Here is a 106,081-nt window from a genome sequence, read left to right on the forward strand (position 1 = left end):
TTGTGTCCGCTCCATAACAGCTGAAAACTTTTTGAAATAACTTGGCAAAAGTGATCACCATAATGAGGTGATGTGCAGAGTGCAAAAATTGGGTTGCCATCCCAAAGGCCAAGTTCACACTTAAAGGTCAAATGTTTAAAAGTTTTCATTTCATAATAAAAAGTCTACATTTTGTGTTTGCTTCATAAATTTTAAACAGCTGAAACTTTTTAAAAATAACTTGGCACAAGTGATCACCATAATGAGATGATGTGCAGAGTGGGTTGCTTCTCCCAAATTCAAGGTCACACTTATAGGTCAAGTGTTGAAAGGTCTCCATTTCATGTCTGCTTAATAAATTTAAAGGAACATCACTGGGTTTTATAAGCCTAAAACATGATATTTTAATTTTTCACATAGATAAACATGAGCACTTAAAACAGAAATATAAATAAAATATAACTAATAAATACACAAGAAATACTTTGAAAATCATATGTTTGTGCTATTCTCAGTCCGAGATTTGAGCGAAAAAAGTTTAAACGCTTTTCAATTTTGGGTCATTTTTCACCATACTCATTATAATAATTATTCTGGAAAAACTGAGGGATCTCATGATCTGAAATTTTGTGCATAAGTTATTAGTATAGATCTACATCAAATGGGGTAATAATCTAAAAAAAAAATTTCAATCCTGTCATGTCAAAAAACTTCAAAAAACCCTTTAAACGGTTGAAAATTTTTTGATTAACTTGACAAAAGTGTTCACCATTATGAGACAATGTCCATAACTTTTAAACCGCTGAAATTTTTAAAAAAATAACTTGTGGAAGATTCTAAATAACTTGGCACAAATAATCACAATCGTGAGACTATTGGCTTATGATATGCATGGCACAACATCAAGGTCATAGTTGGCAAAAGGTCAAGAAGTACACGTTCATGTTCACTGCGGAAGGGGATTTAGCTGTCCTTCAGACTGCCTTGTTATTATATCAAAGTGAAATGACATAAATCCGTAATCAGAACACACTATCTAAAGTCCAACTCATGGTAGATTTCCCAATCCCTGATTCGAACCTTCTTTAATTTTTTTCAAAAAATAGGTCTGTCTGCATTCTGTAAATCTGTCGAAAGTAAAGAACAATTAAATAAACGTACTCCAATGTAATTTTCAAATCTTTATCTGAATGAACAATTTGATGTATCTGGTTGTCATCACTTGGTTGTCATCACAATTAAGCTATTGTTAGTTGTTGCATTGTTAAACATGGACAATAGGTACTATGAACGTCGCTTGTTGACTGGACTTGGTTATATTTTACATTAGCTTTCAGTATTTTACACAAATACATTATATATCCTCTGTTAAGCAATTTTTGGCCAAAGGTCCCCTTTTTCTGTTATTATGCTACATGTATTTTTTCAGCACCAAGTCATGGGCGAAGAGATGCTTTGATATATGCATTGCCAATTGTGGGTGTGGTTGTGATTGCATTGATTTTAGTGGCTTATCAAGTGAGGAGACGCCAGAACAGACAAGGATATCTTGAAAGTAAATATGATGCAGACACCGGAGCAATTACTATGCAGACAGGTGCTTTAAATCTATTCATTTAAGTATTTCGAGCTGAATGTTGTAAGTGGTTCTACTCAAGTACCTGCTTGTGTTTGAAATAATGTATATTGTACAACTGGCAACTGAGTTCTGCCTGCCACAGTAAATCAAGCATGTCAGTATCACTATATTATTTCTTAGCATCTTTTTCAGTGAAATTCCAATTTAATCAAATGTAACATTAATGTTTTTAAAGTTAACCATTTAGTCAAGTAAAGTGCCACACTTTAAGTTAAGTTTTTTTGTACCATCCCATTAATATTTCCTATACCCTTTGAAGTATTGCTTTAAAACTTTGTATACTTATTATGACCATCATCTCCACTTCCAGGCAAGAGGCCAATTGACTCTGTCTTGGATTTTGAAAAAATTATACCCCTTTTTTGCAACTTAGAACTTTGGTTAAGTTTTTTTTTTACACCACTTCACATATTTTGTTTACCCTTTGAGGTATTGCTTTGAATGTGTATTCTTGTTGGTGACCACTAACTACGCGTCCACCAAAGATGACATAACTCTGTCAAGGATAATGACAAAATTATGCCCCTTTTTTTAATCAGAATTATGGCTAAAATATAAAAAAACAGAATCCCTAAAGAAAGTCCAACACAACAAAATTGAAAATGTTGCAGGCTCGGTTTGATTGAGCCTGTTCATGGACGGTACTGGAAAGTGCAAGTTACCGTCCACGCCCCCTAGCACCGGCTTAAGCAAAATTCAACATACCACCCTACTTGCTTTCTATATCCTAAGTGAGGTATCACTTTGAAGTTTTTATATCTATTTTTCTCATCTCAATTTTCAGGCAAAAACTTACGAAAGTTAAGGGTGCTGTCTAACTGACAGCTATTGTTTTTCTAGGAGGTTGAATACATCAAACTAGAATATTTAGAATATAGGATCAGTCGCTACAAAATTGTAAATATCATGGTTGAAAATGGCCAAACCCCTGTAAACTTTTTGTATTTTTTTCAATTTACTCAGATGAGCAGTTATGGACCCTCTAAGACCTTTTTATACGCCCGTTTAAAAAACGGGACGTATTATGGGAACGCCCCTGGCGGGCGGGCGGTCGGGCGGGCGGCGTCCAATTTTGTCCGGAGCATATCTCCTACATGTATGGAGGGATTTTAATGAAACTTCATAGAATAGTTCACCACTATGAGGAGCAGTGTCGCGCACATGAACCAGGTCTCTAGGTCAAAGGTCAAGGTCACACTTAGTGCTCATTGAAAAATGCTTGTCCGGAGCAAAACTTCCACATGTATAAAGGGATTTCAATATTACTTGGCACAAATGTTCACCATTGTGAGGCGGAGTGTCGCGCACAAGATTCAGGTCCTTGCGGCCAAGGTCACACATAGAGGTCAAAGTTCAGATAAAAATATGAAGATGTGTATATGGACCATTTAGTCATCATTTATTGAGGGATTGTAACACAAATGGTCATTATCAAGACTATGGCTGTGATACATATAATTTAGGTCAATATATACTAGGTCAAGGTCACAAAAGATGATGAAATATCCAGATTTTGTCAGGATCATATCTCCTACACGCATGGAGGGATTTTAATGAAATTTCATAGAAATGTTCACCATTATGAGAAGCCATGTCAAGCACATGAACTAGGTCTCTAGGTCAAAGGTCAAGGTCACACTCAGAGCTCATTGAAAAACGCTTGTCCGGAGCAAAACTTCCACATGCATAGAGGGATTTCAATATAACTTGGCACAAATGTTCACCATTGTGAGGCGGAGTGTCGCGCACAAAATTCAGGTCCCTGCAGCCAAGGTCAAGGTCACACATAGAGGTCAAAGTTTAGATAAAAATATGAAGATGTGTATAGGGACGATTTAATCATCATTTATTGAGGGATTGTAACACAAATGGTCATTATCATGACTACAGGTGTGACACATTTACTTTAGGTTAATATTTGCAAGGTCAAGGTCACTGGAGATGATTAAATATCCAGATGTTGTCCGGAGCATATTTTCTACATGCATGGAGGAATTTTAATGTTACTTTATAGAATTGTTCACCACCATGAGACGTAGTGCCCTGCACATGAACCAAGTCTCTAGGTCAAAGGTGAAGGTCACAGTTAGAGCTCATAGAAAAACGCTTGTCTGGAGCAAAACTTCTACATGCATAGAGGGATTTCAATATAATTTGGCACAAGTGTTCATCATTGTGAGGCTGAGTGCCGTGCATAAAATTCAGGTCCCTGCGACCAAGGTCAAGGTCACACATCCTGTGCATATCTTCTCTACTGATTTGTTTTAAGGTTCATTTAACAACACAGTGCCAAGAATAAAAACTTGCTTGCTAGATAACACTTATCCATAATGCCCCCATCTCCATCTAAAGCTTTGGTAAACGGGCGTATTTTGTGACTATGGCACCCTTGTTTAAATATCATTTTAATTGTTTTAAAACAACAACAGGTCACCAGCCAACTTCTCAGGAGGATTATACAGGACAGACTGACCAGCAACATATTATGACTAGTTCCAATGGAAACGACAACAGAAATGCAACATCTGGTTTCCAGCCTCTGATGTCTGGAAATGGTGATTATGTAGTTTCCTATTAGGCCTCATAGCTCAGTACAGAGAGGGTGACCGGTCATTTTTGTTATCAAGTGGTTCTTGTTAGATACTCGACAAGCAGCCATATATGGCCATACATGTGTTGATATCAGTACAAAAACTAGACAAGCAAACAGGCTTTATGTTCACTAAGGATAAAGTAAGCTGTTAACCTGCTGGAATGGAAAGTGATCAGTCTTTGCCACCCAGGCTTCTATATTGTTTGTATCTTAGTTTATAACTTTATATATGATATTTTCTATATTGTTATGCCTTTATATATGATATTGATATCCCTATATCTTTTCATTGGCTATTCCAAATTCATAACAGGATACTTCCATGACACAAACTTAGTAGGTTAACCCTTAACCTGCTGAATTTCTGGACTTTTCCAATTTTCATTTTGTTTTGGAATCAATTTTAGGGGATATCAAGGAGAGAATTTGAAGTTGGCCAGCCAACGGTATAGAGCCTGGTCAGACTGCACGGATGTTAAGGCTGGCCTGCTTCTATTCTGATGGCAAAGACTAATTACTTTCGCCTTCAACAGGGTAAAGGTTAAAAGTTAAGAATGAGTGGCAGCATGGCCGTGTGGTTAACGCATCAGTAACCTAAGGATTGCTGTCCGCGTAGGTTCAAACCCTGTCAGGGCATGCTGTTGCTTCCTTGAGCAAGAAAATTTACATTCATTGCTCAGTACTGGTTGGTTCCAGGAACAGATTAGAAAGTTTTACAATAAGCTTATACATGTAGCTTCCAACACAAACAAACTAAACTAAAAGTTAAGTACCCCAAAATTCTAACAAAGATGTGATACTTAGTTAGTATTGGAATGGAACTGAAATAAGTACATGTATGTTAGTGAAACTTTTGACTTTTCTAGGGTTAGTTATAAAGAAATGTCTTAATATGAAAATTTTATTATTGGTTGTAAATAAAATTCATTTAGATCTACTTTTTAAGTTTTGTGTATAACGTTTTATTTTTTTTCTTAAATTATACAGAATGTATCTGTGATTAGACATATTGATGTCATTTAAAAATGAATCATAAAAGATGTATCATTGTTGTCTGTCAAGATTTTATTACTAAAAGTAAAAATACTGCAAATATTCAGATTCTATTTTATGTCCCCACATGGGGGATGCATGTACACTTATGACATATCAGTGAGGCCAACTCTTTATTCAGATATATCATTTTTGTTTCAGGTCCTCCTCAGAATATAATAACAGTCCCACCTCCAGCTTATGATGTTGTTGTGGACAAGAAACAATGATTCTGGCCAGATTGAGGGAGGGACATCATGGCAACACTAGAGTATTTTATTCATTGTTGTTTTGATTGGTATAAATGTAAGCAGACTACCTCAAATGAAAGAATTGTGATATTAATGTTGTACCTTTACAAAAAAAACTACATACATTGCATATGCAATTTGAACATATTCATCATTTCACCTTTATTTAGCTTAAAGAAGGGAAGATTATGACAGGCAAACTACTTTTGGTGCTAAATATTAGTTATCAAGATATTTTTTAAAATGTGTTTTTGTCAAATTATCTTAAAAATGTCAGATTACCCAGATTAGTCAATCACATTTCAGTATTTTGGGAAAAAATCATCATTTCAAAGTTTTATTGAGTCTGATGAGAAGCTTTTTATTTTGCTTGTTTCATTGAAGTGGCATAATGCCCGTCCAAGAATCAACTCTTAGTCAATTGCCACTATAAAAGCCAGTCTTTTGAAATATATACAATGTAATCAATTAAGCTCAACTTGACAATGAAAATATGAGCATAACGTCAGTTGAATCTTTTAGTCAATTTTAATTTTTGTTATGAATAGTTTTATATTTAAATGACTGTTTAAAGTATACAAAGTCTGATATTACATTATGATATTACATTGTATTCCTTTATAATGCATTCCAAAATTTTATATTCTTATATGATATGTATTTTTTGTGAAACCTCCTTAACAAAATTGTGGGATAGATGGGAGGGGCAATGTTAAGGCATCAAATTTACTGGATTGTCATTCTTACTTCTGTCCATTACTTTATCCATTTCTCATAGGTGCTAAATTAGTTACTGTCGTCTTAAATATTTTATATGACACTATCATTTTTTGAACTTTATCCATTAATCAAGGCCAAAATCATTAAACTGAAAGAAGACTTTTAGTTTATTATCTTTGTTAGAGTTGTATAAGTTAGCATGCACCAGTGTCGCAAACATTTTTATTTATGTCATGTTAAACTTGTTTTTAGATTTAACTGATAACAAAGCTAGAGCTTGAAATAATTATCTATGCACATGTTTAATGAAGGTTCCATTTTTAGCTCACCTGTAACAAAGTGACATGGTGAGCTTTTGTGATCACTTTTCGTCCGGCGTCTGTCTGGCGTCCATAAACTTTTATTTTAAACAACATCTCCTCAGAAACTGCTAAGCCAATTTCATCCAAACTTCATAGGAATGGTCCATTGGTGGTCACCTTAAAAAATTGTTCAACGAATTTAATGAAACATTGTCTGATGAGTGTCTATCAAGTTTGTTCAAATAAAAGCCCTGGGGTCAAAATTTGCTGTGCCCCGGGGGTCATTGATTTTCCTTATATGTATATAGTAAAAACTTTTAAAAATCTTCTTTTAAAAACCCAAAGAGTTAGAGCTTAGATACTAAGCATGAAACATCTTTTGGTGAGTGTCTACCAAATTTGTTCAAATAAAAGCCCCAGGGTTGAATTGGCCCTGACCTGGGGGTCTGGTTTTCCTTATATGTCTATAGTAAAATCTTCAAAAATCTTCTTGTAAAACCCCCAAAGAGCTAGAGCTTAGATATTTATCATGAAACATTTTCTAATGTGTGTTTACCAAGTTGGTTTTCCCGCCCCAAGGGCCTATATACAGGTGAGCGATTTCAGGGCCATCATGGCCCTCTTGTTAGATTATAATTTGAGTGTTGTAAATTTAGAGAAAAAAAATGTTTTGAAAGCATAAATAATTTGTTACTGCCTTAATTATTCTATTTTGTTAGAGATTGATTGTAAACATTGTATCACAGTATATCCAGTTTTTATGTCCTTACAGAGACATAGATAACAGAGATAAGCAGCTCCTTTATACTCAGCTGAAATATCACTTATGCCTATCAAAAAGTGAAAAATTAGGCATTTTGTAGCAAATAAAACTTAATGGATGTACAATTTATCCTTTTATATTATATACTATTTGAAAGGTAAATCTTTTATCTATTGCTGCATGTTAAAATATTGGTAACTTTTCATGCCTTTTGCTTAGAAAAACATGGCAGAACATACCCATTGAGCCAGTTTAGTTTTTTGTCATATGAATGATTTTGTAACAAAAATTATTAGTAGTTCTCTTCAAAAAATAATGTAACATTTATTTAAATGGGAACTGTAAATATTTTTACCTTCAGCCATATACAAATGCATAAGCTTTCAGAAAATGTATTATTGTACTGACTTTAATATCTAGTTAATAAGTTTTACTTGCTACAAGTTTTAAGTTAAGCAGGCACACGTGATATTTTAACTGGCTAGGAAGTTGCCCATCTCTGTTATCTATGTCTCTGGTCATTACTTCCAAAAAAGAAAAGGAAAATTCTGATATAATACTATCATGAGTAATATTGCTTACTAACATTACTTGGCTTTAATAGAAGAAAGTATGTTAATATCCCACTGTAACAGGAAAAAGGTGTTGGGGAATATGTGTCCTATGAAAACATTTCTAGTTGTTTCTATTATTGCAGCAGTACTATAGTTAGTTGAATTGCTAATTAAAGTATAACCTGTTAGTAAGTTAGTGTGTATATTTTCTTTTAAGAGTTTCATTGATTTAGTTACAGACAGTTTACACAAATAAAAGTTATAACACTAAGTCTTGTTCAGCCTTCGAGTCTGTGTAGTGAAGAACCTACACTTTATTTATATGAAAATTCATTACAATGCAGTGATCAGAAAATAATCAGATAATTCATTCAATTTGTTTATGGAATTTACTATGATATTTAAAGCACAATGTTATCTTACAATCACAGACCTCTCTGACAGTTTATATCCCGGCACAGAATGTAAATTATGGTGTGAGTATAGACAAATTATTCCATAGATGAATACAGAAGTCATTATGATTGATTTGTTGGTGAATTATTCTTCATTAAACATGTATATTTCTGAATGATGTATCATTTTATAAGTAAGTTGCAGAATATCAGATCATTTTATAAGTAAGTTTCAGAATATCAGATAATATATGTTTTGAACAAATTTAACCAATTGGCCTATTTTCCGATTGTGTTACCTCTGTTTTAAATCATTGTTCTTATACACAGGACTGCATGATTGAATATAATGAGACACCATTTTTATATCATACAAGGTCATACTTAAAGAAGAAAGAAAGAAATTTATTAGTTTTTCAAAAATGTTAACATGTTCATATTCATTTTCTTTGATTCTCAGGAAAAAAAATCAAATTTGTTTTATTTGTTAAAAGTTGTTTCTGTTTTAAATTTTTGATTTAATATGTATCTATTTTGTTATTAAATTAGGATTTACTATCACCTTGCTCATATCCTGCCATGTGTTTAATGTCTTTTTCAAATTTGAATAATGATCACAGATTTCATTGAATCAGTGATGATTTTTTTTTAAATATTTTATATACAGTATCTACCTCATTTATACAATTTTAAACATTTTTATGATCAACCTTTTAGTATGTATATATGATTTTATTGATAAATATTCCCTTTTTACATAATATGTTGCAAAAAAATTATAGATGTACAGTATTGATCCTTTTAGAATCAAAAAGTTAAGTGCAAAGGTAGATTTTGGTGTGTTAGTATATATTCTAACACGACCTGCATTTTTCTCCATAGAAGAACCAAAAGTGTGTTATTATGCAATAAAATCACAACTTGACATTCTATATTTAGACACGTGACATAATCATTCCACACGTGACATAACCACTAAAATTGTGACGTGCTGAAAATAAGCACGGAAACAAATCAGGGGCAATATATAGCCGAGGTCAATATGACTTTCTACCAGTGAATATCACATCATATTCAATGGCTCACTAGTCAATAATTGTTTTATTATATGAATAGGCTAAGAAATCAAAAAAAATCACAAAAAGTACAACCTTATATACATGTACAAATTTTGCCTCGTTGAAGCGCGGGAAAAAAGACGCACGTGTTAGGCGTGCAACGACTTCACGAACGCTGCGCATACAAAAGTAATTCAAGTTTATACTATTGTGGTGTAGCCTTTAAGTAAAATGGTAATGTATTGATATTTTAATCGAGAAATATGCCATAAAGAACAAAAAGGAACAATCATTTTTTAAGTAACACGCGTATTTAACAGTCTACAGTGTATGATCATTGAATATGAGTCTCAATCTATTTTTAGACTGGGAATATCCAATTCAGCCAGTGAATATGATACTACACCCAGTAAATATGATTTTATAAAAAGTTCTGTTGACTACTGTTTGGACCAATGAGATTGCAGATATATTTAGATCATATAATAAAGGCTAATATCAGGTATGGCAGCATTTATTTGTTGATAACGTGTTACCTAGAATCGAAATGATATATCCAAAACAGTGATTTTATTCCTTGATTGCATCACTGTTTGTCGTTCGGATGCACATCATTATATCACTCCGACTTGGTCCTCGTAATATAATTCCTCTCATCTCACCTCCAAACAGTGATATTATTGAGCGATAAAATCACTGTTTTGGATATATTATTTCTTAAATGTTTCTGGGTTAACTCAGTGTATCAAACTGTGACATGCTTCAAGGAGATGATATTGTGTCTAATATCTAAACTGGAAATCAATTGAAGAAAAAAGAGTTATATTTTTATATAATACGTCCAGAGATATATTTTGTAATGTACATGGTTGTCTATGTGTTAAACTTTAGCTCCACACAAGTGTTAGTTATATTCATGATACTTTTATCAAATGTTTACCTCATTGATTTTACTGAGAACCTGCGTTTTTGATGTCCTACTTTAGGCCAAGGTCACATTTTAACCCCAGGAATCTTGTGTGTTTTTAAAGGGACTCCACTGAGGTTTTTTTGACATGATGGGACTGAAAATATTTTTTCCAGACAAATGTACCATTTGATGTAGGTTAAGACCACTAATCTTTGTGCAAAATTTTAGATCATTCGCGCAATTCGTTTTTCCAGAATGATTATTCAAATTGTAAAAGATGACCCAAAATGAAAAGCGTTTAAACGCTTCTCACTCAAATTGGGCTAAGAAAAACATAAAAAATACGATTTTCAATTTATTTCAAAGTATATTTCTTTACTATCTTTGCATATATTTTTGTTTAAAGTGTCCCAGCTCATTTATGTAAGAAATTCAAATGTTATGTTTTAAGGCGTTTAAATCTGAGTGGAGTCCCTTTAAGTTATAATACCTTTTACGCTTTATGATATTTTGAACCATTTTGAATATTGTTTTATTCCAAGTTTTTCTGTATTAATCAAGAACTAATGTTTACATATATAAACATACCTTATCTGTATTATTTTATGGAATTATTACTATTGTAGTTATCCAGTATTATATATACTAAGAATTTTTTTGGAAGAACAATTTGATATTCCATTTTTTAGCACTGGTGCTATACATTCAGATTTTGATTCTCTTGTTTTACAACATATACTGTAGACTTGTATTTTTTCATAATATATGCATGAATAAATATAATCATATAGAAGTGTTGTTTATTTTAATATTTTTCTATCATGTTTTGATAGTACTGGCATTCAGTCTGTAAATTATTGGCCAGTTAATTCTTTACTCACCTGAACCACAAGATGGATTTTGACCAAACTTCACATTAATCTTAGTTGACCTGCTACAAAAAGTAAATAGTTCAGGAGAAATGTGTAGTCACAGATAATGAAAATATACTTCAAAAAATGAAATCTTTAAAAATCTTCTCAGAAATTACAGAGCGCAGAACTAAGATATAATGTCCCGGAGGGTCAAAGTTGGCTCTGCTCTTAATGTCACTTAGTATATATATATATACATTGAATGATTCTTCCTTTGTGAAACTTCAATGCCTAGATTTTAGATAAGACATTACATAGTGGACATCTACGATAATTTAATAAATCTTGATCACACAGTCAAAACTAGCTCCGCCCTGGGAATAAGTAAGTACATGTATATACATATAGGTAACATGTCTTGTAAGCGTCTTTGAAACAACAATTTTCATAGCAAAGATATTTGGCATACATGTATAACATCACCTTGTAGCGTTTAACAAAAGGTTTATCAATCCTGTCCTTTAAGCCCTGGAAGTCACTTAGTTCATATAGACTTATATAGGAAGTCCTATTTAAGTTGCTTGTGTGACACTAAAGTGGTTATAGGTTTTATATTAAGCATGTGGTATTTCCTAGTGAACCTCTACAGAAGTTAAATAAAGCTTGTCATCTGGGATGAAAATGATCCCGCTCTTTGGGTAATATATAATTTTATGTAGTTATATAGAAATCGTGATACCGTGACCGTTCCGCTTGCCTCTAAAGATGGCGACCTAGTGATGAAGCGCCCGGATGTGTGACGTCACACGAAAACTATGTATATGGTAAACATAGCTCCCGTCGAAGTTTCTAATTTCTGTAGAACAGCACGGATGAACACTAACATAATTTTAGTGTGCAGCTTTATTTGTCATCCAATGAAAATGTTTTATTTCTTAAAAATTCTGCGCGTTAATTGTCATAGAAGAACAAAAGTCGATACTTTATCGAATTCTTTTCATATAGTCAACTTCAATTTTTCATAGTACTTCATAGAACCGCATAGTAACGTAATAAAGTGAATAATAACGAGGCCGAATATAGCTTGACACTAAGTATGTTAGTATTCACCCGTAGCTGTTCAGGGAAATTAGAAGCATTCTCCTGTCGCTATCGCTCCCGTCGAAGTTTCTTATTTCTGTAGAACAGCACGGATGAACACTAACATATACATGGTGGAAATTTGACCAAACTTTTCCTTGGAACGTCTCTAAATAATTTCATTCTGATAGATGTCACATAAGCTATAATAGACATAAAATTGAAGTCTTAAAAATTATCCCTAGATATTTTTATGCCTAGAGCTTAGATATTCGGCATGACGCGGTATTTTGGTCTTCTACAAAGTTTTATAAATCATGCACCTGGGGTTAAGTATATGTTAGTGTTCATCCGTGTTGTTCTAAAGAAATTAGAAACTTAGAGGGGAGCGATAGCGAAAGGAGAATGCTACACCTACGGAGGAATACTAACATACTTAGTGTCAAGCTTTATTTGGCCTCATTATTATTCACTTTAGTACGTCACTTTGCGGTTCAATGAAGTACTATGAAAAATAGAAGTTGACTATGAACGTACAATGTAATTCGATATAGTATCGACTTTCGTTCTTCTATGAAAATTAACGCAATACAACGTTTTCATTGGATGACAAATAAAGTTGGACACTAAATTAGTTAAGCCCCGTCCTAGGAGTAACTTGGTTAACGAGACTTTCTTATATAGACTTACCAGTATTTAGTGTCAAACTTTGTCATCCAATGAAAACGCTGTCTTCGCCTGTGAAACCGCAATGCCTCAAACAAAGTCATTTTCTTAGCAGATCTCTACAAACGTTTTTTTTTATTTATTGATCAAATTATTCGACCGAGATATATTTTTGTTTCAGAGATACAATATTAACTACTTGAATATACCCTTTTTATCTTTAAATTTGTAACTCCCTCGGAAAAACACCCAGCTTATCATACAACCATAAATGTCAAAATATTATAAACGAACGAACTTTTTAAAGTTGAAAATCATCACTGTTCATGTATATAAAATTGACATTTTATTTAACATTTATATTTTGCCGTATGTATACATTATAAACCTCTATGTTTACACGTTATAATGGAATAGTAATCATGGCTGCACACCAAAGATTTATCTTTGCTTTAGATAGATTTTTAGATCTTTTTCTTAGATTAGATAATGAAATAAAAGAATAGATATAATTAAAATGACTAATCTTTATTTATCAAGGACTGTGTTGTGCCTGTATTTAAAATAATGACTTGTGTTTAAAACAATGATTTGTTGTAATTGCGAATTTTTTAAGCAAAAATAATTAAGATAGATATTTGGCTGTTAAAGAATTTTAAGAACAAACATTGAGGTGTATTGGTTATGAAAACTATTTTATTTCATACAAAAATATATGTGACAGGATGTTATAGCCATAGTTTTCCTGAACGATGCATGAATATTTAATAAAACATTTCAGGTAAGTTTAATTTCAAAATATATGCGAAGTATTTTGTATTAAGTATATGTATTTCATATAGTTTTAGCGCAGTGTCAAATTCCTGCGGAGTAAACTTAAGATAAAGATCGTGTTTCTGTGATAAAATCAAATGATAAATCCATATAAATCATAGATGATTCTACTTTCCATAATAATCAAAATTTTTTTAAAATTTCATTATTCCCTGTACTCCTTTAACCCCCAAACCGTATCAAGTGGGCTATATTGGTACCTTAGTTATGTTATGATATAATATCGTCGGCGGTCTTCTAAAACCTCGTAAGTTCAATTTCGCCAAAATTTGTTTTTTCGGCTTATTATAATCAATTTTAATTCCCGCTTATTTTGCAAAAGTACCCGTGGTTATAGCCAATCAGAAACGTTATTTATTCACACGTGATAAAATCACGTATATTGATTGGATAAAATTTTGTTCTTCTAAAACCACGTAACTGCACAGAATTTTGCAAACCGGAGGAAGTCTCAGAAAACTCTAGAAAACTCCAAGAAACGTCTACACAAAGGCAAGTATGTTATATATTAGTCCATGTTTTTTCATATTACGTTATAAGATTACTATATATATGCAATTAAAATGAGAAAATCGACTTTAATTTTGCAAATAAAGAAACAGACTGCTTTTAAAACGTATTTTACTCTTACTAAAATAAACAACGGAATTTTTCCCTTCCAACTGTTATATTTGATAGAATAAAATACTGTTTTTAAAATTAGAAATGTGCAAACTTACTCTAAATGTTAGTTTTAATATGATTAATGCATATCCGGCATTTTAGAATTTTTTTGTATAGACTATATTTTATTTGCTTTTGTCAGTTACGAGATTTTAGAACTTAACAGGAGTCGGAATGACATCAAAATTATTCTATGATATTGGTAGTTTGCGCTCAAGGTTATTTGGGTAGATAGTTTATTACGTAAATTTAACTATTTTGAATGACGTCATTTTATGTATTTTAAACACTACACTTATACCGTACATAGCACAAACATAATTATACACAGTGTCTCTAAATATAGGAATATAAATGTATATTTCTTGTTTTTAAAGCTGGTAAGTCTTTTAAAAAATTCTCATTTCATCAGACATTTAATTTAATATAACTTGAAGTAACGCAACTAAGAAAATTTATGAAAGCAGACCCGAATTGATTTAGATTGTTTTTGTCCTTGGACATTAAGGCGAAATTATTCTAAATAATATAAAACATAATAAAAGTATGTTATATAATAGTAGATAACAAAATATTTTCCATTATTTTCAGCTATCTTAACTTGTCATGTCAGGAGATAGTGACACAGAATCAACAGAAGAAACGCAACTTCTTGAATACAAATGTCATATATGCCAATATAAGCCGGATACAAACGTCCTTATACAGATGTTGCAACAGATTATTGAAGTTGGACCTTATTTGATTACTCTACCAAACGGACGTTATTTCGTAAGGTGCCTTTTTGATGATTGCTCAAGATACTTTCACTTAACATGCATTCATCCAACGTTCCCAGACGAGGCACTTAGCTACTCACATCTTAACGAGTTACAAGAAAACGGCATTCACTGCAACCTTTGTGAACCTGGTCGCACTACAGCTAATCATTAAACATGGCTACTAAGCGTAGATACATGGTGCAGCTAGCTCTTGAAAAAATAATACAGAGAAAGCTGGTTAAGACAGACTGCAATGATGAAAGCTTAGAGGAAACAAATGAGTCCCCTAATGATTCTGAAAAAGATCACTTAAACTCCAGTGGGAGAAACGACAAAACTACTTCTAATAGGACAGCTGAATATAACTCCCATGGTGAAGCTGATCAAAATTCAAGCCACATTACTTTACAAATTCAAGGAACAGAAATAAAAGTAATTGACAATGCTAATGGTCCACAAAAAGTAATAACGGAAAACATAGATGAAGAAACTAATCAAGATGATGTCATAAATAAGAAATTTGGTTTTGACATTAATAACAATGAAGATTCTGATAGCCACACAAGTACTTTAGATGAAATGGAAGAAGAATTTTATGACTACGATGATGATGTTACAGACAAAGACTGGGAACCACCACAGAAAAGAAACCAACAGTATGACAGTGATGAGAATATTGATTACAGTGAAGAACAAAATCTGTATCAGACTACTTCACAGGTAAACAATGAAAATACAAAAATTGTCGAGGAAGGTGAAACTGTCGTATTTGAAAATATAGATCATGAAGAGATTGTTGATACAGATTTAAACTCAAATATACGTAAAGTAAGATCGAAAAAAGGAGAAGCCAAGGTAAGTTCTTGGGAAAAAAATGTTCAAAAGAACCTTAGAATGAACGGGAAAAATTACAAAGGCTATGCAAGAAATGAACACGGGAAACATGTGTTTTGCAAGGAAAGAAATGAACGAATAATGTCTGAAAGAACATGTTCTAAACGATGTGAAAAATCACTCCGTTGTACCACTATAAGTGAAAATCAAAGACAAGAGATATTCAATAGTTTCTGGAAAAATATGAATTGGCAAGAAAAAAAGATGTATGTAGTAGGTTTGGTGGATGTGTGTATCCCCAAGAGGCGTACAGGAGAAGCTGGCGGACGCAGAAAACATACTTTTAAATACAACCTAAAGTTTGGAGAGACACGGGTTCCAGTCTGCAAGAACATGTTTATATCAACTCTGGGTATTGGCGAATATATGGTATATGATTGGGTGAATCGGGTTAATATAACCGGGATACCAGATGAAAGCCGTGATGAAATTCCAAGGAAAAAAGATTCGCCAGCTAGAGCACACGTAGAGACGTTTTTAGCTAATTTACCAAAGATGCCATCACATTATTGTCGGTCCAGTTCTATGAAACAATATATCGAACCAGTCTTCAATACGGTGATGGATCTATATAGAGTTTACCAACAGGATTGTCGTAACAATGATAAAAATATCGTAGGTATTAAAACCTTCAAGGAAGTATTCAATTGTTTGAATCTTTCAATTTTTAAGCCGCGTAAAGATCAATGCGACACTTGTTGTTCTTATGAAACTAAAAATCTCTCAGAAGAGGAATACAGATTGCACATTGAAAGAAAAAATGAAGCTAGGAAAGAGAAAGAGAAGGATAAAGATATAGCATTAGTAGACAATAAACTTAAAGTCATCACAATTGATACGCAGGCAGTCTTGCTCTGCCCACGTCTGGAGGCCAGTGCCCTATACTATAAAACGAAGTTGGCATGCCATAACTACACAGTTTACGATGTAGCAACTAAACACGTCACGTGCTATTTTTGGCACGAGGGAGAGTATGGGCTAACAGCCGACACTTTTGCAAGCTGTATTTATGACTATCTAAGCAACTTGTTAAAACCTGGTTTAGAACAAATTGTAGTTTACAGTGACGGATGTGGGTACCAAAACCGAAATGTTACACTAGCTAATACATTGCTGTTATTTGCAATCAAAAATAAAATAGTTATTACGCAGAAATTTCTTGAAAAGGGCCATACCCAGATGGAGGTGGACAGCGTCCACAGTATGATCGAACGAAGGTTGCGTAAAAGAAATATATATATTCCTCAAAATTATGTAGAAGCTTTTGGAGAAGCAAGAGTGTCGCAACCATACGAAGTGAAATATCTGGCTTTCGACTTCTTTAAATCATACAGTTCTCTGAACTATTATAGTTCGATCAGACCTGGAAGCAGTAAGGGTGACCCAGTCGTAACAGATCTTAGGGTGATTAAGTACTCTCCATCAGGACAGATACAATATAAACTAAGTTATAACGAAGAGTTCATTGATATGCCACGTCGCGCAACGCGAACCGCTATACCAAATGTTGAGAGCGTAGGCAAAGCAGCCACTGGACCATCGTCTATCAAAGCTACAAAGTATACGCATCTACAACAATTGAAGACCGTGATACCAAAAGATTATCATAGTTTTTATGACAATCTCAAGCACGATAACTGACATACGATTCAAATATATATTGAAGCACGTATGCTTAATTGCGATAAGTTGTTTTATATTGAGTAAAGTAACTGAAAAACAAAATCATAATTGATTGTGATGAACACTAGATAATACAAATGTTAAAAGCATTATTTAGTGACATGAACTTTGCATAATATGTAAGTTTAATTGTTGTTGTTTTTTTATTGTTAAAGTTAAATTTATTAAATGATAATCGTACCAAAGTATGTATGTAAATGGTCCAACTGTTGTTCGCACCCAGCTAACTAGGAGTATTAGAGACATCAGATGGCATTTACCTTGACATCATTGTTCAAGTTTTATTTTGTTTAATATGTGTAAATGGTCCAATGAACATTGCGTCTTTAACAGTTTTTTCATTTTCTTCAAGGTAAATGAATTAAATGATAATCATAATGTATTATATGTTGAAATATTCCAAAGAACGTTGCATCTTTGACATTTTTTTATTGTTCATGTTACATTTTCTTTTATATTAGGGAAAAAATAATTAGTATTCGTATCGTATTAAATGTTTGAAAGGTTTAACTGTTGTTTGATTTAATAAAAGAACTAAAATTGATTGTCTTTAAATATTAATGCCAAGGTAGAACAGTATAGATCTAAACTAGTATACAGTAACAGTTGTGTTGTTGAGTACCGACGAAGAGAGATTTAAATCCGTGCTAAAATGTGATATAATAAGCAACTATAATGTTAAAATAACAATGGAATGCCACTTAATACTTAGTTGATATACCTTCTAAAAACACGTATATCACGATTGTTAAAAATTAAAAAGCCGTATATCTCGTAACTGCATTCACATCAGTTATAAAACCTCGTAAGTGTCACACAGTGTTTTTTTATTGAAAATTCTGATGCTCAGTTAATTTATTAAATACATCATAGACAAGGGAGTTTGTAATGTTGATTTTGCGATCATATAGCCCGTTTTAAATGAAATACAGTATTTTTCGGTTTTTGGAAAGTTGATATTTTGCAGTTACGAGGTTTTAGAAGACCGCCGACGATATAATATAAGACTAGCAAGAATAATTTGTTAGTAAATGTTTTTTTCTGAACTATACCTTCATGAATATACGAGTACATACATGTATTTACAATACAACGTTTACTTACTACAAACTTTATCAAGATAAATGCTTGAATAATATTTTTCTCTAAAATTTTGAAAGGGTAATTTTGATGTAGGAAGTATGTTCCTAGCCTAAACATTTCAAACCAAAGAAAAATATTGTTATTTTGGCAGAATGTTGTACAAAAGATGTCCAATCATAACTATCGTGGTATGGTTGATTCTGTTGCCTAAAGTCGCCACTGGACCAATAACAGGTGGGGAATTATCACGAACTTCTTTTCAGATTGATTCAATAACATTAAACTGCAAGATTTGAAATAAAATGATCAAGCTGTTTATTATCTACATGTAAATAGTTTAACCCATTACTTCATGAGCATTTTGTGAAAAATGGCTATTTTCATTGAAAAGTCTCCCGTGATAAGTTCAAATTGCTATAAAACTATAAAAACTTCTTCAATACTAATCAAACTTGGCACAAGTGTTGACTGGACCATTGCCTTTGCGACAACATGCTCAGGCATAGATTTCCTCTTACCATGGCAACGAGGGGACATCTCAAAATTGCCAAAAATCACTATTTTGCATTGATTTTTTCCATCAAAATTGAGTTCAAAGTGTTGCAACTTCTTAATGGATTGAGATAGGGTCAACTGCTTTTCAGCGTACACGTTACCTTATGGTCGATATCATTTTTAGCCTCTCACAAATCCAAAATTTTCTTGGCGATGAGGGGGACCCCCCCCCCCCAAACAGAAGGGGCACATCCCCCTTCTGGCAACCCCCTGGTGTATCTTTTCGTTGGGGGCCGCGCCGAAAAAGTGGTCACGTTTTTAACAACATTTCTCAAACAAAAACAAGTGTTGGGGGGCTAAATAAGGCATTTTTTCACCATTTGAGATAACGAAAAAGGGTGGGGTGAAAAAGGCGTTAAAAGCGTGTATATCGCGTAATGGGTTAACAGAAAATGATGAAAATACTTGAAATTACCCAAAATCGCGTTTTCCATGTTTAAACATGGCCTAACATATAAATTTGAAGAATAAATGTTGTTTTGTAGATTTTTAAATTTTTTTCATTAACAGAAAATGATGAAAATACCTGAAATTACCCAAAATCGCGTTTTCCATGTTTAAACATGGCCTAACATATAAATTTGAAGAAAAATTGTTGTTTTGTAGATTTTTTTTTTTTTTCATTAACAGAAAATGATGAAAATACTTGAAATTACCCAAAATCGCGTTTTCCATGTTTAAACATGGCCTTACATATAAATTTGAAGAAAAATTGTTGTTTTGTAGATTTATATATTTTTTTCATTAACAGAAAATGATAAAAATACTTGAAATTACCCAAAATCGCGTTTTTCCATGTTTAAATATGGCCTAACATATAAATTTGAAGAAAAATTGTTGTTTAGTAGATTTTTTAAAAAATTCATTAACCCATTAATTCATGCTCGGGTTATATTTACAAATAGCCGTTTATATAGGGCCATATAACCTGTCAACGATCTTTATAACTAATAATATACACGGCTGCTACCGATTCATGAAGAAATTTAACTTTTTGTCTCTAAAATGATGCTTGCTGTATTATAAATTCATTATAAAGATCGTTGACAGGTTATATGGTCGAATATAAACGGCTGTTTGCAATATAAACCTCGCCTAACGGCTCGGGCTATATTTACAAAAGCCGTTTATATAGGGCCATATAACCTGTCAACGATCTTTATAACTAATAATATACACGCCTTTTAACGCCCTTTTCACCAATATAAGTCAGCCAACAGAATAGCGCCTGGTCTACAAAAGACCGATGGGGACATTTCAACTTTATGTTTTCCCAGTTTCATCTTCGTGAATTCACAATTTTAACTTTGTGAAGTCATGTTTTCAACATACGTAATTCACGAATTCACGATTTCAACTTTATGAATTATCGATTTTAACTTCACGAATTCACGATTTCAACTTCATGAATACACGATTTCAACTTCACATATTCATGATTTCAACTTCATGAATTCACGATTACAATTTCGCGATTTCACGATTTCAACTTCACGAATTCATCATTTCATTTTCACAAATTCATGATTTCACCTTCATGAACTTCATGAACTCATGTTTTGAACTACGATTTCAACTTCACTAATTCACGATATTAACTTCATAAATTCTACTTTATGAATTCATATTTCGAACTTCACGAAATAAAAAACCCTGAATTCACGAAGTTGAAATCCAAAACTTTAATACTTCAAAACGCGAATTCGTTAAGTTGAAATCGTGAATTTGTGAAATTGAAATAATGAATTAATGAAGTTGAAATCATGACTTCTTGAAGTTTAAATCGTGAATTTATGAAGTTGAAATCGTGAATTCAAGAAAATAAATCGGTCTTTCGTACTTGTCAGCACGCTGCTCTGGTTTATACTGATAGTAAATACTTATCACTTTAAGTTCAAGCAGGGTAAGTTATTCAGAGGGAAATGAATGGTACATAACTTTTATTTCTTAACTTAATCATAATACCTGTCTTCACATAAATGAAACTGGTGAAATTATATGTTTCTTTCTAAATGTACAATATAAACTTTTCTGATATGAAATTACGATATTTAACGTAGCAATACTGCTGTTAAAGATGTCTAAGATTAAAGAGGGTAACGTATGTTTCTTTTTATATCAGATAAATATTTCATACATGTATTTTAATACGCAGAAATACGACTTCTAAACATAATAAATAATGATAATTATACATTTCAGATCGGTCTATACCAGTTGAGCATTCATGTAACCGCTTGCCTTATATCCTAAAAGATACGGAACTACGATTTAGTTACAGTGCTGATCATTTGATGGAACGTAACTGTGTAGTAACTATTTCAGCACAGGACAAAGTGTGCGTCAGTTTCGTGGAGTATTATCTTGATTGTGAAACTGACATTATTTTTGCAGAAAATGTCAAGTCCGTTGAGAAAAAGGTATGTTATATACATTCAAAGTAATGTCCTTCACGCAATGGAAATAGCATGAATTTCAGGATTTAAAATTACAAAATATTAAATTTTCAATTAATTGCTTGCATGCATAAGTCTTACCAAAATATAGTTGGTGCTTATACATTTTAAATATTGATTTAAAATGATATACGTAAAAGATTGCATATAACAAGAAATTCAACAAATAATAATATAAGAAGTTCAACAGCTGTGTCTTCTCATCGACATCATATTACTAGTTATTAGGAGAGTTAATAAATGCACATAAGTCATATACATGTCTGAAACGTACAAGATATGCAACTGCTATTTTATCAGATATATTGATGATGTTGCGCATGCGTAACCAACTTTATCGGAAACATGCGTTCGCTATTCTGTCAATTTTGTTTGACACGAAATTTATATATAAATACACGTATGTGTAATACACGTATGTGTATGTGATAATTCTAGAGCTCAATAGTTAGAGAGTTGGTCTGGGAATCGGGCGATCCGGTTTGGATTCCCGGACGGCGCAGATTGAGATTGATTATGAAATTCTTTCTACGGTCATTCTCACTGCACCTCTGCTGGCATGTACAGAAATAATCAGTTCTTGTGAAAGTGAAGACAACTAGTACTGGTAAACTGCTTGATAGCCTGCCCAGGAACGATGCGGTGGCTGAACTATGCTGTGGTAAATTCATTGTGGCTTACTGCCGTGAGCCGGGGTGAAAACTACCATCACCACCATCATCTGATAAATTCTTTTTCTGAAGTGAACTTTTCTAATTTATCACATGCTGCACGCTCATGAAAATGTTTTGATTTTTGTCACTCAAAGTTTCTTTCCTCGAAACCAAACATAACATATTCCTCCTTTAACATGCCATTTCTAATATTTTTGTGTAAAGACTCTGTAAATAACGTAAAAAATCAAGACTATCATATTCATGTAAAGACTCGTAATATATAAAATGATTGTTCTACACTTCAGCCACCTTTCCATTGTGTTATTTTAAAGGGACTACTCTAAGGTTTTCGAAATGACATACCCCGAAATTAATTTTCCACTTGATATCGGTCTGCACCAATAATTTGTATGGAAAATTTCAGACCATATTGGCTCACCAAATGTGTCTACCAAAGAAGAAAATTTTCTATTATATCCTTTTTTCAAATCTAATTTCATATGTTCATTTTATTAATACCTACAAATAAAACAACAGCTGTTTACTTAAAATAAGACCATAATTGTAGACTTACAGGTGTGACACTAAACACTCGGCAGACTTCTGTTCCTCTAAATCAACCCTGCAAATAATTTTTCAACGGAAGAAAAATCTGCACAAAGACGGATTTGGATATGCTGAACTGAGAGTTTATGGCACAAGTAAAATTATTTTGTAAATTATCATGTCATTTGCTTAAGAGGTTAATGCTTTATTAGTCATCATACTAGTATATTGGTTATTTATGTTTCTGTTTCGTTATAAATTATATTCTATCTTTGTAGATATAGAATCATCTATGCATTATAACATATAACTCCTCAGTATTGGAGGAAATAAAGATTAGTTATATAATTAATTGATTCATTAACCTATATAGTAATTGAAATAGTACACTTTTTTAACTTGATATTACTGGTCTGAGTTATAACCTTTTACATGTTGTATATATATTATTCAAACTTTTGCATTTTTGTATGGTCTAGTCGTTTGTCACGAGCAAAACACGCCGAACAGCACTTTGTCGCACTGTCGTCTTGTCGTCCTGTCTCTAGAAAAGCACGCCAAACGTTTAGCCAATCCTTCGATTGGAGCCGAGCGACAATGTGACATCGAGACAACACGCCGCACGACAGCGCGCCACTTGGCGTGCATCGTTAGCGACAGGACGACAAGACGAAAGTCCGACAACGCGTTGTTAGGCGCTTTGTCGTCTTTTCGCTAGCGACAACATGACACACAAAAGCGTTCCAAATCAGCCACCATATTTTTGTGATAAAAAATAAGGTAAACAATTTTTGTGTTTACATCTACAGGTAAACCGGGCGTGATTTCTGGAACTGCATTAACTGTGATAATAGTAATAGGCGGGATATTTGGCATACTTCTGCTCCTAATTCTGTCGTCTGTTCTTTTGTCACGTGCGCTGTATAACCTACATTATAAAGCAAGATTGGAGCAAACACATAACTTAGAGGGTTATCCTTTGCAAGGAGGTATCAAATCGAATTTATAAATAAAAATATATGTATCAAACTTGGATTAAATATATAACTTTTCCTTTTATCTTTTAACAATGGAAACAAGTTTAACAGAAATGTACTCTTTTCTCTTTTCGATATAATTAATTTTCTTCTTTCTACGGTGGCACTAAGGTGGCATGTGTGTGTTTTTATTTATCTCGCGGCCACGAGATAGCTAAGTCGTGGCCACAAGTTACTAAGTAGTGGCCACGAGATAGCTTAGTTTTGGCCACGAGATACTTATCGTGGCCACGACTAAGTAACTCGTGGCCAGGAGTTACTAAGTCGTGGCCACGAGATAGCTAAGTTGTGGCCACGATATACTATGTCGTGGCCAGGATTTACTAAGTCGTGGCCACGAGATAGCTAAGTCGTGGCCACGAGATACTATGTCGTGGTCACGAGTTACTAAGTCGTGGCCACGAGATAGCTTAGTCGTGGCCACGAGATACTATGTCGTGGCCACGAGTGACTAAGTCGTGGCCACGAGTTACTAAGTCGTGGCCACGAGTTACTAAGTCGTGGCCACGAGATAGCTAAGTCGTGGCCACGAGATAGTATTAACCAGTCAGATTACACCATTTATATGAATTTCCCTAATTAACTAGACATGTGCTATAGTGCAAGGATGCCCCTACTTCACCAGCCTGTAAAAGTGCCATTTATACAACTTATATATTGACTGGTCAATAATTTTACATTAAGCGTCACTGTGACCCTGATTTTTGACCCAATGACCTCGAAATTATTAGATGTCATCTATTCACGGGGGATGGAACCCCATATGTATCTCAAATATGAGCATCGGTAAAAATTATATGTGAATTTCTGCTGCACCAGATGTGACGCATAACACCAGATTTGACTGTAAAAATAGGTCAATCGCAGTGTAAGTTTTCATCTTTTTAAACATTTATATAAAATTCAATCCCTCTTTTTAAGAAAATCGAAATGTGATTCTACCCTGCTGGCTCTCCGCTATATTACCCATTGTTGTTTTGGATTTCTATGCAGTCTTCATCGAGATATTCTTTCCGGCGTGGGTTCTGGTGTGTCCAAAACATGCAATGTGAATGAAGAAAATGTCACTAAACGGACTAAAAACATCAGAGATTTTACGAAATCTCACTACAGACCGATGCTTAACATTCAGACAAATCCTGATTTAAACATTTATTGAGATTTGGCTACAAACGAAGGGAATCGCTGCTCAAAGTTACATTTGAGCTAAATATGTGCTGATGAGATCCATAAGTGATGTACAAAACCATCTACAAAACTGCAGACTGCTTCCATATAATCATTAAATAGCCAATGTATAGGAACAATTTAGGTTTTGTAGCGTGGCTGAAAGTTCAATTAGTGTGTTTGATCACCATGCTAGCATTAGAAATACTAAAAGGCCCGAGTACATGAAAATGTTGACGCAGAGAAGATAGTACTCGTATTATAAACAATTCACAATAAAGGATATGTAACTTGCACAAACCAAGTATTGAACTTTTTAAAACTATCATGTCATATAATATGTTTCCCCGTGTTATTGATCAGGCGTAATGACCTTTCTGTGTTATATAAACCATGGCTTATCCCTTCTAAATTATTCATCAGACAAGGATTTTACCTTATACCTTCTACCTCATAGGCTATCTACTGCAATGTCCCTTCCAAATAAAATAAACCAGGACTTATTCCTTCTCATGTTATCGTATAAACAAGGTAAACAGGCCGTAGTACGTACAAACTGACCAATTCGATCACAAAATTGTCCCAAAAAGGGCTATAGTCAAAATTAATGTCTGAAGGACTTGGAAGGTGACTTTCTAATATGATTCTAAAGACAAGTTCAATGTGAATTTCTTGAGTATTTTCAAAGATTAATGTTGCATGTAAAATTAAGTTGTTATGTTTAAAAAATTTATAATATGTATAGTGTATTCTGATTTGTTAATTATCTCGTGCGCACGATTTAGTTATCTCCTTTCCACGACTTAGTTACTCGTGGCCACGACATAGTATCTCGTGTCCACGACTTAGCTATCTCGTGGCCACGACTTAGTAACTCGTGGCCACGACATAGTATATCGTGGTCACGACTTATCTATCTCGTGGCCACGACATAGTAACTTGCGGCCACGACATAGTATCTCGTGGCCACGCCTTAGCTATCTCGTGACCACGACTTAGTAACTCGTGGCCACGACATAGTATATCTTGGGGACGACTTAGCTTTCTCGTGGCCACGACTTAGCTTTCTCATGACCACGACTTATCTATCTCGTGGCCACGACTTAGTAACTCGTGGCCACGACATAGTATCTCGTGGCCACGACTTAGCTATCTCGGGGCCACGACTTAGTAACTGTGGCCGCGACATAGTATCTCGTTAGATAAATAAAAACACTCACATGCCACTTCTGCCACTGTATCTTTCACTTGAATGGTATTTCTTTTGACATAAATTTAAACATTGTATCAATTTTTTTTTTTTATATTCTGCAGCAGAAGTTCCAGTAGAGCCGCCACCGCCGTACCAAGGTCCCGAGCACGAGCAAGGAGACACAGCAGTTCCAGAGTAATGCAGAATAATTGTGATTATATATAACTATACATGTATAATTATATACATGTGATATCTGTACGGTATCTGTACATACACATAATCTGTGAATTCAGCTTTAGTGCAGAATGGTATAGAACAAGAACTCTGTTACTTCAAATACAATAGGGAATTAATATAATTTTATTTTTACCTTGAAAATAGAAATGAGCCTATATGGAGTACAATATACATTGGACATATATATTTGGACTTTAAAACTAAAAACTAGGTATATATTTGATTTATATATTTTGAACCCTAATAATGGGAACGAGCCTATATGGGCTGTGATATGGATGTAATATGGATTTGATTTGGATGATACATTATTAGTTCCTTGAAAATACTATTTGAAGTTAGATTTACTGACAGTTTAATCTCCGGCCAATGTAAATGAAATATAGAGATGCCTGTAAAATAATGAATAGCAAGATACTTAATTTCCTTTTTTGAAATACAGCATATGTTTTCATTATTTTTGATTTCTGAAATGTCTCTTGTATAATAAATTTATTGTAATAAGTTGTTTTAAATGCTCAATTGAGTATAAGCTTTACTTGATTTTCTATAATTATTTACTTAAAATTACAGTTTATATACATATATGCACTTGATTTGATCGACTTCCAGCTATGATCGACTAACCGCCGTGATTTATAACTTTTTTTATCTATAACACACACACACACACACACACACGCACGCACGCACGCACGCACGCATGCACAAACACTCACACTTGCATGTATCACATCAATCAAAATCTACTGACGAAACACCTTTTTTTTTAAATATGTATATATTTACTATGTATATAAATTACTTATTTTCATCGATAAAATAAACTTTTTGCCATCAATTGCAAATATACACACAAAAATCTCAGTTAACTTTTGACTATTGTGACCTGTAGCGTTGAGAAATTTACTGTAAGTTTATAAAATGTCGCGGGTAACTTTTTCAATCCGCGATTTTATGCCGAAAATGTATAAAATATCGCGGTTTATAGAAAATTTCGAGGTTTTGTTGTCACACTCCTTTCATTCACGAAGGAAACCGCGACATTTCCTGTCTACATAATACACTAAGCCATGGAAACATATGCCTACTGTAGATAGTCTATTTTGGCCATTATGATCCACGATATTTTGTTTTGCATCTCTTTTAAAAGGCTGAGTTTGAGTCGGGAAATGTCTCTGTGGCGGTTGTTACTTGCCGACCGTTGTTGAAGAACAAAAAGGAGCGGCCTGTAATTTTTCACCTCGACATTTTGTTGAATTTATATAACATCCCCAAAAATGTCGCGGATTTCTTTCTGTTCCTGGTCATTTGAAGATATAGACAAACGAGGGACAAAATGTAAAGTTAAACCCTGGACGTTTAGTCCGATTAAAGTAAAATTTAACGTCAAACAAATTGCAACACAAGCTTTTTTTACATTTTTAGTTTATTATACACATCATATAAAACAGGTAAAAACCCTAAAAAATTCTAACCATGGCAAACCCGTAAAAAAGCAATTCAAATTTTGCATTTGTTTCGAGTCTTTATATGGCTCTTCATGTACACCATACACAGAGTTTTATACTGTAGGCTAACTGGTGTCTAGGTAAACAAAAGTTATGAGGCCGCGCGATTTAAATATATCAAAATTTACACATTTTCTACTGTGAGTTGGATTTAAAAGCTGTTGTGCAAAGTAGGTATACATTTTTATATCATATTTACTTGTTTTTACAACTTTTAGCCTCGTACATGCCCAAATATCAAATACAATGAATGAATTGTAATGGGTTTTCGCGTGTATATAAATCGGCGTTTGTCGTTTAAAACAGTAAAGATTTTGCAATTTTCATGAGATATAAATATCATTAGCCTTTATTTTAACATTCCTTTTGATAATAAGATGTTTATGAAGTAGGAAAAATAAAAATAAACAAATTTAAGTTTATCCTGGGTTAAGCTTCAAAATGTAACTACGGAAGCGTGTTTGGGTAAACAATGATTGAAATCTAGAATAAATTGTTATTAATTTTAGAATCATAAATGCATGATATTTATTAACAGATAATTAGTTTTTGGTAAAAAAAATGTCATTGTGCATGATAGCTACTATGCTTTCATTTTAATAACATTTGGAAGATAAGAATTGAAAGGTAATACTGAGCATGATACGAGTATATATTATCTTTTTTACATACTAGTGATTTCAGAGTCTTTACCAAAAAATAAAATTTGATAGTTGTAAAACTTGATTCTGAGATACTGTTAACATCTGCCTATCTTTAATAGGGTTTGTCTATCTGTTATGATTCACAGACCATATTGAAAATATTGGCCTAAATAAACAGATAACTCATTTATATGAAGTGATTGATAAATAGTTCGGGAGCTTTTTTTGATAAGCCAAAAATGAAAGCCCTGTCATACCTACAACCATGTGATCACAGGGGAAATGCCTCCTTTTATTTAATTCTGTTTCTCCCGTCAATAACAGTTACAGCCCGTCAATAACAGTTACAGATGTAATTTAAATATCTGGTAAAAAAGTGATCCCTCAGATGCATTAAAAAGCAAATTTACATGAAAATTGCAGAGCCGGTTGATTGAGTATGACGGATAATGAAAAAGTGCAACATCCCTCATGCCCCCTTATAGAGCACCGGATAGAGCAGTACTAAATTCTCAACACTTTAAAGTGCTGGATTCAATGATCCCGAAAGACCAGAAAAATATAACAATACTGAAGTGAAGTACGGGGCAACTTTTTACGCCTGCCACACAGCACTTCACATCTGCTGTTGTGATGTATAAATATCTGGTAAAATAAGTGATTCCTCGGAAGCATTAAAAACAGCAAGTTTACTGAAAATTACAGGCATGGTTTGATTGAGTCTGTGATCATGAAAGCTGTATTTGACGTTGAACATACGTTTTGCTCTATAGTGCACCCAAATTTATGCATTTCTCTGAAGAGGACTCCACTTTTTGGGTAAAATGTATTTGATGAATAGTATTATTTTTTTAAGACCAGACAATGTTTTTTGTAATCTCTTTTTAATTCCATTTTAGATGACTGGATGTAAAGCCGAAATGATAGAAAAGAGTATTGTTATCATTACGACGAGAAGAGAAAACTGCAAGAGACCATAATATGATTAGAAGTTCAGAAACAAGAAAAAAATGTTGAACGTATATTTATTTAAGACAATAACTGTGTAAGTTGCAGAAAGAACATAAATTTCGTGCCGATGTTGTCAGTAAAGTTGAAACCTTCATGTTTAAATCAAGTCTTTGTGTAAAACAAGACACTTTAAGCGTGAAGTAAGGTCCTAGGAAGAATCAAAGGGGTAAATGGTAAAAGTCATTTCAAGACGTTCTTTTCATGAAAAGTGCAAAAACACGACTTGCAAATCTAGTGAAAAGACCATCGAAAACAGCATAAAAAACTTTTTAACCCCTATGCAATACTTTGAAAGTTATTGAAAGGATAATTTTTTTTTAAATGTGACCTAGTGCAGTCGAACTAATGAGCATTATGAGAGACATAGAGATGTGGAGATCACTTTTAAATATCTCTCTATATAATAAGGAAGAAAACATAAATTGGTTGAACTAGATGTGATGGCATTCAATTTCAAAGGTGAAATATTTTTTAAAGCAACCTAAATGATACATGACATAAAATTTGCATTTTATACATATAAAATTCTAATTTTGAACCATTACTAAAGACATAACTACAGCTCATTTTCAGCATTTATTCTTCAATAACTTAAGTGTTGTGCAATATAGATAGTTGGACAATCCTGATGATGATAAATGAAGTTATTTCTACTAAATCATGTTAAAAGTGATAGTTTGCATAACATTTAAGGTAATATTTGGATGGATGAGACTTTGGTAACGTACAAATATGTTAAATGACACAGCAAAAGACTAAATAACGAGTTACTTTCAGAAATTGAGTGTATTACCAGATGCATTGTTTGTTGTAACTAAGTTTGTTTTCTTTATTTTCATAAATTTTTCAAAAATAGTTAAAAAATGCTAGAATAATGTCAATGTAATTGATGTAACGTATGTTACATTTTGCTTTTAAAATGTCTTAAGTGATTATGTTTCTTTATTTATATAAGCTTATGTGATATAAATATTATTTGAACCTCTTTTCAATTGTAAATATTAGGTATTTTTAAGATAATGCAATTTGAACGTTTTGCATTATTATTATGAGTGGGTGGGGTAATTATCTTGTGTGTCACAGGTGAATAAATAATAAAAAAGATTTTTATGCCTGGACAGATATATACGCATAAACTACCTGCCAAAAGTCAAGTTTCCGAAGGTATATTTTTTCTAGGGTTTTACTACAAGGTCCATGCATATATATTGATTGCAAAATACTAAATAAAGCTTGTGTTGCAATTTGTTTGATGTCAAGCTACATATACTCATAACTTTAGTGGCCTAGTTACCGGCTACTGTAACAAAATGTATCTTGCTGTTTACAAAAACTGTTATGAAATATCGAGGTTTATATGTTCCACACACCATTTGTATGATTTCGGCAGAAAGTCCTGAGATTTTGTAAGTTGACCACGACATTCTATGATAAAATGATAAAATTTCACGTGGGTTTGAAATGACCGCAACCGGCCACCATATCTAAAAGTGGTTTGTATAACAGTCTCCATTCTGGAAACGGTCTCCAATCTTACGCCACTTCAGTAGAGTTACTTTCCTTGTGAGAGTGCTTTACGCCATGCAATGTTTGTGTATCACGTTATCTCTGCGCGAGTCTTGCTGTTTGTTATTCTTGGGCGTTTTCAGGGTGATGTTGTTTATGTATTTCAACATAGCATTTTCCATTTCCAGGGTTCTTATATTTATGCAGTTAAGTGTTGCGTTCAATATATATGTCAAACCTATATATGACGAGACGCTAGCATATCTCAACAATGCTTACCCTTTTTTTAACCTATTCTTTGACATTTTGACCCTGTTACGTCAAATACAATAAATTTGATAATACTTTAAAACGTTATATATACTTTGTGAAAAATAAATAAATTTCAACAAACAATCATGTTTAATAAATCTGTGAGGAAGATAAGCTCAATTATAATGTAGGAATTTTTCTGTTTATCATTAATATTTCATTGTTTCAAAGACAAAAATATAATAACTTAATAGTTTAATTAAAAATGTTTATCTATAAAAAGCAATTATTATTCTTATAAGATGTACCAGGAAACAGCAATGAGTATCTGAATAACAGTAAGGAAATAAGTCATTCACAAATGGTTTCACTATTCCCTAACTTGAGTTGCGGAAGAAGTCACTTAACCGAAGTATGAGTACTGTCATGTATTTTTCAATGAGATAATAAATACTAAATAGGATTACAATGACTTACTATCTGATCTAAGATTGAAATAGAAAAAATACATGTTTTCTTCAGTTGTTATAAATCTAATAATAAATATGTCTCTGTCACAAATTTTAAGTGTAGTTATTCTAAATCTGAAGTTTCCTTAAAAACAAATGAGTAACAAAAAAGATGGACCAACTGTGTTCAGAAAGGACCACCTGAATTTTGGATCCAATGGTCCGGCATACAACCTGCTGAAAAAGTAAGTGTCGATACTATGAATTTTGTTTCTAAGCAATGGTAACTGCTTTTGATTTATGCTTTTTAATAACTAAGTACTACCTCTATATGATATGTTCGTTATTTGGTAAGGAAACAATAACAATAGACAACGATCAATACATACGTACATACGACAATGCAAAATACAATTAATAAACAAATGTAGGTAAAATAACACTTCACCTGAATTCACTTCTAGAACAGTTGACATAAATGGTAATAAATATATGTAATATATATTAAATATTAAATATCGATTTAATAATTTAAATCATTCTGAAATATTACAAAAGACAGTCATATAGTTTTATCAGGAAAAAAGCATTTTAAAGAGGATTGCTCTGCAATGGACACATTTTTCACAAGTGTTCTAATATTGATGTAAATAACCCAATAGAAATGTATAATTTGAAGATATAAATTATGAAACATTTCTTGAAAAATATGTTTTTAGACTTCTGTTATCTGATATATAAAGATACATGTATGTAATATCAGATCATGTATCTCACACTTACAACAAAATCTATATAACAAATTATAATCATTTTGTGTATTTTTCTAAATACTCGTACAATGAACGTAATTATTTATGGTATTGATAGGCAAATTCCTTTTATTTATGGAAGGTCTGTAATACAATAAATGATAACAATGTATACAGAGTTATAAGCTATATCTACGCAGTCGTTACAGGTTAAACCTTTAATGAACAACATCAACTTCCGGATAATATCCGCTATAGAAACTAGTTCTTCGATCATTCTGCACTATTGTTACATTCCGAATACACATCATTAAAATATTGTTTGTAAAAATGTTTTAATGCTTTAAAAATTCCAAATCGTTCATTTTCATGAAATAATAGACTCTACATTCCTTAAAAGAAAACAGAAAATCACATGTACAGTCCATTGATAAAATCGTAGTATATACCTACGCGTTAAGTAATAGATATACCATTGCTGCGTTGACGATTTCTGGGATTGCGTAAATTATACCATAATCACGTGACCTTTCTTATGCCTTAACCTCACGAGACGAAGTCGAGTGAGGTTGCATAAGAAAGGTCACGTGATAATGGTATAATTTACGCAAACCCAGAAATCGTCAACGCACCAATGGTGTATCTGTTTTAACCTATAGCTCCGCCCAGAAACACTTACTCCTTCGATCTTCAAAACTGAAAATTATACCATAGTCTGGGTATGGTATAGTTTACGGTTATTGGAAATTATACTTGGAAGAATTGTACATAAGAAGCGCTGAAGAGCTATAGGTTAAACTTCGCATATACGCAAGCGCTTGCTAGCATGAATGACGACATCGTAAATATAGTAAAGTCGTAAATGGGACGAAACATCTAAGATAGATATTTAATCAAATAGAATTCCTGATTTACATTTATGCAATAAAATTGTCCTAAAACGTTTTACAAAATGAGTAAATCTAGCTAAACTCCGTCTTCCGGTACTTTTTGTACATAGCTCTGGGGAATTCACCTAATGGAGTGCAATGGCGATTTCGATGTTTTCGGTCTTTTTTTAAATTAATTTGAAATTAAAAAGTTATTTCTTTATAAGAAAATAATTCAATATCATTGTATGAATAATTCCATACAAAAAATAAAGTAAATACACAAGTTTACGCAGAAAATAACCTTATTTATTATGGAAGATTCCACTACGTCTGTTTAAATTTTATTGATTTTCATTATAAACTATTTATTTTTTTTGAAAAATTTGCAATAGATATTAAAGAAATTTTGATAATTTTCAAAAAAAAATCTATTATTTTAACCTCAAACGGTAAAATAATGATAGAAAAATAGAAATATCATGTAACTGTGTTATGTACTTCATTTGTTGTAATTCACCAGAGCTAAATCCGTAACGTACCGGAAAACGGTGTTTAGCTAGGTTTTCGAAAAGGTCAATGGAGCTCCGTAACAAAATTTACCGGAAAATGTTTTTTTAACCTGGCAACTATTATCGTGGCTTCGAAAAATACAAATTTCGTAAGCTATTCTTTTGAATACTTTTTTTTACACATGATTTTCCTTTCACTTTGTATGCCTTAGATTTTTGAAAAGAAATATGTTTCGAAATTCACGGGTAAAAATAAAGATTTGGTCACTCGACCATTCGACCCATAACAATTTCGAATGTTGCCAGAGGCGACGATAATAAATAATCATTTGGAGGTTACTGTACATCAGTGTAAGCATTAAGAAATAAATACATTAAATTTATGTTCAGAAAATAGGAATTTTTTAAATGGGTGCTTGGAATTGCCGAAAAACACAAAAAATACCGAAAAACACTTAAATTACAAAGAAATAGTAAGACTGTGATAAAATTTAACAATATAAACAATTTTTGTAGGTTATTTGATGAAATAGATTGAATAATATCAGTTTTAAATCGATAATATATCATAAAATACGCGGATGAAAGTGTTCGCTGAGTCTGCGTCGCACATAGAAATGCCGAAAAACACATGCCACAGGCAATAAAAAATGTTAATTCCCATTTTAATTACATTGTACTATTCATACTTCCGATCAATAAATTTATCATTCGAAAAGAACGCACTATAAAAATTTTATTGGAAACTCAACGGGTAAGCTCAAAAACATGGAAAAGCCGAAAAAACACTTTTACGGGCGATACAATTGGTATAATTCCAACAAACTTAGTTTTATCTATTTTTTTTCTATCCTTTAAATGATTAAGGCGACAACAGACACTTTCCGTGGTACTACCATCAATGTCATGTTTAGTAATAATTGTTATTTATTTAAAATTTGTGCATTAAATGTCTTTGATCTTCATATAAGATAACATATTTGAAAAAAATGCCTTTGTAAATTATTGATTTTGATAAAAAAATTCTATAATTTTAAATCGTCATATCAAAGTCATTTTTTTTTTGTCATCACACTCTTGGAATATAAACATTATTATAATATCTGGGGAACAGTGTCTCAGATTTTTTCTATCTTTTCTCAAAAAAAAATTAAGTAACGTCAAACAATTTATGCGACTTTTTTCACCATACATATTACGTAATTAAAGATAATTAAGTCGCTGATTGTGCAAACAAAAATCCATGATACGGTTCCTTCCGTAAATGAATTCCCTTTCATGCGCTTTAAACTGCATGTTAATTGCTTGATTATAAAAAAAGTTATGCCGATTCAAAATTAGTCCGACCCGCATCAAACGAAGTGTCATAAATCGGCTGTACTCTCTTCACAGTAATATGTGTGTTCTTAATGGTAGAAATAGTGATAACAATGATTTTACCTCTGTATCCACTAAAGGATGTTCTGTAGTGGATTATTGCTTAGTTCAACACGAGTATTTGCATAGATTTTCTAACTTCACAGTCAAAAGGTCTACACAGCTTATAGATGAGATAAGTACAGTGAATGGTTTGTCTGCTGTGTCTATTCCGGATCACTCTGTATTATCATGGACTGTGCAGTTAGGGAATTCATGTGAAAACCCTGCGGAACAACCCGACAGAAGTCATAATGTCAATGTTACATTTGATAAGTTTGATTTAAAGGGTATTCCCGAAAATTTTATGTGTTCAGATGATGTAATAAATAGTATTCACCAATGTATTTTTAAACTAGAACAAAGTTTACAAGAGCTAAGTGATGTAGATACTGCATATGCAGATATTTGTCATAATATTAGGCATGAAATGTATAGTAAAGTTCCATTTAAGAATATTAAAGTTAACAGTAGAACGTCTAATAAGAAAAGAAAAATAGGGAAACCATGGTGGAATAACAACTTATCTTGCCTTTGGAATACTGTCTGCGATGCTGAAAGCAACTGGCTTAAATGTAATATGCGTGCTGAAAAATCAGTACTTAAATCTCGGTTTATTTCTGCGAGAAAGAATTTTGATAAGGCGGTACAGCAAAGCAAGCGTCAATACTGGGTAGGTTTGCAAAATGATTTATTGTCAGATTGCAAAAGTAACCAGACTGAATTTTGGAAAACCATTGGCAGGGTAGGTGTTTCACAGTCAAGAAGTAGACAAATACCTATGGAAGTTATTACTGAACATGGTGTTTCAAATGATGTTAACACTGTTCTTGAGAAATGGAAAAATGATTTTAGCAAGCTTTTTAATAGTCCTAATACTACAAATACTGGAAATTTTGTGCCTAGTGGTAATCATATGAATGACAATACAGAAATTTAAACAACAATATATCTATCTTAGAAGTGTTCAATGCGGTCAAACAGGCTAAAATGGTAAAGCCTGGGGTTGTGATAATATACCTATGGAAATCTCGAAAAATGATTGCTCCGTGTCTTTTCTTCATATTTTGTATGATATCTGTTTTTCAAAAGGAATTATTCCTTCTGCATGGAATAAGATAATAATAAGCCCTATACCGAAATCAAGTACTGTAGATCCAAGAGATCCATTGTCATATAGAGGCTTGTCATTGTCTTGCACCATGTATAAGATATACTGTACAATTTTGAATAACCGTTTATCAAAATGGGCAGAATCTAACAATATACTCAGTGATGAGCAAAATGGTTTTAGGAAAGGTCGCAGTACCATTGATCATGTATCATCTTAAACTAATATTGTAGAAACTAGAAAGAAACAGAAATTATCAACATTTTGTGCATTCATTGATTTCCGTAAGGCATATGACTTTATAGACAGATCATTGGTATGGAACAAATTAGATAATAAGGGTATCCATGGTAATATGTTACAGGCAATACAGTCATTATATAACTCGGTTTCATCTTGTGTAAGGATAAATAGCCTTACAACAGAATGGTTCGATGTAAAATGTGGGCTCCGACAGGGGTGTTCGTTATCTCTTTTATTGTTTAATTTGTTTATAGATGATCTTGTTGTAAAAATTAAAGCTATTGGTAAAGGAATTGATATAGATAATGATAAGGTTTGCATTTTATTATATGCTGATGACATTGTTCTTGTAGCTGAAACTGAAAATGATCTTCAACTTATGCTTAATGTTTTGTCAAATTGGTGTAAATCAAATGCTATGATTGTAAATCATGATAAGAGCAACATTATTCACTTTAGGTCGCAGTCGGCCAGCAGATCCTCATTTGTTTTCACATGTGGCGAGGATAGTCTAAAAATGTAGGACAATATACTTACCTTGGTCTGTTACTTGATGAGTTTCTTGATTATAATAAGACCGCTAAATGTATATCTCAAAGTGCAGGTAGAGCACTGGGGTTACTTATTGCCAAATCGAAAGCACTAGGGTCCATGCCATATGATGTATTTGTTAAATTGTATGATTCAATGGTTTGGCCAGTCATTTCATAAGGTGCTTCTATTTGGGATAATAAGTCATTCTCCTGCATTGATGCGATACAGAATAGGGCAATGCGTTTTTATCTGGGGGTAGGGCGGTATACACCTACAGTAGCTTTATATGGAGAATTAGCTTGGCAGCCTACACATGTGAAACAATGGAGATCTGTATGTCAACAGTGGCATAGATTTGTTAGAATGGATGTAAATAGAGTTAATTATAAGATCTTTTCTACTTGTTTGCGCAAGAGCAGCAATATGTGTAAAAAACTTGCAATTTATATTTAATAACTATATGGAAAAGTTAAATTTAGTAGAGTATGCACGTGGTTGTGCAACAGTCTCATCTCAGTCTTTTTGTGAAAAAGTTGTTCAAAAATGTATGTCATTATATAAAGATGAATGGATAGCTAAGCTTCATAGGAATGTTAGTCTAAATGGGAATGGTGGTAATAAATTAAGAACCTATAAGTTGTTGAAAAATGATTATAAAACTGAAAATTATTGTAAACTATATTTGCCACGTAAACACATGTCTGCACTAGCGAAATTCAGATGTGGAGTAGCTCCCATAAAGCTTGAAACTGGTAGATATGAAAACATTGCTGTTGACAGTACGATATGTCCAATATGTAAAATTACAGTTCAATGTGAAAAACATGTATTATTATCTGTAATGCATATGAGCACATTAGGTTACCTATGTTAGAAAAAGCACGTAACATAAGGCCAGAATTTGTTGACCTCTCTGATGAAGATAAACTTGTATTTATTCTCTCCAACATTGATATTGTTAAAGTCACAGCCAAAACCTGTTACAATATTCTTCAACTCCGTTACAATATATTGTACAAGTAAGGTTTCTCAGACCACTTAGTGTTTAAGTTTCTTTTTATCCCCCGCCGAAAAGGCGGCGGGGGATATAGAAATAGTCTCCGTCCGTCCGACCTTCCGTCCGTCCGTCCGTCCTTCCGTCCGACATTTTTGTCCGGAGCATATCTCTAAAAGTATTTGAGTTATCAACTTGAAACTTCATAGGTGGATAGACCTCATTGAGGAGGAGTGCAGTGCACAAGAATGATAACTCTACATTGCATAATTTTTGAGTTATTGCCCTTTGTTATTTTTCAAAATTGATTTTTGTCCAGAGCATAACTCCAAAAGCCTATGAAATATCAACATGGAACTTCATAGGTGCATATATCTCACTCAGGAGGTGTGCAGTGCACAAGAATGATTACTCTACCTTTCATAATTTTTGAGTTATTGCCCTTTGATATTTTTCATACTTAATTTTTCACCTGAGTGGAGCAAAACTCAAAAAGTTTTTGAGATATCAACATGAAATGTCATGATAGTTGGATAGACCTTATTGAGGAGGAATGTTGTGCGCAAGAATTATAACTCTTCCCTTTACAATTTTTGAGTTAATGCCCTTTGTTCTTTTTCATGCTATTTTGTCCAGAGCTTATCTCAAAAAGTATTTGAGGTATCAACTTGAAACTTCATAGGTGGATGGATCTCATTGAGAAGGAGTGCATTGCTCAAGAATGATAACTCTACCCTGCATTATTTTTGAGTTATTGTCCTTTGTTATTTTTCAAAATTAATTTTTGTCAAGAGCATAACTCAAAAAGCCTTTGAGATATCAAAATGAAACTTCATAGGTGCATAGATCTAACTCAGGAGGTGTGCAGTGCACAAGAATGATAACTCTACCTTTCATAATTTTTGAGTAATTGCCCTTTGTTATTTTTCATACCTAATTTTTCACCCGAGTGGAGCATAACTCAAAAGTGTTTGAGATGTCAACATGAAATGTCATAGGTGGATAGATTTTATTGAGGAGGAATGCTGTGCACAAGAATGATAACTCTTCCCTGTACAATTTTTGAGTTATTGCCCTTTGTTCTTTTTCATACTATTTTGCAGTGCACAAGAATGATAACTCTACCTTAAGTTTTGAATTATTGCCCTTTGTTATTTTTCATACTTAATTTTTCAATTCAATTTTGTTCTCAAAAAGTATTTGAGGTATCAACTTGAAACTTCATAGGTGGATAGATTTTACTGAGGAGGGATGCAGCACACAAGAATGATAACCTACCCTGCATTATTTTTCAGTAATTGCCCTTTGTTATTTTCAGCCATCAGTATTTACATAGGTTTCAAATCTGTAATCGCTATAGCCATCAGTTTTCATTACCAAAAGACCTCTTAAAATGGAATTATTCTGCTCTACTACATATACATTCTTCCAATGAGCAAACACATTCGGCGGGGGATGGCCATGTTGACATGGCTCTTATTTAAATTAATTTTAGTATAGTCTTTTAACATCTTTTTCAGATGATCGGTGCTTATAGTACATGATAGTAAATTTTATTGTACAAATGTGATGATAGTAATTTGTATGGTACAAATGAAACATATCTGTTTTAAATATGATAAGTTGTTTTATCTACTAATGTATGGAATATCACCATTGACCAATCATCCATGGTCTGACCATGGGTGATATAGTTTTATTAAATTTGTGGAATAGTGCCACTTTTTAGAACACTTAGAGATTTATTATCAAAATATCTTACAGCATTTCTTCATTTATTTTTTATTGAAGGTCAGTGGGGATAATCTAACTTTTATGATGTAAAATGTTCTTATAATGTATCTTTACTGTTAACAATAGGAACTAACTATCAATTGTAAATGGATAATGATAAGTATATACATGATATAGTCTCTTATAATTCTATTGTAGAATGGTCATATGTACTTTTTATCAATTTTTAATATGTTTTATGTATATATGTATGCATATGAAAGAGACTGAAATAAACTAATAAACTCTTTCACGCTAACAATCACGCAACAACCTAAATTCAATCAGTTAAGTTGTTTTAGCCAATAATAAATGGAAGGGGAAATTATGATTTAAATTCATTTTAGATATTAATGCATTTATCGACATTTATTTATTTAAAGGTTGGGACATTTTCAACCTGTCTTGATCTTTCTTAGAAAAACAATAAAACGATATGACCCACTCGGGTCACTCCCAGGAATATTTCAACCTAAATTCAAACAGCAGGAAAATAACCACTAGTGAATTTGCTCAAGATAAATCAGGCTTCTAAAAATTGTAGAAAATTTCATAACAGTCTATTCAACAATTTTCAACATTTTTTTCAAGATCTTAAAAAAACTTACACTAAATGTTATAACATATGTACAGTACAATGCATTGGTTTGACTACTGTTAATGTGTATAAACTGGGCACTTCTTAGTACATTGGGGTGCAAAATGATAAATGTATCCAATCATTACATCCATTTTACCTTCCCCACTTTATAATATTACCAAATATGGAAAATTGTCTAGATATGCCAGATGGTATTGTTTACAAAAAAATTATTTTACAATCATCACTTGAAAAAAAACTTGATTACAATTTAAGATTTTATTAATAAGGACCCAACGTAAAATCTGATGAATATTTAGTGGTACATCATATAAATAAATGTTTTAAACACACCTAAAACTGAGGAAAAAGGGTAAAACTCTGTAGCCAATACTTTATAAAAAATAATCTTGCTTGGAAAAATTTGTTTCACTTATTAAACAATAAGAAATTGTTTTAAGTGACACAAATATAAATTGCCCAACTTTAGTTTAGTTTAGGCAATTTATATAATTTGTGTCACTTAAAACAATTTTTATTGTTTTTCTGATAAGATCAGAAAAATAATCAAGTATGGCATTCCTGCAAGTGTTGTAGTTAAAACAACAAGTGACTTTATGTACTTAAGTCAGACATGGCTTCAGCGTTACAGAATTAAGAATGTGTCTGAATTTAGGTGGTTATTGAAAATTGGTTGTTTCGGGATAATTGCATTACACACAAATATTGCACTGGTCAAAGGGGGTCACAAGTTGCGGCAACATTTTATGACCAAGTGACATCTGACCAATTAATATCAGTTGTTTATAGCAGAAATTTCTTCAAATCTTAACGTGATTTACTGTCCGTCTGATATCTGTCACACATGTCACGTGACTATCGGTAAATTTTGAGGCACTCGGTGGGGGGGAATGGAATGCATTTGCGTACCGCTATGGGAGCTATTCGTTGCCAAAAATCCAGCCTTGTTGATCTGAGTTGATCAGTTTGTTAACGGACAAAATACAATTTTATTTCTTTGTATGTAAACTACAAGGTTGCATTCTTGGATTGAGTTTGCCGATTTCACATTGTAAACATATGTACCAAAATACATTTTGTTAAACGACAAAACAATAACTGTTTTTCTGAAAGTAGCAATACCAAGTGTTCATCAAAACATGCGGAATACTCATTGTTTGTGTAAACGCCGACAAAACAGAAGTAATTTCTCAGCTTTACATTGTCAAACCATCATGGTTCGGATCAGCATAAACCAGCTTTACATGTTTTTCAAATAGGATATCAAATAAGCTCCGCCCATTTTCCCGCCCACTACATCATCGTAAATAAACGTATTTATCCGCTCATTTTCGGTACTTACCGTCAGCGACAAGAAGGAAACAAAAACACGCGCCGGCGGATTTTCCGTTGGTTTAAACATATTTATTCAACAAAACATTTAACAAGTGAACAATATTTACAAAGTGCATTTTGGGATTTTCCGTTTAACACACCTTTTAGGTGTTTAGCTATTCACCAAACATAATTCACTTGCATAATTGCCATTCCATGCCTTTATATAATCTACATCAGCGGACTTTAAAGCTGCATGCCTCCAGATGACTCAAAATATTTCAAGAAAAAATTAAACTTGGAAAAACCATACTAAAACTTTGAGAAAAGTAAACAAATTATAGATTCAAGTGATAATTTATATCTCATGTGCAATTAATGACTGCATTTTGTAGTACTTATCACTATATTTCTACTGCGTTACTAATGCAGTAGGGGCTATTTATGCACATATTGACCTCTTTTTGTTAATTTACGTGGATTTTAAGTGCCAATTGTAATGTGTCAAGTACTTTCTTTGTTCAATTCACAATATTTTACCTTTTACATTTTTAAAATTTTCATGTAAATAAGGATGAATCTGGAGGCGTGCTGCTATAAATGATTATAGTCATATAAGTTTTGAAACGTTGTAGATATCACATTTCCTAGAAAAAAAGAAGAAAAAAACCCTCCTCACCAGGTTACTTACTGTCTGAGGTTAAATATTTTCCAAGGAAGTAATAACTATAGATAAGACCAGGTACGTATTGTGTTAATATATATACCTGATAAGACTATAGTCAACGACAAATAAATTTTACTGAGGGGATTCCAATTTTAATAGGAATAAGTAACATTGACAGTTATGCTGCTACCTTATCACTTTCAAATTTTGAAGTCAACATCTGTTAGAGATTTCGATACGACTAAATACTAATACAGACCAAATTCTGGCTGTTGTCTTTCTTAGTAGTAGCATTTACTAGTAACCTTAATTCTAGCGTATAGCTCCGCAAGAAAAAACTTTTAACAATAGTAAAATTAAAACCAAAGTTGTATGTACCCTTTCGTACATAACTTTTTATTTTTACCATACTGTATAGTTACTGGTTCTCCGCGTTACATCGTATAGAGAAGAACCATTGTCTAACTGTAACGGATTACATAAACCGGTTTTGACAAGCATACATGTGTATTTCTAAAATAACCTCTCTACAATGCACAACATAGTTGTTTGTTTATTGTAAGTTAGAGTAAGACATATATTTTCTCATTTTTACTATTTTTGTTTTCTCAGTAATAATATGAGTCCAAAGGTATGTATGTTGATTATCAGTTTATGTATACCTTGTTTATTTTATCTCTAAACAAGAAAAAGATTACATACATTCGTATGTAATATGGGTTCGATTGCATACTACTTTTTGTGAAGACTTTTTATGTTTGCTGCATTAAGGGGGAATGTAAAATGAACAAACATGTCATGAGATATTTTATATCTTTAAGCATTTTCATGGAATGAAATTAATGTATCATCATATTAAAGTTGCATGTCTTCAGATGAGAAATTTTTTTTCAAGGAAATCAAAATATGAAAAGAAAATTCACGGTCAATTGAATGCTTTGAAGCATAATCACAAAATAAAATTACAGGAAATAAAAACCTTTTTAATACACTAAAGGTAGAATTTCATTGTAAATCACAGTCGCAGATTTGAGATATGATTATTTATTCAAATTAACGTCATTAGGCCATTTTTTTATATTTTGGTTTACTGATTTTTTTCCAAAAAAAGGTAGGGTCGGCGGCGGGAAAAAAAAAAAAAAAAAAAGGTTTTCATAACTTTAAATGTGGTGCATTACATATACATAGTACTTACCAGAGCAATGAAATTAAATACATCGATCGCCGATTGTCTATTCCAAAGATTGTCTAAATACACAAAAAAAGGTATTTTCCATCCTATGCGACGCGCCGAGGTTAGCTATATTTGTAATTCCCGCGCTAAGTCGCGATGGTGCTTGGGATAATCACTTGATACTGTAAATGGCAGCCATTCTACGATACGAAAATGCCTGGTTTATCCTGCCGAAAAGATATGAAAAATACTTGCAATTCAAAGTTCGTTTGCTTGCAATTCAAAGTTTGTTTGCTACATAAATATTATCGATTTACTCCTTTTCTCTGTCTGATTGCAATAATATTGATGTGTTTTCATTGGCTTAAACCATCACGCTATCAATACACATGTAGATGTGGACTAATTTCGTGTTCCGTTAATAGACATATAACAATCTTATTTACAAATGAATTGATAAAAAAACAATCCAAAAAGCATTTAAGATAATAACAATCATTGGAAAAAAATAAATGCATATAAATTGTAAATTTGTACACGTATGACAACTCACTCAGTAAACAAAACATAAAAGACTCAACCAAAACAAGCGTCTGCTTCTTTACCTAACTATGTAGTTGCATGATCATGATTAGCAATAGCAAACCAAATTTAAGAGCTAAAGCTATTGTAAATATAATGACCACAGCAGATTTCGTACAGAAAAGCCATCAATAACAAAACTTAATAATATTCTGTGTGGTACTTCATGTACATAAGAATAGTTCTTTGCTTTTGATCAGAGAGACAGCAAGTCTATAGGTAACAGCTATTGACAGCATGTATACACAGATCTTAGAGCTGTCATTGATTCAGTACAATGCATAAAAGAAGACCTTAACCTACGTCAATCAGCTTACATATATTTAATAATAAAAGGCTAATTCACACCATATTACTCAAAATATCTCCCAATGGTGGTAAAAAGAGATTTTAGGATACACTTCAACATTTCAACATAAAAATGGGACAAATTCACAAGTTTTTGGTTTTACAACGGAATTATTGATAGTAACCTTTGAAAAGTTCCATAGCTATACACATAGTAAAACATTTGGCGTTTTCTACAACCCAATATAGTCTTTTAAAGAAAGAAGGCACAGGTTTACTGTTCATTTCTCTTTATTCGTGTTGCCAAAAGTGACTTCCATGTATCGTATTCCAGTAATGTTTGCTGAATGTAGAAGACATGCTGTCGAATACTACCGTTATAACGTTTGAAGGCACAAAATTCTGTCGATAAAAGGGAATGTGGTTTGTGTCGTTATATATGGGAAACATTACCTTATGTTAATTCACCAACTTTAGTTTTTGCATATTATTATGCTCAGTATCAGTATAAACGTTGTTACATTGTTACAATACATATTAACCAATTTTGCATTACTTTAATATCCTGTGCTAGAATACGTTTTAACAAAATCAGAAGATATTCAAAGTCAACTGTAATACAGTTGATGTATGTGAAATTTTTAACAGTTTTATATCATTTGTAATATTTTTGTACCAGCAAGAGTTACCACACTTTATATTCTGCTTTCCTGAAAATTGGCTCCGCCTATTAATTTTCGTCTATTTCCGTGATAATTCCATATATGGAAGTTGCAAAATCGTTTACAAATGTTAATTGCGTTAGAATGTAAAAGGAAAATGTGGTGTTGTCAACCTGAGAGTGTTAACTGGTGAAACGTCATGATGCACAGCAACAAACGTGTTGTGTACGTTCTATTGTTAACATATGTCGCAAATTTGAAGTTATACATTTCTAAATACAGTTTGCAACTTAGCTAAGTTGCAAGTAAACAGCTTCCATTTTATCAAATCGAAATAATCAAAACGCATAATAGTCGTGCAGTATCGACAATTAGATTTTACTAATCTGTTTAGTAGAACCGAAGTATATATGCATTGTCAAGTTTCAAAGGCTGTATTTTTGGCAACGAATAGCCTCCATATACCGCTAGCGGGGTATTTGAATTGTTTCAATTTTGAAGACTATTTTCATCATCATAATTATTATTATATTATACCAGTGTACTTTGCCAGTGTATTCCTGTATGAAATTTCGTTAAAATATAAATAAAATAACGAAAAACTGAGCTCCCGACAGACTTATAAAGTCCGTACGATGTACAAATAGGAACGGGATATTATATATTTTCCCACCAAATTCATATAAATGCTTCAATTATTTTAATAGAAATTAAAGGTATAACTCGACCATTATGATCTGACCTTCTTGACTTCTGTTATGATAAATATTCATCTATGCACGGCATCATGGGCATAGAGATCCAGTTTCCACTAGGATACACAATGAATTTCATGCTTTATCCCAGCTTTATTAGTACTGTGTCCGATTAACCGGCGAACAATTTATTCAAAGCATTTACTGATAATATATTTTAATATCGGTTTTTATTGATTCATAGAGAAATAATCATACTTAGACAATCGTAAAAATAGTTTAGAAAATTTGTCAGGGACACCCTACCACCAGTCATGTATAGGCGTTCATTTAAAAAAAAATGTTTTTTTGTTTTTTTTTGACATGTAAGAAAACAAGGTTGAATGTAAAGCAAGCCCCTGAATCCGTACAAAAGTCCTTAAACTCAATGTAATGTCTATCAGATTACGAGACAAACAAATTATTATTTCACACATTATGGATATTTTTAACCATGCCTGTGCGATGTGCAGCTATGCTTAATTATTTATGTTACATCGTGGCCGACAATTTCTTAATTTATAAAAAGAAGGCTAAATAAAAGGTAAACGATATAATGTTGCGATATTCCAAGTTTATTTGATTATCTCAGTATGCATACAAATACATAAACACGAGAAAAATAATCCTTAATATATATAAAACCATGTCTACAGAGGACAACATTCATGCAAAAAGATAAATTATGAATATTTGTTCGCAAACAAATTTCTTGTGTATATGAATGAGAGACAGTACAATAAATTGTTTACAAATATCGTCTGTCAACTTTAACCTTTTCTTAACCTGCATTCTATTGTATTGTGATTGGTCAGCTGGAGCACGCCGTTAAATAATTTTGTAATTTACACAACAGTAGGTGTATATGTGTCTACTTCAATATAATTATAGTGTTGTGATGATTTCGTTTATGCGGCAAAAATGGAATTAATAAACCTGCAAAAAGTAGAAAAAGAAGAATTAAATCTCTGTTGATCTTGGATTATTATCTGGTTACTGATTTTTAGAGATGTAAGGCTGCAAAATTTACAAATGTTACGGGAAACTGGGAAAGGTGAGTAAATATTGGATTTATTTCGTAAACAACAGAAATAAAGGGGACCCCCCCCCCCACTGCGGTTTACCGTACCCCGGATTTTGCTCGATATAATGAGGACTTTCATCCCATTTCGCGACTTTGAACAAGGAAAGAAGGTAAGTTCAGTGACGATATTTAGTCATTTGAATTGGTTTGATATAAATTTTATAGAAAAAACAAATACTTCGATGATTTCTCTAGTTACTGAAAACCAAAACATGTTGTGAAATAGCTTTGAAATGTAATAAGGAGGTAAAATTAGTCTCTTTGCTCACGTGATAAATGAGCTCGGATCAGTCAAATTTGAGGTTTTTGTGCATATATAGAGTCTACTCGGTTCCTATGATATCAAGGGTTCTATGATATCAAGGTATTTAAATTTTCTGTAACTGCTAGTAAAAGCAACACATGATGATGCTAATATTTGTAAAACTTGCACACTAGATTCATTTTCATCTGCCAATAAATTTAATTTGGTGAATAATGAATATATTTGTGTCAAGAAAACTATTTTATAAAACCTTCATATTTGACTACCATTTTCCTTTATGGTTTTTACACAGTCAATTAAAATATGTTATAAATACATATACTGACAAATAGTCTGTTCATATAGTTTTAATTTTATAGCAATTTAACTGTTGGAATGTTTTCACAACTTAACTTGAAAGTTTTGACACATCTATCCTTCCATACTTGCTTTTTTGGGATTACCTTGATACCGTAGTAACCTCCTCTGAAATTACCAAAAATGGCAGACGTCGTAAATATTCTAAAAAATGTCATTTTTATTGGTTCATTTGAAATATTTTTTTGACATTCAGTTCTGGAAAAGGTTCAATTATAAGAGGGAAGACAAATCTCATTCATTTATGATATTTATATTTAAATATTTTCCGATAAACATTAAGTACCGTAATATCATAGAACCCCGGGCTTTAACTTCCTTAAAAGAAAAACTTGAATCCAGTGAAATGTGATGATGATGATAATGTTTATGTTGTTAATGTTCAATCAATAATAGAACCTCAGATGACAGTGCATTTTGAGAATAAATACACATGTCAGTCACTCAGTGTACCGAGTATTGCGTTGGAGTTGCGCGACAAGTTTACATTTCGTTTGCACAAGTCATCATTACATTTTGACATGTTACCATGTCATTTGCACAAGTCATCATTATACTTTGACAAGTTAACATGTTGTTTGCACAAGTCATCACGATACTTTGACAAGTTAGCATGTTGTCTGCACATGTCATCATAATAATTTGACAAGTTAACATGCTGTTTGTGCAAGTCAGCATGTTCCTTTGACAAGACATGATGTAAATTGCACATGTTAACATGCTCAAACGACAAAATAATATCATCGTTTCACAAGATAACAAAAACATTGATTACATAAGACAGTCACCGCGTTCCATAGTGCTACGTCACAGTTTTATTGTTGATATCTGGAACACAGCAAATATGATATGAAAGTAATCATCTCGTAAAAAGAATAAATTTGTATGAAAACATCTGTTACAATGTGGAAATATACCGTTAAATAAGGACTGCTACTTATAGACTTAAAGTCATGTTTGATAAAATTAAAATTGATGTACGGATGATCCGAAGGCGGAGTTTCTCATGCAAACAGAAATTGTACTTCCCATTTCGCCACAATGAGGTTACCCTTTTTATGCTAATAAAACTCATTTTTGTTGTCTGGACACCAAAATAAGGCTTTGAGTCGATATGAAACCCAATTTATTAATGAAATGTCGCCATGGTCGCTATTTAGATTTTTATGAAATTTATTAAATGTAGCTTTAATAGATAAATGTAGATATTACTACAGTACAGTATGTACTCAATCATTGTTCTTTGTACAGTCTGATGACAAACTTTATAATTATGTTGATCAATTATCAAATTTTCAGAGCATCAAAAATTATGTATCAAACTGAGAATTAACAATAAATAGTACCAGTTAATAATAGATTATGATAGACATCCGTCCGTCTGAATTTAGTTTCCGGATTAGTTCTCTGCAACTACTGGCTGGAATTCAACGAAACTTTATGGGAATCATCAATATCAAGAGGAGATGCGCATATCGTCAGCTTGTTCCGGTCAGACCGTTTAACTCAGAGTTATGGCCCTTGATTAGTTATGCAGTATGCATATAGAGTTCAATTTCGTTTCCGGAGTAGTTCTCTGCAACTACTAGCTGGAATTCAACGAAACTTTACGGGAATCATCAATATTAAGAGGAGATGCGCATATCGTCAGCTTGTTCCGGTCAGATCCTTTGACTCAGAGTTATGGCTCTTGATTAGTTATGTAGTATGCATATAGAGTAAAAATCGTTTCCGCACTACTTCTCTGCAACTACTGGCTGGAATTCAACGAAACATTATGGGAATAATCAATACCAAGAGGAGATGCGCATATCGTCAGCTTGTTCCGGTCAGACACTTTAACTCAGAGTTATGGCTCTTGATTAGTTATGCAGTATGCATATGGAGTAAAAATCATTTCCTCGCTAGTTCTCTGCAACTACTGGCTGGAATTCAACGAAACTTTATGGGAATCTTCAATACCAAGAGAAGATGCGCATATCGTTGCCTTGTTCTGGTCAGACACTTTAACTCAGAATTATAGCCCTTGATTAGTTATGCAGTATTCATATAGAGAAAAAATTGTTTCCGCGCTACTTCTCTGCAACTACTGGCTGGAATTCAACGAAACTTTATGGGAACCTTCAATACCAAGAGGGGATGCGCATATCGTCGCCTTGTTCCGGTCAGACACTTAAACTCAGAGTTATGGCCATTGATTAGTTATGCAGTATGCATATAGAGAAAAAATCTTTACGGCGCTACTTCTCTGCAACTACTGGCTGGAATTCAATGAAACTTTATGGGAACCTTCAATACCAAGAGAAGATGCGCATATCATTGCCTTGTGGGGGTCAGACACTTTAACTCAGAATTATGGCCCTTGATTAGTGATGCAGTATCCATATAGAAAAATATTAGTTGCCTCACTACTTCTCTGCAACTACTGGCTGGAATTCAATGAAACTTTATTGGAACCTTCAATACCAAAAGGAGATGCGCATATTGTCGCCTTGTTCGGGTCAGACATTTTAACTTAGAGTTATGACCCTTGATAATTTAGGCAGTATACAACCAGAGCAATAATCGTTTCCGTGCTACTGGTTGGAATTCAATGAAACGTTATGGGATACAAAGTGGAGATGTGCATATAGTCGCCTTGTTCCGGTCAGATACTTATAACTCAGATTTATGGCCCTTGATTAGTTATGTAGTATGCATACATCTCATTGGCATTTCCAGATATTACTATTTAACACAAAGTTATGGCTCTGTTATTGCCCTGAATATTTATCAAGTTCAAAGAATATTACTGTTTATGCCATGATTAATATATAAATAAAGCCTCATGTTTTCAGTTGTTGTGTTAATAAAAACCAGTACTCGGCGGGGGATATAAATTCAACGTATTTGCTTGTTATTATTTGTATGTATGAATTGATTATAATTATTATTATCATTGGGATTGTTATTATCAGTGTTATTATTATCATTGTGATTGTTATCATTGGTGTTATTATTATCATTGGGATTGTTATTATTGGTGTTATTATTATCATTGGAATTGGTATTATTGGTGTTATTATTATCATTGGTATTGTTATTATTGGTGTTATTATTATCTTTGATATTGTTATTATTGGTGTTGTTAATACCATTGTTATTATTATTACTACCGTTATTATTATTGTTGTTATTTATATTGTTATTGTTATTATTTATTCTGCACCAAAAAGATATCATTCTTATCTTGGCTTCTTCTTTAAGCGGCATTATACCTTGTTCACTGTATATCATATAGGAAGGCGTTGACCTTTTCAAATTTAAGATGTGTTTGAAAAACTTGAGTTGTACTATTTCGAGACATGTCATGTTTCTGTAGCCTATTGCATAAAGTTCACTCCCATATAAAAGCATAGGTTGGATTGTTTTTTTGTATATATCAATTTGTAGATCTAGAGGCAAGTCAATATGTCTTATTTTCTTTAATAACATATACATGGTCTTTGTTGCCTGTTTAGCAATATGATCTTTGGTTTTTTATAGCTGCAGGTTTTTGATAAATAGAGTCCTAAGAATTTGTATTCATTTACAATTTCTATTTCTTTATTCCCATTAGTAAAGATTGGAAGGTTTTTACAATTCTAGATCCAAACATGATTATTTTAGTTTTTAGTGTGTTGACTGTAAGTTTCCATTTTGAGCAGTATTGTTCAAATAGTTCCAGCTCTTTTTGTAGGCCATGTTGTGAGTCACTTAATAACACGGTGTCATCAGCACATAGAATAACAAAGAGTTTGAGATAAATTGAAAGGTTAAGTTCAGAGATGCTGAAGCTTATTCCATTTGCATTATTATCTGACAGAAAAGTTTCAAGGTCATTTAAATAAAGTGAAAATAGTATGGGCGACAAATTTTCTCCTTGTCTTACTCCGATTAGACTTGGGGAAAAAGTCAGACACTCCTTGGGAAGTTTTTACACATGATTTAATGTTTTCATACATACTTTTTACTATTTTTAAAAAAAAATTGCTTTTACATTGTATTTAATGAGTTTATTCCACAATCCTTGACGCCAGACAGTTTAAAATCGATAAATGCTCAGTATATTTTTTTCTTTTTTTGTTCTTAGAATATCAATTAAAGATTGTAATATAAATAAATTATCTGTAGTTGAGTGGCTTTTGCGGAATCCTGCTTGGCATTTGGTTATAATGTTATGGTCTTCAGTGTAATTTGTAATTCTATTGTTCAGTATGGCAGTAAATAGTTTACCTTAAAGCAACTTAATAAAGTGATTGGTCTATAATTTTCAGGTTGAGTGGCATTTCCCTTATTTTTATAAATGGGTAATATTACACCTTTTGTCCAGCTTGATGGTATTAATCCAGAGTCAAAAATAAGGTTAAATAATTTGTTATAAATTGGAAGCATTGTATCAAAAGTAGACTTAATGTGTTCATCACATCCTGGACTTTTATTGTTTTTGAGTAGTTCAACTGCTTTTTTTATTTCCTCATCAGTGATAAAATCTGTGATTATTTCTTCATTTACTTCTACATGTATAACAGTTTCTGAATCTATTGGATTATCTTTTATGTTTTCTCCTTCATTTGCCTTTTTGAAAAAAATCATATAGGTTATTAAGAGTATAAAGGAAAATTAATATTTATTGAAAAACCTATTAAGCTATAATATTTAACTTACGTTACTTTAATATATTATTTGTAGAATAACAGTAACATTAACTGATAAAAAAAAATCGAAAAGATTATCTTAACATTTAACAATTATTTTTTTTTACTTATTAATAACATTACAAAATTGTTGCATTGTATAAACCCCAAATAAAAATGACAAAAAAAATCTATTGAGCGAATATTTCCGAATATTGTTTCTTAAGGCGTTTTTCTTTTAAAATAAAGTAACAAAAGGTTTATATATAATTCTTACCTTGGGGGCAAAAACATAGACCTATGTTGAGTTAATAATTTCAAAAAGGATTTTTTTTGTTATATTTGTTGACAAAAAAAAAGTTTAATAAGTCTATGTTATAATCTTTTTTTAAATATTTTTTATGAGAAAGGGAGGAATTTGTCGTATTTTACTGTTTACACATCATATTAATATAAATGACAAGTCGACATGTATATACATATATTAAGGTTTTTAATATTTCATATATAAAAGGGTGTACATTATAAAGTTCATACGTCAAAATGATAGATAACGTATTTGGGAGTCGGCTAGATGTCATAATATTTTATGTGAAAGCTGTCATTATATATATTGGGCTAGAGGTTCAGTCTAGCAATTCGAATTTAGTACTTGACTTGTACACTTATTTGTATATTAAAAGTATGAAATATCTGTGAGTTCTCTCTCCATTATACGACATCGGTAGCCTTAGTTGTATTTTTAGATTGATCAATAGAGTTAATTATTTTCCAGTATTCTCTTGGGCTTGTACTTTTTGCATTTCTAAGTTTCTCAATGCTTTTATTTTTGTGTTCTTTGTGTGCAATATTGATATTTTGTTTGTATTCTTTACTTATTATTTTTAGATTATTTTTATTTCTTTCTGTTTTGTTCCTATTATAGATTTTTCTTCCTATATGATATGTTTGCATGTTGTATTAAACCATGGTTGCCATCTATTTTCTTTATGGGTCCTCTGTTTGTTCTTTGGTTTCCCAAACGTTACCTTGCAATTGTTTATAAAAAGTTCTTATTTTTTTCTAAACAGTTGTCAAGGTCACATTGGGATATATTTTCTTGCATGTTCATATTTTCTAAGTATTCCTTTATATTAGATATGGTTTCAGTGTCTAGATTTTGAATAAATTATTTTTGGCTTTTTCCCATAACCTTTGCTCACCTTCTGTTTGTTCTAACTTTGCTCAGTATTGTCTGTGTTTATTATCCCTCGCCGAAAGGCGGCGGGGGATATAGAAATAGTCTCCGTCCGTCGGTCCTAAGTTCCTTCCGTCCGTCCGTGCCACTTAAATGGACTAAGGGGCCATTTCTATTGTTAATGAATGAACTCTATTGTTCTCTTTTGTTCTGTTTACAGTTTACTTGGCCCCCTACTTCTCTTAAATTGCACACATAGCCAGCATCTTCTGCTTGGTTGCACAAAATGGCCTCGAGAGCTAAAAAATAGACAAATCCTATCAGGCTAACACAGGTCAAACTGCTGGTGGGATTTCCACCAAAATTCACAGGAGTTCAGTACCATCCCTAGTTGTGCATATTACGGCATGTTCCGCTTTGCTGCACAAAATGGCCAACAGAGCTATAAATATAAAACTCCTGCTTTCACAGATCTAGCTTACTTATGAGACTTCAATGAAACTTCACATGAGTGACCATACTTAGTTTTGGGAGACATATGTTTTTGTGACAAAAACCCTTTCAGTTGAATTTTCATGCTAAACGAGGTAATTTTTCGGCTAGACTTTAGAATCTGTCAGCAACTAACATAACAACTTTTAACATAATGATTTGAATATTTATTTTATGTTTCTCTACAAAATCACTCATATTACTTCTAGGTTTAAGGGCTCAGGGTCTTTTTACCCTTATTTGATATAGCCTGAGTATGCAGCTACTTCCCCAAGTTTAAGGCGAATTACTACCTTTTCCCCCAAAAAAATAAGTCTAAAATTCTCCTCTCTGGGAAGATTCCCTTTTAAAATGAAATAAGAATCAAAGAGTAATACTTGTAAACAAACGTTTTGGTTTAAAAATAGATAAACGTTTTTGTCCAATGACAGCCATTGATTCAATTACCCAAAAGGGGGATGTCTTGATTCAAAACAGTAGAGGTTAACTCATAGCCTTGGTCTGATATTGCAATTTCCTTAAAACAGCATTGGAAAAACCCACTACCTCATTCTGACATGCGACATATGATATTTTACAACATTACGGTGAACGATGCCACTAATGTAAACAATGTGACACAAGTGGTGTTCAAACAAGAAAATAATACAATTGTGTGACATTGGTAATACAGTTACTTTGACCATTTTATCAAAATTTGGAAGATTTGATGACCTTTCTTTAAGTGCAATACCTGCCAGAGTACCCAATACATATATCTATTCTCAAGCCTCTGTCCGGGAATCTAGCACATCACTAATTTCGAACCTAGCACAACATGCCAAAGTGCTAGTATTCAAATCTGAAATGTCATTGACTTAAAGCGTTGAATATGTGTCAAATGTTGTGTCTTAAATTGCTGTACAAGTCCGGAGCAGTAAAAACAATTTGTCTGTTAATGCATGTTCAGATTGTCTTCAGACAAATAAAATTTTTCCAGAATTTACTTTTTAAATATGATAGTGACAAGTAAAGAAATGCTTCTTATAAAACAGACAGGTTTAGTCAAAATCAGATTTTGCAGGCCTTTGAACTTTATTTCCCAGTTATTTTGTTAGCTTTTGAATAGTTATTGACTGTTGACTATAAGATTTATCTACAAATAGAACTTTATTTTTGCATCTTTTCTCTTCAGCTGCTTTTTGGCAATATCATAGTGTAATAGTGAATAAGTATTTTGTATTGAAGTCAAAATACTACATTTTTTCACATTATTTCTACTTTTTTCAAAATTAAAGCACATTAATATTTCATTACATTCTTCAGGTAACAAGCATCTAACATTCTCTATAACCTATATTTAAATGTTTGCCCTTTCTAAAGAAGTACAAATTTGTTTCTGAGGTATAATGAGAAGATTTTCATATGACACATTGTCTTTCATTCTAATACTGTTTTTTTTTAAGAATATTTTAACTGCTTTGTGTATATTGTAAATTAAAACATGTATATATATTCAAATAAAAATATGTTTAAAGCAGAACGCCTCCAGATTTATGCTTATTTTCATAAACATTTTGAAAATGAAATATTGTGTAAGTATCCAAAAGAAAGCAATTTACAAATTATCAATGGCACCTTCAACCCACGTTAATTACAAAAAGAGGACAAAATATCAAACAAATGCCCTTACTGCGTTAGTAACGCAGTAGAAATATTGTTACACATAATGAAAAATTCACCATTAATTGCTCATACCAATCATGTAAATTATTACTTGAATCTTAAATATTTCTACTTTTCCTAAATTCTTTACAACATTTTTCATAAGTTTGATTTATTGAATATTTATTAGCTCATCTGGCGGCATGCTGCTTTAAACTAATGGGCCTTTTATTCATATACCGTATTTACAATATTAGCACTTTCTGATTTTTTTTTTTTTTTCAGAGATAGACAGATATGATTCCAAAAGTTAACTGCATTACAGCATGCTTATGTCACTATAAGTTAGGAATTTTATTATTCCTTGTCTTGAATGATATTGGACAGACATATGGAGGTAAACCTTAATTGGTGTTACATGTACTAATTTTAAGGAAGTTTGGTACATTGAAAGTTTCATTTTTGTTTCAAGTCATTTATACAGTCAGCTATCTTACAGGGGGTCAGTGTTTTATTTCCAGTTTGAGCCCCTATGCCTAATGAGTTTTAACACCAAACAATATCCAGGTCATGAGAAAGTTATTTTTATACCCCCGCACAACAAAGTTGTAAGGGCCGTCCGGCCGTCCATCGGTTTTTTCTTGTCCCCCCAATAACTTGAGATTACTTTGACCCACAGTTTTCATATTTGGCATGGAGGTTAGTCATGGTTAGTAGATGACCCCTATTGATTTTGAGGTCACCAGGTCAAAGGCCAGGTCACAGGGGCCTTGACTTCAAAAAGCTTGTCCGCCCAATAACTTAAGAATCCTTTGACCCACTGTCTTCATACTTGGCATGGAGGTTAGTCATGATTAGTAAATGACCCCTATTTATTTTAAGGTCACTGGATCAAAGGTCAAGGTCACAGGGACTTTAACTTCAAAAAGTTTGTCCGCCCAATAACTTTAGATTCCTTTGACCCAAGGTCTTCATATTTGGCATGGAGGTTAGTCATGATTAGTCGATGACCCATTTTGATTTTGAGGTCACTGGATCAAAGGTCAAGGTCACAGGGACTTTGACTTCAAAAAGTTTGTCCGCACAATAACTTAAGAAACCTTTGACCCACAGTCTTCATATGTGGCATGGAGGTTAGTCATGCTAAGTAGATGATCCTTATTGATTTTGAGGACACTGGGGCAAAGGTCAAGGTCGCAGGGGCCTTGAATAAAAAAGGTTGTCTGCCCAATAACTTTAGATTCCTTTGACCCACAGTCTTCATATTTGGCATGAAGGTTAGTCATGATTAATAGGTGACCCCTTTTGATTTTTAGGAAATTGGGTCAAAGGTCAAGGTCACAGTGGCCGTGACTAAAAAAGATTGTTTGCCCATAAACTTAAGATTCCTTTGAACCACAGTCTTCATATTTGGCATGGAGGTTGATCATGACCATTAGGTGACCCCTATTGATTTTGAGGTCACTGGGTCAAAGGTCAATGTCACAGGGGCCTTGACTAAAAAAGTTTGTCCACCCATTAACGTAAGATTCCTTTGACCCACAGTCTTCATATTTGGCATGGAGGTTGATCATGACCATAAGGTGACCCCTATTAATTTTGAGGTCACTGGATCAAAGGTCAAAGTCACAGGGATCTTGACAAAAAAAGCTTTTCCCCTCAATTGCTTAATAATGCCTGTCCGCAGTGTATTGATTTTGTCATTTTCACATTTGAAGCATGTAGAATACATAACTTAGCAATGCACTGGCTTAGTAACCTCAGATTTGGCAGGGAGGTTGTCTAAATGGTCTAAATGGCCACTGTTGATTCTGACAAAGTGGTATGCGGCGGTATTCAGGCCATGATAGTGGCAGTTCTAGTTTAAACAGTTGCATAGATAGTTGGACTTTAAATGCCACAGGTGTTTTTAACTTTTTATGACAGAAGCTTAGTTAATAAACAAGTTCTCTGTTCTCTACACAATCAAAATTTTCTTTATAATCATGCTGTTGTCCCAAAACCCTAATTTACACAAGCTTTTTACTTTCCCAAATCAGCAGTTTATGTGACTATTCTTCCCAAGATCTAGAGGCTATGTTCCCTTTCAAATTATGAGAGAAAAACCATCAGAGTGTTTGTATTGTCATTGATGCATTTTCTTCATTTAACTGGTGTCATTTTTGTGTCGCCTCTACGGAGTAGAGGCGACATTTAGGGATCACTTCTCTGTTGTCTGTCTGTCCGTCCGTCCGTCCGTCACAAAACTTGTCCAGACTACTCCTCAGGACTACTCCTCAGGACTACTCCTTATGAACTACTGGTGCAATTTCATCCAAACTTTACAGGAATGAACAGTACTAAGTCTAGTTGTGCATATTGTCAGCATTTTATGGTTCAATGACTTTTGTAAGAGTTATGGCCCTTTAATAATTTTTATTTTTAAAGTTTGTCCGGACTACTTCTCTTTTACCACTAATGCAATTTCAATGAAACTTTACAGGATTGATCTATAGCTCAAGTCCTTGCGCATATTGCAAGGGTTTTTCGCTTGAATGATTTTTGGCCGAGTTATGGCCCTAATTGATAAAAAGGTGTTTTTTTCTGTGTGTTGCCAGATACATAAAAGCTTGTCCGGACTACTCCTCATAAACTACTGGTGCAATTTCATCCAAACTTTACAGGAATGATCAGTACCAAGTCTATTTGTGCACACTGTCTGTCTGTCACAAAACTTGTCCCCACTACTTCTCATAAACTACTGGGGCAATTTCGTCCTAACTTTACAGGAATTTATGTCGCCACTACTCCGATCACTTCTCCGTTTGTCACAAAAATTGTCCCAACATGAAATTGGCCATCATGAGGCGACATGTGATCACTGACTGTCTTGTGTGATCAGGGTCTTGCTAAAAATACATAAAACGAAATCAGAGGATACTGTCTGCTTTGGGCATCAAAGCTAGAAACTGTAGAAAAGTTGAATTTCCGAATTATAACTTAATACTGACTTAATATTACAGTTCACTAAATATAATCGGACAGGACAAAAATAATTAAATGTTTAAACTTAATGAAATTTTTTGTATATGTTTCTAGTCATATAAAATAGGATTCAAAGCTACAATTAGCAATGCTTCATGCAGTAAATAAGCAATTTTCACCATTGTTTATAACCACTGCTGATTTTGTAGTCAAATTAAAGTCAATGCCACCACAATTGCATTGTGAATTGTAAGTTAATGTGCTCTTTAGTCCTTTGCCTATTAAAATTTCAACTTGGAATGTTTGGTATTAACAATTTCTTGTTTATTTGTTGACAGGTCTTACTATAAACTTTATCAGCAGTAATTGTGGGAGGGAGTATAGTCTTGATGTTCGTAAATCTGCACAAATTGAGCATAAAGGGTCAGACATTTTACATGATGACAAGTGTAATTTGGGATTTTCCAAAAGTCAGGTCTATGATGATCAATTAATTTGTGTTTCTGGTCAGGAAATAAAGCTAGATTGTAGGACACAACTTGAATACCATGCTGGATATATAAAGGATAACAGATCTGATGCAGAGGTAGGCCATACTATATTTGTACAATAACATTTTGATGGATGGCTTGATTCGTGACTAACTGTTGTGAACTCCTCATAAGAGTGAGATATATCTGCTTGATTATACATGACTTGTACAAGTATTTGTAAAAATATTGATTATTAGTCCCCTACCGGTTTCACCGGAGGGGACTTTAGGTTTACCTTCCGTCCGTCCTTCTGTCTGTCTGTCTGTCAGTCAGCTAGTCAGTCCGTCAGTCCGTCCGTCCACAAAACTGGATCCCGCGATAACACAAAAATTACTGAAAATATTTTAATGAAACTTGATATATGGATAGATGGCAGTATGGAAATTATGCACGTCTTTTTCTTTTCTTCCTATGTTGACAATTCTGGTTGCTATGGCAACTAATAATCTGAAAATATGGCAAATTTTACACATAAACTGGATCCAGTGATAACTCAAAAAGTACTGATACAGAAAATATTTTAATGAATTTTGATATATGGATAGCTGGCAGTATGGAGATTATGCACGTCTTTTTCTTTTCTTCTATGTTGAAAATTCTGTTTGCTATGGCAACTAATAGTCTGAAAATATGGCAAATTTAAAATATAAACTGGATCCAGTGATAACTCAAAAAGTACTGATAATATTTTTATGAAACTTTAAATATGGGTAGATGGCAGTCTGGAGATTATGCTCATCTTTTTTTTTTTTCTTTTTATGTTGAAAATTCTGGTTGCTATGGCAACAAATAGACTGAATTTCAAGATTTCTGATTTGAATTTTAAGCTTTTTCACTATAAGTTCTTTATATAGGTGTTTACTTCAAACTTTAAATATAAGTTTTTGGTCATCAACCACATCATATGTGACAAGGTTTACAACTCTAGCACAAAAATTATCAGAATTACCTCCCTTGAACTTAGAATTTTTATGAAAAAAATGTTGTCTTTTTTAAAAAACTTCTTTATGTCTTAATGTATCTACTTCAAACTTCATATATATGTTTCTTATTATCACTCAACATTTTGAGAAGGTTAAATACTCTAGCAAGACTATTTTCAGAAGTATTCCCCCTTGAACTTAGATATTTTTTCGAGAAATTTGGTATTTTTTACTCCAACTTCTTCATTCCTTTAAACTTAAAGTGAAACTCACATCATATATGACACTGTTAATAAATCTAGCATCTTCATTCAAGAGTTGTCTTCTCTTTAAGAAGTTTGCATTAAAATATGTTATATTTTGGATGTTTGAAAAAATAACTTTAAAGTCTCTAATCCAGTCTGTCTGTATGGGTGTCTGTCTGTCTGTTCATAAAAACTGTTTCCTAAGATCAATTTTAAAGATTTTTTCCAACAAATTTACTTAAAAAAGAGAAAAGTTGAAACATTAGTTATTCTTATTCATCCTAAGAAAATTGGACCTTTTGATTATCTGTTGTATAAACATAATTTCCTTACTAGGCAGGGAAACTTAATACATTACTGTGATATAGACAAACTAAGAACTCAAAAGGTTTAAGTTCATTCATGTCTTTCATTCATTCAATAGTATAATTGAATGGCCAATGGCCCATCAGAATGTTGCTGGGGTTCTAACCGGTAGGGGACTTATGGATTGCTTGCAATACTATGATAATTGCTTGTTTTACCTGTTGTTTTTTTTAGCTCACCTGTCACATAGTGACAGGGAGAGCTTTTGTGATCGCTTTTCGTCCGGCGTCCGTCCGTCCATCCGTCGTCCGTCCGTAAACTTTTACTTTAAATGACATCTCCTCATAAACCACTAAGCCAATTTCATCCAAACTTCACAGGAATGTTCCTTTGGTGGTCACCTTTGAAAATTGTTCAAAGAATTTAATTCCATGCAGAACTCTGGTTGCCATGGCAACCGAAAGAAAAAACTTTAAATATCTTCTTTAAAAAAACCCAAAGAGCTAGAGCTTAGATATTTGGCATGAAACATCTTCTAGTAAGTGTCTACCAAGGTTGTTCAAATAAAAGCCCTGGTGTCAAAATTGGCACCGCCCCGGGGGTCATTGATTTTCCCTATATGCATATAGTAAAAACTTAAAAAAATCTTCTTTTAAATATCCCATATAGCTAGAGCTAAGATATTTAGCATGAAAACATCTTCTAAATAAGTGTCTACCAAGTTTGTTCAAATAAAAGCCTGGGGTCAAAATTGGCCCGCCCAGGGGGTCATTGATTTTCCTTATATGCATATAGTAAAAACTTAAAAAATCTTCTTTTAAAGAACCCTAAGAGCTAGAGCTCAGATATTTAGCATGAAACATGTGCTAATGGGTGTCTACAAAGTTTGTTCAAATAAAAGCCCTGGGGTCAAAATTGGCCCGGCCCTGGGGGTCATTGATTTTCCTTATATGTGTATGGCAAAATTTTTTAAAAATCTCTTCTTTGAAAAAACCCAAATAGCTATAGTTTAGATATTAAGCATGAAACATCTTCTAGTAAGTGTCTACAAAGTTTGTTCAAATAACAGCCCTGGAGCCCCAGAGGTGTCATTGTTTTTAACTATATGTGTATAGTAAAAACTTTAAAAAATCTTCTTTTAAAAAACCCATTGAGCTAGAGGTTAGATTGCAGGAAACATCTTTTTGTGGGTGTCTACCAAGTTTGTTAAAATAAAAGCCCTTGGGTTAAAATTGGCCCTGCCAAAGGGGGGGGGGGGTGTCATTGTTTTTCATTATATGTGTGTAGTAAAAACTTAACATCGTGAAACATCTTCTAATGAGGGTCGTCCAAGTTTGTTTAAATAAAAGCCCTGGGGTTTAAACTAGCCCCGCTCCGGGGGCCTAAATACAAGTGAGCGACCTCAGGGCCATCATGGCCCTCTTGTTTTTGTTGTTGTTGTTTTTGTCTTGGCATTAAAGGCACATTATGCTTCAGAAATGAATAGAAAACTTTCCTTCTATAGATAAAGCAAAAAGATTTTAACCAGGTTTTCAACGGTAGGTTATTGTAATGTCGAAATTGGCAGGCGGGCGTCAACTTTTGGGCATCCGCTCAATAACTTTAGTTTGCTTTGGCCTATTGACACCAAACTTGGTGTGTAGGTAGCATATATCAAGAGGCAACTTGGGATTGCTACCCATGTGTCTGTGATCAAGGTCAAGGTCACTGTTACTAAAAAATAGAAATTCAGTTTCCGCTCAATAACTTGAGTTTGCTTTGGCTTATTGACACCTAATTTGGCATGTAGGTAGCTTATATCAAGAGGCAGTATGGGATTGCTACCCAGGTGTCTGTGATCAAGGTCAAGATACTGTTACTAAAAATAGAAATTCAGTTTCCGCTCAATAACTTGAGTTTACTTTGACCTATTGACACCAAACTTGGTGTATAGATAGCTTATATCAAGAGGCAGCATGGGATTGCTAACCCAGGTGTCTGTCATCAAGGAAAATGTAGTCAGTTTTCATGTAATAACTTGAGTTTACCATGACCTTTTGACACCAAACTTGCTGTGTGGCAGCTTTGGATTGCCACTTAGATATCTGGGAGCAAGGTCTTGAAGGCTATTTTCTTACAATAGAATTTTCAGCTTTTACTCGATAACTTCAGTGCATTTTGACCTATTGATTGCTGTAACATCAAAACTTGGTCGTTGAAAACCTGGTTTTCATCGCATTGCGGTGTTTCTTGTTCATATAAAATTGTTTGGTTTTTTATCATGTTAGATGCTTGTCACCTGAAAATAGTTGTACTGAAGATGAAATTATTTGTCTTGAAAAGTAGCAAAATGTTAACAAAGTAATATTTTGAATTGCATACAAAAACTAAAACATTATAAATGTACTAACTGCCAAAAACACAGAAGCAAAAGTTGATTCATTGTAATTGGTCAATGAATAACTTTTTAGAAACTTTCAGAGCACATCAACAATTCAAAAAAAAACTTGTAATATTTGACATAAAGTGTTGGCTAAAGTATTAATTTTCTTTTACTCATTTTGTCATCTTCTAAATGTTGATTATTGAATTTTCCATGAAATAGTAGTTCATTAGGATTGTCACAGTCTTAATGAATACGACTATATGATTAGTATTTTCTGCTTAGAAATAGAAAATTATACCCATAGTCAAACATTTTAGAACATGATGGTTTCCATTTTACAATGTGAACTGTGTGAGCATTCTTTTTTATATGCCTGAAAGAATTTCGGGAATATTATGTTATACCCCCTGGCGTCCGTCCGTCTGTCTGTCTGTCTGTCTGTTCTCGTAACAATAGATGTCTTTGATTTCATTCATTCCGTTTCTCTTGTGGGGTTATTTTCTGCATTGTGGGGTTAAAAAGAACAAAAGAAATAACAAAAGAAAACCCCATAATGTAGCTCTGGTAAGAACATCCGTCCGTCCGTTAGCAATTTGGTTTCCGGAGCATAACTTAAGTTCCATTTGGCCTGAAACATTCAAACTTCATAGGATGATTTTCCATATTGGGTAGAGGACCCCTATTGATTTTGGGGTCACAAGGTCAAAGGTCAAGGTCACTATTACCTTAAAACTGAAAACAGTTTCCGGAACCTAACTAAAGTTCCATTTGGCCCACAGTGTTCAAACTGCACAGGATGATTGTCCATATTGGGTAGAAGACCCCTATTGATTTTGGGGTCACAAGGTCAAAGGTCAAGGTCACTATTACCTTAAAACTGAAAACAGTTTCGGAACGTAACTTAAGTTCCATTTGGTCCACAGTGTTCAAACTTCATAGGATGATTGTCCATATTGTGTAGGAGACCCTTATTCATTTTGGGGTCACACGGTCAAAGGTCAAGGTCACTATTACTTTTAAACTTACAACAGTTTCCAGAGCATAACTTAAGGTCTATTTGTCCCACAATATTCAAACTTCATAGGATGATTGTCCATATTGGGTAGAATACCTCTATTGATTTTGAGGTCACAATGTCAAAGGTCAAGGTCACTATTACTTTAAAATGAAAACAGTTTCCAGAACATAACTTAATTTCTATTTGGCCCATAGTGTTGAAACTTCATAGGATGATTGTCCATATTGGGTAAACACCCCTATTGATTTTGGGGTCACAAGGTCAAAGTTCAAGGTAGCTACTACCTCAAAACTAAAAAACAGTTTCCAGAGCATAAGTTCCATTTGGCCCACAATATTCAAACTTTATAGGAGGATTGCTATTTGAAGGAGGTAATACTTTATTTAATTTATGTAATGTCTTACAAATGCTTCATCCTTAGTAAAGGAAAAAAAACACTTTCGGGCATATAATGCTCCGCCTAGCGGTGCTCTTGTTGTCAACTGTTTTCAGAAATCAATGACATGCAGTAATGCGACACTCGATAAATGGTGTGCAAAATCATACCAAAACACTGTTTACATTGTAATAAGAAAAGCAGCTGATGTGACATCTGATGTTATAAGATTAGAAGTTTATCTGAAAGATGGTAAGTTGTCATTATAATCATATAGTATTTTCGTGTTTTCTATCAATACTATTTTAAATCTGTTGACACTGTGTTAGTGAATATAAATAATAATGCATAACATGTTAATAAAACTTGATTTGCTTCAATAATGACATAATTATTATATTAAAATGAAATGACATAAATCCGTAATCAGAACACTTCATTATCTCAAGTCCATCTCATTGTAGATTTCCCAAGCCCTGATTCGAACCTTCTTAAAGTTTTTTCCAACAATTGGTCTGTCTGCATTCTGTACATCTATCTAAAATAAAGGACAATTAAATAAATGTTTTCCAATGTAATTTAAATCCCTTTATCTTACGGAAGAGTGTAACGATACGCTCGCCTCACAAATTTATACGTATAACGGTACAGAGTCCATGATATGATAAGTATCACGATACAGATTGACTTAAGAAAATTGTCTGTAATCAATTTTTCCACCAATAATGCCACCAAAATGCCACCAAAACCCCACCCAAATCATGAAAATGGTGAAAAATTTGAGCAGGAGTGGACTGATGGTATATAATTTTCCAGTTAATTCCACCTTTTTATCCCCCGCCGATAGAATCGGGAGGGGGATATAGTTTTAGCGTTGTCCGTCCGTCCGTCCGAATTTCGTTTCCGGAGTAGTTCTCTGCAACTACTGGCTGGAATTCAACGAAACTTTATGGGAATCATCAATATCAAGAGGAGTTGCGCATATCGTCAGCTGGTTCAGGTCAGACCCTTTAACTCAGAGTTATGGCCCTTGATTAGTTATGTAGTATGCATATAGATTAAAAATCGTTTCCGCACTACTTCTCTGCAACTACTGGCTGGAATTCAATGAAACTTTATGGGAACCTTTAATACCAAGAGGAGATGCGCTTATCGTCGGCTTGTTCCGGTCAGACACTTTAACTCAGAGTTATGGCCCCTGATTAGTTATGCAGTATGCATATGGAGTAAAAATCGTTTCCGCTCTACTTCTCTGCAACTACTGGCTGGAATTCAACGAAACTTTATGGGAACCTTCAATACCAAAATGAGATGGGCATATCGTCGGCTTGTTTCCGTCAGACACTTTAACTCAGAGTTATTGCCCTTGATTAGTTATGCAGTATGCATATGGAGTAAAAATCGTTTCCGCGCTTCTTCTCTGCAACTACGGGCTGGAATTCAACGAAACTTTATGGGAATCTTCAATACCAAGAGGAGATGTGCATATCGTCGCCTTGTTCCAGTCAGACACTTAAACTCAGAGTTATGGCCCTTGATTAGTTATGCAGTATGCATATAGAGCAAAAATCTTTACCACGCTACTTCTCTGCAACTACGGGCTGGAATTCAATGAAACTTTATGGGAACCTTCAATACCAAGAGAAGATGCGCATATCATTGCCTTGTTGGGGTCAGACACTTGAACTCACAGTAATGGCCCTTGATTAGTTATGCAGTATCCATATAGAAAAATATTCCTTTCCTTGCTACTTCTCTGCAACTACTGGCTGGAATTCAATGAAACTTTATTGGAACCTTCAATACCAAGAGGACAAGCGCATATTGTCCCTTTGTTTGGGTCAGACATTTTAACTTAGAGTTATTACCCTTGATAACTTAGGCAGTATACAACCAGAGCAATAATCGTTTCCGTGCTACTTCTCTGTAACTACTGGCTGGAATTCAATGAAACTTTATGAAATCGTTTCCGTGCTACTGGTTGGAATTCAATGAAACGTTATGGGACACAAAGTGGAGATGTGCATATAGTCGCCTTGTTCCGGTCAGATACTTATAACTCAGATTTATGGCCCTTGATTAGTTATTTAGTATGCATGCATCTCATTGGCATTTCCAGATATTACTATTTAACACAAAGGAATGGCTCTGTTATTGCCCTGAATATTTATTAAGTTCAAAGAATATTACTGTTTATGCCATGATTAATATATAAATATAGCCTTATGTGTTAATAATAACCAGTACTCGGCGGGGGATATAAATTCAACGAATTTGCTTGTTTACACCAATGAGTAGAAAGTTGGTGGAGTATTTAGACAAACTTTCACCATTATTCCACCTTAGGGTGGCAAACTCATTTTCCACTAGATGCCACTTGTTTCCACTTATTGCCACCATTATGGTGGAAAGATGGTGGAGTATTTAGACAAATTTCCACCATTATGCCACCATTGAGTGGCAAACTCATTTTCCACTAAATGCCACTTATTTCCACCTTTTGCCACCATTAGGGTGTAAAGTTGGTGGCGTATTTAGACACTTTTCCACCATTTTGCCACCAGAAAGTGGCAAATTCAGTTTCCACTGAATACCTCCTATTTCACCCTTTCAGAAATTTTCCACCTTGTGGGTGGCAATAGCTGGAAACTTCTTGAAAGGTACCCTGTACCCTAAAAAAGAAACAAAACAAAATTTTAAAAATAATCCTTTTTATTGTCTCCATTGGAAAATTTTGTCACGAAAAATAACAAAAAATGAGTCCATTTAATTTCTTCAGTTTAGCTATTCCAGGATGGTATGAGGAGATGCCGAATCACCCTCAAGATTTCTGTTCTTGGGGTGGTAGACCACTTTTCCAGCACACAATCTAAAACAAAAAATATTATGAATGATTAATACAATAATTAAAAGAATTAGCTTACTTTTTAGCTCACCTGAGCATATGCTCAGGGTGAGCTATTAGGATCACTCTTCGTCCGTCGTCCGTAAGCTAGAGCTTAGATATTTAACATGAAACATCTTCTAGTGAGTATCTACCAAGTTTGTTCAAATAAAAGCCCTGGGGTCAAAATTGGCCCCGCCCCAGGGGGTCATTGATTTTCCCTATATGCATTTAGTAAAAACTTAAAAAATCTTCTTTTAAAGAACCCAAAAAGCTAGAGCTAAGAAATTTAGCATGAAACATCTTCTAATGGGTGTCTAACAAGTTTGTTCAAATAAAAGCCCTGGGGTCAAAATTGGTCCCGCCCCGGGGGTCATTGATTTTCCTTATATGTGTATAGTAAAAACTTAAAAATTCTTCTTTTAAAGAACCCAAAGAGCTAGAGCTAAGAAATTTAGCATGAAACATCTTCTAATGGGTGTCTAACAAGTTTGTTCAAATAAAAGCCCTGGGGTCAAAATTGGCCCGCCCCGGGGGTCATTGATTTTCCCTATATGCATATAGTAAAAACTTAAAAAAATCTTCTTTTAAAGAACCCAAACAGCTAGAGCTAAGGTATTAAGCATGAAACATGTTGTAATGGGTGTCTACCAAGTTTGTTCAAATAAGAGCCCTGGGGTCAAAATTGGCCCGCCCCGGGGGTCATTGATTTTCCTTATATGTGTATTATAAGCAAAAAGTTAAAAATCTTCTTTGAAAAAAAACCAAATAGCTAGAGTTTAGATACTAAGCATGGAACATCTTCTAGTGAGTGTCTACCAAGTTTGTTCAAATAAAAGCCTTGGGGTCAAAATTGGCACTGCCCCGGGGGTCATTCATTTTCCTTATATGTGTAAAACAAAAACTTAAAAAATATTCTTTGGAAAAACTCAAATAGCTAGAGTTTAGATATTAAGCACGAAGCATCTTCTAGTGAGTGTCTACTAAGTTTGTTCAAATAAAAGCCCTGGGGTCAAAATTGGCCCCACCCAGGGGACATTGATTTTCCTTATATGTGTATAGCAAAAATTTCTTTGAAAAAACCCAAATAGCTAGAGTTTAGATATTAAGCATTAAACATCTTCTAGTAAGTGTCTACAAAGTTTGTTCAAATAAAAGCCCTAGGGTCAAAATTGGCCCCACCCTGGGGCTCATTGATTTTCCTTATATGTGTATAGCAAAAACTTAAAAATCTTCTTCGAAAAATCCAAATAGCTTGAGTTCAGATATTAAGCATGAAACATTTTCTAGTAAGTGTCTACAAAGATTGTTCAAATAAAAGCCCTTGGGTCCAAACTGGCCCTGCCCCAGGTGTGTCATTGTTTTTAACTATATGTGTAAAGAAAAAACTTGACCAGCTAGACCTTAGATGTTTAGCATGAAACATCTTCTAATGGGTGTCTACCAAGTTTGTTCAAATAAAAGCCCTGGGGTTTAAACTGGTCCCGCTCCGGGGGCCTTTATACAGGTGAGCGACTTCAGGGCCATCATGGCCCTCTTGTTTATATGACTTTTGGATATGTCTATATTCAAGTTGAGTGCATAGATATGGTTAAAGCACTTTGACAAAACAGCGTTGCAGACATGGAAGAAGTATATTCAGACTTTTTTAATTTACTCAAAGGCAGAAAATATACCCAAAATCAAAAATGATATTTTAATTCAGTTCATTTGTTACCTTTCAAAACTTCAGTTTTGCCTTGTCTGCAAGAGCAGGTCTGGCATCAAACTCTCTGTTCCCTTTCCTCATACCAAACAATGAGCAGCGTTTAATCTCTTCTACATGTATATTGAAAAACATTCTGAAGAGCCTTGTTGCCTTAGGTGAGGCATAGTGCTGCAGTTCTTTCATCACTTGGTCCTAAAATATGATTATCAATATCCAAAAAGTAAACACAGAAAATGAAACACTTTTTTTAAAATCTTGAGAATATGTATACAACTCTAATTTTTTTAAAAATGAAATCTAAATGCAAATTAAAGTGTCATAAAGAGTTCAAATAAAAGTAGGTTTGTAAATAGTGACTAATAGCTATATTTATTAAGAACTGGTAAGTGTCTTCTTGGGTACTATGACACTTCTTTCCTATGAATTCTAAAATCACTTTGAATTAACTGAGAAACGAAGCAAGATACCTTTTTAAAGACCGAGTGAATTACTCCAGGCTGCTCCTCATTGCTTTGTGACTGAAATTGAATAATTTTTATTAAATGCTGTTTCTGTTATGAGCTGCCATTCTCCTAACAGCTTCTTACTTTAGGCTATATATCTACTGCACTATGAAAGCTGGATTACAACAATGAAGGAATGAAACTTACAAATAAAATGGTTAATAATGATCTGCTTCCCATGTGACACTCATGGATTAAATGTTTATAGCATGCAAAGTGTAGTATTAATAGGTACCTGGTTATCTATAGTTTGATTGATGTAATAATTTGTACATAATAAATATTTATAATATTGTACTTACCCCGTAAAATTCCTAATAAACGCCCCTCCCCTAATAATGGCCCCAGGCCTTTTGGTATGGAAAACAATCTACTCATCAGTGCTGAACTCATAATTAAAGCCATAATTTTATTCAAATCATTCAGAATCCATTTTATTTTATAGTAAACACAAATATGTATAATATGAACTTTAAAACCTTAATACTTTTTAATGTTATTACCAACACTTCCTAACATTAAATGTATTTACAGTGATTTTTGGATTTAGGAAAAACTGTGTTGTAATAATAGCCCCCCTTTTGGAAAATGTTTAGCCCCTGGGGGGCGTTAAATAGGAATTTTACGGTACTGATTAATTTCTATCATTTTTTTCTCAAACTTAAAATTTCTAACATTTTATATTTAAGAAAAAATAAAGATATTTCTACATTCTTTATATGTACATGCAACTTTCTGTTTTAGTCAAGTTAAAAGAAAATCGAATTTTAAACTTTATACTTTTAAACTTTTAAACTTTTATACAATGCTACCTTATATTTTTATTGTTTAAAAACTTAACTGTTTCTACATAAATGTATGTAAAAGTTGTTTACCTCACTCACTGAAACTTTGACTTGGAATGATTCTGCTGTTTATCTTGTCCCATGTTATAATCTACACATTCACACTTCAGTTAAAACTTCTCTTTTCTATTTACCACACTACTAAGACTTCAAATGTTTTCTTTGAGAAATCAGAAATATGCACCTGTACATTTTAAACAAAATAATATCTCCAGAATTGATACAATATCAATCATTTCCTTTGTGTTTGCACAGCTTACTGACCTCGATTCATTTGAATTCAAACTTTACAACTGTATAACTCAGGATAGTTCCAATTCATAATTGAAATTGTGATTCCGTTTCGCAGGGATTATCCAAAAAACCATAGTACCCATCATTTTATTTTTTTACATTCATTTGAATGTAAACTATGTCTAATACCTAAATAGATTGAGTAGAAATAGGTTTTTGAAAGATAATTTAGCATGCTATTTAAACACAGATTTTACATAATTATAACATGTATAATGTTACCTTTCCCAAAATAATGAAACTGAACAGTCTGGTCAGCATGAGTAAACTATTAACCCCCATGCTAGATCATTAGATAAGAGGGAAGTAGTTTTATCAGATCTGTATTGTATGTGTGTGTTGTTAAATCTTACTGGTTATACTGATTATAAGAAATTATCAGGCATTATGAGCTATTTATTTTTCACATCATAAGTTTTACAATAGATTTAAAGCCTCTGAAAGACAATTACTGAATTGTGTATGACTTATTTTCATACACACACTTGGTAGATTGAGGTATAATGTATGCTTATTTAACAGAAAGCACAGTGCTTCATTATCTTGAAGGCTGTACTATTGTATATGTATATTTATTAAATAGCATTTACATATTATTGTTAACAAGTTTGATTCATGTTTTAATTTCAAAGTAATACATAACTCTCTCCTGCAAAGTTATGGGTTAATTGCCCTTTTTAAGTTTTTGCCTGTAAAGCATTGCACAAAAATGTTAGAGACAATAATTTTAAACTCCACATATAAGTAGATCTTATTTATGCAATGCCTAGGAACCATTACTCTTTATTGTATGATTTAGGGTTTTTTGCCCTTTTTGTACTTCTCCATATTTTTGTCTTGATCATTTAAACTTAAAAAGTATTGGAGATATTAATTTGAAACTTCACAGATATATAGATCTTTTTGGGTAATGTGCAATGTTTAAGAACCATAACTCTTTTGTATACTTTTGAAGTTATTGCCCTTTTCATTTTTCACTTAAATCATTGTTAGCATAATATGAAAAGTGTATTATAAAGTACTGATATCAGTTTTAAACTAATATTAAATAGACAAATCTCATTCAGAAGAAAAGACCAAAGTCAAACTTAATTTATTCATGATTGTCATTAAATATTATAGAAGTTGCAACAAACTTTATGCAGAAAAATGCATATTCTGGGCATGGAAGAACATTTTAAGTTTTTAATGTACAGATTCCAAATAAAAACATTAAGTACACTTTTACAGTCCTAATTATATTTTACAGGCATAAATTGGCATTTTTGACTCAGTTTACAACACCTCAAAATTTTAAGTCAAATTTGTGACGGTGTGTATAAATCATATGTTCATGCTATTCTTAAGTATTGCATATAAAATATAAAAGATTTTTAAGAAATATGAGTTTCTGATAAATTTTCTAACTGTTCAACTTTAATAATATTTTTGATAAAAAGTTCACTTGATGCTTTGGTAGAGTAAAAACTACAAACAGATTTATTTCAGTTTAGAGTTTTGACTTAAATAAATTTTAAACCCTCCAATGCACAATGATTTCTCAGTTTTGTCCCACTAATTTGCCACCCAGAAAATAGTTAGAGTTTCACTTTTTCACTAAATGCTACTCATTTTCCACCTTCAAAATAAACTGAGTTTCATTTTTCACCAATTTCCACCCTTTCGCCACCATGAAAAAAGTCTATGTTCAAATTTTTCCACTTAATACCACCTAAATGCCAACAAAGGATAGTGGCATTTGGTGGTAAGTTTGCCACTACAGTGTAAATAGAGTGGAATTTTGTCATTTTCCAGCTAATGCCACCTTTTTTGCACTTAAAGCAACCCTTTTCGGTAGAAATAGCTTGCAAGAAGTGGCAAGTCTAGGGACGGGCTGAATATAACAAAGACTTATATAGAAATTCTGTTATAAAATTTAGCTCTAGTTGGTTGTCGCATTGTTAAACATGGACAATAGATACTATTAACGTTGCTAGTTGACAGGACCTGGTTAAATTTTACATTAGTTTTCAGCATTTTACACAAATACCTAATATATCCTCAGTTAAGCCATTTTTGGCCAAAAGTCCTATCTTGTTCTGTTATTATGATATTTATTTTCAGCACCAAGTCACGGACCAAGAAATGCTTTGATAATATTTGGCAGTTTTGTTGTAATGTCATTGATTTTAGTGGCTTCTCAAGTGTGCAGACGTCAGAGCAGACAGGGACATCTTGAAAGTAAATATGATGCAGACACAGGAGCAATTACTATGCAGACAGGTGCTTTAAATCTATTCATTTAAGTATTTTGAGCTAAATGTTGTAAGTGGTTCTACTCAAGTACCTGCTTAATTGTGTTTGAAATAATGTATATTGTACAACTCACAACTGAGTTCTGCCTGCCACAGTAAATCAAGCATGTCACTATATTATTTCATTGCATCTTTTTCAGTGAATTCCCAATGTAATCAAATGTAACATGTATATTTTTAAAGTCAACCATTTTGTCAAGTAAAGTGCCACACTTTAAATTAGGTTTTTTTTGTACCATCCCATTTATTTCCTATAACCTTTGGGTTATAACTTTAAAACTTTGTATACTAATTTGTGACCATCATCCCAATTTCTAGGCAAGAGGTCAATTGTGTCTGTCTTGGATTTTGAAAAATTATGCTCCTTTTTTGCAACTAAGAACTTTGGTTAAGTTTTTTTACACCACTTCACATATTTCCTATACCCTTTGAGGTATTGCTTTGAATGTGTATTCTTGTTGGTGACCAGTATCTACACGTCCACCAAAGATGACATAACTCTGACAAAATTATGCCCCTTTTTAGCTCACCTGACCACGAAGTGGTCAAGGTGAGGTATAGTGATGGGGCTATGTCCGGCGTCCGTCGTCGTGCGAAGTGCGTCGTGCTTCGTCAACAATTGGGTTGTTAACAGTCTAGCAGTCACAGTTTTGATTGGATCATTGTCAAACTTTGTCAGAACGTTTGTCTCAATAAAATACAGATCAAGTTCGAAGATTGGTCATCTCCCGTCAATAACTAGGTCAGAGGAGCTAAAAATATAAAAAGCTTGTTAACACTCTAGCGGCTGCAGTTTTGACCCAGATATTCTGGAAATTTGTCAGGAAAGTTGTTTTGGTGATTTCTAGGTCAAGTTAGAAGATGGGTCATCTCCGGTCAAAAACTAGGTCACAGGAGCTAAAAATAGAAAACGCTTGTTAACACTCTAGTGGCTGCAGTTTTGTTCCAAATATTCTGTAAATTTGTCAGGAAGGTTGTTTTAATGATTTCTAGATCAACTTTGAAGATGGGTTATCGCCTGTCAAAAACTAGGTCACAGGAGCTAAAAATAGAAAAAGCTTGTTAACACTCTAGTGGCTGCAGTTTTGATCCAAATATTTTGGAAATTTGTCAGGAAGGTTGTTTTAATGATTTCTAGGTAAAGTTTGAAGATGGGTTATCCCCAGTCAAAAACTAGGTCACAGGAGCTAAAAATAGAAAACGCTTGTTAACACTTTAGTGGCTGCAGTTTTGAACCAAATATTCTCGAAATTTGTCAATAAGTTTTTTTTGATGATTTCTAGCTAGTTCAAGTTCGAAGATTGGTCATCTCCAGTCAAAAACTTGGTCACAGGAGCTAAAAATAGAAAAAGTTTGTTAATATTCTAGTAGCTGCAGTTTTGATCCAAATATTCTGGAAATTTGTCAGGAAAGTTGTTTTGATAATTTCTAGATCAAGTGCGAAGATGGGTTATTCCGGTCAAAAACTAGGTCACAGGAGCTAATAATAGAAAACGCTTGTTATCACTCTAGTGGCTGCAGTTTTGATCCAAATATAATTTGTCAGGAAGGTTGTTCTAATGATTTCGAGGTCAAAATCGAAGATGGGTTATCTCCGGTCAAAAACTAGGTCACAGGAGCTAAAAATAGAAGCTTGTTAACACTCTTATAGTGGCTGCAGTTTTGATACAAATATTCTGGAAATTTATCAGGAAGGTTGTTGTAATGATTTCTAGGTCAAAATTGAAGATGGGTTATCTCCGGTCAAAAACTAGGTCACAGGAGCTTAGAATAGAAGAGCTTGTTAACACTCTAGTGGCTGCAGTTTTGATACAAATATTCTGGAAATTTGTCAGGAAGGTTGTTGTGATGATTTCTAGGTCAAGTTAAAAGATGGGTGAATTCTAGTCAAAAACTAGGTCACAGGAGCTAAAAAGAGAAAAAGCTTGTTAACACTCTTGTGGCTGCAGTTTTGATCCAAATATTCTGAAAAATTGTCAGGAAGATTGATTCGATAATGTCTAAGTCAAGTTCGAAGATGGGTCATCTCCGGTCAAAAACTAGGTCAGAGGAGCTAATAATAGAAAAAAGCTTGTTAACACTCTAGTGGCTGCAGTTTTGGTTCAAATATTCTGGAAATTTGTCAGGAAGGTTTTTTTTGAAAATTTCTAGGTCAAGTTCGAAGATGGGTCATATCTGGTCAAAAACTAGGTCACAGGAGCTAAAAATAGAAAAAGCTTGTTAACACTAGTGGCTGCAGTTTTGATACAACTATTCTGGAAGTTTGTCAGGAAGGTTGTTTTGGTGATTTCTAGGTCAGGTTTGAATATGGGTCGTCTCCAGTCAAAAATTAGGTCACATTGCCAAAATATGGAAAACCTTTTTAACACACTAGAGGTCACATACATTTTCCACTCAATTGTCATCAAACTTGGCCAGGATGCTAGTGTACGACATTGTTTGGATACGGTTGATGGGTCAGGGGAGCGATCCAGGGCCATCATGGCCCTCTTGTATTTATTCAAAATTAACAAAACACATCTAAAGCCAGGCTGTTATGAAACAGGCGTGTATCATTGAGAAATTATTAACAGGCTTACAGCATAAAACTTAACATATTTAGATTTGTTACATTTCCGCCGCCATATTTCACAGGAAAGATATGTTTTTGTTTGATCAACAGTCTGTTTGAAATTGTTGGATGAACAGTATGTGCTCAAAGAATATTTGTTAAATCTAGGTGAAAGACAAACGGATGGCGATGATGATACTATAGAAGGTGGATTAACAGAAAATTCTGACCTTGTTTCAATGGAAACAACAGTTGAAAACGTCATGGAAAAGTGCGAGACATGTAAGTTTAAATGATATCCATCTTATGTCTTGAATATTTATCTCAAGTAATAAACACGATTTTGGATTTTCATGGGTAATCGGGGTCATATTTGTTAAGCCGTTTATGTTTTATAACAAATATACATTTCATTATGTTTATGACGAAACATTATTCAATGGCACTTGAATAGTTCTTTGAACACTATATAAAATCATATTGTTTCACATAGTACTCATCAGTTATAAATCACTTTCGACCCAATACACACTATTATGGGTAAAATACGGTAATCGGTGACAAAATTATGTAGTTTCTCGTGTCCTTCAATTTTGAGAAAATATACTGTGGCGTCAACGTTACACTTATCATCGTTGATTTTTAGTTCATGATACAATTTTCATATTGCACAATTCTCAGATTCTTATGTATCTGATTTTTACTTTCACCAATATCAAAGTTAGTTAAATTATAATACACATTTTTTGTATAGTTTAAATTAATGGGGCATCTAATAAATGAATAGTTCTTGCATTCGCATACTTTATTCGGAAACACTTTTTGAATCATTTTTAGCTTGACTATTCGCAGAATAATCGAGCTAATGCAGTCACCCATTTGTCTGTGTCGGCGTCCCTGTGGTTAAGTTTTTGCGTGTAAGCTGGTATCTCCATAACTACTGAAGGGAATAGATTGAAACTTCACACACTTGTTCTCTGTGATTATCTTAGATGATTGGCATAAGTCCCATAACTCTGATTTGCTTTTTTACATAATTATGCTCCTTTTTCAACTTAGAAATTCTTGGTTAAGTTTTTGTGTGTAAGCTGGTATCTCCATAACTCCTGAATGGAATGGATTGAAACTTCACACTCTTGTTGTCTGTGATTATTTTAGATGATTGGCAAAAGTCCCATAACTCTAATTTGCTTTTTTACATAATTATGCCCCTTTTTCGACTTTCGAAAAAGGGGCAAAATTATGTAAAAAGGCAAATTAGAGTTATCTCCATAACTACTGAAGGGGATGGATTGAAACTTCACACACTTGTTCTCTATGATTATCTAAGATGAATGGCATAAGTCCCATAACTCTGATTTGCTTTTTTGCATAATTATGCCCCTTTTTTGACTTAGAAGTTCTTGGTTAAGTTTTTGCGTGTAAGCTGGTATCTCCATAACTACTGAAGGAAATGGATTGAAACTGCACACTTTTGTTGTCTGTGATTATCTAAGATGATTGGCACAAGTTCCATAACTCTGATTTACTTTTTTGCATAATTACGCCCCTTTTTTGACTTAAAAATTCTAGGTAAATTTTTGCTTGTAAGCTGGTATCTCCATAACTTCTGAAGGGTTTGTACGGACAATTTTATGTATTCATATAGGTAAGCATTATTATACTCAATGAAACACCCTTGTGACAACTTATCGAATAGTCGAGCGTTAATAGTCGATATTTGACATATTATTTCTACAAATTTAGTTTGGATATAAATCACGCTAATATGACAGCAAAAACTCACTGTACTATAAAACAATTTTCTCATTACTAATATGCAATATAGCAATTTTACACACTAATTTGTTTTATTGACAACAATCGGGGACATTATATTTTTCGTATTATTGGTGCTAATCGGGAACAATTTTATTTCGTATTCATGTTTAATTTATGTGGACAAAATTCAACTGGTGCTAGGCAATTATGAAACAAGCGTGTATCATTGAGAAATAAATTTGTTCATTAAACGTAACAATTTGAGATTCGTTTTTTTTTCCGCAGCCATAAATTCATTGGAAAGATATGTTTTTATTTGATGAACAGTCTATGTTTGAAATTGTTTGATGAACAGTATATGCTCAAAGAATATTTGTTAAATCTAGGTGACAGACAAACGGACGGCAATGATGATGAAACTATTAAAGGCAGAATAACAGAAAATTCTGACATTGTTTCAATGGATACAACAGATGAAAACGTCATGGAAAAGAGCGAGCCATGTAAGTTTAAATGATATCCAACTTATGTTTTTAAAATGTTGAAACTTTTTTTTCAAGTTATACACACCATTTTGGATTTTTTTAGCTAATCGGGGACAAATTTATTTATTTCTCCTGTATAATCAATTTTGAGAAATGCATTTATCAATGTGACAATAACAAAACATCTATGCATCGTATTTAATAGTTAACAGGCGTACAGCATGAAAACATTTTTAATTTGATTGTATTACCCGTATTAAATTCATCAAAACAAGTATTACACTCAGTTGTGATTTTGTACAGGTAATCGGGGAATATAATACATTTTACGTATAGTTGCAGTGGACTGATTATGTCTAGAAGTCTGGCTAAGCATGACAAAACATGCGATTATTATAATAACAACTTTCTGTATTGTAAAACAATTTCTAATTAATCAACACCTAAACTACTATTCGATGTAGCAATCTTTTTTACAAGTTGCACAAGTTGGGGACATTCTTTTTCATATATTATCAATGTGGTCACATTTAACGATATACATGTATGTATGTGACGATGAAATAGCTCTTTTTTGAAACATTTTTATAGTTGACATCTAAACACAAGGTTACTTATAACTGACAATAATATCGAACATTCATAGGACACAATTATGTAGGTTTTCACCGATCTATATAATGCTCTCACTGTGGATATGATTAAGCACTCTTCAATGTCCGGACGTGAAATAGTTCCTATAACATAAAACATAAAGTATACATAATCTCTTTTCTAACCGTAAGTTAACACATAGTTTCAAAACTATATCAATTGATACACAGCAATTTCGATTAATTCTGGTTATCATGTTTAATCAATGTTGAAAAATCTAGTTCGAGACTATTTTAAAGCACGCGTGTATCATAGATAAAATCTTAATAGGCTTTATGGTAATTAGGGTTTTTATGCCCCCACAAAGTGGGGGGCATATAGCGTTGCACTTACGTCTGTCCGTCCATACGTCCCGAAATCTTGTTAAAACAACTCTTAAACCGGATGGCAGATTTTGCTTAAACTTCCAGGGATGAACCTTAATTTATAGATGGTAGTAAAGAGAGGAATTTTTGCTGCGACCAAATTTAACAGAATTATGGCCCTTTGTTGATTTTTTCACTTTATACAATATAGGAATTTTGTGAAGGCAACTCCTCTTAAACCGGATTGCAGATTTTGCTTAAACTTCGAGGGATGAACAACCTTAATGTGTAGATGGTAGTTTAGGAAGGAATTTTTGCTGCGACCAAATTTAACAGAATTATGGCCTTGTGTTGATGTTTTCACTATATACCATATAGGCAACCCCTCTTAAACCAGATGGCAGATTTTGCTTAACCTTCCAGGGATGAACAACCTTAATGTGTAGATGGCAGTAAAGGAAGGAATTTTCGCTGCGACCAAATTTAACAGAATTATGGCCCTTTGTTCATTTTTTCACTATATACAATATATATGTTGTCAGTGGGGGCATCCTTGTCCTTTGGACACAGTTCTAGTTATCTCATCATTTGTTAGAAAATACGGGTAATAAACATTGTTTTAATTACTGAGGTCACTGGTGATATATTGATATTTCATATGCTTTATCAAGGTGACCGAGCGGTTAATGCCGTGTTCGGTCATTTTTAAAGATCTTGAGGCATACAGTACATAAATATATAAGAGAAGCAAAATACAAAACTACGCCCGTCGAATGATTTATTAAAATGAAACCGTTTTTTATATAGATCTAGTTTGTTCATTTGATGTATTATATTGAAATGGTTTTGACTGATATATGAAGAATATTTTAAATATAACACCTATCCTAATTTATCGTGATACACAGAATACGATCATTGAAAAAGTGATTGAATAAAGAAAGTGAATAATTTGATAAAAAGATATTGTTATATTGTTCTTGACAAAATGATAAAGTGTATCTTTCTTGTATATTTAAGGTGCTCACGATTCAACCATCACTGGACATTTGGAAACAATAACCGTCGAGAGACAGAGGAAAGGTTTACAATTAGCTTATTTATATTTCCATATTAATTTTGAATCGAAAAAAGTCTTTAAAATTATATTTGTATATTCAAATGTATTAAAATTACATTCTGCTATGTTTCTTTTTATTCATATCTATGTTCGACTGGGCATTTCACAGTTTATAGATTAGCATTTTCGTGATTTTCGTGCAACAACATTTATAACGAGTAGATGGCATTGTTTTTCTTGACATGCATTTTAATATGCTGTCAAAAACTCCTCCTGTTGTAAATCAAGTCAATTCAAAAGATTTCTTCAGAAAATAAAGGCCACCGGCCCAAAATACATGTCATACAAAATATGATATTTAACATTATAAGGTTGTGTCTTTTACAAGTTTTGACAATCATTACATTTAAATGCTACTGTGCTATAGATATCATGAGGTGGTAAATATAAGTAGAGATTTTCTAAATTATAAAAATATCATTTGATGAAAGTAATTCATAAAAGTTATGTAATTCATTTCCGGAATTATACCAGTTTAGTAAATAGGTATTTCTAATTTCTAAATGTTTTTTTTTTCAATGAAAAAAAGCATGATATTCACAGTCAATATGATAAGTTAAATGATTTTCAAGACAAAAGTTGCAAAAGCGTTCTTGAAAAGGTATATCTAAATGCCTACCGATTTTAACATTAAGTTTGTGATTTGAACATCGAATTTAGCATATGCCTTCTTATGTTTTACAGGGATTTCTATTAGAAGATACCGTTCTACATTTAATAAGCTTTTAAAATAACAATAATGGTGACATCTACTGGCATTGTTAATATTATCATGCCAATTTTGAGTATAACAATCTATTATGCGTTGTTTGAAAATGCTAACAAAAATATTCACATCTCCTATTTCTTGAGAAATCTAAATGTAACCAAATCCGTAACTATACAAAAGTATTTGTATTTTGCTAGCCCAACAAGTTCTTCCAGCTTCATCTAGTGATTTTAACATTAAATAACATTGTTTTGGGTAACGGCATGGTGGCATAACTAATAGCTTACACCAATAACGGATGCAATTTGTATAATAAGTAATACAAAGTGGGAGTCTACCACATTCACCTAACACCATGCTTGTATCTGTATTTTTTCGAACATTTAATAAACCCTTACAGAACATATTATGAACAGATTCTATAGTTGTACTCAATTCATACCCCCAAATCTGTGACCAATAACAAAGAATAGGTTTGATTATTGTATCAAAGACGACCTCCATTTTGAAATACAATTATCTCTGTTTTGTCAAGATTAATTTTCATGCCTGTGTTCAAGCAAAATTGATCAATAACATTAAGTTGTTGTTGTAATTTAGTAGCAGTTTCAGCACAATTTGGAACATCATCTGCAAACATTAAACAAAGAATATCAGGAATATCATTTGTAATGAAAATGCCTGTGCCACATTTCTCTCTCAAAAGGGAAGATAACTCGTCTATAAATAATGTAAAAATTGTCGAACTTGTCTTATCACCTTGCCTTGTACCAATGTTACAGAGAAATAATTCAGTTATCATAACATTGTTAAACAAATCAGTTGTTTTAACACATGAAGTGAGATGAAATACATTGATTTCAGAACTCGAAGAAAATTTCCAAAAACGCCCTTCTTTTCAAGTGACAAGGAAAGTTTAGAATGATTCACTTTATCAAATGCTTTACGGAAATCAACATAGAGACAGTAAAAGCGGCCACCCTTTTTAGAAAGATATTTTTGAACCATTGCTTGTAGACAAAAAACATTATCGATAGCCGAGTAACCACGCCTAAATCCTGCCTGAGATTCATCGATTTTTCTTTGATTTTCGTCTCAATCGTATAATCTTTTATTTATAATACCTGTAAAGACTTTGTATAATGTAATTGTAATAGATATGCTGCGATAATTACCAGGATTATTACTTGGCCCTGATTTATGAATTGGTGTAATCATGCTATTTCTCCAAGATATTGGAAATTGCCCTGTTTCGAGTATTTTGTTAAATAGTGTATGCAGAATAGGCGCTATTTCATCTGATGTATGTTTATAAAATTCGGACGGAATGCCATATGGGCCACACTTTTATTATTAACTAATTTAGATATAGAATGTTTAATTTCTAGCAAAGTGAATGGTTCATTTAATGTCTGAGCTGTTTCATCGGCGGAATCATGTTCGTTTCCAACATAAGGATCAACAAACACTGACTTTTCGTCAAACAACAAATCTCTAAAATAATTGAACCATTCTCTACAAGAAATACTAGGATCAGACATAGTAACAGTTTTGCCTTTCTTCAATAATTTCCAAAAAGAACTTGGGTTGTTACTGTTTGATACTAGTTCTAATCGATTAAATTTCTGATATTCAGATATTCGTACATTACAATAGTCTTTAAACCTATTTCGTTTATCTTTATATATTCGTAAGTCAGACGAGGAATTACTTAATCTAAATGTGCGTAGCGCCGCGTATTTGTTTGCTTTTAAACTCATTACATGTGTTTATCCCACCACGGAGGTTGAGACGAATGAAAACAAAATTTCTTAAGCATGCATTTTCCAGCATCTTTATAAATAGAAGTAATACAGTCGACCGTAGAATTGACAGAGTTATCAATTGATTCCATTATCATCGTGTAGTGGTTATGAAACAGTTCCCTAAATTTTTGCAAGAAATCTGTACCTGCAGACACACGCCATTTATATCTATCAAAAGTGTTCAATTATATTTGAGCAGTTTGGCTATCTGCATTGTTAGATTTTTTATGAAACACAAAAGTACAACATATAGGAAAATGGTCAGATTCATCTCTAGTAAGAACCAAAAAATCTTTAATGTATGAAAATAGAGAAGAAGATGCTGTCATAAAATCAACAACACTCGATCCATCATTTGAGAAGCAAGTAAATTCACCGTTTTTATCGCTTGGAAGATGACCATTAAGTATATGAATATTAAAAATACAGCATAAATTTACTAAACATTTACCATAATTATTACCACGTATAGTATCCTTACTATGACGTACAATATCAAAAGTACTACCATTATAGTCAGTATTACCAAAAATAAAATTTAAATTATCACATGGGATAAAGTCTAAAAAAAAATTACATCGACTATTAAGGTCACCTGACAAAAATAACATGGTGTCCGGGTATTCATATGTAATTTGTTTAAAATGACTAAACATTTCATTGATACCGTTTTTATCGTCTGTATCATTATAGTAAGAACTTCCCTCAGGACTTATATATGTGAAATACATGATAATGTCAGTACAGTCAAATATTTTTGAAAAATTACAGTATAGTACAACACAGTTCTCAAAATGATCAAAGATTTGTCTTATTGATATACGTTTATGAATAGTACTTTTCACGAAAATACTAATTCCACCATTGTTCCTCAATGCATTATCTTTCATTATCCTAGCAAAGTCAAAATGCACATATTAATTTACAAAATTATCGAATTCTCCTTTGAATATACTCCATGTTTCACATGTACTTAAAATATCAAAAGTATTCAGAAACTTAAGAAAATCATCATTCTTTTTTAAATTCATTTAATCCACAAACGTTCCATGACCCACATTTTATTTCTATTTGTTTATATTGATGAGTAATATTTGGACTTCGGCCAAGCCCCTATTCATTGGATGTTATAAAGTCAGGTATGTCGTCACGGCTATCTGTGCGGTTCTCGATTGGCTGACTTCCATCATGTGACTCTTCGTTGGTATCGCGACTATTCCCGCGCTCGCTATCGTCCGATCGTTGAGTGGGGTTAATTTGATGATTCCCACGACCACGTGCTTCTGCGTTAAACATTGACCGTTTTCCTATGTAAACAATCTGGTCAGTTTGATCATCAAATTTGTAGATACTATCGTTAATGAACAGTTTATCAAATCGAACTGATGCTTAGTGACCCCTTTTACGTTCTTCAATCATACGTTCACCTAGCATTCTTCGATGTCTTTTCACTCTGTCGGAGTAATCTTGTTGAACAGAAAATCCAGAATTTAGGTCGGATTTACTATTGCTGGCACGGTTTAAAATTGCATGACAGTCCTTGAAGCGTACAAAACGTGCTATTATCGTACATGTACTAGAGTTATTTGATCTTATCCTGTGTGCACGGTCTATATCAATTTGGTCAGCTTCTACACCAAAATTGAGGGTTGTTCTAAAAAAATCACGCAATTAAGTCTCTGTTTCTGACCAATGTTATGAAAGCTCCCTGTGATCCCGTTAAATCTAAGATTATTCCTTCTGGAATTATTTTCGTAATAGTCTAATTTTATCTTTATCTTAGACAGTTCATTTTTGTAGAGCGATATTGTCTTGTTTTAACTGCTCATAGTTGGATTTTTACTCACTTACAGTGCTTAAAACAGAGTCTATCTTGGTATTAATGATATTAATGTCAACGGAAACACGGTTATTTTGGCATGTTAAATCGTGCTTCATATTTCTTAGATATTGAAAAATATCAGTACCTTCATTCTCTACGTGAGATAGAGTCCCGGGGTCCAGTTCATGTATTTCCCGTAGGTCATCAGCAGCTCCTTCCTGTTGCCGAGCGTGTATCTGCGTCAGGGCTGGGGACCTGATAAAAGCAGGTGACGCTTGCAACATTGGTGTTCGGGTCTGGCTAGAGGGAGACGCAAATTGAGAGATTGACATTTGACGTGTTACCACACCTCCCGGTGTTTCTGTCCCCGTGGGTCTGCTCGAACCTGGTCGTAAGGGTCGGTCAGTTCTACTGCTTTGTAGATTACCTCCAGTGTTGCTTAATCCTCGTGTTATAGTAGATTTGTACGGTGCGTTTACTTTAGGTGGTCCTGGGTTGCTCTCAATGTCACCACACGTGAGTAATATGGCGACCAAACACGTTGCCACGTGGAAAACAAGTCTGTGTTTAGCTAACTTACTGAAATTTAATCCATTTTTTCTCAGTCCTACTCTCTTAGGTTGAGAAAAACATCCGATTCTCATTCTTCACTGTTCAATATTAATTCCCATTGTTAATTTGTGGCTATATTTTAGTTTTTAAATTTTTACACAGCACGTGAAAAAATGCACGTCCATCTTGTAAATGTAGCTTTATAACTCTCTAGCAGTCGCATTTATTCCTCGATCATCATGAAACTTTGTCAGAATATCTGTCTCAATATCTCGGATGAGTTCGATCATGGGTGACCTCCATTGGAAAACTAGGTCAGAGGAGCTCAAAAAAGAAAAAGCTTGTTAACACTCTAGTGGCTGCAGTTTTCATCCAAATATTCTGGAGATTTGTCAGGAAGGTTGTTTTGATGATTTCTAGGTCATCTCAGATGAAAAACTAGGTCATTGGAGCTAAAAATAGAAAAACCTTTTTAACACTCTAGCGGTCACATTTTTGTCTCAATCATCATCAATTTTTGTCAGGGTGCTCGTCTAGATGATAGACCGGATGAGTTCGAGCATGGATTTTCTCGGATGAAAAACTATGTCACAGGAGCTAAAAATAGAAAAAAAACTTGTTAACACTGTAGGGGTCACATTTTTACTCAATCATTATCAAACTTGGTCAGAATACTTGTCTATGTAATTGCTCAGATGAGATCGAACATGGGTCATCTCGGATGAAAATCTAGATCACAGGAGCTAAAAATAGAAAAATCTTGTTAACACTCTGGTGGCTATTGTTTTGATCCAAGTATCCTGGAAATTGGTATGAAAGTTTGTTTTGATGATTTCTAGGTCAAGTTAAAATATGGGTCACCTGGGGGAAAAGTAGGTCACACTGCTAAAATATATAATTATAATCCTTGTTAACACTCTAGTGGTCACATTTTTGACTCGCCTGTCATGAAACTTGGTCAGAATGCTTGTTTAAGTAATTGTTCGGATGAGTTTGATGGGTGAGGTGAGCGATCTAGGGCCATCTTGGCCCTTTGTTTTAATCAGAAATATGGTTAAGCTTTCCATACCACCCTACTTAATTCCTGTATCCTATGTGAGGTATTGCTTTGAAGCTTTGTATATTTGTTATTTATCTCATCTCAACAGGCAAAACCTTACGAAAGTTAAGGGTGCTTTTTTACTGACAGTTCTTGTTTTTCTAGGAGGTTGAATGCATCAAGCTAGGATAATTAGAACATAAGATCATCCAGTCTCTACAAATTGTAAAAATTGTTGAAAATGGCCCAACCCTTGTGAACCTTTTGTATTCTTTTCAATTTTCTCAGATGCGCAATTACAGACCTTCTTAGGCCTCTTTTAAATGTCATTTTAATTGTTTTAAAACAACAACAGGTCACCAGCCAACTTCTCATGAGGATTATACCGGACAGACTGACCAACATATGGTTGGTTCCCATGAAAATGACAACGGAAATCCAACATCTGGTTTCAAGCCTCTGATGTCCGAAAATTGTGATAACTTATTTTACAAATATTTTATGGAGTCTCGTATTAGGCCTCATAGCTCAGTAGGGAGAGGGTCATTTCTGTAATCAAGTGGTTGCTTGTGAAATACTAGACAAGCAGCCATATATGGCCATAAATGTGTTGATATCAGTACAAAAACTAGATAAGCTAACAGGCTGTATGTTCACTAATGATAAAGTAAGCTGTTAACCTGCTGGAATGGAAAGTGATTAGTCTTCGCCGCAAGTATTGTAAGCCCAACCTGCATATCACGCTCATATATTATTTGTATCTTAGTTTATAACTTTATATATGATATTTTCTATATTGTTTGTATCTTTTTTATACTTTTATATATGATATTGACATCCCTACATGTATATCTTTTAATTGGCTATTCCAAATTAATAACAAGATACTTCCATGACGCACACTAAGCAGGTTAACCCCATGACGCACATTTAGCAGGTTGACACTTAACCTAATGAAATTCTTAAATGGACTTGTCCAATTACATTTTTGGACAGTACATTATCAATTTTAGGCATACCAAGATGAGAATTTGAAGTTGACCAGCCAAAAGTATAGAGCCTGGTCAGACTGCACGGATGTTCATGCTGGCCTGCCTCTATTCTGATGGCAAAGACTAATTACTTATGCCTTCAGCAAGGTAAAGGTTAAAAGTTAAGAATAAGTGGCTGCATGACCATGTGGTTAACGCATCAGACAAGTAACCTAAGGATTGCTGTCTGTGTAGGTTCAAACCCTGTCAGGGGCATGCCGTTGCTTCCTTGAACAAGAAACGTTTCATTCATTGCTTAGTACTGGTTGGTTCCAGGAAAAGATTCGAGAGTGTTACAATAAGCTTATAGCTTCCAACACAAACAAACTAAAATAAATTTATGTAAACTAAACTAAAAGTTACGAATACCCCCAAATTCTAGCAAAGATGTGATACACTTAGTATTGGAATTAAATTGAAATAAGTACATGTATGTTAGTGAAACTTTTGACTTTTTTTGGGTTAGTTTTAAAGAAATGTCTTAATATGAAAATTTTATTATTGGTTGTAAATAAAATTCACTTACTTTTCAAGTTTTGTGTTTAACGTTTTATTTCTTTCTTAAATTATACAGAATGTATCTGTGATAAGACGTATTGATTTCATTTAAAAATGAATCATAAAAAATTTATCATTGTTGTCTATCAAGATTTTATTACTTAAAGTAAAAATACTGCAAGTACATGTGTAGTATGATTCTATTTTATGTCCCCACATTGGGGATGCATGTTACACTTATGACATACCAGTGAGGCAAGCTCTTTAATCAGATATATCATTTTGTTTCAGGACCGCCTCAGAATAAGATAATAGTCCCACCTCCAGCTTATGATGTTGTTCTGAACAAGAAACAATGATGCTGGTCAGATTCAGGGAGGGACATTATGGCAACACTACTGTAACAGTATTTTATTCATTGTTGTTTTGATTGGTTGAAATGTAAGCAGACTACCTCAAATGTAAAAAAAAAGGATTGTGATATTACTATTGTACCTTTACAAAAAAAATACTACATACTTAGTATATGCAATTTGAACATTCGTATTCATCATTTCACTTTGAATTTCACCTTTAATTAGCTTAAAGAAGGGAAGATTATGACAGGCAAACTACTTTTGGTGCTAAATGGTAGTTATCAAGATATTTTTTTTAAATGTTTTTTGTCAAATTGTATTAAAAATGTCAGATTACCCAGATAAGTCAATCTTATTTCAGTATTTTGGAAAAAAAATCATCATTTCAAAGTTTTATTGAGTCTGATGAATAGCTTTTTATTTTGTTTCTTTCATTGAAGTGACATAATGCCCGTCCAAAAATCAAGTGTTAGTCAATTGCCATTATAAATTGAAGTGACATAATGCCCGTCCAAGAATCAACTGTTAGTCAATTACCATTATAAAAGCCAGTCTTTTGAAATATATACAATGTACACAATGTAGTCAATTAAGCTCAACTTGACAATGAAAATATGAGCATAATGTCAGTTGAATCTTTTAGTCAATTTCAATTTTTGTTATGAATAGTTTTATATTTAAATGACTGTTTAAAGTAGACAAAGTCTGATATAACATTATGATATAACATTGTATTCCTTTAAAATGCATTCTTATATGATATGTATTTTTGTTAAACCTCCTTTAAAAATGTGCGGGATACAATTATCTATGCACATGTTTAATGAAGGTTCCATTTTTAGCTCACCTGTCACAAAGTGACATGGTGAGCTTTTGTGATCACTTTTCGTCCGGCGTCCATCCGGCGTCCGTAAACTTTTACTTTAAACGACATCTCCTCATAAACCGCTAAGCCAATTTAATCCAAACTTCATAGGAATGGTCCATTGGTGGTCACCTTTAAAAATTGTTCAATGAAGTAAATGAAACATTGTCTGATGAGTTTGTTCAAATAAAAGCCCTGGGGTCAAAATTTGCTGGGCCCCGGGGGTCATTGATTTCATTTCGTTCCGTTGTTAACTTACCATACGGAAAATACATTAAGATTTAGTTCTCCTCAACCATTACAGTAACACGCAAAACTTAATGAGCGTCTAGATGATCATGATCAAACAGGAAATCAGTATCACAAGACGCTATTAACCTCAGTTAAATTTTCTGCGCCATTGCAGTCGGACACGTGTTTTATGTTCTCTTTTATTTTCATTTTAGTGAACTGTTTTGAGGATTTATTTGTTTTATTTTATAAGTATAATATGGCAGAAGCCGTGTTAGTTCAGGAAAAAGAGAAATTATCCGAAACTGATTCGGAAATTTCGTCTAAAATAGTACGAAAAAGAAAACATCGTCGAGGGGTAAGTCATCTGCTAAGTCTAAAGACGATGAAAATTCATTGGTTTTCTTAGAGAAGAAATTGAATGACAAGTTTGAGGAGCGTTTTTCTTCTTTTGACTCTAAGTTAGACATGTTGACAAATTTGTTGTCTAATAATATGTCTCGGGAAGGGAACGAGGACACTTACGTTGCTAAGAAAAGTTCCAAGTCTTTACGTACACAGGTCACAGACGAGGCAATTAGTGCTGCTCGCAGACCACTTCTATCCCTGGATAACAGCTTAAATAGAGATTATGGTATTGCACCTGATAGGGGTGTACATTCACAGATTGCGCCTGATAAGGGTGTACATTCACAGATGCATTCTGACGTTTTATCAGTGATAGTTTCTGAGTCGAAGAAACGTGACAGTGGTTTGTTTGATGATGAATCAGACAGACATTCAGTGGCTTTCTCGGGAGAGCAAGTTGATCCAGAGTCTAGCAGTCGTAACAGCCGTTTCAGTAAGTATGTGACTTTGACTGAAGAGGAAAGAAATAAATCACTTTTGAATATGTTTAGTGAAGATGCACAAACTAAAAAGTTAAAACCTGATGTAGGAATTATTTTAGATGACTCTCAAATGAACATTCTGTCTCAATCTTACAGAAGTGAAAATCCTGATAAATTAACAAGTTTTAAAGACAGTTACAGGTATGATTTTCCAGTACATGAAGTTGAAAGTTTTTTTCAAGTACCTAAATTAGATGATACAGTTGAATCATTGTTGATCAAAAAATATGGACACAAGGCAGCTTTTGGCCATGCTCCTTCTTTGTTTAGTAAATCTATGCGGTCAATGGAACGATTGGCATTTCATGGACAGATGGCTTCACGCATGGGTATGATTATGTGTTGTTATTCACAGCAGATTTTGTGTTCCCTGTTAGAATGTTTACAACAGAAAGATTGTAACTTGGATTTGGCTGTTCAAATGACAAGAGATGTTTTTGCCATTTCAACTAAAACTTTTGATCAGGTGGCTAGAACTGGCGCCTTTAATCATCTTTTGCGAAGAAATGCTGCTCTTCATGATACAGGCTTGAATGATTTGAAAGATTATTCTTCAACAGTTATCACTCTGCCTCTTACAGCGGAAGGGGTGTTTGGGTCTACTTTTGATCAGAAGTTGAAAGCCAAACAGGAGCGAAACAAGCAAATTAATTAAGGTATTACCAGATAGTATTTTTAGACAAGCTAAGTCACCTTCTGTTTTGTATAAGAGGAAGTTCACTCCCAACAATGAAAGGAGTTAACTAAGAAACCAAAATATTCAGAGAAGTCATCCAGTGGACCTCGTAACTATTCTTCATATTCAAGTGGGGGTTTCAAGATCCCACGTTTGGGCTATAACAAGCCAGTGCAGAAATCAAAGGTGAGTTCTTTTCGTAATACAAAATCATTTTCAGATAAAGCATGACGAGAAAGTAATGATGATGTTTCCCCATTTACCTGTTGGCGGCAGACTAAAATATTTCATAAATCAGTGGGAAATGATAACAGACGACAAATGGGTGTTGTCAACCATCAGAAATGGCCTCAAACTGGAATTTACTCAAATTCCAAATTTTACAGGTATAAGAATTACAAAGGCACCTCCAGATCAGATGAAACTTATTTACTCAGAGGTGGAAAACCTTTTAGAAAAAGGGGCTATAGAAAAAGTTCCATTGCAGGAAGTAATGGAAGGTTTCTACAGCACGTTTTTCCTTGTCCCAAAAAAGAATGGGGAAATGAGGCCAGTTATCAATTTAAAGCCGCTAAACAGATACATGGTGAAACAGCATTTCAAAATGGACACACTTTCGAAAGTTCTAAATTTAGTCAAAAAAGACCAATTCAGTTTCACTTTAGATCTAAAGGATGCTTATATGCACATTCCAATTCACAAGAACTACAAAAAGTACCTTCGTTTTTGCATAAACAATCAATGTTACCAATTCACAGCGTTATGTTTCGGTCCAAGCCAGGCTCCACGAGCATTCACAAAAGTAATATCAGTAGTTGCAGCATACTTACGAATGTTAAATGTCCACCTAGCCTCGTATCTAGACGATTGGCTAGTAGTGAAATCTCAAAAGATAGCACTGCTGTCAGATCAAAAGACGACAGTCAGTTTTGAAAATATTTTTTCCAGACAAATGTACCATTTGATGTAGGTTAAGACCACTAATCTTTGTGCAAAATTTTAGATCATTCGCGCAATTCGTTTTTCCAGAATAATTATTCAAATTGTAAAAGATGACCCAAAATGAAAAGCGTTTAAACGCTTCTCACTCAAATTGGGCTAAGAAAAACATAAAAAATACGATTTTCAATTTATTTCAAAGTATATTTCTTTACTATCTTTGCATTTATTTTTGTTTAAAGTGTCCCAGCTCATTTATGTAAGAAATTCAAATGTTATGTTTTAAGGCTTTTAAATCTGAGTGGAGTCCCTTGAAGTTATAATACCTTTTACGCTTTATGATATTTTGAACCATTTTGAATATTGTTTTATTCCAAGTTTTTCTGTATTAATGAAGAACTAATGTTTACATATATAAACATATCTTATCTGTACTATTTATGGAATTATTACTATTGTAGTTATCCAGTATTATATGTACTAAGAATTTTTTTTGAAGAACAATTTGATATTCCATTTTTTAGCACTGGTGCTATACATTCAGATTTTGATTCTCTTGTTTTACAACATATACTGTAGACTTGTATTTTTTCATAATATATGCATGAATAAATATAATCATTTAGAAGTGTTGTTTATTTTAATTTTTTTCTATCATGTTTTGATAGTACTGGCATTCAGTCTGTAAATTATTGGCCAGTTAATTCTTTACTCACCTGAACCACGAGATGGATTTGGACCAAACTTCGCATTTATCTTAGGTGATCGCTACAAAACGTTACTACTCCGGGACAAATGTGTAATCACAGATGATGAAAATATACTTCAATAAATGAAATCTTTAAAAAATCTTCTCAGAAAGTACAAAGCCCAGAACTAAGATATAATGTCCCGGAGGGTCAAAGTTGGCTCTGCTCTGAATGTCACTTAGTAGCAGTAAAATAGACTTGAAGAAAATATATTGAATGATTCTTCTTTTGTGAAACTACAATGCCTAGATTTTAGATATGACATTAAATAGTGGACATCTACGATAATTTCATAAATCTTGACAATACAGTCAAAAGGACATGTAGCTCCGCCCTGGGAATAACTAAGTACATGTATATACATATAGGTAACATGTCTTGTAAGCTTCTTTGAAATTACAATTTTCATAGCAAAAATATTTGACATATAGCATCACCTTGTAGCGTTTTACAAATGGTTTATAAATCGTGTCCTTTGAGTCAATATTTGCCCGCCCTGGAAGTCACTTAGTTCATATAAGCATATGGAAATCCTATTTAAGTTGTCTTGCGTGACACTACAGTGGTTATAGGTTTTGTCTTTAGCATGTGGTATTTCTAGTAAACCTGTACAAGTGGGGCGTACGTTGGATTCTTTCATACGAAGAAGCTATCCAGCTAGCTTTCGGAACGTCGGTGGTTCTACTTAGGTGTCCGTTCGTGCCTGAAATAATGCACGGTGGGGCACCTGAGGTCTTCCTCCACCAGTAAAGCTGGAAGGTCGCGATATGACCTATACCGTGTCGATGTGACGTAAAACTCAAAAACAAACAAACAAACCTCTACAAGAGTTAAAATAAAGCTTGTCATTAAGGAAGAAAACGACCCCGCTCTCTGAGTAATATAGTTATAAAGTGAACATGCCTTAGAACTCTTCCCGCACACTATTGCACTACCAAATATATGACATATGGTATCACCTTTTTGTCATTTAAAAAGTTAAACTGGAATGAATTTAAAGTGCCCATAGCATAGACTTGGAACAACTTGATACTAAATATGAATATTTGAAACTTTTAATAAGTGCTCATTCATTATGACATGCATGTTTTTGATAAATAATGAACAAATCTCTTCCTAAACCACATGGTGGAAGTTCGACCAAACTTCATGGAAATGATCCCTTGAAAGCTCTACGAATTATAGAAATAATCACAGTCCGATAGATAAGATGTCACATAAGCTACAATGGTCAGAGAGCTTGGATATTCTGCATGACGTGTTTTTTTTGTTTTTTTTTTTGTTTTTTTTTTTTTGTTTTTTTTTTTGGTCGTCTACAAAGTTTCATAAATCAATGCCCTTGAGGTTAGATTAAGCCCGCCCGTTAACAGGCTTTCATATATATATACTTACTAGTATGTTTCAGTCATACCCTGTGAAACTACAATGTCTAGAACAAAGTTTTTGTCTATTGATTAAATGATTCTGACCGTGATATATTTTTGTTTCAAAAATACGATATAGATTAGATTCTTAGATTAGATGTAAAAGAATAGATATAAATAATGACTATTCTTTGTTTATCAAGTAGTGCTGTGCAATTGTTTAAAACAATGACTACGGGTCAGTTGTAATTGCGAAAAAAACAATTATGTATAAATAATTTAAAGAACTACATGTACATATATGACTTTTTAAAAATTTTAAGAACAAAATGTAGAATGATGTAACGATTATGAAAACTTATTTCATAAAAATATATATGTGACAGGATGTTACAGTCATAACTTTCCTTATAAATGCATAAATATTTAATAAAACATTTCGGGTAAGTTTTTACTTTAATTTAGTATTAAACACTACTTGTTTAGTTATGTTTAAGAGAAGTTTTTAGTGTTATTTTTTCATATAAATCACAGTGTCAAATGCCTGTGTGGTAAAACTAAAGATCATGTTTCTCCAGGGATCAAATCAGATTTGTTAGTTAATCATATGGATCTATTATAGATATAATAGATCCATATCAATCATATATAGATGGATCTTCTTTTCATTTAAATCAATTTAAAGTAGACTTTATTGATACCTTTATTATGTTATGATACAGTATAAGCATGCTAGTAAAATAATTTGAAATCTACATGAAGTAGGTATATAAACTATAAAATACACCGTTTTACTATCGTCAATCTTTTATTGAAATCAATTTGGTCCGTGGTCCTGAAATATTTATCAATATGAGATAATTGTGAATTAGGTAGTTTGTTTCTCTAGCATAATCAATTTGAAATCAAAGGAAAAATATATTATTTTATATTTATATTATTATTTTTCAGAATGTTGTACAAAAGATGTTCCATGATTTCTATCGTGGTGTGGCTGCTTCTATTGCCTAAAGTCGCCACTGGGCCAAAAACAGGTCATGAAATATCACGAACGTCTTTTTTAAAATGATTAAATAGCATTAAACTGAAGAATTTTGAATCGAATGATAAAGCTGTTTATTATCTAATTAGTTTGATATAAGTCAGCCGACAGAATAGAACCTGGACTACGTAAAGTCGATAGGGCATTTCAACTACATGTATTCCGTGAATTTACAATTTAAACTTTGTGAATTCATGTTTTCAACATACGGAATTCACGATTTCAACGATTTCAACTTCATAAATAAACTTTCATGAACTCATGTTTTGAACTTCGATTTCAACATCATGAATTCACGATATCAACTTCATAAATTCAACTTCATGAATTCATATTTCCGACTCTACGAAATTAAAACCGTAAATTCACGAAATTGAAATCGAAAACTTCGAAACTTCGAAACTTCAAAACATGAATATTCGTCGAGTGACCTGTTTTTACGCTGCCCTATTTCGACGCGATTTATATTTTGCCTCATAATTGACATAAGCGGCCGCTTACGATATTACTGTACTACGCTATAGCAAAATGGGATTCCTATAGTTTGTTAGGGAACAATATGTAGTTAGTTAGACACACAAAGGTAAGATTTAGCATGTTATACATTATTTAAGAGATGTTTGTATGATTTCACTAATGCAATTTTGACCCTCATTTTACGATGTCACGTTTTCTGGGAAAAAATCGGCTGGAAAATACCTCCCTGTCTGCTGACCTCATTTCCTCATATTCAGGTCACGTGGCAGTAAAAATTGCCCAATTTTGTTGGTTTTGGCGCATTTTTTCACCCTAAAGACACCTGTACGTGTTGTATATTTTTTAGGGTTATTTATCGATGAATGAATGTAAATTGAAAATTAATTGGATATGTTTATCTTATTTGGATGGAACGAATTGCCATATTTTAATTAGTTGCTCGAATTAATGTATTATTTTGTTTTTGCAGGTTAAACAAAGGAAGTAAAGATGCTATTTTCCAACCTATATTTTTCAGCAGAGGAGGTCAAACAGACAAGGGCAATCATCTAAACCACTGTAAAAATATAATAGCATTTACCATATATAATTATGCTTAAAGAATAGATAAACTATTTTTCACTTGTTGATACTTTGCAGGTCTATACTCTTTATATTGATGAACAACGTAAGTAAAAGTATTATGGTGTACAGTCTCCTTTAGTGTGTAATTAGTCGTTTGAGGACACTCTCAATAAAAATGGCCGCTCCCTAGCAATTTCATGAAAAGGAAAAGCTGGAAAACATCTTAAATTTACCAATTTCATAAAGGTTAGAGATTTTGTTAAAAGTTTAAACATTTTAATCAATACAATCACATGGTTTTTATAGACGAATACAAAACAATCCTTAAGGGCGTCGAAACTGGTCACACGAGGATAACTAGTTAAAATCGTGAATTTGTGAAGTTGAAATTATGAATTCATTAAGTTAAAATCATGAATTCTTGAAGTTGAAATCGTGAATTTATGAAGTTGAAATCGTGAATTCTTGAAGTTTAAATAGTGAATTTATGAAATTGAAATCGTGAATTCAAGAAAATAAATCGGTCTTTCGTACTTGTCAGTTTATACTGATAGTATATACTTATCACTTTAAGTTCCAGCAGGGTGAGTTATACAGAGGGAAATGGTGGTAAATATATTGTATTTCTTAACTTAATCATAATACCGCCATACATATATGGCTTCACATAAATGAAACTGGTGATATTATATGTTTCTTTCTAAATATGCAATATAAAATTTTCTGATATGAAATTACTGGATACTTAACGAAGCAATACTGCTGTTCAAGATTCTTAGATCCAAGATGTTTCTTTTTTATATAAGATAAATATTTCAAACATGTATTTTAATACGAAGAAATACGACTTCTAAACATAATAAATAATGATATCTATACATTTCAGATCGGTCTATACCAGTTGAGCATTCGTGTAACCGCTTGCCTTATATCCTGAAAGATACGGAACTACGATTTAGTTACAGTGCTGATCATTTGATGGAACGCAAATGTGTTGTAACTATTTCAGCACATGATAAAGTGTGCGTCAGTTTCGTGGAGTATTATCTTGATTGTGAAACTGACATTATTCTTGCAGAAAGTATCAAGTCTGTTGAGAAAAAGGTATGTTATATACATTCAAAGTAATGTCCTTCACACAATGGAAATAGCATGGATTTCAGGATTTCAAATTACAAAATTTTAAATTTTCCATTAATTGCTTGCATGCATAAGTCTTACCACAATATAGTTGGTGCTTCTGCATTTTAAATGTTGATTTAAAATTATATGTGTCAAAGATTGCATATAGCAACAAACAATAAATAATAATATAAGAAGTTCAACAGCTCTGCCTTCTCATCGATATCATATTACTAGTTATTAGGAAAGTTAATAAATGCACATAAGTCATATACATGTCTGAAATGTAATAAAATGTTTTCTAACAAGATATGCAACTGCTATTTTATCAGGTTTATTGGTGATATTGCGCATGCGTAACCTTTTTTATCGGAAACATGCGTTCGCTATACTTTCAATTTTGTTTGACACGAAATTTATATATAAATACACGTATGTGTATGTGATAATTCTAGAGGTCAATAGTAAGAGAGTTGGTCTGGGAATCGGGCGATCCGGGTTGGATTCCCGGACGGCGCAGATTGTGATTGATCATGAAATTCTTTATTAGGTCTGCCCTGTACCTCTGCTCTGGCATGTACGGAAGTAATCAGTTCTTGTGAAAGTGAAAACAACTAGTACTGGTAAACTGCTTGATAGCCTGCCCAGGAACGATGCGTTGGCTAACCTGTGCTGTGGTAAATTCAATGTGGCTAACTGCCGTGATCCGGGGTGAAAACTACCATCACCATGTGATAAATATTTTTTCCGAAGTGAACTCTTCTAATTTATCACATGCTGCACGCTCATGAAAATGTTTTGATTTTCTCATTCTAAGGTTATTTCCTTGAAACCAAACACGACATATTTCTCCTTTAGCATGCTATTTCCTAATATATTTGTGTTAATAATGTAAAAAATCAAAACTATCATAGTCATGTAAAGACTCGTAATACATATATATATATAATAGTTGTTCTACACATTAGCCACCTTTCCAATGAAATAACCATTGTGTTATTTTAAAGGGACTACACTAAGATTTCTGAAATGATATACCCCGAGATTAATTTTCCATTTGATGTCGGTCTGCACCAATAATTTGTGTGCAAAATTTCAGACCATTGGATCTCTCCATAACAACTTATTGTGAAAAAAACACGCAAAATTGAATAGCGTCTCAACGCATTTCACTCAAACCGGGCTAAGAATATCATAAAAATACGATTTTCAACTTATTTCTGATCATATTTGGAAATGAACCTTTGCATAACATATTGTTTTAAGTGCCCGGGCTGATCTTTGTTAGATATTCAAATTTTAAGTTTTTCGACCCCAGTGTTGTTCCTTTTAAGTTTCTTCTTCTTAAGCTGTACTCGTATAGACATTTAGTGATAATGGTGATACATGAATTACCTTATCTCCCGTGTGTGTTTAGAGTACGTTCTTGCATTAGGTAATTATTCAATAATCCATATTTTATAATATATTTATGGTAATGTGTCTACCATAGAAGAAAATTTTCTATTATATCCATTTTTCAAATCTAATTTCATATGTTCTTTTTTATTGATACCTACAAATAAAACAACAGCTTATTACTTTAAATAAGACCATAATTGTAGACTTACAGGTGTGACACTAAACATTCGGCAGACTTCTGTTCCTCTAAACCAACCCTGCAAATAATTTTTACAACGGAAGAAAGATCTGCACAAAGACGGATTTGGATATGCTGAACTGAGGGTTTATGGCACAAGTAAGATTTTTTTATAAATTATCATGGCATTTGCTTAAGAGGTTAATGCTTTATTAGTCATCATACTATAGTATATAATGTATATTGATTATTTATGTTTCTGTTTCGTTATAAATTATATTCTATCTTTGTATATATAGAATCATCTTTTGATTATAACATACAACTCCTCAGTATTGGAGGAAATAAAGATTAATTAATTAATTAATTGATTAATTAACCTATATAGTAAATGAAATAGTACAATTTTATAACTTCATATTACTGGTCTGAGTTATAACCTTTTACATGTTGTATATATATTATTCAAACTTTTGTATTTTTGTATGGTCTTGTGGTTTGTCGCTAGCGAAACACGCCGAACAGCACTTTGTCGCACTGTCGTCTTGTCGTCCTGTCTCTAGAGAAGCACGCCAAACGTTAAGCCAATCCTTTGATTTGAGCCCAGCGACAATGTGACATCGCGACAACACGCTGCACGGCAGCACGCCGCTTGGCGTGCATCGTTAGCGACAGGACGACAATACGAAATCCGACAACGCGTTTTTTTTTTTTTTTTTGCATTTTGTCGTCCTTTCGCTGGCGACAACATCACACACAAAATCACTCCAAATCAGCCACCATATTTTGTGATAAAAAAAAATAATGTACACAATTTTTGTGTTTACATCTACAGGTAAACCGGCGTGATTTCTGGAACTGCATTAACTGTGATAATAGTAATAGGCGGGATATTTGGCATACTTCTGCTCCTAATTCTGCCGTCTGCTTTTTTGTCACGTGCGCTGTATAACCTACATTATAAAGCAAGATTGGAGCAAACACAGAACTTAGAGGAATATCCTTTGCAAGGAGGTATCAAATCGAATTTATAAATAAAAATATATGTATCAAACTTGGATTACATATATAAATTTCCTTTTCATCTTTTAACAATGGAAATAAGCTAAAACGAAATGTACTCTTTTCTATTTTCGATAAAATTAATTTTCTTCTTTCTATGGTGGCACAAAGGTGATATGTGTGAGTTTTTATTTATCTCGTGGCCACGAGATACTATGTCATGGCCACGAGTTACTAAGTCGTGGCCACGAGATAGCTAAGTCGTGGCCACGAGATACTATGTCGTGGCCACGAGTTACTAAGTCGTGGCTACAAGATACTATGTCGTTGCCATGCGATACTATGTCGGGGCCACGAGTTACTAAGTTGTGGGAACGATGCGCACGGGATAATTAAACAATCAAAATACACTATTTATATGAATTTCCCTAATTAACTAGACATGTGCTATAGTACAAGGATGCCCCTACTCCACCAGCCTGTAAAAGTGTCATTTATACAACTTATTGACTGGTCAATAATTTTACATTTAGCGTCACTGTGACCCTGGTTTTTGACCCAATGACCTCGAAATTATTAGATGTCATCTACTGATCAGGCGTAATGATCTTTCTTGGTTATATAAACCATGGCTTATCCCTTCTAAATTATTCATCAGACAAGGACTTTACCTTAAACTTTTTACTTTATAGGCTATCTACTGTCCATGGGCAATGTTTCGTCCAAATAAGATAAATCAGGACTTATTCCTTCTCATGTTATCGTATAAACAAGATAAACAGGCCGTAGTACGTACAAACTGAACAATTCGATCACAAAATTGTCCCAACAAAGGGCTAAAGGCAAAATTAATGTCTGAAGGACAATGGAAGGTGACTTCCTAATATGATACTAAAGACAAGTTAAAAGTGAATATTTTGAGAAATTTCAAGGATTAATGTTGCATGTAAAAGTAAGTTGTTCAGTTTAAAAAAATCATAAGATATAGTGTATTCTGATTGGTTAATTATCTCGTGCGCACGACTTAGTTATCTCGTTCCCACGACAAAGTAACTCGTGGCCACGACATAGTATATCATCGCCACGACTTAGCTATCTCGTGGCCATGACTTTGTAACTCGTGGCCACGACATAGTATCTCGTGGCCACGACTTAGCTATCTCGTGGCCACAACTTAGTAACTCGTGGCCACGACATAGTATATCGTGGCCACGACTTAGCTATCTCGTGGCTACGATATAGTATCTACTGGCCACGACTTAGCTATCTCGTGGCCACTTATTATCTCGTGCGCACGACTTAGTTATCTCATCCCCACGACATAGTATCTCGTGGCAACGACTTAGTTATTTGTGGCCACTACATAGTATCTCGTATCTTTCACTTAAATGGTATTTCTTTTGACATAAATTTTAAACATGGTATCAATTAATTTTTTATTCTATCGAAGAAGTTCCAGTAGAGCCGCCACCACCGTACCAAGGTCCCGAACTCGAGCAAGGAGACAAAGCAGTTCCAGAGTAATGCAGAATAATTGTGATTATATATAACTATACATGTTTAATTATATACATGTGTTATTTGTACGGTATCTGTACATATACTAGTACATAATCTGTGAATTCATCTTTAGTGCAGAATGGTATAGAACAAGAAAGACTTCAATAAGTATAGGTTGCTTCAAGTCTTATTCTTTTCTTGTTTTGATTGTAAATATCATGTATGTAAATATGCTTATGTGACGAATAAAATATGTTTAAACCAAGAATAGATACAAGTATGTTATTCGTAAGGTGGCACAAAGGTGATATGTGTGTGTTTTTATTTATCTCGTGACCACGAGATACTATGTCGTGGCCACGAGTTACTAAGTCGTGGCCACGAGTTACTAAGTCGTGGCCACGAGATAGCTAAGTCGTGGCCACACGATACTATGTCGTGGCCACGAGTTACCAAGTCGTGGCCACAAGATAGCTAACTCGTGGCCACGAGATACTATGTCGTGGCCACGAGTTACCAAGTCTTGGCTACAAGATAGCTAACTCGTGGCCACGAGATACTATGTCGTGGCCACGAGATAGCTAACTCGTGGCCACGACTTACTATGTCGTGGCCACGAGTTACTAAGTCGTGGCCATGAGTTACTAAGTCGTGGCCACGAGATAGCTAAGTCGTGGCCACGAGATAAATAACCAATCAGATAACACCATTTATGTGAATTTCCCTAATTAACTAGACATGTGCTATAGTACAAGGATGCCCCTACTTTACCAGCCTGTAAAAGTGTCATTTATGTAACTTATTGACTTGTCCATAATTTTACATTTAGGATGTACAAGATAGCTAACTCGTGGCCACGAGATACTATGTCGTGGCCACGAGATAGCTAACTCGTGGCCACGACTTACTATGTCGTGGCCACGAGTTACTAAGTCGTGGCCATGAGTTACTAAGTCGTGGCCACGAGATACCAAGTCGTGGCCACGAGTTACTAAGTCGTGGCAACGAGATAGCTAACTCGTGGCCACGACTTACTATGTCGTGGCCACGAGTTACTAAGTCGTGGCCATGAGTTACTATGTCGTGGCCACGAGATAGCTAAGTCGTGGCCACGAGATAAATAACCAATCAGATAACACCATTTATGTGAATTTCCCTAATTAACTAGACATGTGCTATAGTACAAGGATGCCCCTACTTTACCAGCCTGTAAAAGTGTCATTTATGTAACTTATTGACTTGTCCATAATTTTACATTTAGCGTCACTGTGACCCTGATTTTTGACCCAATGACCTCGAAATTATTAGATGTCATCTACTTAGTAACTCGTGGCCACGACATAGTTTCTCGTGTTCACGAGTTAGCTATCTCGTGGCCACGACTTACTAACTCGTGGCCACGACAAAGAATCTCGTGGCCACGAGTTAGCTATCTCATGGCCACGACTTAGTAACTCGTGGCCACGACAAAGTATCTCGTGGCCACGAGTTAGCTATCTCGAGGCCACGACTTTGTAACTCGTGGCCACGACATAGTATCTCGTGGCCACGAGATAAATAAAAGCACACACTTGTCACCTTTATGCCACCGTATATTCGCATTTATCATTAGTAGTTAGATTTACTGACAGTTTAATCAACGCCAACGTAAATGAAACACAGAGATGCTTGAAAAATAACGAATAGCAAGATACTTAATTTCCTCTTTGAAATACAGCATAATTTTTTATGTTATTATTAAATGTCTCTGGTATAATATATTTATTGAAATAAATATCTTTAATGTTTAATCTCAAAATATTGGTTATATCTGCTATCCCTGGTATATTTTTATTGGGGGGGGGGGTGCCATCAAGTGCCAATATATACAAAATCAAAGGGCTGCAAGCTCTGTGGTATTATTTTTATATACAATAATTCATCTTCCATGGTACCAGCGACTGCGTGAAGAATTTTTACTATAACAGTTTGAGTTTGATACATGCGGAACTTTGCATAAGTTGAGTTTCTACTTGCATCATGAAAACATTTATGTCCATTTTTTATGACAGCCACACTTTATCCTTGCATATCGTGCCTTCTTCCTTAAAAAAGACATTTAAAAGAAAAATACAAAAAATAGTTGCCTAGACTGGGATTTCAACTCTCAGACCCTAAACGAGCGCGTTACCCCTGCACCACGGGGAAGTTATACAAAGAAGGCGTGGATAAAATCACGGGAATAAAATCAAATAATTCCAAATTTGGAATTTCCATTTCGGATTTGTAATCCTTTCGAGGTATTTTTGTTCACGATAAACCTGTTGTTTAACACTGATGTAAATAATTTAGCGAAAATCTTCTCGCCAAAATAGTTCGACATGTATTTATTCCACTACTCGATAGTTGGATTTGTTTGTCCAATCAATACTTTGTCCAATAATCGACTATGGTGACCTGTAGCGTCCATTTTAAGATTATACCGCCTGTTTATAAAATGTCGCAGACAAGCTTTAACCCACGAAATTTTATGTCAAAATTGTATATAGAAACTCTCCAGTTTTTGCTGTCACACTTCTGTTGTTTACGAAGAAAACCGCCACATTTCCTGTCTACAAAGTAGACTAAGCCACGCAAACATATACCGACAATAAGTAGTCAATTGCGGCCATTATTATCCACTATATTTTGTTTTGATGCATCTCTTGCAAAAAGCTGAGTTTGAGCATTAAGCGTGCAAAAGAGCCGCGCCTGTTACTCGCCCTAATATTTCATGAGACCATTGTTGAGGAATACAAAAGTCACGGCCTATAATATTTCACCTCGACTTTTTGTAGAATTTCTATAACACTTCCAAAAAAATGTCGCGGATTTCTTTCTGTTCCTCAACTTGTTATAGTAAAACGAGAGATACAATATAGAGTTAAATCCTGGACGCTACCGGCCACAGGAGTAAAAATATCCCTTGCTGAATACAACAACTGTTATAAAATATCGAGGTTTAAACGTTTCGGCGACATTTTTTCACGATTCCGGCAGAAAATCTCGAGGGCTTGAAGTTGACCGCCACATTCTATGATAAAATTTCTCGCGGGTTTTAAATGGCCTGGCATGGAGGCTATTTAAACAGTCGCATTTCAGGTTGCAAAATTGTATATGTAGAAAGACACCGGTTGTACCTGCTGCAGAATTGGTTCCAATCCAGACTTCAAGACCCATGCAACTTGTGTGTATGTATTTTTTGAAGCTGGAAAAGTCCAAAGGAGGGTAAATGGACGTCTTGGTCATTCCCGACCATTTTACCAGATACGCCAAGGCTATTCCTTGCCGTAATCAAAAGGCGACTATGACTGCTCGTGGTTTATTTGAACATTTTATTGTCCCCTATTCTTTTCTAGAGCAGCTGCATTCTGACCAGGGGTGGAATTTTGAAAGTTGAGTCATCAAGGAACTTTGCAAGATCGCAAATGTTCGAAAGACAAGAACAACCCCTTTCACCCTATGGAAATTTATCAGTCGAACGATTTAATCGGACCCTTTTCAGAATGTTAGGTAGTCTGGCTGAAGATCATAAATGTAAGTGGGCAGATTTTGTTCCTTCTCTTGTTAAGGCTTATAACGCCACCAAGAACTCTTCTACAGGTTTTTCTCCTCACTTCTTATATAAAGTACAGCTTGAGTCTCGAAAAAGTCCTGTCAGAACCCTTCATTGGAACATGCTTCTTTCATTTATTTCTATTCCTGAAGAAGATGCAAATTTACCTGTTGAAATTAAGCCTAAACCAAAGCCTAGACGTGTTTCTATACAGAAACAGTCTGATGCTGATTCTAGCTCTTCTGAATCATCATCGAGTATATACATCATACCACAGAGGAGAGTTCCGGTTACTCGCAGTTGCAATACTCGCGTTGATTATGGACATTCTTCTGATGCTCCTTCTATTACTATCCATTCTTCATTTGTTCCCAGGGTTCACCTAAAACCTGTGACATATTCCCCAGACAATGTCCCAGTTACTCCAGTGAGTGTATCAGTTACTCCAGTAAGTGTTTCAGTTTCTCCAGTCACTATCCCAGTTGCTGCAGTTAGTGTTCCCGTTACTCCAGTAACTATTCCAGTTACTCCAGTAAGTGTTCCAGTTACTCCAGTAAGTGTTCCGATTGCTCCAGTAAGTGTACCAGATACTCCAGTGAGTAGACCAAGTACTCCAGTGACTATTCCAGTCATTCCAGTACATACGCCCGTTTCATCTTCACGCCCTATCCCTAGCCCTAGACGTGTGATACATCCACCGGATAGGTATGGAGAATGGGTATAATTATTGTATAATGTTGTTTTATTTTTTTATGCAGTCATTTTAAATTTCATATGGGCCCTAAGTATGGAGGTATATACTATGTATTCATTATTTTCAAAGTAGAATTGACAGCTCTACTGTATTGCATTATTCCTTTATATTTTACTGTTTAACAATTGTAAAATAGTTATAGGAGGGCAGTATATCTTAAATAATATGATGTATTTTGTCGTCATATGAATATAGAGAATTGCATTTTTGTTGTTCGAATTGATTGTAAGGTTAGTTTTTGTAAATCCAGGTTTCATTAATAATTTGTTACGAGCCAGGCGTAACGAGAAAGAAAAGCCAGCAACAAACTTGTAACAATAACAAATTTATTACAGAAAAATTATTAAAGAAAAATAAAATAACAAATTATCTTTACAAATACCTGAAGTCCAAATAAAAATTACAAATGTCTAGTCTGATCCTGGAATGATCCTTTTTAATAGCACAGTTAAATCCAAGTTAAATCCAAGAACACTTTAGAATAAATTCCCACAATAAAATCCACAAGAATAATTAATAATCCAAGCTCCAATAAATCACTTAATTTCCAAGTTGAATAATACTCCAAATATATTGATTTCTAAAAGATCACTGATGACTTAAAAGGTAACTGATGACTTAAAGATAAGATTAATGAAAAATGTCTCCTTATATATATTAACTAAGAAGTTTCCAGAAAGGTCTATTATGTTCTCAAGCTAATCATAATCTAGCAACTTTCAACAATAAAGATCATTCCAGAAGTTTCTATCTAAATATAATGCATGAGTTTTCTACAACAGTTAAGAACCTTCCAGTACATACATGTAGTTTATGTTCTAAAAAATAGAACAATGATAATATTGGAAATACCAAACTGGTCAGATATAAATTATATACATGTAATATGTTGCATACATAACACTTCCCCTCTTCAAGAAAAAGAATATGAATGAAATGAATATTTCTTTTACATAAAAATTCAAACAATG

At 33.4% G+C, this 106,081-nt stretch overlaps 5 protein-coding genes across 10 annotated transcripts; all 5 read left to right on the forward strand.

Annotated features, from left to right (window-relative positions):
• Window positions 1-1,408: 1,408 nt before the first annotated feature.
• LOC132715906 (uncharacterized) lies at window positions 1,409-10,472 on the forward strand (the record flags this gene model as incomplete). The annotated part of the gene is given in 3 exon segments (XM_060699014.1): window positions 1,409-1,576; window positions 4,048-4,173; window positions 5,406-10,472. Coding segments are annotated over 3 exon segments (362 nt in total), but the record flags the coding sequence as incomplete, so codon positions are not given.
• A 2,727-nt stretch (window positions 10,473-13,199) lies between these two features.
• LOC132715908 (uncharacterized) lies at window positions 13,200-27,148 on the forward strand. 2 transcript variants are annotated; one of them, XM_060699021.1, is made up of 6 exons: window positions 13,200-13,577; window positions 18,866-18,948; window positions 21,472-21,689; window positions 22,950-23,082; window positions 23,737-23,916; window positions 26,449-27,148. In XM_060699021.1, exons 1-6 carry the CDS (start codon window positions 13,549-13,551, stop codon window positions 26,520-26,522), a joined length of 717 nt encoding a protein of 238 aa, XP_060555004.1. In that variant the 5' UTR covers window positions 13,200-13,548; the 3' UTR covers window positions 26,523-27,148. The 2 variants fall into 2 exon arrangements, with proteins under 2 accessions (XP_060555004.1, XP_060555003.1); XM_060699020.1 differs by having other exon boundaries at window positions 13,202-13,577; window positions 26,446-27,148.
• Window positions 27,149-31,312: 4,164 nt separating this feature from the next.
• LOC132715907 (uncharacterized) lies at window positions 31,313-91,495 on the forward strand. Of its 4 annotated transcripts, none has more exons than XM_060699016.1 (9): window positions 31,313-32,181; window positions 56,122-56,233; window positions 59,139-59,386; window positions 64,683-64,818; window positions 72,904-73,062; window positions 75,814-75,927; window positions 77,793-77,909; window positions 79,871-79,933; window positions 86,253-87,400. In XM_060699016.1, exons 2-9 carry the CDS (start codon window positions 56,134-56,136, stop codon window positions 86,450-86,452), a joined length of 1,137 nt encoding a protein of 378 aa, XP_060554999.1. In that variant the 5' UTR covers window positions 31,313-32,181; window positions 56,122-56,133; the 3' UTR covers window positions 86,453-87,400. The 4 variants fall into 4 exon arrangements, with proteins under 4 accessions (XP_060554999.1, XP_060554998.1, XP_060555001.1 ...); XM_060699015.1 differs by lacking the exon at window positions 31,313-32,181 and adding an exon at window positions 46,717-47,216 and having other exon boundaries at window positions 86,253-87,399; XM_060699018.1 differs by lacking the exons at window positions 31,313-32,181; window positions 86,253-87,400 and adding exons at window positions 46,805-47,216; window positions 87,718-91,495.
• Window positions 91,496-93,418: 1,923 nt separating this feature from the next.
• On the forward strand, window positions 93,419-98,437 carry LOC132715909 (uncharacterized). Of its 2 annotated transcripts, none has more exons than XM_060699022.1 (4): window positions 93,419-93,939; window positions 94,448-94,530; window positions 96,466-96,683; window positions 98,306-98,437. In XM_060699022.1, the coding sequence occupies exons 1-4, from the start codon at window positions 93,911-93,913 to the stop codon at window positions 98,417-98,419; spliced, it is 444 nt and encodes a 147-aa protein (XP_060555005.1). In that variant the 5' UTR covers window positions 93,419-93,910; the 3' UTR covers window positions 98,420-98,437. The 2 variants fall into 2 exon arrangements, 1 of the variants encoding a protein (XP_060555005.1); XR_009623743.1 differs by lacking the exon at window positions 93,419-93,939 and adding an exon at window positions 96,154-96,188 and having other exon boundaries at window positions 93,960-94,530.
• Window positions 98,438-104,306: 5,869 nt separating this feature from the next.
• Window positions 104,307-105,080, forward strand: LOC132715904 (anti-sigma-I factor RsgI2-like). The gene has a single exon (XM_060699013.1). It carries the CDS (start codon window positions 104,307-104,309, stop codon window positions 105,078-105,080), a length of 774 nt encoding a protein of 257 aa, XP_060554996.1.
• Window positions 105,081-106,081: the final 1,001 nt, after the last annotated feature.

Source organism: Ruditapes philippinarum, unplaced genomic scaffold (assembly GCF_026571515.1).
Source record: "Ruditapes philippinarum isolate M1 unplaced genomic scaffold, ASM2657151v2 ctg2074_1_1_1_1, whole genome shotgun sequence".
NCBI lineage: Eukaryota > Metazoa > Mollusca > Bivalvia > Venerida > Veneridae > Ruditapes > Ruditapes philippinarum.

What these genes read in the sequence shown, in the direction of transcription:
- LOC132715908 (XM_060699020.1), top strand. Translation starts at nt 13,549, where the DNA reads ATGCATGAATATTTAATAAAACATTTCAG. An exon ending in CGCCACTGGACCAATAACAG is followed by an intron (nt 18,949 to 21,471) that starts GTGGGGAATTAT and finishes TATACATTTCAG; the next exon opens with ATCGGTCTATACCAGTTGAG. An exon ending in GGGTTATCCTTTGCAAGGAG is followed by an intron (nt 23,917 to 26,445) that starts GTATCAAATCGA and finishes TATATTCTGCAG; the next exon opens with CAGAAGTTCCAGTAGAGCCG.
- LOC132715907 (XM_060699016.1), top strand. Translation starts at nt 56,134, where the DNA reads ATGATTCCAAAAGTTAACTGCATTACAGCATGCTTATGTCACTATAAG. An exon ending in TATTGGACAGACATATGGAG is followed by an intron (nt 56,234 to 59,138) that starts GTAAACCTTAAT and finishes ATTTGTTGACAG; the next exon opens with GTCTTACTATAAACTTTATC. An exon ending in AGCAATTACTATGCAGACAG is followed by an intron (nt 73,063 to 75,813) that starts GTGCTTTAAATC and finishes TGTTAAATCTAG; the next exon opens with GTGAAAGACAAACGGATGGC.
- LOC132715909 (XM_060699022.1), top strand. Translation starts at nt 93,911, where the DNA reads ATGCATAAATATTTAATAAAACATTTCGG. An exon ending in TATTTAATAAAACATTTCGG is followed by an intron (nt 93,940 to 94,447) that starts GTAAGTTTTTAC and finishes ATTATTTTTCAG; the next exon opens with AATGTTGTACAAAAGATGTT. An exon ending in TCAAGTCTGTTGAGAAAAAG is followed by an intron (nt 96,684 to 98,305) that starts GTATGTTATATA and finishes CCATAATTGTAG; the next exon opens with ACTTACAGGTGTGACACTAA.
- LOC132715904 (XM_060699013.1), top strand. Translation starts at nt 104,307, where the DNA reads ATGTTAGGTAGTCTGGCTGAAGATCATAAATGTAAGTGGGCAGATTTT.